Source organism: Carica papaya, chromosome 2 (assembly GCF_054855325.1).
Source record: "Carica papaya isolate Zhongbai chromosome 2, ASM5485532v1, whole genome shotgun sequence".
NCBI classification, from domain to species: Eukaryota; Viridiplantae; Streptophyta; class Magnoliopsida; order Brassicales; family Caricaceae; genus Carica; species Carica papaya.
In genome coordinates this window covers 30953050-31069971 of record NC_142310.1, presented here as the reverse complement: position 1 = coordinate 31069971, position 116922 = coordinate 30953050, and the positions used below count along the sequence as shown (strand labels likewise).

The window sequence follows — 116922 nt, the reverse complement described above, 5'->3', positions numbered from 1 at the left end:
ATACATATTTTATACTCATTATCTTATCCAACTCACTTATAATTACCAAATTCAGCTGGCCCTCACTATGAGCTTGTTTACAGTTTCTTAAACCATCAATGTATGACCCTTTAAGAGCTTATATGATTTTTGTTTATGTTATCTTAATGTTGTTGACAAGAAATACAATCTCTCCATGAAGCTACAAAATGTTGATGATATTTGGTGGCTACATATGTTAAGTGATATTTGATAAACATTAAAAATAAAATAGTGACTAATATATATATATATATATGAAGGTGGGACGAGATTATGAAATTAATTAGTAATTAGTAGTAAACTGTTGATAATTCATATATATATATATATATGGAATAGCTCGAGATTAATTTTAAAGTTTAAAAACATATATAAAATAATTTATAAATTTATAAATTTTGTTTAATGTAAAATTAGGAAAAAAAAATAGGTTGATGATGAAATTGAAAATAATTTTTGAAAAATGGGTGAAAATTAGGTTCGGATGGTATTTTTGAAAAAAAAATCACAAACTTGGAGTCAAAACATAATTAAAGAAAATCACGCCATGTAGTACTGCCCAGTCAGCAGCCCTGACGAACCAGAGCGTGCCGCGTAGCAAGACATCCTGACTCAGTACCATGTGGGAGGCCACATTGGCAATCTGTGTACCCGCGATTGGACGACTGGGATGCATTCCCGCGTGCGTGGACGGTCTGAATCCATTCCCTCATCAGGTGCGATCGGACAATCGCGATTAAACGCGATGAACAGTCCAAATTCGTTCCCTCTTTAAACGCGATTATACGGTCGAAATCAAATTGCGATAAACGGTTCAGATTCATTTTCTCTTTAAACATGTTCGAACGGTCGAGATCAAATACGATGAACGGTCTAAATTTAAGGAAGACATGTATAAATATGTCGCATCACACTGAACTCAAACCCTAGCTGCCAGCCTCCCGCTGGAGAAGAAAAACCAATTGCTGGATAAGGGAACTGATCGCTACCCACCGTCACGCTAGAGCCACCTCCGACCGCCAAAAAAGGTAAAAAAAAAAATTCTATCAGCTCGGAATTTGATTTTGAACACTCCCATGTCCAAATCGGAGCAAAATAAATGGCAAATGAGCTGTAAATAGTGGGTAAAGCCCAGTGTCGCTGCCGTGGGTAAAATTCGAAATCGCCTCCGATGAGCCCCTTTCTATTTCCCGTTTCGTGCGATTTTTCCACCACTGTATTCACCATTCTATTTTCTACAAGTTGACAGAAAAAAAATGCTCAGTAACGAATGTGAGCCGGCGCATCGAAAAATCATCCCACAGGTAATTTTTTATTTTTTTGACTTTTTTCGGCCAATCGAGACTCTCTAACATGTTTTCTCGCAGGGATGGGTATAAAATAGACCAAAACTTACCAAAATTTACCGAAAAGGGTCAGGCCGAGGCAAACTACCATCGCGAGCGGCAGTGCTGTCACCAGAGCATGGCAGTGTCGCCGTGCTAGAATTCTGAAATTGGCTAAAAAATATTTTTAACACTTATTTTAGATTTTTTGGGAGTACTTTTAGGTACGTGAATTATATTTTAATCTCCGTAAAAAATTCAAAAAATCTGGGGACCGTCAGCAGGCGCAGTAGAAAGTTCGGTATTTCGAATACCAATTCGAGTAAGAATCCCTCACCTTATTCCCTAATATTGAATTAAAGTTTAATTATCAATAATACGGTATTTTACATAATTTAAAAAACTTCAAGAATTAATTATAGATTACTAATTGAGTCAGAATCAGTTATTTATTATTATTTTTCTTGTTTAACCGATTGTTTGATTTTACAGCTTTAAATACATGATAATATACTGGAATTGGTAAAATGATCAAGTTGTCTTTCCTTGATGCATGTATTGTTTGTCTTTCGTTGATTTACGGTTAAATTGTAAAACTGAAAATTAAAAGTAAACGAAAAATTGATTGGTTAAGTGAATGAATGAATGGTAGTCTTACTAGATATTCTGGGATATGGTGTACGGGCCGAGTACATAGGGAACTCTACTGTGAACGTTGTCTCATACCAGACAGGGTATCGATGATTCGTATTTTTGGCGCTCATACCGGATGTGGTATGAGGACGCCCTGTTTTACCCTCATACTGAACGGGATATTGAGGGATGGTATTCTTGGTGCTCATACTGGATGGGGTATAGGGACAGCCGATTAGTTGACAATATTGAATAATGGTTTACGCGTAATGAGACATCCTTATGGGTCCACAGGGATACCAATAGGTAAATAAAGAGAGAAAGTTATTGTTCTTACTCACTTAAATATAATATTGGAATGTTATTTGGGTTATTGTTTCAATAGGTCGATTTTGAAAATCTCACAAACAGTAAATATATGCAATAACTGGTTTTCTTTATGATAAATAAATTTACTTAAATCAAGAGCTCTATTGGTTGTTTTTATGATCTTTACATTCTTCAGTTTCTGTATCAGTGAGTAGCGTGATATTCTTACTGGGTTAGTATAGCTCACAATTTCATTAACTATTTCAAATTAAGAGGAACAAGACCCAGATCCCGATCAACAATAGGATTGTAAATAGTTCACCACCCTGACTTCATTCAAAAACTAGTGAAGATCATCCTAAAATGCTCAACATATTCTTTTTTATTTATTTCATTGATTTTGTTTGTTCTTTTAGAATGGTAGTTCTCATAGCCCTGTTGAGCATTCTAAATTATTATGTAAGGAATGTAAACCCTAAACTCTATTATTTCGCTTTCGCATTTAATTCATGACCTTATTTCCTTTTAACTTCTGGGTCTTTACAGTTGGTATCAGAGTTGCATTCATCGGAACCATTCCTTGCACAAAAACCTTATAAAACACCAAAAACAATAAATTATCACTCAACCATTCCTTATAAAATGCAGGTACAGATAGATAAGAAGAGGAAGACCCCCACTAAACCGAGTAGCCCAGGAGGGTTCGCTTTGAGAGGATATTGACCGACTATTTGAAATAATAGAGAGACTCATCGCTGTCCAGCAGACCTGAGAGGAAAGGATCGAGCAACTTGACCCTCCCCCACTACCATAATTTGAGCCACCCTTACAGCGGGAGGATCCTAAGCCACCACGGTACGACTCTACTCCTATACAGTACCATTCGACACCACTATAGTATAGTCAAGTGCCCAAATTGCATCACCCGGCATCACCACAGTATAGTCTGGTGCCCAAACTACATCATCCGATACAACTATAATACAATCCAGTGTCTCCACCGTATCATCCAGTACCATCACATGGCCATCTGGTCCTTTCCCAGAACAATCCAATCCCTCTTTGACAGGATCCAGTTCCACCCATGATGGACTTAGACTACATTGAGAGGTACAAAAAACTAAACTCATCTATTTTTACAGGGACATCATCCTTTGAAAAGGCGAAGTACTAGTTAGCTGAGACAGAAAAGGCTTTCACAACTCTTGGAGTGGTTTCTGAACAGAGAGTTATACTCGCCACATACATGCTGGTGAGAGAGGCAAGTCGCTGGTGTTAACTCAAGCAGGCCACCATGCCCGTTTCAGTCATTTAGGAATAATTCCTGATGGCCTTCAATGCAGAGTAACTCCCAGAGCATCTCCTACATCTAAAGAAAATGGAGTTTGCACACCTGATCGATGGTGATATGACTGTGTCAAAATATGCCCAAAAGTTCCTAGAGTTGGGTCGGTATTCCCCTGAGAGCATGATGGATGAAGGCACAAGGGTAAGAAAGTTTGAGTGGGGCCTTCGTCCTTAAATTAGACGGCAGTTGTATGTGTTCGAGCTCAGTACTTACTCAGTCATTCCGGCTAATGCACAACTAGTGGAGATGAACCTTCACATCTTTCCTCCAGTAGTAGAGAACCTCAGGCCCCCGATTTCACACCGCATACTAGCACCCACTGTACATGTTCAGTAGAACAAGAGACCTAGGCCAGTGACTTAGACTCCTCCTCAGATTCTAGCAAGGGGATGCGGTAGGACTTGCCAGTACTGTGGCAAGGATCATGGAGACCAACCCTGCTATCGTCTCAACAATACTTGCCGTATATGTAGGAGTGCCCAGTATTACGCGAGAGAGTGCTCGAGAAATTAGAATCAAGCCAAACCTCCTATTTGTGACAGAACTTACAACCTCACTCAGTAGGATGCAGAGGCTAACCTAGATGTGATACATGATACGCACACTATCTGTAATCATCTTGCACATGTTTTATTTGATATTAGTGTCTTACATTCATTTATCTCACATGCTTTTATGCCAAACTTGAATGTATTACCTGAAAGACTTGATTCTGTATTATTTGTGCCAACTCCTGGGAGTAAGAAACTATTAGGAGAGGTTGTATACAGAGTCTATATCATAGATATAGTAGATAAAAAATTGAGTGTGGACCTAATAGAAATTGACACAGGGGACTTTGATGTAATCCTATGAATGAACTGGCTAGCAGCGTATCACGCCACCGTAGATTGTTTTCACGAGAAACTTGTATTCAAACCTCCTAATGAAGAGTTATTTACAAATTAATAAAAAAATTTAAACATTATTCTCTCATGACAATTTTGCTATTATCAAGTTTTTTAACTCGGCTATTTTCTCTAACTAGGCAAACCTAAGAAATAAATTTGGATTCGAAAGATTTCAGTAGTTCGAGACTTCCTAGATGAACTACTCGGACGTTTAGTGAACAGAGAATTTGAATTCACCATAGATCTTCAGCCAAGCACCCAGCCTATTTCGGTTGTCTCTTACCGCATGAGTTGTGTTGAGATGGAGGAGCTGAGGAAACAGATCAGCGAATTGCATAATAGTCTATTCATCCGACATAGTGTGTACCTTTGGGGTGTTGAAGTTACATTTGTAAGGAATGAGAATGGGATGTTAAAGTTATGTATTGACTACAGATGATTGAACAGGGTCACGATCAAGAACAAGTAACCCCTCCACATGATCGATGACTTTTTTGATTAGTTGTAGGTTACCCAGGTCTTCTTCAAAATAGACCTAAGTTCAGGTTACCATCAGGAAAAGATCAAGGCAGAAGACATTCATAAAACAATTTTTTGAATTAGGTATGGATACTATGAGTTCCTGGTCATGTCATTTGGACTAACCAACGCGCCACCCATCTTCATGGATTTGATGAACAGAATTTTCAGATAATTTCTCGATCAGTTCGTTATTGTATTTATCGATGATATCCTAGTCTATTGAAAAAATAGAGAGGAACATGTTCACCATCTAACTCAGATTTTGTAAGTTCTTAAAAAAAAAAAGTTGTGCAAAGTTGAGTAAGTGTGGGTTCTAACTCGAGCAGACTATTTTTCTATGGCACATCATATCAAGCGATGGAGTGTCAGTGAATTTTGAAAAAGTTGAGACAGTGATCGGCTAGGAAAAATTGAACTTGGTCAAGGAGATTCATAGTTTTTTTAAAATGACAGGTTATTACTGTAGGTTTGTGGAATGATTTTCTAGCCTAACTGCTCATTTGACTCGGCTCATAAAGAAGAACGTCAAGTTTGAGTGGAACAAGGATTGTGAAATGAGTTTTTCAGAACTAAAGAAGCAGTTGACTGCTGCACCTGTGTTGGCCTTACCAAGCGGGACAAGTAGATATACAGTTTATAGTGATGTCTCCTACCTGGGGTTGGGTTGTGTTCTGATGCAGTATAGGAAGGTCAGAGCATATGGCTCTAGGTAGTTGAAGAGTCATGAGAAAAATTACCCCACCCATTACTTAGAACTTGTCGCGATTATCCACGCATTGAAGACTTGGCACCATTACTTATATGGGGAAACTTTTCAGATCTATACCAATCATAAGAGCTTGAAATATATATTCACTCAAAAGGATCTCAACATGCGTCAAAGACGATAGATAGAACTCCTCAAGGATTATGATTGCAACATTTTGTATCACTCAAGTAAGGGCAACGTGGTACCCGACACACTCAGCAAAAAGAGTGCAGGTATATTAGCCCACCTAGTGATTTTAGAATGCAGGGTAATAGAGGCCGCATAACAGGTACGACTTTAAGACCTAAAGAGAATTAAATGCTTGGTCCACCTGACTGTTCAACCTGAGTTGATACAGAGAATAAAGGAAGGCTAATCCGCTGACTCCACCCTAGCAGCCCTCAGGAGATATGCAGAACATGAAGAAAATTCAGAATTTCGAGTCTCTGCTGTTGGGTTGCTCAGATTTTAGGATAAGATGTGTGTTTCATGTGACAATAAGCTAAAAATGGACATCATGATAGAGGCTCATAGCTCAAAGTTTGTCATTCATCCTGAAAGCACTAATATGTATCAAAGTATGCAACCTCAGTTTTGGTGGAACGAGATGAAAAGAGAGGTGGCCGACTTTGTTTCCAAGTGTATGGTGTGTCAGCAAGTCAAGGCAGAGCATCAACGCCTAAGCGGGCTACTTCAGCCACTACCGATTCTGGAGTAAAAATGGAAACACATCACAATGGATTTCGTAACAGGATTGCCTAGGGCACACTCGGGACATGATATCATTTGGGTAATTATTGATCGACTCACCAAGTTTTTCCACTTCTTGGCCATCAAGATGACCGACCCTCTGGACAAGATAATAAGAATGTATATATAGGAGAAAGTCAAGTTATATGTAGTGTCAGTGACAGCAGTATCCGACAGAGACCTCATGTTCACTTCTTAGTTCTGGTCTAGTTTTTAGTAAGCCATGTGAATACAACTATCTCTTAGCACTGCATTCCATCCTCAGACCGATAGATAATCAAAAAGACGATCTGCACACTAGAGGATATGTTCTGATCTTGTATTCTTGACTTCAGGGGCCATTGGGATGATCATTTACCCTTAATAGAGTTCACCTACAATAACAGTTACTAAGCAAGTATCGACATGGCTTCGTACGATGCGTTATATGGCTGCTCATGCAGATCATCGATCTGTTGGAAAGATGTGGATAATATAAAATTGTTCGGCCCAAATCTTGTAGAGGAGACTATAGCCAAAATAGTTAAAATCAAGAAAAACATCCAAACGGCTCAGATCTCAGGACAAGGTGTGTATTCCATATGATAATAAACTAAAAATGGACATTATAACAAAGGCTCATAGCTCAAAGTTTGTCATGCATCCCAGAAGCACTACCACGAACGTCGTCTCATACTGGACGGGATATCGAAGATTGGTATTTTTGGCACTCATACCGGACGGACGGGTATGGGGACACCCCGTTTCACCCTCATACCAGACGGGGTATTGAATGATGGTATTCTTGGTGCTCATATCGGACGGGGTATGGGGATGGTCGGTTAGTTAATAATGTTGAATAATGGTTTATGCGAAGTGGGACATCCCTATGGGCCCCAGAGATACTAGTAGACAAATAAAGAAAGAAAATTACTATTCTTGCTCACTTGAATATAAGATTGAAATTTTATTTGAGTTATTATCTCTATAAGTCGATTTTAAAAATCTCGTAAATAGTAAATATATGCAATAAATGGTTTTCTTTATGATAAATGAATTTACTTAAATCAAGAGGTTCATTGGTTATTTTTATAATTTTTACCAATATTCAGTTTCTGTGTTGGCGTGATATTCTTACTGGTTAAGTGTAGCTCACCATTTCATTAACTATTTCATATCAAGAAGAATAAGTCTCAGATCTCGATCAACAAGAGGGTTGTGAATAGTTCACCTTCCGGACTCTCTTCAAAAACTAATGAAGGTCGTCCTAAAATGCTCAACATATTCTCTTTTATTTATTTCATTGATTTTGTTTGTTCTTTTATAATAGTCATTCCTGTAGCTCTATTGGGCATTCTAAATTATTGTGTAATAAATGTAAACATTAAACTCTATTTTTTCACTTCCACATTTAATTCATGACTTTATTTTCTTTTAACTTTCAGATCTTTACATATGTAGTATTACTTTTTGATTATTAATTATTGGAGTTAATAAGTTCAAAAAATAAGTAGGTGAATAATGGAGCTACAAGACATGCACGACTACCACATCATTTATTTAAAATGACTATGATACTTACATGACTAGTACATCAACTATAAGACTTCTTTTATACGTAATGACTATTGAGACCAATTGAAAAATGGAAGTCTTTAATTTTAAATTTAAAAATTAGGAACCACTTTGAGGATCTAAGCTAAAACGAAGATTATTAATGAAATTGAGCCATTTTTTTGTTTAAATTTTATTGGAACATGACTTGAACTCGAATCATCAATTCAATTTGTAAAGCATTATGTCATTTGAATTATATATAATCTAATCAATTATTTTTTATCATGTTATAAGTATGTATAATATTTTATATTTATAAAGCTACCGATAGAAACACATATGTGGTGCATATAAAATTAATACTCAATATGTATTGTATACTTAGTTATGATATACTCTATTAATGATCATGAACGAATGCCATTATGGAAAACATCATCCAAAAAAGAGCAATTTTTTTTAAAAAAAATATTTGTCGCAACACAATGCTTTTTATTTTAACTTGCAAATACATTTTCTATCGTTTGAAACTTGAATAGTATTTCTATAAATATTTTCTTCATGAATAAGATTTGATCACTTATAAATGTATCTGGTAAATTAAAGATCTCTTACAAAAAGTTTTTTTATGATACCAAATAACTCATAACAAATATGTTTTTTCTTTCACTAATTTATCATATTTATCTTTCTTTAAATAAAAATAACAAATAAAATATTTATAAGTGAAATAAACAACATCCGACCTCATTTTTTTTATATTCAAAACCAAGTTTATTCTACATTTTTCTTTTATCATTATCTATTCTTTAACCCAAAATCATTATTGATCCATACGTAGTTCTCGTTTCTTTTTTCCTCTATAGCTATGTCTCGATCAACAATCAAAAATTCTAATTGTATTTTATACTTTTTATCACTACCTCCTTAAATTTAACACTCTCTTTTCAGATCTTTCTCTTTCCAAGTAACTATTTTTTCTCCCTATAACCTTTGTCCTTTACATGCATTTTTGAAGCTTATGATATACCTTGTTTCTCCAAGTGATGCTCGTTTCATTCAAATCTTATACATCTCACTTTTCCTCTATTTTAAAAAAAAATGTTCCCAAATTCATCTTTAGAGAGCTTATTCCTTCTTTGTGCATATGAGATGGAAAATAAAATCCAATCTCCCAAACAATGCTATTTAATTTGAGACTGTCTTGTCATATGATAATGTAATACCCGGAATTAATTTTAAAAATTTAAAATTAATGTATAAAATATAATTTTTAAATTTATAAATTTTTATTTAATGTAAAAATTAGGAAAAAATAGGTGGATGATAAATTGAAAATAATTTTGGGAAAAATAGTGAAAATTTGGGTTCTGGTGATGTTTTTGAAAGAAAAATCAGAAACTGATGGTCAAAACGCAATTTAAGAAAAATGTGCCACGTATGACCGCCCAATTAGTAGCCCCGACAAACCAGAGCGCGCCGCACGACAAGGTGCATTGACCTGGAGCCATGCAGGAGGCCACACAGGCATTCCGTGTGCCCACGATCAGACGGTTCGAATTTGTTCTCATGCGCGTGGACAGTTCGAATCCGTTCTCTCCTCAGGCGTGATCAGATGGTCATGATTAAACGTGATGAACAACTTAGATTTATTCCCTCTTTAAACGCGATTGTAAGGTCTAGATTAAATCGCGATGAACGGTTCAGATTCATTTTCTATTTAAATACATTCGAACGGTCGAGATTAAACACGATTGACGGCACATATTAAAGGGAAACGGATATAAATACTTTACTTCACACTAAAAATCCTAGCCGTCAGCCCCCCGTCGGAGAAGAAGAAGCAGTCACCAGAGAAGGGAGCCGACCATCGTCTGCCGTAGTGCCAGAGCCACCTCTGATCGATAAAAAAGGTAAAAAAATTTCTCATTCGCTCAAAATTTGATTTTAAACACCCCCATGAAAAAATTAGAGCAAAAGGATCGATTGATGAGTTAGAAATTGTGAGTAAAGCCTGGCAGCGCCGCCACAGGAAAAATAAAAAATCGCCTCCGATAAGACCCTTCCTAATTCCTGCTTCGTGTGATTTTTTCACCATTGTAATCACCATTCTATTTTATGCAGGTTGATCGAAGAAAAATACCCAACCACGAAGGTAAGCCGGCGGAGCCGTCGCAGCGAAAAACTCTGCTGCCGATAAACTTCTATTTTTTGATTTTTTTGGTCAACCGAGGTCCCTTAACATGTTTTCTAGCAGGGATGAGTATAAAATCAGTTGAAATTGGCCGAAACTTGCCAAAAATTGTTAGTACAAGACAAACCGGCCCCACAGGCAGCGGTGCCATCTCCGGAGCACAGCGCTACCGCTGTGCCAGAATTTTAAAATTTGTCGAAAAAGATTTTTAACACTGATTTTGGATTTTTGAGACTATTTTTAGGTACTTGAAGCGTGTTTTAACATCTGAGAAAAAAATTCAGAAAATTCGGGGACCGCCTGTAGACGCAGCTGAAAGCTTAGTATTTCGGACATCAATTCGAGTAAGAATCCCTCATCTTATTCCCTGTTATGGAATTGAAGTTTAATTATAAATATTGCGATATTTTGCATAATTTAGAAAATATCAATGATTAATTAAATGTTACTAATGGAGTCAGAACCGGTTATTTATTACTGTTTGTCATGCTTTAACTGATTGTTTGATTTTATAATTTCGAATGCATGATAATACACTGGAATTGACAAGATGATTCGGTTGTGTTCCTCTATGTTTGTATTGCTTATTTTGCGTGATTTATAGTTAAATTGTGAAACTGAAAATTAAACATACACGAAAAATTACTTGATTAAGTGAATTGATGAATGGTAGTCTTATTGGATATTCTGAGAGATGGTGGACGAACCAAGTACATAGGGAACCCTACCGTGAATGTTGACTCATACCGGATAGGGTATTGAGGATTGGTATTTTAGTGCTCATATCAGACGGGATATGGAGATGACCCGTTTCACCCTTATATTAGATGGGGTATTGAGGGATTGTATTTTTGGTGCTCCTACCGGACGGAATATGGGGATAACCCGTTAGTTGATAATATTGAATAAGAGTTCACGTGTAATGGATACATCCTTATGGACCCCAATGGATACAAGTAGGTAGTTAAAAAAGGGAAGTTGTTGTTCTGCTTAATTGGAAATGAGATTATGATATTGTTTGTATTATTGTCTCTATATGTCAGTTTTTAGAAATCTCGCTACGGTAAGCATGTGATAAATAATTTTTTTATGACAACTAAATTTACCTAAATTAAGAACTTCATTAGTTGTTTTTATAATTTTTACCAACCTTCATTTCTGTACCAGTGAGTAGTGTGACATTCTTACAAGGCTAGTGTACTTAACTCTTTCATTAACCATTTTAGATCAAGAGGACTAAGATCTAGATCCCGATCCATAAGAGGGTTACGAATAGGATTCCCAGTTATTCTCTTTCCATTCATTTCTTTGATTTTTTATTTGTTCTTTTAAAATGGTCATTTCTATTGGGTATTCTGGATTATTGTGTAAGGAATATAAACTTTAACTTTATTATTTCGCTTCCGCATTCAATTTATAATTTATTTTCTTTTAAGTCTCGGGTCGTTACAGTTGGTATCTGAGTCGCGTTCCTTGGAACCATTCCTTACACAAAGACTTAAAAATACTAAATACGAACTATCATCCAACCCTTCATTGTGAAAAAAAGTAGAAAAACATGAGGAGATGAGGTCCATTACTGAACTGGCAACCCAAAACGGGTCGCTTTGAGAGGATGTCAATCAGCTCTTCAAGATTTTAAAGAGACTCATATCTGCCCAGTGGCCAGGAAAGTGAGGTGGGAACTATCTGACCCTCCACCACTTCAACACTATGAGCTACCCCTATAATGAGAGGATTTAACGCCACCTTGATGCAACTTTACTCCTCTGTCATATCATCTGACACCGTTACAATACAATTCGAAGCCCCCACTGTATCATCCGACATCATTACAGGGCCACCTATCCCTCTGCAACAGCATCTGCCCCCTCTTCCACGAAACTCGGTTTCACCCATGATGGACCTGATAAAGATTGACATGGGGGACCCTGATGTATTTTCAAGAATGAACTGGTTAGCGACGTATTACGCCACCATGGATTTTTTTCACGAAAAAAATTTGTATTTAAGTCTCATAACAAAGAATCATTTGTAAGCTAATAAAAGTTTCGAATATTATTATCCCCTAACAAATTCGTTAGTACGTAGCACTTTAACTCGATTGTTTTCTCTACAATATACAAACTTAAGAAAGAAATCTATATTCAAGAGATCTTGATAATCTGAGACTTTCTGGATGTGTTTTCTGATGAACCTCCCGGACTACCAGTGGACAGATAAGTTGAGTTCACCATAGACCTTTAATCTGACACGTAGTTTATCTCAAATTTCCCTTATCGAAGGAATCATGTAGAAATAGAAGAGTTGAGGAAATATGTCAAGAAACTACAGAACAGTGGGTTCATCCGACACTGTATTTCTCTTTGGAGTGCTGGAGTCACATTTTTAAGAAAGGAAAATGGGATGTTAAGGTTATGTATTGATTACAAAGGACTGAACAGAGTCACGATCAAGAACAAGTACCCCCTCCCCAAGATCGATGACCTTTTTTATTAGTTGCAGGGTGCACAGGTGTTCTCTAAAATAGATCTGTATTCAGGTTACCATCAGGTAAAGATCAAGGTAGAAGACATTCCCAAAACAGCTTTTCGAACCCTGTACAGACACTATGAGTTCTTGGTCATGCCATTTAGACTAACCAATGCACCAGCCATCTTCATGAATTTGATGAACAAGGTTTTCAGACAATTTCTGGATTAGTTCGTCATTGTATTTATCGATGATATCCTGGTCTATTCAAAAAGTAGAGGGGACATGCCACCATCTGACTCAGGTTTTGTAGGTTTTTAGAGAAAAAAAGTTGTATGCAAAGGTTAGTAAGTGTGGGTTATGACTCGAGCAAACTATCTTTCTATGGTACATCATATCAAGGTATGGAGTGTCAATAAACTCCGAAAAAGTTGAGGCAGTACTCGGTTGGAAAAAATTAATATCAGTCAAAGAGATTCGTAGCTTTATAGGAATGACAGGTTATTACCGTAGATTCGTGGAAGGATTTTCTTGCCTAGCCGCTCCTTTGACTCGGCTCACAAAGAAGAACGTCAAGTTTGAGTGGAACGATAACTGTGAAAGGAGTTTTTTAGAACTAAAGAAGCAATTTACTACTGCACCTGTGTTGGCCTTACCGAGTAGGACAGAGGGATATACAATTTATAGTGATGCCTCCTACCTGCAGTTAGGTTGTGTTCTGATGCAGTATGGGAAGGTCATAGCCTATGGGTCTAGGCATTTAAAGAGTCATGCGAAAAACTACCCCACCCATGACTTAGAATTTACCGCGATTATCCACGCTTTGAAGACTTAGCGCCATTACTTGTATGGGGAGATTTTTCAGATCTATACCGACCATAAGAGCTTGAAACACATATTCACTTAAAAAGATCACAATATGAGTCAGAGAAGATGGATAGAACTCCTCAAGAACTACGATTGCAACATCTTGTATCACCCGGGTAAGGATAATGTGATAGCCAACGCACTTAGCAGAAAAAGTACAGGTATATTACCTCACTTAATGGTTTCAAAATGCAGGCAAAAGGGGCCGCACAACAGGTACGACTCCAGGACCTTAAGAGAGTTACATGTTTCGCCCACCTGACTGTTCAACCTGAGTTGATCCAAAGAATAAAAGAAGTCCAATCCGCCGATTCCACCATAGTAGCCCTCAAGGAAGATGCATAACATGGAGTAAATTTAGAATTTCGAGTCTCTGTCGATGGGTTGCTTTGATTTTAGGAGAGGGTGTGTATTCCATTTAACAGTAAGCTAAAAAGGAACATCATGACCAAGGCCCATTACTCAAAATTTATCATGCATTCCGGAAGCACTGAGATGTATTAAAGTATGCAACCCTAATTTTGGTGGAACGGGATGAAAAGAGATGTGGCCGACTTTATTTCCAACTATTTGGTATGTCAGCAAGTCAAAGCAGAGCATCAACGCCCAAGTAGGCTATTTCAACCATTACCAATTCCAGAGTGAAAGTGGGAACATATCACAATAGATTTCGTGACAAAATTGCATAGGACACGCTCGGGACATGATGTCATTTGGGTAATAGTTGACCGACTCACCAAGTCTTCCCACTTCTTGGCAATCAAGATGACTGACCATTTGGACAAGTTAGGAAGAATGTATATCAGGGAGATAGTCAGGTTACATGGAGTGCTAGTGACAATAGTGTCTGATAGGGACTCCAGGTTCACTTCTCAATTTTTGTCTAGTTTTCAGCAAGTCATGGGAATGAAACTGTCTCTTAGTACTGCATTCCACCCTCAGACCTATGAACAATCAGAAAGAACGATCCGCACACTGAAAGATATGCTCTGAGCTTGTGTTTTTTATTTTGGGGGCCATTAGGATGATCTTTTATCCATAATAGAGTTCACTTACAATAACAGCTACCAAACAAGAATCGGCATGGTTATGCACGAGGTGTTGCATGGCCGCCCAAGCAGATCACCGATCTGTTGGGAAGAGGTGGATGAGAGAAAATTGTTCGGTACAGATCTTGTAAAGGAGACTACAACCAAAACAGTTAGGATCAGGAAGAACATCCAGATGGCTCAGAGTAGACAGAAGAGTTATGCAGATACCCGGATGAGGGATTTGAAATTTGAGAAAGGTGATCGGGTGTTCCTTAAGGTCACTCATTTCAAGAAAATTAGTAAGTTTGGCAAGAGGGGGAAACTTAATCCCCAGTTTATTGGACAATTTGAAATCTTAGACAGAATTAGCACCACCGCCTACAAACTGACACTTCCTCCAGAACTATGCAGGGTCCATAATGTGTTTCATGTTTCTATGCTACGTAAGTACAACTTAGACCTCTTTCACATCTTGGCAAACGAGCCCCTTTCACTCAAGGAACATATGTCATACGAGAATGTACCGGTCGGTATTATGGACCGAAAGTGTAGAATACTCCGCAATCAAAAAATTCTATTCGTTAAGGTCCTATGACAGAATCACACACAGGGAGAGGCCACATGGGAGCTAGAATCAGACTTCAGAGCCCAGTATCTCTAACTGTTTGATTGAGTGAGAGAGAGACAAATTTGAGAGATCAAATTTATTTTAAGGAGGGGATAGTTGTAATACACAGAATTAATTTTAAAAATTAAAAATTAATGTATAAAATATAATTTTTAAATTTATAAATTTTTATTTAATATAAAAATTAGGAAAAAAAATAGATTGATGATGAAATTGAAAACAATTTTGGAAAAAAACGGGTGAAAATTTGAGTTCTGGGAGTATTTTTTAAAGAAAAATCAAAAATTGGGAGTCAAAACGTAAGTTAAAAAAATGCACCACGTAGGACCGTTTAGTCAGCAGCCCCGACGAACCGTAATGCGTCGCGTTACAAGGCACGCTGACGCGGAGCAACACGGGAGGTCACGCTAGCAATCCATGTACCCGCGATAAGATGGTTCAGATTTATTCCCGTGCATGTGGTCAATCTGGATCCGTTCTCTCCTCAGGCTTGACCGGACGGTCGCGATTAAATGTGACCGTAGGGTCCAGATCAAATCGCGATGAACGATCCAGATTCATTTTTTCTTTAAATGCGATCAGACGGTCGAAATTAAATGCGATGGATGGCCCAGATTAAAGAGAGACGGGTATAAATATCTCACTTCATACCAAACCCTAACCTTAACCGCCATCCCCTCGTTGGAGAAGAAAAAGCTGTCACTGGAAAAGGGAGCCGCCCGCCGCCGCGCTGGAACCACCCCCAATCGCCAAAAAAGGTAAAAAATTTCTCATTCCTTCGAAATTTGATTTGAAAATTCATATGACTAAATCGGAGCAAAAGGACCGGCGGATGAGTCGAAATTTGCAGGTAAAGCCTAGAGGTGCCGCTGCGAGAAAAATAAAAAATCGCCTCCGATGAGGCCCTTTCTGATTCCCGTTTTATACAATTTTTCTACCATTGTAATCACCATTCTGTTTTCTGCAGGTTGACCAAAGAAAAATGTCCAACCGTGAAGGTGAGTCGACGGAGCCGCCGCACTGAAAAATCCCACCACTGGTAATCTTCTATTTTTTAATTTTTTCGGCCAACCGAGACCCTTTAACGTATTTTCTCGTAGGGATGAGTATAAAACTGACTAAAACTTGCCTAAAATGACTAGTTCGAGGCAAACCGCCGCTGTGGGCAGCGATGCCGTCGCTGGAGCACGGCGCTGCCGCCTTGCCAGAATTCTGAAATTTGTCAAAAAATATTTTTAAAACTGATTTTAGATTTTTTTGGGTATTTTTAGGTATTTGAAGCGTGTTTTAATCTCCGAAGAAAAATTCAAAAAATTCAGGGACCACCAGTAGACGCAGCTGAAAGCTTAGCGTTTCGGACATCAATTTGAGTAAGAATCCCTCACCCTATTCCCTGTTATAGAATTGAAGTTTAATTCTAAATAATACGATATTTTGTGTAATTTAAAAAATATCAATGATTAATTACATATTATTAATAGAGCCGGAACTAGTTATTTGTTATTGTTTGTCATGCTTTAACTGATTGTTTGATTTTATAGTTTCGAACGTATGATAATATACTGGAATTGGTAAGATGATTCGGTTGTGTTTTCTTGATGCATGTATTGCTTTTTTGTGTGATTTACAGTTAAATTGTGAAACTAAAAATTTAATGTAAATGAAAAATTACTTGATTAAGTAAATGGATGAATGGTAGCCTTATTGGATATTATGGAAGACAGTGAACGGATCAGGTATATAGAGAACCCTACCATAAATGTTGCCTCATACCGAACGGGTATCGAGAATTTGTATTTTGGTGCTCATACCGGATGGTATATGAGGACGACCCATTCCACCATCATACTGGATGGGTTATTGAGGGATGATATTTTTTTCGATCATACCGGACAAGGTATGGGGACGGTCCATCAGTTGATAATATTGAATAAGGGTTCACACGTAATGGGGACATCCCTATAGACCCCCATGAATACCAGTAGACAGTTAAAAAGGGGAAGTTATTGTTCTGGTTAATTGGAAATGAGATTATGATATTATTTGTGTTATTGTCTCTATAAGTCAATTTTAGAAATCTCGCTATGGTAAGTATATAATAAATAATTTTTTTATGACAAATGAATTTACCTAAATCAAGAGGTATATTAGTTGTTTTAATGATTTTTACCGGCCTTCATTTCTGTACTGATGAGTTGCGTGATATTCTTACTGAGCTAGTGTAGTTCACTTTTTTATTAACCATTTCAGATTAAGATGACCAGGATCCAGATCCTGATCCACGAGAGGGTTGCGAATAGGATGCCTAATTGTTTACTTTCCATTCATTTCTTTGATTTTTTGTTTGTTTTTTTAAAAGAGTCATTTCTGTAACCCTATTGGGTTTATTTTAAATTATTGTGTAAGGAATGTAAATCCTAACTTTATTATTTCACTTCTGAATTTAATTTATAATTTATTTCCTTTTAAGTCTCGGGTCGTTACAGATATCATGTGTAATAACGTATTAGGTCATAATTTTAACTAAAAGTACAATAAAAAGTAATTTTGCAAACTTGAAATGTTACCATCTTCAATTCTGAATTTTTGTTAAAAAAACAAAATTGGTCATTCAAGTTCGAATTAAATACAAAAACATATATGAATGGATACATCTATATATATTATATTTTAAATTTTTAATTATATATGTAATACATGATTAATTTGGGTGTAGTTTTAATTATATTTTCCATATATGTAATTTTGGTGTACATATTAATTAAAATATTATAAGTGTTAATTTAGCTTATATTTGTTTTTTAAAAAATATTCCCAAATTAATCTTTAGAAAGCTTCTCCTTCTTTGTGAATATGAGATGGAAAACAAAATCCAATCTCCTAAACAATGCTATTCAACTTGAGTCTTAACTAAACTTGGATTGTCAACCATCTTCAGTCCTGAATTTTTGTTAAAAAAACACAATTAGTCAAGCTATATTGAGTTGATTTTCATTTAACTCTGGGTCATTCAACTTTGAGTTAAATACAAAAACATATGTGAATGTGTTTGCATTTATATATAATATATTTTAAATTTTGAGTTGTACATGTAATACATGATTTAATTTTGGTGTACTTATTAATTAAAATATATAATAACTTTAATTAGTAAAACATAAATTATTGATTTGATTTACAATGTATCTACATATAATTTAGGTGTGACAACCCTATTTCCTTTGCAGAAAATAGGAGTATCAAACCTAAACTACAACAAAAAAAATATATAGCATTTGGAGAATTTCTTAAGCTTCAGAGTTTATATATATATATATATATATATATATATCACCTTCAATCTCCCCAGTATATAACCAAATCGTAAGGGGGTCAACCTGTGTCAATACAACCTACTAAACTCTCATCCTATATGTTTATGTGTCACTTTCCTTTCAACCCCAAAACATCAACTATCAAACTTATGTAGGTTTCTAGTAGATTAACATGAAATTAAATGAGTTTTAATGTGAAAGGAAAGAAAAGAAATAATCTTCATTCCAACTTGTGATCTTTAGTGTTCTTCTTACCTTAAATGCTTGTTTCCTGTGTTATTGGATCTTGTATTTGTAACACTCAGGCCCGAGATTTATATATGGGATAATTAAATCAAAATAATAAGATAAATTAAAAATATTTATTTTAAATTTAATTTGAATTTTTTGAAGAAAATTATATTTTTGATGTATTTGAAAATATTTTCAAAAATCAGAACCAAAGTAGAAATAAGGGAGTACCTATTTGAAAAGAAATCTGCAAAACTGAAGTAAAAATGAAAATAATAAAAACATGGCCATGTGGATCGCCATGTCAGCGGCACAGCCGGTTGTAGTGCGCCAAATGGTAGACTTGTCTACACACATCCACGCAGGAAGCCACGCAGGCAATCTGCGTGCTAGCAGATCCAACGACCCAGATTTTCTCCCGTTCACACGGACGACCCAAATCCTTTTTCCTCTTCAGTCGCGATTAAATGACAAGATTTGATCAGATCATGAAGTCTAGATTAATTCTCCAAATAAGAGCAATTCAATGGCGGAGAATGAGCCACATGTCCCTGCATGGACGACCCATATTGACATGAAAAATGTATATAAGCATCGTATCCCAGAAAACCCTAAACCTAGCCGTACTTGTCCTCACCAAAAAAGAAAAAGAAGGGCGACCGGAAAGAAAATCGACTGCTGTCGCCGCTGCACCAGAGCCATCAGTGACTCCGGGGAGGTAAGTTTTTCTTCCCTTTTCGCTCGAAATTTGATTTCAAGCCTCCCTATATCCATATCAGAGCTCAAAATGCCAAAAAAAAGCCAAAAATCGAGAGCAGAGCTTAGTCGAGACCTAAAAACTGCTATGGTGTGCCCAATCCCAGTTCTTGTTCCCTTCAATTTTTCAACCATTTATTTCCTAATCATTTTTTGGTGCAGGTCGATCGAAGAGAATCCCCAACCACAAGAGAGGAACATTTGAGTCGTCGCATCGAAAAATTCCTCTTCTGGTAACATTTCGGGTTTTCCCTTTTTCGGCCAACAGAGACCACCTAACCTCATTTTTCGCAGGTTTCGTACAAAATTGACTAAAATCGATTGAAAACAACCAAGCCAAGAGGAGACACCGTCGTGGATGACTAGAGCTGGTGCTGGGGCAAGACAACTATAAAGGCCCCAAACTTTGGATAAAATAAAATCATAAATTAAATGTGAAAGCAAAATAATAGAGTTGGAGTTTACATTCCTTATATAATAATTTAGAATGCCCAATAGGGATACGAGAATGTTCCTTCTAAAAGAGCAAACGAAAATCAAAGAAATAAACAAAAAGCAAATCACTAAGTATCCTAGGATGAGCTTCACTAGCTTTTGAAAGGAGTCCAGGTGATGAACTATTCGCCATCTTCTTGTTGATCGGGATCTGGATCTTGGTTCTCTTGATCTGAAATAGTTAATGAAGGGGTGAACTACACTAGCCTAATAAGAATATCACACTAATAACAGATATAGAAAATCGAAGATTGGTAAAAATTAGAAAAACATCAAATAGAACCCTTAATTTAATGTAAATTCATTTACTATAAAGAAAGTCATTTATTCTATTTTATGTAATAAGTCTTTTCCAACAATAATTTATGAAAATTTATATTCATGCATTATTGTTTATTTCATAGAAGATAACAAGAATGATCATTTTATATTTTTACCTGCTTACTGGTACCCTTGGGGTCCATAGGCATGTTCTCTTACTCGTGAATCCAATATCCAATTAAATAATTAATTGGTCGTCCCCATATCCCGTCCAGTATGGGTGCCAAACATGCTACCACCTTGATATCTTGTCCGGTATGAAGGTGAACCATATCTCCCAAACCTTCCTGATAAGGGACTTCCCAATCCTATCCGACTTAGGTAACATTCACGGTAGGGTTTCATATGTACTGGGCCCGTCTGCTCTTTTCTGGAGACCCAGTAAGTCTTTCCTATATAGATTTCCATCAACATAATAATCAACAATGCAATAATCATATCTCATTTTATATTCACCATTTACTTAAACAACAATGTAGTTTCGCACAGCAAAATAACCATTAACCGGGATACTAGCACGTAATGCAAGGGAAACAAGTAAATAAATAATCAAAAAGACCCTATAAACCATTAATTGAGTTACACACAGTATAATAGTAAATAAATATAGGCAATATAGGAAAATAAATAGGAAATCGAAACACTATGAACTAACTGATTCCGGCTCCACTAGTGATCTGTAATTATTTTTAGAGTTCTCTAATTTTTCATAAAAACACACAATTATTAATTATTAAGATTTAATTTGTTGTAACGGAGAAAAGAGTGAGGGATCCTTACCTAAATCAGTGTACAAAATAATGAACTTTCTACTGCGCCTACTAGCGGTCCCTGGGTTTCCTAAATTATCCATGCAAAATTCAAAACACTTGTCATGTACTTAAAAATACCCTAGGAATCCAAAATCGGTGTAAATAATCCATTACGACGAATTTTGAGGTTCTAGCACGGCAACACAGCCGTGGTCCGGTAATGGCACCACCGCCCGCAACAACAATTTGTCTTGTCTTGGCCATTTCTTCTAATTTTGGCCAATTTTGGTTGGATTTATATGTATCCTTGTGAAAAAACACGTTAGGGGACCTCAATTGGATGAATAAATCATAAAACAAAAACCTACCGGTGGTGGAATTTTCTGGGTGCGGCGGCTCCGTTGACTCACCTTCACAGTTAGGAGTTTTTCTTCGGTTAACCTGCGAAAAATAGAACGGTGATCACAACGGTGAAAAAATTGTACGAAACAGAAAAGGGGAAGGGGCTCATTGGAGGAGGTTGCGAGTTTTTCTCACGGCGGCGCTCCCAAGCTTTGCCTGCGGTTTTCAGCTCACCCGTCATTCTTTTTTATCCGATTTAGCCATGGGAGTGCTCGGAATCAAATTCCAAGCGGATAGGAGAATTGTTACCTTTGTTGGTAGTCGAAGGTGGCTCAAGTGCGGCGGCGGTCGGTGGTCAGCTTTTCTCTTCAGTGACTGGTTCTTTTTTTTCGGCTGGAGGCTGGCGGCTAGGGTTTAAATTCAGTCTTATGCGAAATATTTATACCCATCTCGCATTAATATGAGCCGTTAATTGCGTTTAATCTTGACTATTCGATGGTATTTAAAGAGAAAATAAATATATACCATTCATCGTGATTTGATTTGGACTGTCTAATTGCGTTTAAAGGGAGAACAAATATGGACTGTCCACGTGCGCGAGATCGATGTTAGGCCGTTTGATCACGGAGCACACAGATTGCCTGCGTGGCATCCCGCGTGACATCCCGCGTGGCATCCCACGTCAGCGTGCCTTGCCATGTAACATTCTATGATTCATCAGGATTGTTGACTGGGCGGTCCTACATGGTAAAATTTTCTTTATTTGCACTCTGACCTCCAAGTTTCTGATTTTTCTTTCAAAAACACCCCCTGAACCCAAATTTTTATTCCTTTTTTTCAAAATTATTTTCAATTTCACCCATAACCTATTTTTTAAATAATTCAACAAAAAATTAAAATAAATTAATTTAAAAATAATTTTTATATATATTTAAAACGTTAAAATTATTTTCAGGCCAAATTACGGGCCCAGGTATTACAACAACGCTGTCGTGCCGGAACCCTAACCCAGCCAGAAAATTTAAAAATGCTTATCTTTGGTTTTTTTAAGTTATTTTAGAATATATAATGCATGTTTTTTATTTTTGCAGAAAAAACTCAAAAAACCCGAGAATCGCCAAGAAGTGTTGTGAAGAAGGCAGTGTATCGAATTCCAATCCAGGGTAAGAATCTCTTACTTTTTTCTACCGTTACAATTAATTAAAATTTAATAAACAATAATAGTATAATTTATGAATATCTAAAATTCTTAATTAATTTAATACAGGTCACCAGTGGAGTCGGTAATCGATAAGTACGAATTATTTATTTTACTTACACTACAAATTATTAGGTTGTTATTGTTCCTTACTGCGTGGACTTTAATTCATAGATTTATTTGCTCTCTCATTATTGATTGCTTAACTGTTATTCTCACTTCTTGATTGATTTGGAATAAATTCCTTAATTATTTTTTTCTATTATTGAAGTATCAATTTATATTATATGTTTAAATGTCATTCCATATATATGTAAATATGAAATATTTGTATTCAATTGATGGCTGGTTGATGACATAAATATGTGTATAAAAGGCTTAACGGGTATCATTGAAAAGAGTGTACGGACCCAGTAAATAGGACAAATCCTATCATGGATATTATCTCAGTCGGACGGGATTGAGAAATTTTATATCGAAAGGGGTCAGGAAGTATTGTTCATCTTCATACCGAACGAGATATTGAGGTCGTGATACATTTGACGCTCAATACCTAACAAGGTATGGGGATGGCCAATTAATTGATAAATTGGATATCGCGTCCTCGCATAGGAAAATCCTCTATGGACCCTCAGCGGTATCATTAAGTAGGTAAAAAAGATAATGTTTACTATTATTGTTCCTTTAAATGTGTAATAAATTACTATCTTGATTATTGTTTTCATAAGACATATTTGAGAACCTAAAAGGTGAGTATGATCTATGTTTTTAAAATTAAAAGAATTTATAAAAAAAAATAGCTTCATTGGTTATTTTATGATTTTTACTAACTTTTGGTTTTCCATATCAGTGTTAAGTGTTAATATTTTTACTAGGTTAGTGTAGCTCATCCCCCTTATTTAACCATTTCAGATAAGAAATGTAACGACCCCGAAAATCCAAAAAGAAATATATAATAATTTAAGTGCGGAAGTGAAATAAAAGTTAAGGTTTACATCTCTTACACAATAACTTAAAAGTACTAAACAACATCACGGAATGAATACTCTGAAAGAAATACGAGAAATAAGAAAAGTAATGAAAAATAGAAAGTATCTAGCATCTACTCGCAATCTTCTTACGAATCGGGCTCTGGAACCAGGTCCTCTTTATCTGAAATGGTTAAATAAAGGATGAGCTACACTAGCCCAGTAAGGATATCACACTATATCACCGGCACATAAGTAAAAGTTAGTATAAAATCAAAACAACTAATAGAGCACTAAATCTAGCAAATTCGTTTATCAATTATAAAATCATTTACCGTTCACTTACCATAGTGGAATTTCTGAAAACAACCTATAAAGAAAATAATACCATACATATCATAATTTCATGAACAATCAGCAACATAGAACATATCATAAATTTATATCCATTAATAATAAACCAAATTATAACCGTTTCTCATTTCACCAGCCTACTAGTATCCACGGAGGTTCATAGGGGTGTTCCTGCTACACTTGAACCATTTTCCTTAACAATCTTAATTACAAGGCCATCCCCATACACCGTCCGGTATGAGCGCCAAGACATTAAACCTCAATACACCGTCCGGTATGAGGGTGAAGCAAATCGTCCTCATATCCCGTCCGGTATGAGCACCAAATTACCAAGTCTCCATACCCGGTCCGGTATGAGACAACATTCGTGGTAGGATTTCCTATGTACCCGGTCCGTCCACCATCTCCCAGGATATCTAGTAAGGTTGTCATTCTATCTGTTTATTTGATCACACCCTTTTCATATTTTTCTTTAGTCTCAATTATCAAATCAAATATAATCACGTAAACAAAGAAACATGCATCCGGTAATGCAATCATGTCTCAAATCTCAAATCAAACAGTAGTCAAGTAAGACAATAACACATGCATTTAAACCAAAAAATAGAAAAATCAGATATTATCATACTTTTAGACTGTAAAATAAATCAACAGAGAACAATGTTCGATTCGAGCTCCATTAGTAATCCGTAATTAGTTATGCACATCTATTTAATTTGTACAAAATACCGTATTATTATTTATTTAAACTTCAATTTTATGATATAAAATAGAGTGAGGGGTCCTTACTTGATTTGACATCGAAAAGTTAAATGGTTTACTGCGCCTACGAGCAGTCCCTAGGTTTCCTAATTTTTCTCTGGAAATTAAAACTCACTTATAGTACCTATAAATGTTATAAATAAACCCAAAATCAGTCTCAGGGCCCACTTGACCAATTTTGAAAATCAGGCACAGCGGTAGTTCACCTCATGTCGACCATTTTCGGCCGTTTTTAACTGATTTTACATTGATTCATGCGAGCACACACGCTATAGGGCATTGGTGGGCCGAAAAAATACTAAAAACCAAAACTCACCGACGTCGTGGCTCTCCAGTGCGGCGGCTTCTCCGACTCACGTTGCAGTTGGGTATTTCACTTCGGTCAATCTATAGAGAACAAAACAGTGATCACAACGGTAAAAAAATTACGCAAAACGGGAATCAAGAAGAGCCTCATCAGAGATGGCTTGTGAAATTTCCAGCGGCAGCGGTGCCAGGCTTCGTCGGTGTTTTCTGGCCAATTGGTCGATTTTTTCACTTCGATTTGGCCATGGGTGGGCTTAAAATTGAATTTCGTGCAAAAGAAAATTTTTTTTACCTTTTTTGGCAGTTGGAAAGAGTTCTAGTGCAGCGACGGGTGGCGGTAGTCGGCTCCCCGGCAACTAGGTTCTCTTCTCCGGCGAGGTGTTCTAGCGAGTAGGGTTAAGGTTTGGTGCATATGGGGTTTATTTATACCCATTTGCTTTTTATCTGGACCGTCCATCGCGTTTGAACTGGACCGTCCGATCGCGATTAAATAAGGAGTAAATCTGGACCGTTCATCGCGATCCAATCTGGGTCGTCCACACGATTCACTCTGGACCGTCTGATCACTTTTAATCTAGTTGTTTGATGCGTTTGGGAGGGAGCGCATCCAGGCCGTCCGTGCGCGCGGGAACGGAGCTCAGCCGTTTGATCACGAGCACGCAAATCGCCTGCATGGCTGCCCCCGCGTGGCCTCCCGCATCAGTGCCTCTACCACTTGGCGCGTCCTGGTTGGTCGGGGCTGCTGACCGGGCGTCTGACGTGGTGAATTTTTTTAAATTATATTTTGACCCCCGATTTCTAATTTTTCTTTCAAAAATACCCATCAGAACCCAATTTTTCACCCATTTTTCCCAAAATTATTTTTAATTTAATCCTCCATCAATTTTACTCCAATTTTTTCATTAAATTAAAATATAATATAATATAATATAATAAATTAAATAAATAAAAAATTATATTTATTAATAAAAAATAATAAAAAAAGGTTTTGGTGAGTGTTACAACTCTCCCCCCTTAAAAGAAATTTGGTCTCTCAAATTTGTCTCTCACTCTCTATCGAACAACTGGGGATACTGGACTCTAAAGTCTGATTCTAGCTCCTATGTAGCCTCCTTCGGTGTGTGGTTCTTCCATATGACCTTTACAAAGGAAATTTTTCGATTGCGGAGTAATCTGCTCTTTGGATCCACAATTTCGACTGATACTTTCTCGTATGATAGATCATCCTAGAGTGGAAGAGGCTCGTGGGCTAAGACATGATAGGGGTCTAGGTTGTACTTGCGTAGCACAGACACATGAAACACATTGTGGACCTTGAAAAGTTCTTGAGGCAGTGCTAGTCTGTACGCGACGATACCAATTCTGTCTAAGACTTCAAATGGTCCATTAAATTGGGAGTTCAATTTTTTCCTCCTGTCGAACCTACTGATTTTCTTGAATTGGTGACCTTAAGGAACACCTGATCGTCTTTCTCAAATTCTAAATCTCTCCTCCGGGTGTCCGCATAACTCTTCTGCCTGTTTTGAGTTGTCTGAATGTTCTTCCTGATCTTAACTATTTTGGATGTAGTCTCCTTTACCAGATCTGGGCCGAACAATTTTTTATCGCCCACTTCTTCCCAACAAATCGACGATCTGCATAGGCGCCCATATAACACTTCATACGGAGCCATGCCAATACTTGCTTAGTAACTGTTGTTGTAGGTGAACTCTATCAGGGGTAGATGGTCATCCCAATGGCCCTCAGAATCAATGACACAAGCTCGGAGCATATCCTTAAGTGTACGAATTGTCCTTTTTGACTGTACATCGGTCTGAGGGTGGAATACAGTACTAAGGGACAACTTCGTTCCCATGACTTGCTGAAAGCTATTCCAAAATCGAAAAGTGAACCTGAAGTCCCTGTCAGACACTACTGTCACTAGCATTTCATGCAATCTGACTATTTTCCGGATATACATTCTTGCTAACATGTCCAAAGGATCGGTCATCCTAATGGCCAAAAAGTGGAAAGACTTTGTAAGCCGGTCAACAATTACCTGATGATATCATGTCCTGAGCGTGCCTTAGGTAATCTTGTCACGAAATCCATTGTGATATGTTTCTAGTTCCATTCTGGGATCAGTAATGGCTGAAGTAGCCCACCTGGGTGTTGATGTTCTGCCTTGACCTGTTGACATACCAAACACTTAGAAACAAAGTCAGCTATATCTCTTTTCATCACGTTCTACCAAAATCGGGGTCACATACTTTGGTACATTTTACTACTTTCGGGATGTATGACAAACTTTGAGTTATGGGCCTCTGTCATGATGTCCATCTTTAACTCATTGTCACCTGGAGCACACACCTTATCCTGGAATCTGAGTAACCCATCGGTGGAGATTCGAAATTCTGAGCTAACTCCCTGTTCTACATCATTCTTGAGGGCTACTAGGGCTAGATCAGCTGACTGAGTTTCTCTTATTCTCTGGATTAACTCAGGCTGAATGGTCAGATGAGCCAAACATGTGACTCTTCTCAAGTCCTAAAACTGTACCTATTGTGTGGTCCCAATCTGCGTGCATTCTGAAACCATCAAATGGGCTAATGTACTTGTACTTTTTTTGCTAAGTACATCAGCTACCACGTTGCCCTTACCTAGATGATACAAAATGTCGCAATCATAGTCCTTAAGAAGTTCTACCCACCTTCTTTGACGCATGTTGAGATCCTTTAAAGTTAATATATGTTTCAAACTCATGTGATCGGTATAGATCTGAAAGATCTCTCCATGCAAATAATAGCGCCAAGTCTTCAATGTGTGTATGATTGTGGTAAACTCTAAGTCATGGGTGGGATAGTTTTTTGCATGACCTTCCTATGCTGCATTAAAACACAACCCAGTTCTAGATAGGAGGCATCACTGTAAACTGTATATCCCCTCGATCTACTTGATAAGGTCAGTACAGGTGCAGTAGTCAACCACTTCTTTAGTTCTAAAAAACTTCTTTCACAGTCCTCATTTCACTCAAACTTGATATTCTTCTTTATGAGTCAGGTCAGGGGAGCAGCTAGACTAGAAAACCCTTTCACAAACCTGCGATAATAGCTCGCTATTCCCATAAAGCTACAGATATCTTTAACTGATGTTAATTTCTCCCGGCCGAGCACTGCTTCAACCTTTTCAGCGTTCACTGACACTCCATCCTTTGATATGATGTATCCTAGGAAGGTGGTCTGCTTAAGCCAAAATCCATACTTACTAAACTTTGCATACAACTTTTTTCCTTTGAGAACCTGCAAAACCTGAGCTAGATGGTGAACATGTTCCTCTCTACTTTTTAAATAAACTAGGATGTCATCTATGAATATGATAATAAATTGATCCAAAAATTCTCTGAAAATCCTGTTCATCAAGTCCATGAAGATGGCTGGGGCATTGGTTAGCCCAAATGGCATGACCAAAAACTCATAGTGTCCGTACCTTATTCGAAAAGCTGTCTTGGGGATGTCTTCTGTCTTGATTTTTACCTAATGGTAACCTGAACGCAGGTCTATTTTGGAAAAGACCTGGCACCCTGCAACTGATCGAAGAGGTCATCAATCCTGAGAAAGGAATACTTGTTCTTGATTGTGACTCTATTTAACCCTCTATAATCAATACATAACCTCAACGTCTCATCTCCCTTTCTGGCAAAAGTGACTCCAGCACCCCAATGGGACACACTATGTCTGATAAAACAACTGTCCTACAATTCAATGATCTGTTTTCTCAGTTCCTCCATCTTAACGCGGCTCATGCGGTAGGGAGCAACCGAAATAGGTCGGGTGCCTGGTTGGAGGTCTATGGTGAGTCCGATTTCTCTGTCCACTGGCAGTCTGGGTAGTTCATCCAGAAACACATCTGGAAAGTCTCAGACTACCGAAATCTCTTGAATACAATTCTCTTTCTTGAGTTTGCCTAGATAGAGAAAACAGTAGGGTTAAAGTACTCGACGAATAAGAAAATTTGCCATGAAGGAATAAATGCCAGAGGATTTTATTAATTTATAAATGGCTCCTCATTAGGAGGATTGAATACAACCTTCTTGCTAAAACAATCTACGGTGGCGTGATACGCTGCTAGCCAATTCATTCCTAAAATTACATCAAAATTCCCCGTGTCTAATTTTATTAAGTCCACACTCAATTTTCTATCTGCTATATCTACGACACAAGCCCTGTAGACAAGTTCTCTCAATAGTGTCATACTCCCAATAAGATACACAAATAATATAGAATCAAGTTTATAAAGTAATACATTAAATTTTGATGCAAAAACATGTGAAACAAATGAATGCGATGCACCAGTATCAATCAAGAAATGAGAAAAATAGTTACAGATAGAGTACATATTCTGTACCACGTCCGGGTTGACTTATGCATCCTGCTGGGTGAGATTGTAAGCTCTGCCCTGGATTGGAGGTTTGCCATAATTCTGGTTCCTTGGGCACTCCCTCGCATAATGTTGGGCATTACCACATATGCGACAGGTGTTGTTGAGGTGGTAGCAGGGTTGGTCCCCATGATCCCTGCCACAATGCTGACAGATCTTACCGCGTCCTGCGACTGGAGCCTGGATCAATGGTCTGGGCCTCTTATTCTGTTGAACAGGCGCAGTAGGTGTTGGTCTGCGGGGTGGAGCTGAGGGTATGAGTTTCCCTACTGCTTGAGAGAGGGTGCAAAAGCTCCTCTCCACTAGTTGTGCCTTAGCCAGAACGGTTGAATAAATCCTAAGCTCCAACACAAACAAATGCTATCTGATTTATGGGTGGAGACCCCACTTGAACCTCCTAGCCTTCCTGCCTTCATCCAACAATGTCTCAAGAGAGTATCGGCCCAACTCCATAAACTTGTGAGCATATTTTGACACAGTCATGTTTCCCTGGACCAATTGGACAAACTCCATCTCCTTCAGATGTCGGAGATGCTTTGGCAGGTACTCTGCATGAAAGGCTGCTAGGAACTGTTCCCAAATAATTGGAACAGACAGGGTGGCCTGTTTGAGTTCCCACAGCAGTCTGCTTCTCCTACTAGTATGTAGGTAGCAAAAGTAACCTGCTGTTCGAGAGTCACCTCCTAGGTCTTGAAAGCCTTCTTTATCTCTGCTAACCAATACTCGGTATCTTCAAAAGAGAATCCCCCTATAGAAGTAGATGGGTTTAGTCTCTTGTACCTTTCTATATAGCATTGGTCAATCATGGGAGGAACTGGGTCCCGTGGAAGAGGGATTGGGACATGCTAAGGATAGACTGGGGGGCCCTATAGTAGTACTTACTGATACGGTGGGGGTACCAGATTGTACTGTGGCAGTGCCGGATGGTACTGTAGCTGGGTCACTGGATCATGCTGCGGTGGCGTCGGGTGGTACTATGGAGGAGCATAGTCGTACTAGGGTGGATGGGATCCTCTCGCTGCAGGGGTGGCTCAACCTATGGCAGCGGGGGAGGGTTAGGTAGCTCCCTCCTCTCCTCTCGGTCTTGCTGGGCAATAATGAGTCTCTCCAGCATCTCAAATATCCGGTCAACATCTTTCCTAAGCGAACGAGGTATTGAGGTAGTGATACGTTTGATGCTCATTACCGGACGGGGTATGGGGATAGCCAATTAGTTGATAAATTGGATATCGCATCCTCGCATAGGAAAAATCTCTATGGACCCTCAATGGTACCAGTAAGTAGGTAAAAAAGATAACGTTTACTATTATTGTACCTTTAAAAATGTAATAAATTACTATCTTAATTATTGTCTTCATAAGTCATATTTGAGAACCTAAAAGGTGAGTATGATATAAGTTTTTAAAATTAAAAGAATTTACCAAAAAAAAATGGCTTCATTGGTTGTTTTATTATTTTTACTAACTTTTGGTTTTCCGTATTGATGTTAAGCGTTGACATTTTTACTAAGTTAATGTAGTTCATCCCTCTTATTTAACCATTTCAGATAAGAAATGTAACTACCCCGAAAATCTAAAAGGAAATATATAATAATTTAAGTGCGAAAGTGAAATAAAATGTTAAGATTTACATCCCTTATACAATAACTTAAAAGTACTAAACAACATCACATAATGAATACTCTGAAAGAAACACGAGAAATAAGAAAAGTGATGAAAAATAGAAAGTATTTAGCATATACTCGCAGTCTTCTTGCGGATCGGACTCTGGAATCAAGTCCTCTTTATCTAAAATAGTTAAATAAAGGATGAGCTACACTAGCTCAGTAAGGATATCACACTATATCACTGGCACAAAAGTAAAAGTTGCTATAAAATTAAAACAACTAATGGAGCATTAAATCTAGCAAATTTGTTTATCAATCATAAAATCATTTACCGTTCACTTACCATAGTGGAATTTATGAAAACAACATATAGAGACAATAATACCATACAGATCATAACTTCATGAACAATCAGCAACATAGAACATATCATAAATTCATATCCATTAACAATAAACCAAATCATAACCGTTTTTCATTTCACCAACCTACTAGTATCCACAGGGGTTCATAGAGGTGTTCCCACTGCACGTGAACCTTTTCCCTTAACAATCTTAATTACAGGACCGTCCTCATACACCGTCTGGTATGAGCACCAAGACATTAAACCTCAATACCCCGTTCGATATGAGGGTAAAACAGATCGTCCCCATATCCCGTCCGGTATGAGCGCCAAATTACTAAGTCTTCATACCCTATCCGGTATGAGACAACATTTGTGGTAGGATTCCCTATGTACCCGGTCCGTCCACCATCTCTCAGTATATCTAGTAAGGCTATCATTCTATCTGTTTATTTGATCATACCCTTTTTCATATTTTTCTTTAGTCTCCATTACCAAATCAAACATAATCACATAAACAAAGAAACATGCATTCGATAATGCAATCATGTCTCAAATTTCAAATCAAACAGTAGTCAGGTAAGGCAATAATACATGCATTTAAACCATAAGACAGATAAATCAGATACTATCATACTTTTAGACTGTAAAATAAATCAGTAGAGAACAATGTCCGGTTCGAGCTCCATTAGTAATCTGTAATTAGTTATGCACATCTATTTAATTTGTACAAAATACCGTACTATTATTTATTTAAACTTCAATTTTATGATAAAAAATAGTGTAACGGCCTCGGAAATTTAAAAGGAAATGCATATAATAATTTGAGTGCGGAAGCGAAATAAAGGTTAAGGTTAACATCCCTTACACGATAACTTAAAAGTACTAAACAAACATCACGAAATAAATTCTTTGAAAGAAATACGAAAAATGAGAAAAATAAAGGAAACTATAAAGTATCTAGCATCTACTCGCAACCTTCTTGCGGATCGAGCTCAGGAACCAGGTCCTCCTAATCTAAAATAGTTAAATAAGGAGTGAGCTACACTAGCCCAGTAAGGACATCACACAATATCGCCGGCACAGAAGTAAAGGTTAGTAGAAAACCAAAAAACAACCAATGGAGCACTAAATTTAAACCAATACATTCATTAAAAGTAAAACCATTTACCTTTTTTCTTACTATTTGAGAATCTGTGAAAACAACTTATAAAAACAATAACATCATACAGATCATAACTTCGTGCAAATCAGTAACATAGAACATACCATAAATTCATATTATTAACAATAACTAATCATCACCATTTCTCGTTTCACCAGCCTACTAGCATCCATGGAGATCCATAGGGTGTCCCCGCTACACGTGAACCATTTTTCTTAACAATCTTAATTCCAGGACTGTCCCCATACCCCGTCCGGTATGAGTGCCAAAAGATTAAACCTCAATACCCCGTCTGGTATGAGGATGAAGCGGGTCATCTCCATACCCCGTTCGGTATGAGACAACGTTCACGGTAGGGTTCTCTATGAACCCGGTCCGTCCACCATCTCTTAGAATATCTAGTGTAGCTGTCACCTTATCTGTTTATAAGATCACATCCCTTTCCTATTTCTTCGTAATCTCCGTTACCAAATTAAACATAATCACATAAATAATGAACATGCACCCGGTAATATAATCATATCTTAAATTCCAAAATCACACAGTGGTCAAGTAAGATAGTAATACATGTATTTAAAACCCTAAACCAGATACCATCATGCCTTTAAACTATAAAATAAATCAACAGAAATCAACAGAGAACAATGTCTTATTTCGGGCTCCATTAGCAATTCGTAATTAATTATGAATATTTATCCAACTTGTACAAAAGATCGTATTATTATTTATTCAAACTTCACATCTATGGTAGGTAATAAGGTGAGGGGTCCTTACCTGATTTGACACTGAAAACTAAATGGTTACTGCACCTACGGGCGATCCCTAGCTTCCCTGAATTTTCTTTCGAGAACTGAAAGGCGCTTATGGTACCTACAAATGTCCCAAATAAACCCAAAAATCAGTCCCTGTGCCAACTCGACCAATTTCAGAAATCTGGCACGGCGGCTCTGCCGTGCTCTGAAGATGGTGCAGCCGCTCGCAGCGGCGACCCACCTCGGGTTGGTTGTTTTCGGCCGAATTCAACCAAACTTGCATCGGTTCCTGCGAGAAAACTGACTTAGGGCCCTCAGTTGGCCAAAAAAATATAAAAAAATCGAAACTCACCGGTGATGGGGCTCTCTGGTGCAACGGCTCCTCCGACTCACGTTGCGGTTGGGTGTTTTGCTCTGGTCAACTTGTAGAGAAGGAAACGGTGATCACAACGGTGAAAAAATCACATCGAACGGGAATCGAAAATGGCTTCATCGGAGGCATTTTTTGAAACACCCCGTGACGTGCTGCTGAGCTTCGGCAATATTTTTCGGCCAATTGGCCGGTTCTTTTACTCTGATTTAGCCATGGATGGGTTTAAAATTGAATTTCGTGCAAGAGAGAAAATTTTTACCTCGTTTGGCGGTCGAAAATTACTTTGGTGGGCGACGGTCGGCTCCCGGACGGCTGGGTTGTCTTCTCCGGCGAGGGATTCTGGCGGCTAGGGTTAGGGTTAGTGCAGATGGGGGTTATTTATACCCATCTGCTTTTGATCTGGGTTGTCCATCGCGTTTGATCTGGATCCTCCGATCGCGATTAAATAGGGAGTGAATCTGGACCGTTCATCGCGATCCAATCTAGGCCGTCCATCGCAATTCACTTTGGACCGTTTAATCGCTTTTAATCTAGCCGTTCGATTGCGTTTGGGAGGGAGCGCATCTAGGCCGTCCGTGCGTGCGGGAACGAACCTCAGTCGTTCGATCGCACGCACGCGAATCGCCCATGAGGCCCCCCCGCGTGGCCTCCCGTGTCAGAAACTGCCACTTGGTGCGTCCTAGTTGGTCGGGTCTGCTGACCAGGTGTCTGATATGGCAAATTTTTTTAAATTATATTTTGACCCCCGGTTTCTGATTTTTCTTTCAAAAATACCCCCATAACCAAATTTTTAACCCTTTTTTTTCAAAATTATTTTCAATTTAATCTTCCATCAATTTTAATCCATTTTTTTCATTAAAATAAAATAAAATATAATATAATAAATTAAATTAAATAAATAAATAAATTATATTTATTAATTAGAAAAAAAAAAGGTTTTGGTGGGTATTACAAGAAAGACCAAGATCTGGATCCTAAACAATGAGAATGTTACAATTAAAAGTTGCCTCCCGCATCCCATCAGAGTTGCCCAGCAGATGTTGACCCTATAGGATTTTAGTTATATTATTATTTATATTATTTTAATTTTTTAAAAGGAACATTCCCGTAACCTTATTGGCCATTCAGATTTACTTTGCAAAAAATGTAAATCCTAAGCTCTCAGTTGCCTCGGCTATTATTTTATTAATCTACTATTTTCTTTTCTATTATGTTTTGAGCCTTTACAGTACTGGTGATTGATTTTCCTGCTCTATAAAAATATATAAAAAAAGGGTGAGTTAGCAACTCAATAAGAATTATTTACTACCTTTCTCTATATCGGTAACTAGTATGGTTCCTACCCTTACTTATATTCTAACATGGATTATATATAGTATTCATCGCAATACCATTCAATTTTAAACATTCTAGCTTTAACATGGTGACATACATTCAGTAGATATATATTACTCTTTTCTTATTCACACATTTGATTTTCATCTCCGGTGTTTTCCTTTCGATATCGACAGCGTGTCATACCATTCACATCCAATATCAAGAGAGAAAAATAAATCGATAACTCTGCAAACACGTGGACACAAACTATAAATACACATCAACACATATCATCTGGTACCACCACCAACTAGGGCTCACACTCGGCTAATACAACTACACACACACCCTGCCCCACTGTGGACTTAATACCATACGTTATTGAATACACTCTTGCATATTCACCTCTCAACTGAAATGGCCACACACACACCCACATATGTTAAGAGTACAATAACAACGGTCATATTTATATCATTTCTACTACAAAGAGACTCCAAAACACGTAATAACACTCCTACCTCAACTCGTATGATGCGTATTATCATAAATCACTCATTTGTCACACGTGAAAGGGGTACCAAACTCATCTCGACCATTAATCCGATCATCCACACACCCCTCTCTCAATAATAACTTATTGAACGGTATACTCGTCAACTTTGCACATTGTAATATAATTCAACAATATATGTAATACTCAGGCCCAAATAACGACTCGAGATAATTTTTTCTTATTAAATTATTTTATAAAAATAATTATTTAATTTATTATATTTTTATTTTATTGAATTTTTTAGAAAAAATGAATTAGAGACGAGATTGAAAATAATTTTAAAAATAAAAAGGGTTAAAATTTGAGTTCGATTGGTATTTTTGAAAGAAAAATAAGAAATAGGGGGTCAAAGTGCAAAAAAAAAATTCATCAACGTGAGACAGCCCAGTCAGTAGTCCCAACGAACTGAAACATGTCACATGTCAAAACACTGCGTCCGCGCCATGCGGGAGGCCATGCATACGATCAGCGTGCCTAGCGATCCGATGGCCTATGTTCAATCCCGCGCGCGTGAACGAACCAAATTCATTCTCTACTTAGGCGTGATCAGACGGACGAGATCAATCACGATGAACGGTCTAGATTTATTCTCCCCTTAGGCATGATCGGATGGACAAGATCAATTGTAATTACTGGTCCAGACTTGTTTCCTCCTTATGCACAATTAGACGGACAAGATCAATCGCGATGAATGAGTTAGATCGACGCAGAATGGATATAAATACCTCGCATTGCAGGAGAACTTAAATCCTAGCTATCAGCTCCCGTCGGAGAAGAATAACAAGACACCAGAGTAAAAGGCCAACCGCCACCACACCGGAGCCACCGCCGATAGCTAAAAAAGGTAAAAATTTTCCCTACCCACTTGAAATTTGATTTCGAGTATCTCTATGACCAAATTGGAGCAAAAGGAATAGCGGATGAGCTAAAAATTGTTGGCAAAACTCGGCGGAGACACCGCAGCCAAAATCCAAAAATCCCTCTGATGGGCCCTTTCCCGCTTCCTGTTTTACGTAATTTTCTAATTGTTGTGTTCATCATTCTTTTCTGTATAGGTTAGCTGAAGAATGATCCCAACCACGAAGGAGGACTAGCGGAGCCGCTGCACCCTGAGACCCCCCACCGGTAGGTTTGACTTTTTATGATTTTTCGGCCAACCAAGGCCCTCTAACGTATTTTTTCGCAAGAAAACGTATAAAATCAACTAAAACCAGCCAAGCCGAGGCGAACTGTCGTCGTGGGCAAGGGAGCCGACGTAGGAGCACGGCACCGCCGCCGTACCAGAATCCCAAAATTTGCTAGAAAGAGTTTTGGACACCGATTTTAGATTTTTAGGGTATTTTTAGGTACATGATGAGTGTTTTAGATTTCGTAGAAAAAATTTAGGAAATTCGGTACTCGTTAGGAGGTGTGGTAGACAGCGTGACGTCTCAAAATACCGATTCGGGTAAGGATCTATCACCCTATTCGTACGGTAAAATTGAGGCTTAACGATGTATAATTTTGTACTTTTGTGAAAAATTAAAAAATCTTAAAAATAATTATAGATCACTAGTGGAGCTGGAATCGGTTAGTTCACGATTGTCCTGATTTCCTGTTTATTTTTCTATACTTCCTTACTTGTTGTTATTATATAGTGCATGTTCTTAATTTATAGTTTCTATGGTCTTATAGATTTATTTAGCTTATTCGATTATCTGGTTACTCGATCTATTATTATGATAGCTATATTATCTACATAAATGTCGTCTAATTGATCTGTAAATATAATATGAGATATTGATATGCGCTTGTTGGTTGCTTTGTTGATGAGAATCTTTATGTGAAAGATTTACTCGGTACCCAAGAAAAGGACGGACGAGCTCGGTACATAGGAAATTATACCATGAACGTTATCTCAGTTGAACAGGGCTGAAAAGTCCCTCAACATAAAGGTTTTGGAGATATACCGGATGGGGTATCGAGATGATATAGTGTTTGGTGCTCATTATTGGACAAGGTATGAGAATGAGCGGTTAATTGTTAAAATTGGATATTGGATTCACTAGTAGATGGACATTCTTATGGACCCCTAGAGGTACTAGTAAGCAAGTAAGAAAGAAAAATTGTCGTCTCTTGTTCTCTTATGCGTGAAAATAAAAAGTGATATGGATATGGGTCTTCATATGTTATTTTTTGAAAAACTCGTTATGGTAAGTATCAAACAAACGTCTTTAAGTTAAATGTATTTAATTAAAGAAGTGATTCCATTAGTTATTTTTCTGATTTTTACCAATCTTTATATTTTCGTATATGTGATTAGTGTGATATTCTTACTGGGATAGTGTAGTTCACCCTATCATTAACCATTTCAGATCAAGAAAACCAAAATGCAGATTTCGATCAGCAAGAAGGTTGTAAATAGTTCACTACTCGAACTCCCTTCAAGTGCTAGTGAAGGTTGTCCTATGATGCTAATTTATTTGCTATTTTTTTCATTTCTTTAATTACCATTTGTCTTTTAAAATGGATATTCTCGTAGCCCTATTGGGCATTCTAAATTATTGTGTAAGGAATGTAAACCCTAACTCTATTATTCACTTCTGCACTTTATTATAAATTCATTTCATTTAAGGTTTCAGGCCTTTACAATATATCACAACCCTTTCCTTTCATTTTTTTAACAGATTATGTTGTCATTTTTTTATCCTCTTTAATTCACACATATGTTTCTCTATCTCTTCTCAAATCTATTTCTTTTATTAAAATTAAATTATTTTCCCCTTATTTGCTATGTTATCCATATTTTTTTTTTTCTCCCATACTGATCAATCCTCTAAATTCTATAATTTCCTCCCCTGCGTATTGCACACTAATATATATATATATATGTATAATCATTTTTCTTTTATTCCTCTTGTTGCCTAATTTTGCTTTATTTCTTTTTTTTATGCACATTCGAGCTTATCAACACTCCACTTGTTGATTCATACATTCCTAGATTTTCCAATGCAGTTTTTTCTTTTTTTTTTTCTTTTGATAATTTCTTCTTCTATATACCACTCATTATCCCTCCCTAATTTACCTTGAAATTTCCAGGATTCTCTTATAATTTAAATAGCTAAATTTTAAATCCTTACGTATTTTGTTGTGTTGTATTCTTGTGTTTCTTTCCTAAGAAATCATTCTCTCATCAAATCTCAACCCCTTATTTGACTCGAACAACTCCCCATCATAATACTTCTCAGATGTGGAATTTTTATAGAATTCATCAGAGCTTATATATCCCTCCTGCATACTAGTTTAGGTGCCTAAGCTAAATTTTCAACACTGGTGATCATTGTTTATGTAGAAATATTAGGAATAAGTTATATTTACTGTTACTGCTCACTGTTATTTTCTTCTTGTTAGACAACCAAGCATCCGTAATAGAATGCTAGCTGTCATTTAGGAGAGAAGGTTGTTAACTTGTTTTATTTTTTCTTTCTGTTTTGCCTATAAAATGAGGCACAAAACCATTAATGAAATAAGATGAAAAAATGAGTTTTTCCTACTCTCAAAATCTTCATGGTATCAGAGCATATCTTATCTAAATTCTTCAACATCCCTCTTGCATTCAATAGGCAATGGATGAACAGATTTCTTCTCCGCCTGAAGTCCTTTCGGGCTCCTATCTTCCGGTGCCTGACAGCCATACTCTCACTGATCTGACTCCTTCTTTCATTACTGGCCATCGACTAAATGGCAGTAACTATCTATAATGGTCATCATCGGTATTAATGTTCATCCGAGGGAAAGGCTGAGGCGAATACCTCACTGGAGAGCTCTCACCACCTCCTGCGAATGATCCAAATGCTCGGGCATAGATAGTAGAGAACAATCTTGTTATGTTTTGGTTGGTGAACTATATGACCACCGAGATTGGAGAAAATTTTCTCCTTTATGAGACTGCGCATGATATCTGGGTCGCAGTCCGTGAGTTATACTCTACTCATGACAACACTTCTGCCATCTTCGAAGTCGAAGCAAGTCTTCACGACCAGCGCCAATGAGAAAATACGGTAACTCAATATTACAATTTTCTTACCCGAAAATGGCAACAGCTTGATGTTTTTTAGGAACATGCTTGGAGCTATCCCGAGGATGCTAGGAGATTCCGAAGCATCATGGAACAGAAACAAATATTCAAATTTCTCTTTGGACTAAACAAATACCTTGACGAACCAAACCTCTCCTGAACATCAAAGAGGTATTTTCTGAGGTGCGACGCGAAGAAAGCAGGAAGAAGGTGATGATTGGTGAATCGCAACTCAGCCCTAACCTTGCTGAAAGTAGTTCTCTCTCACCCAAGGGTGGTATAGCTCTCACAAGGCCGGTGGCAGAGTAGAAGGGACGACCATGGTGTGAATACTGTAAAAAAACTTGGGCACGTTCGTGGAAGATGTTGGAAGCTTCACGGAAAACCAGCAAAACAAGAGACTCATCAAGGCAATTTTATCTCAACTGAGGAGGAATCAGCTGTAGCCGTTCCTACTGAAAGTCCTCTATTTAGTCCTGAACAGATCAGCCTCCTTCAGAAAATGTTTCTCCCAATATGATTCTTGGTAATACTCCTAATGTTCATAAAGGTAATTTTTCTGGTCTCTCTACTTATTCCTCAAAAAGGAGCATGTGGATTATTGACTCGGGTGCTTCCGACCATATGATCGGGGATATCTCACTATTTAAGGAATACAGTAAGTACAGAGATAAATTCTCAGTTAAAATTATTGATGGCTCCAGTTTCCAAGTCGAAGGAACATGAATGATTGCACTATTACTCAAGCTAATTTTATATTTTGTGCTATATGTTCCAAATTTGGATTGTAATCTCTTGTTAATAAGTAAATTATCACAGGACTTAAATTGTGTAGCTACATTTAACTCTAAACTGTGTAAATTTCAGGACTTGGACTCGGGAAAGACAATTGGCAATACTAGTATATATTTAAGTCTTTATCTACTGCAAGCAGACAACTCTTCTTTTAGTAGACAAACTCATCATGCAGTATGTACTAATTCTAAATCTGTAAACAGGTTAAATAGGGAATGCCCCATCATGTTATGGCATTATCGTTTAGGTCATCCTAATTTCTTGTACTTAAAAAAGCTATTTTCTACTTTGTTTCGAAATAAAAATCCAATTTTCTTTCAGTGCGAAGTATGTCAACTGTCCAAACATATTTGAAATTCATTTCCCAGTTTAGTTTATAAACCCATAAAACCTTTTTTATTAATCTATAGTGATGTATGGGGTCCCTCTCGGGTTACTAATATCACCGGGACAAAATGGTTTGTATTCTTTGTTGATGACCACACTGTAATCACTTAAATCTTTCTCATGAAAGAAAAATTTGAAGTTGGCCAAATTTTTCAAAAATTTCACACTATGATTCAAAATCAATTTCACATTAAAATTCAAGTATTGAGATCAGACAATAGGTGTAAATAATTTGAAACCATTTTGAGATAATATTTTGAAGACTACGACATTATTAATCAAAGTTCTTGTGTTAATACCACACAACAAAATGGCATAACCGAACGAAAAAATAGGCACATTCTTAAAGTAGCTTGATCAATCATGTTCACTACCCATGTTCCAAAATTTTTTTGGGTAGAGGTTGTTCTCACTGCTGCATACTTGATAAACTGCATGCCCTCTCGAACTCTCGCATTTCGAACACTCTATGATACACTCTTAAAGGCCTTTCCACAATCTCATATCCTTCATACCCTTCCCTACAAAGTTTTCAGTTGTTCAGCTTATATCCATGTTCATACTCACCTCAGGGATAAACTTGACTCAAGGGCTATTAAATGTGTTTTTGTTGGATATTCACCAAATCAAAAAGGATAAAAATATTTTTATCTCAGGACCCGTCGTTTCTACAACACTATGAATGTTACTTTTTTTGAAAATCAGTCATTCTATCCCACTACTAATATTCAGGGGGACAATATTAATCAAGAATATCAAGTATGGGCTATAAGTACTCCACCTCTCACCTATCTTCCCCACATTATTCCCGAGTCCTCATCAAATTTTTCTAAAACTAGTATCAAAGAGTTTGAATCTGAACCTGTACCTGTACCTACTACTATAAATAAAGAGTTACGTGTCTATACTAGGAGAAACAAAACTCCAGTTGATAAAGATTCTGAACCAACTACACATTGCCATGAGTTTATTCTATGTCCGAGCAGTAAGGACACATCAAGTAATGAGTTTTCAAACGCACTTTCTAATATTGTTACTATTACAAACCATGATACTGAGTTACCTATTGCTTTGCAAAAAAGAACTCAATCTTGTACTAGACACCCTATACAGGATTATGTTTCATTCAGTAACTTGTCTTCAAAGTATCATGCATTTGTAAGTAAGCTTGATGGCAGCTCCACTGAACCTAAAACAATTCATGAAGCCCTTACACTACCAGAGTGGAGATGTGCTATTCAAGAAGAGATCAGGGCTCTAGTAAAAAATAAGACTTTGGAACTGATAGAACTTCCACCTGAAAAATATAAAGTTGGGTACAAATGGGTATTCACTACAACACAAAATCCTGATGGAAGTGTGAATCAATACAAAGCTCGTCTAGTGGCTAAAGGCTTCACTCAGTCCTACGGGATAGACTATCAGGAGACATTCGCCCCAGTGGCTAAGCACAACACTATCCGGGTGTTACTCTCTCTTACTTCTAATCTTGATTGGCTTATCTATCAACTTGATATAAAGAATGTATTTCTCAATGGTGATTTAGAATAAGAGGTATATATGTAAGTCCCTCCGAGCCTTGAGACCACATATGAATCTTACAAGGTGTGCAAACTCAAAAAGGCACACTATGGTCTAAAACATCTCTGAGAGCTTGGTTTGACAGATTCACCAAAGTAGTCAAACATATGGGTTATGAACAACGTCAATCTGATCATACTTTGTTTGTCAAGAACAGAGCCTCATGTAAGAAAGTGATCCTAATTGTTTATATTGACGATATTATTTTAACAGGTAATAACATATAGGAAATTCAAAAACTCAAAATTTTTCTTGCCACAGAGTTTAAAATAAAAGATCTTCGAGCACTCAGGTATTTTTTGGAAATAGAATTTGCTCGTTCTAAAAAAGGAAATATATATGTCACAACGGAAATATGTTCTTGACCTACTGAAAGAAACAGGGATGTTTGGGTGTAAACCAACAAAAACACCCATGGAAATGACTACAATAGTTGATTTTAAAGCCAATGGCAAGCTAGTTGATAAAGAAAGATATCATAAACTTGTAGGCAAACTTATTTATCTCGCTCATACTAGACCTGACATCAATTTTGTTGTTAGTACTGCAAGTCAATTCATGAATCAACCTACTGATGATCATATGAATATAGTATATTGGATTCTAAAATACCTTAAGAAGACTTCAGGACAATGACTATTTTTTCAGAAAACAATGAATAGGAATATTGAAATCTACACAGATGCAGATTGGGCAGGTTCTGTAACTGACAAAAGATCCACATCTAGGTACTGTACTAATGTTTGGGAAAACTTAGTCACTTGGCGGAGTAAGAAACAATCTATTGTATCAGGAAGTAGTGCAGAAGCTGAACTTTGGTCACTTACGCATGTAATATGTGATGGGGTTTGGTTAAAAAGGATTATAATAGAAATAAAATTCTCAGTTACTATTCGCATAAAAGTATGGTGCGACAATCAATCAACAATCAGCATAGTTAAAAATCCTGTATATCATGGTTGAACTAAACATGTGGAGATAGATCAACACTTCATCATAGAGAATATTGAAGATCAAACTATTACAATACTTCGTGTTCCTACTAGTCAGCAAACTGCAGATATTTTAACAAAGGCACTTCCTAAAGGATCCTTCAATGAATTTATATCCAATCTAGGCTTACTCAATATTTATGTAATCTAGATTGAGGGAGAGTATAGAAATATTAATAATAAGTTATATTTATTGTTACTGCTCACTATTATTTTCTTCTAATTAGACAACCAAGCATCTGTAACAGAATGCTAGCTGTCATTTAAGAGAGAATGTTGTTAATTTGTTTTGTTTTTTCTTTTTTTTTTTTTGCCAATAAAATGAGACACAAAATCATTTATGAAATAAGATGAAAATAGGAGTTTTTCCTACTATCAAAATCTTCAGTTTAATTGATGCAGAATTACATACTCAAGTTTATACCAAATCTTAAAGCTATTGTACCATTCATTTCATGATCTACAACTACCCATCAGAAAACATTGGTAAACCTTCATGTATAATTGTTTTAAACCAAAAATTGTATGTATTACATCATTGTTCACGCCTTCAGCTAAAACATAAAATTATTCAACCCATTTTTCACTCATATTTGAGGTTTGTAAGAAATGAAAAACCTTTATAGATATGTACTCTAAGCGTACTACTTATCGAGATAGAATAAGGTGGTAAATAATCCTTACCTCTTCAACAAAAGGTGATGCGGTAGCCTCGGTGTGGGGGTTCCTTCTTCCTAAGCTGAAATTGATACCAACGCATGATTTACACGTTATTTCATAAATAAATGAAATGAGGTTCTACTGTCGAACTCAAAGAGAGCGAGGAAAGCTTTACCTGTGTTCTTGTTTGTACGACGTCGACCCGGTGCGTCGATACAGTTTTCAACCACCAATTTCCTTCGTCCTAAGCTTCTATTTCTTCATCTCTTCTTCTTATTCGGTCACCACCGAATTTGGGAGTGGGGTTCTTTTTCTTTTTTCGTCAAATTGTAACTCATCTCCTATTTTAATCCAACAACAAACAAATCCTGCCCCTTCAATTTTTAAGGTTAAGTGTTGGCAATCGGATGTGGTGTTATACATGCTAACACCATCCCATCTGCCACATCGATTCTCTATGGCGCGATAAGGCCCGTTGGTTGTGGTGACAGAACTTTATGACATTTTTAGTAGTATGTGGCATCATTCAATTGATTTAAGGACTTATTCACTAGTGAGGTGGCTTGTTTTATTTAAATTACGATTACACCAATGTAAATTAATACATTTTTCATCTATGCTCCTTTTAAAACTATACCCTTTTCTCTCTTGACTAGATTTGTATTTCAAATATGTCTCTTTTTCTTAATTAACAAAATTCATGGTTTATACTTTATGAAAAAAGATAAGAGCAATTTATTAGTATAAGATAAAATGAATCACTTATTTTATTGAACTCATACTGGGTCCTTATATTAGGTCAAGTCGTAATTAACTAAAAACACACTTGAACTAAAAACAAATTTATTTTGTTAAACTTACATGCGATTGCGACGAGTTCAAAATTCACCTTCCAAACTCAACTAATTGTCCTTTCTAATTTGGACTTGAATGTTAAAACATCGAAGCTATATGCTGAGATAATAAAATAGATTGGGCTTATCTTAAAATTTAAAGAAGGAAATGGGCTTTTAAAGTGAAATATAAATAACCTCATATTTAGTGAGCTCAAATTGATTAACCTACAATTTTGTCTTTTTCATAATTAATCATTATTCTTTTCATTTTGTCCCATATGTGTAATTTGCATCCAATGTATAAAGTAAGAAAATTATGAGCATAATTTAGAATATAGCATTACGGATACAGGAACATAAAATAAAGATAGAATATATGATTTTCTATGTCATATGACCCTTTTATCATTTATATTCTTTAGATATAATAGCAAATATAAATATATTAATATCAATTACTTATTAAATAATTTTTACATATTTAAAGTCATTACTTTAAAAAACTCATTTTTCCAATTGAAATTCTCAAATTTACATTACCTTCTTTATCCGAACACAACTTTAAATACAACCAAAAAAAGGTATAAATTAGAATATGGGATGTTACATAAACATCTTTAAGTAAATAATTATGTACAAAATTTTAGTCATGCTTGAATATTCCAAACTTGATAAGCAAAACAATGAGAAAATAATTTAAAAAGCAATTAAAATATTAAAAAAGTTGTAAATGATGGTTATATAATATGATTGTTCATCATTAACTTATGTATTATTGGTTGCCTCTAAAAAAAACAATGTATTATCTTACTCAAGTAATAATGTTAAATGATTTATTAATATTATTGTATTTTTTTTTTTGTGTGTTAATGAAGATTAGCTTTTATGGTATGATATGTTACAAGTAGTGAAGATGTCTTTTTTTTTTGTTTAATTTGCATTTACAAATATTATAGTAATTATATAAATGGCAAAGTATTAATTCTTTAAAAATATTTATGGTTTAATAGAAATTCGGTATAATAGGAGTGTTTGGGTAAATTTATACATTGATTAAATGAGTTTATAAATTTTTTAATGATATTTTATTTTATTTTTGTTAATCTTAATAATTACATAAAAATTTATAACTCAGTACCATTTAAAGCTATTATGATAATCCACCTTCAAATCATATTTTAAAATTCTATCATATTTTTAATTTTGAGATTTGAAAGTAAACTTATAATATTTTTTTTTATCAAAATTTGTTTATAACAAATGAACAAGTGAATTAACTTTCAAATAAAACATGTTATAACAAATTCTAATATTATTTCGATATAAAACGAACTCATGTTTCAAAACAATCGAATTCGCTTTTGAGAGGAAAAAAAAACACATAAAATTAATTTTATTCAATATTAAGCAGTTTTTTTTGTTAAATAACACTTTAAATATGATTAAATAATATAAATATTTTTATTATGACAATAATAAAAATATGTAATTTTTAAACATAAAAATATGTAATAATTATTATTTATTTACCACATGAATTTTATATAGTTATTTCTAAACATAAAAAATCAGTATTATTTTCAACATATTAATATTTAACAAAACATAAATATAATCAATATAATCAGTTTGACTCATCTAGTTATATATTAAATATTTACTATACAGTATAGATACGTTTTTTTTTTTAATTATATATATAATCATATATTAAAAATATGTATGAAATTTTTTATTTTATTGTTTTTAATCAATTTTAATCACTATATTTATATTACTGTGTTTGGTTTAAATTCTTAAAAGTAAAGTAAATTAAGATTATAAGAATTACACATCATATTACTAATTATTTTCGGTTCTTAATTTTTTGTATATCAACTTACTTACTTATCATATAGATATTTTTATTAATTTTGATAATATATATAATATGTAGTTATAAAAATATTCATAATAAATTTAAATAATATCTGTATATCTAATGACATTTCTTAAATAAAAATTTTATATACATTAATAAGTTAAAATACATTTTTATTTTTAAGTACATTTCTTTCAATAATAACACTCTCTAATATTAAATCTTGCATGTTACACAAATGAAAAATTAGTATTAATGATTGTTTTTGACTTTTTCTCTTTTAGCATGTATGAAAGGTTCTTGAACCTTAATCCCCATTTGCTTATTTTTACTCGTACGAAAAGGAGATATACTTAACTTATTTCTCCTATTTTTTAATTAATTTATTTTTTATTCATTATTCATACTCGATTTATATTTTTTTGTCAAAAAATTTATCTACTTTTCATCATTATATTTATCCTAATTTACTATATTTACTTATTTATTAAACAATTTTACTTAAAATAAATTAGTAGTTAGATGCTTGCTATAATTATTAGTTCTCGAGCTAAATTAAACATATAAAATTATTTTATTTTAGAAAATCAAAAAAACATTTGATTTTTTAAAATTATATATAATATTAAAGTTACGAATATCGTAATTCTAAAAATTAAATAAAAGAATAAAAAAGAATAAAATTAAAAATTTAAATTGATAAAAATATATTTATTAATTTTAGTTAAATTAATTTTTCGTATATAGTAATTAATTAATTTTTATTTGAATTAAAATCAGTTTATAAATTAAATATCATAAATTTTTTAATTTTGTTCTGAACCTAGACACCAAAAGAAAAGGCATATGAAAAAATTGAAATTTGACCGTTGTTGGTCAGAACGCGAAAGGACCAAAAAGCTCACAAGTTTAATCATGACAATAATAACAAAACCAATTCCAAAGTTGAACCGGATCGTTCTATGAACCGGTTTCCCCGGTTTTTTCAAAATTAGCTTATTTGCCCGCCAGTGATCGTAACCCCTGTAAAACCCTATTATACTAACTAAAGCGTAACGCTATTGGAGTTCGCTCTCTTTTCTCGTTTCAATCTTCTCATTCCCTCCTCCTTGCTAATTGAATTTTCGCTCCTCAATTCTTTCTTTTTCGAAACTCCACTCATTCCATGAAAGTGCAAGAAAACCAAGAATCAACCTAAGTCTGATCTCATTTCCAGTGCGATCCTAGGGTTTTTTTAAACCAAAATTGAACCTTCAGTTCTATATTATAGGCTCCTCTCCTCGAGAAGATGTCGAGGGAAGAGGAGATTGTGATGCGTGATGTCGCCAATGCAGGGTTAGTTGTTAGCGACCGCCTTGGTCGTGAAGTTGCCGCGCAGCTCGACCTTGAAGAAGCTCTAGAAGCTTCCAGATATGCAAGTCACCCTTATTCCACTCACCCTAGGGAGGTAAGCTTTTAGGAAATTCTTGGAAGTCTTGATCTTTTTTTATGTCGGTGTCCGTTTTCTTCATTCATTATATAACTAAACGGTGGTATGGGAAGATTAGTTTGGAGGAAGTGAAAGTGAAACGGGCTAGAGAGCGAATAATTTCAGTCCCGAGAAGTGAAGAATTAGATTTGAAAAATTACAAATATATGATGTTCAATAAGTTACGAAAGGGGAGATATTATCATATTGTCTGAGAATGTGCATTTTTGGATTAGTAAAAGGTTTCCAACAGGGATTATCTCGATTGTGTATGAGCTATTCTTTGTGTTAAATTTTTATTTGTGATGAAATTGTTTTCTTCATCTTGTATATACAGATCTTTCAATCTGTGATGTATAACTGTCTCGTCATATAACGTATACCATTTTTGAATTTACATCATATAACATTTGATAGCTGCCCTTTCATATTGTAACCATCACATACCTGATTGTGTTTCAGTGGCCTCCTCTGGTTGAGGTAGTGGATACTCGGGAATTACCTTCTGTACTTGTTGAGAGATATAATGCAGCAGGAGGGGAGGGGACTGCTTTATGTGGAATATTTCCAGAGATATGTAGGGCATGGGCTTCAGTAGATAATTCATTGTTCATTTGGCGCTTTGATAAGTGGTAAGATTTGGTGATTTTGGGTTAGGATGCTATAACTTGCTAGTTCTTGGAGACAGATTTTATAAGCTGTTCCATGGTTCGTGATTGGTGTGCTGGACAGGACATATAACTATAAGGATCAGAGAATGTGTTACCAGCAGTGCTAACTTGGAAAGGTTAAAGATTACACATATGTCCTGCAAGCATTGTTGTGTAATTGTAGTAACTTTGACTTATGAGTTTAACTTTGGATATTATCTTTGGTGCATTAAAAGATAAAGCGTGTAGCAGCTAGACGGTTTAAATACTTGATTGGACAAATTCTCTCAAAATTTTGACTTAATAATGAGGAACCCAATCAACTAGTTATGCTAACACATTGACTCACAAGTAAACCCAACTGGCTGAAAGCATGTACAAGCATAAATTCATAAGACTTTGTGTGAAATTAATATTTAATGAACGGGGCAGCTAGAACTTGGAGACTAATTGACTTGAAGATCATGTTAAATAATAATTGGAACTAATGCTGTTAAAAGTTTAAGCTGATAGGAAACAAGCAACACTTATTTATACAACAATATTAAATATAGTTTAAGTGAAACATTGACTGAGTCAAGCTCAATTAATTTTTGTGAACAATTTTTTTAGCCAGCCTTAGGCGAGGGTGGTTTTGCTTGTTTTGTTGGGACACCTGTGTTTACATTTAATTTTGGAAATTAGCATTATGATTGGGGAGTATTGATTAAGATACACTAGTTGGCTGCACTAATGGAACACATGAATTGCATGGTTGTATTTACTTGATATATATGAACCTCAATAAAGATCTCTGATGAGTTGATTCCTCAGTCCCTAGAAAAGTACAAGTAGATAACTTATATGGTATTCCACTCCTTGATAAACAACTGTTTGTAATATATTAAAGAAGTATGCTTTTAAAAATTTCCTAAATTTTCATCCTGCAGCATCTGGCATACTTTTTTTTTCCTTATTCTTACTTTTCTTTCTTGACTAGGGATGGGCAGTGCCCTGAATACAGTGGGGAAGAGCAAGCTATTTGTGCTGTCGGACTTGCCAAATCTAAACCTGGCATTTTTGTTGAAGCTATTCAATATCTTCTAGTATTGGCAACTCCTGTTGAGGTAGCAATTGTCATCTCAACCCTTGTTATCTTCTTCGGAGCTATCTTTTGGTCATTCTTTTGCTTTAAAGTGCCATTGTATGCTTGTAACAACTACCTTGTTCTAATGATGATACCTAGTGGGTTTTAGGTCATGTGGAAGAGTTCTTGGAAGTTATTTCTTATTATCATTTCTTTCTCTTGGAATTTACAAAATTTTATTTCCTCTCTAAATATTTGTTCGGTTAACATTGTTTGTAGTTATCTTTTGCTTCACTCCTTGTTATGGCTTGTCGTTAAAAAGCGGATGGAACGTAATTTTAAGATTAGTAGTGATTAATAACTGAAATGGGTTTATCCGAAATGACTTTTATCTTGGGATTGTATCCACTGCCCCAAGAGCAAGAAGAAACTAGTTTCCCATATTCCTCATGCCATTTTTTCGATCATTTGGAGAGGAGAGAATCACATAGTTGTTAAGGGCATCGTATCTAATTTTTCTTCTAAGTGAGATCATTGTGTTCATGCTTATTTTTTCTTAAAAGTTGGTCTATCCTACATGAGGAAGCCTCAGGGGAGCTTGGTGACTTTTTGGCTGAGTAACTTTTGTAAATTCTTGTCTTTTTTGTAGCTTTTATATATGGGTTACACCCCCAATGTTGCCCGACTATGTTATCTCTTTATTTTTTTTTTCTAAAGTTACAAGGTTCTTTTAAGGCATTTGAAATGGTTTTCTAGTAACATACATGATGCATGATCTCAAATTTATGGATGTTTCTAGAATTCAATGGGCGTGTTCTAGACATGATCTCACACGTGAGTTTATTAGGCTTTCTTTTCTTAAGAAGAAAAGGCACATGTTATAGACAATGAGGCATAAAAAATCTTAGGTTAGTTTTGAGACAAATTTCAGCAATTTAATGGAATACTTTGAGACTTTGCTTGATTTTTTGGTTATGTGGTACAATCAAATTGTGATGTTTGAGAGTTATTCAATGTGATGTTTGGGGAAATGACCTGTGATGTCTAGTTTGTATCTCTAAAAACTTAAGTAGGTGTTATGAACCTGATACATCGTTTGAATCTAGAAACTAAGTGTTTGGGGTTTAAGGGAAGAGGGAGAGAGATCGAAAGAGAAACATAAGTGTTTGACAGAGGTTGAGAGAGAGAGAGAAAATTGAGGGAAATGGTGAAAATATACTCAAAATAATTCGTTCCATGCTTTCATCAATGTAGGTGATTATATACGGACAAGAGAAACATAAGTGTTTGACAGAGGTTGAGAGAGAGAGAAAATTGAGGGAAATGGTGAAAATATACTCAAAATAATTCGTTCCATGCTTCCATCAATATAGGTGATTATATACGAACAAGAGAGTCGGAAATTCTCTATATCTACCCCCAAACCTGAGAGCCAAGTTCAGAGGAACCCTAAGCGGTAGGAAATGCATCCGTCGGCTCTAGAAAACCCTAACCCGTTCACCTTAAATACCTCTCATAATCGCTGTCCACATGCCTCGGGCTGGAGATCGTATGGCCAAGATTTTTCCTTCAATCGGCACAGACGCATGTTGGATCCTCCGGCTCGAAAGGTGCCATGCATCCTATGTTTTCCCCAATCGGTGCCATGCTTTTTAATCTCCTAGAATATACCTTCAAGTGATCTGCTCCCATGTGTTTAGTTCCACCATCCTCTTCCTGAACTCATCACGATCTTCTGTTCTCTTGCTCATTTTCTTGCGTCTGCAACCGGTTCTCAACAATTCCCTCTTCTTGAAGATGAACCTTGCCCTTAAGGTTAAAGTAAGGAAATTGTTGGGATATATAAGTGACATTCTCATATGGCTTCTTTTGCTCTATTGAAGCCATCTAAAGTGAATTGTTTCTTACATCATTATCTAACCTGTTGCTTTGAATATGAATCTGGATAAATGGGGTATTCTTTTTATGACTTATAATTTTCCACTCTCCAACCCGAGATGGTTCCTGAACCAGAACATGTTTTACACACGTCTTGCAGCCTGACTTTGGAATGGAGAATGAAAGTGTATAAAAACAATCCTTTTTAAATAATTTTGGGAACCTACTACCTAATGGGAGGATATGTAAACCATGAAACCCTTTAAGAGAAGAAAATGTTGCACATCCTGGATAAATATGTTTATCATCTTGAGACTTGACTTTACTTAGGGAGTTAATTTCCAAAAACCTTTCGGAATTGCTCTTGATAATAAACTTTTGATCCAAGTTCTCAGAGCACCCGTAGAATAAGAATACCAGGGCGGACAATAGCTACATTTTTACTTGGTAGAACTTATCCGGCAAGCACTGTAGCATCATGAGGTAAGGCCCCATCAAATTCCAACCCTTGATTGTGTTTCAGCTTAATAAAAGAAGTGGTGCACTACTTTTATTTCTCAGGGGGATCATCCTGCTTGTTTTTTTCAATAACAGAACCGTTCCGCAGTAAGTGATACTAAGGGAGACGGATAATGAATTGTGAATATCTTACCGAACATGCCCGTAATTTACTTCAAAGATACAACCATGTTCATCTGGCACACTTAGTGGCTTGCATATAATTCGCGCTTCCCCACTAGCATCTCCTTGAAAATCCTCTATTCAGAAAATATTTTAATGTTGTATAGACATTCTTATAGGACCCTGTGCATGTTTTTTCCCAAACCTTTATATTTTGCCCGTATTTCCGTGACATCCCCTTCCTCTTGAAATTCTTATTCACCCTTAAAATACCATGCTTATTTTTGTTCCTAAGGCACATTACAAGGACCTGTTCATCCTTACCAGAACTGACTCTTTTGTTGGGGTCATCATACCACCAAAGGATTCCTTTTTGATACCTTGTATCTAGTTGTGAAAAATGTACTCCAAATTTACAATATTTGATGATTATATTTTTCTTCTTTTTCATTTTCTTCTTCATCAATATCTTCCCCTTCGTATTCCTCTTCATCTTCTTCTTATGCTTCTTTGTCTTCATCAGAAGAGTCTGAACCGGTTCGGTTTAGTGAACCAGTCCAATTTGAATCAGGTTTGGTGTGGCTCCATGCTTTTTCAACTGGTTTAGTCATTGAACTGGTTTTTGGTTTTCCCCTTAACAACAGGTTCATATCTTCTTTTTTCATTTTCTTCATGCTGCAAAAGGGAGGGTAAAATTTCTCTCTGCCCCATGCACACGGCTGCAACGACTGTCATTGGTTTCGCTGCCTCCGAAAAAGGAATGTTGCCGCACAACAACAGGACCATGAGATTTACCTGTCGTTGTACCTTGTAGTTTTCCCTTTGAATTTTGGCCAACAAGTGGCGAAGACATTCGTAAAGGGTTTGGTGGTCTCTATTCCTGTAGAATCCACCATCACCGCTCCCATTTGGATCTGGAATGCGGCTCTGATATCAAGTTGTTACGAACTTGATGCATAGTTTGGATCTAAAAAGTAATTATTTGGGTTAAGAGAAAGAGAGAGGGAGATCGAAAGAGAAACAAAAGGGTTTAAGAGAGACTGAGAGAGAGAGAGGTAGAAAATTGAGGGAGATGGTGAAATATACTCAAAATAATTCATTCCATGCTTACATATTTGAAAATAGGTAAAAAAGAGAGCTGGAAATGCTTGAATCTATCCCATTTTTTGGAAACCCGAGGGCTAGTTTCAGAGGAACCTTAAGCGGTGGAAATGCATCTGTCGGCTCTAGAAACCTTAATTCGTTCACCTTAAATACCGCCCACGTGTCCTATATTGGAGATCGGATGGCCAAGATTTTTCCCTCAATCGACACAGACACGCGTTGGATCCTCCAACTCGGAAGGTGCCACACTTCCAATGCTTTCCTCAATGGATGCGTGCGTTTTAATCTCCTAGAATGTACCTTTAGGCGATCTGCTCCCCCACGTTCAATTTCACCATCCTCTCCGTGCACCTGTCACAATCCTCAGTTCTCTTGCTCATTTTCTTGTGTCTTCAATTGGTTCTCAACAAATTTCTCCTTGTTATGGTTTTATTAATAGCATACCACATATTAAGCCCAACCAACTTCATCTTGGCAAATGGAACTCTTCATGCATTTGACGTGTCACATTAATTGAAGTATTTTTTTTTATTAAATTAAGCCAATCGAGAAAGAAATTGGGATCTTCTCTTCTATCAAAATAAGGAGTTTAAACCTTTTACCTTTTTCCTAGTGTCTCCAGTATTATCTTCAATGTGTCTTCTATTAGGAAGAGTTGTCAATGCAATGCAATTTTGAATTGGCGGACCTACTTGTGTAGTGTGCAAGTGTCTCAGTTCTTCCAAGACTGCATCAATTATGTAATCACATTATGCAAGTTATTGCTACGATTTTATCCAAAGAACCAGATATCTTTTGAAGTCTTTGTTGCTGATCTAAGTTGGTATTCTTGTTCATCAAGAGTCATTATTATTCTCATTATTATATTATTTTTGCAAACAATAAAAAGATAAATGAAGAGTTTTGCTTCTCTTTCTCTCTTCCTCTCCTCTCCCTCTTCCTCACTATTTTTTGAGTTATTTGGAGAGAGGAGCAGAAGCTCATTAGGGGCATTTGGTCTCTAGTCAATAGAGTTAAAGATTTTTTGTTTTAGATCCCATGTATTTTTCTTTAACCCTTTATTATGAGAATGATATGGGAGAAGTTGTAGATATCATAATCAACTCCTTTTGTTATTCTCTTTGCATATATATCATCCCCTTGGTGCCTTGTGAATATACTCTTTCTACTGAAACTCCTCTTTTTCTGATACTTTGAATAATTTTTGTGTTCTTGTTTATATGAATTTTGGTCTTTCCATTTATTTCTTTTATTGTTCTTGTTATCGCTCGAATCATCATCAGTTCATTTTCTACTTTCCCAGTTCAAGTGGTCCTTGGTTTTGTTGTCTCTTCTCATTAGTCCATTTACTCAGTTGGTTAATGATCTTACTTTCTTGTTTTGACTGGTATGTTTCTGTACTATTCTGTTTGCCATCAGTTGAGTCTTGTAGGCGTATGCTGCTCTGGAGGAGTTGATGGAACGGATCCTTTTGCGGAGGTTTCACTACAGCCCTTGCCAGAATATACAATACCCTCTGATGGAGTCACCATGACTTGTATAACATGTACTGATAGGGGCCGTATTTTCCTATCTGGTCGTGATGGCCACATTTACGAGTTGCTTTACACAAGTGGTTCAGGCTGGTATAAACGTTGCCGTAAAGTTTGCCTTACTGCAAGTGTTGGCAGTGTGATATCAAGGTATGTTGTATTCTTTCTGCTTCAATATTATGTTATGCTATTTAGGATTCCTGCGACAATTGAATGCAGCAGTCAAATTGGCCTTTGATGGGGAAGTGTTACTTCTTGCCTGCTCATTTTTTTATCTTTCTTTTTGCTTGTCATTTTTTGTGTTAAGTTACAAGATACCCTGTTGATTTTCAGGTGGGTTGTACCAACTGTATTTAAGTTTGGTGCTGTAGATCCCATTGTTGAAATGGTTGTTGATAATGAAAGGCAGATTTTATATGCACGAACTGAGGAGATGAAGCTTCAGGTTTTTGTGCTAGGTCCAAATGGAGATGGTCCATTGAAGAAGGTGACAGAAGAAAGGAACCTATTAAATCAAAGGGACATACAGTATGGAGGTCGCCAGTCTACAGCATCAAGAGCCCCAAGTCGGTCAACAAAGCCGTCTATAGTTTGTATTTCACCTTTATCCACACTGGAATCGAAGTGGCTGCATCTTGTTGCTGTTTTGTCAGATGGCAGAAGGATGTACCTTTCCACATCCTCATCAAGTGGAAATAATGGTACTGTCGGAAGTTTGGGTGGATTCAGCAATTATCACAGGCCAAGCTGTTTGAAAGTTGTGACAACTAGGCCTTCTCCTCCCTTGGGGGTCAGCAGTGGGCTTGCTTTTGGGGCTCTATCTCTAGCGGGAAGAACACAGAACGAAGATCTTTCTCTAAAGGTTGAAACAGCATATTATTCTGCAGGAACTCTTATTCTCTCTGATTCCTCGCCGCCTACCATGTCTTCTCTTCTAGTTGTTAGCAGGGATTCAAGCTCCCAATCATCTCAGCCTGGTAATTTAGGAACAAGTTCTAGGAGCTATAGAGCATTACGGGAATCTTTGTCTACTTTACCCGTTGAGGGTCGAATGCTTTTTGTAGCAGATGTTCTGCCCTCACCTGACACAGCTGCCACTGTGCAGTCACTGTATTCTGAACTTGAATTTTGTGGATTTGATATCATAGGAGAATCCTGTGAAAGGGCATCTGTAAAACTATGGGCTAGAGGTGATCTTTCAACTCAGCACATACTGCCAAGGAGGAGGATTGTTATTTTCAGTACTATGGGAATGACGGAAATGGTTTTCAACAGACCTGTAGATATTCTGAGAAGATTGCTTGAGTCCAACTCTCCAAGATCAATCTTGGAGGAATTTTTCAATCGATTTGGAGCTGGTGAGGCAGCTGCAATGTGTCTTCTCCTAGCTGCAAGGATTGTTCATTCCGAAAATCTTATAAGCAATTTAGTTTCTGAAAAGGCAGCTGAAGCTTTTGAGGACCCCAGAATTGTTGGAATGCCACAACTTGAAGGTAGCAGTGCATTCGCTAACACTAGAACCGCAGCGGGAGGTTTCAGTATGGGCCAGGTTGTTCAGGAGGCTGAGCCTGTGTTTTCAGGTTCACATGAAGGGCTTTGCCTCTGCTCCTCGAGATTGCTGTTTCCTGTCTGGGAACTTCCTGTGATGGTTGCTAGAGGTGGCTATGGTGCCACGTCAGAGAATGTAGTTATTGTATGCAGACTTTCTATTGGGGCTATGCAAGTCCTTGAAAACAAGATTCGTTCCTTAGAGAAGTTTCTAAGGTCCAGGAGGAATCAGAGAAGGGGACTTTATGGAGCTGTGGCTGGGTTAGGAGAAATGGGGGGTTCTATTTTGTATGGAACTGGTTCAGAATTAGTTGCTGGAGACAGGAGGATGGTTGGAAACTTGTTTGGTTCTTATTCAAGGAATGCTGAATCAAATGGTGTTGGGGCATCCAATAAAAGGCAGCGGCTGCCTTTTAGTCCTGCTGAATTGGCTGCCATGGAGGTGTGATGACATTGCTTGAGAATGATGTGTTTATGCCCTTCTTTTTCAGTTCTTTTGTTCATTTACTACTAGTCTTCTATTTCTCAGGTGAGGGCGATGGAATGTATCAGGCAATTGCTTCTTAGATCTGCTGAAGCCCTTTTCTTGCTTCAGCTTCTTTCTCAACATCATGTAACACGCCTGGTTCAAGCATTTGATGCTAACTTAAAGCAGGCACTACTTCAACTGACATTTCATCAACTTGTCTGTGCTGAGGAGGGTGATCTTTTTGCAACAAGGCTTATTTCTGCTTTGATGGAGGTAATTCCAAGTGTACATCAAACATTGTTGACTAAGTTTAATGTCAATAAGCTCTTATTAGATTCTTGTTTCCATTTCCTCTTATTTTGTGTCATTTGTGCCAGTATTATACTGGTCCTGATGGCAGGGGCACAGTTGATGATATAAGCGGGAGGTTACGTGAAGGATGTCCAAGCTATTTCAGGGAGTCCGATTACAAGTTCTTCTTAGCTGTCGAATGTCTTGAAAGAGCTGCTGTAATGCTGGATTCTGAAGAGAAAGAGAATCTTGCTAGACAGGCCTTTAACTTTTTGAGTAAAGTTCCAGAATCTGCAGATTTACGAACTGTTTGCAAACGCTTTGAAGACTTAAGGTAAAAACAAAATTTTTGTTCAGGTCACAGATTAAATAGTTCTATCCATGGTTCTTTTTGTTGAACCTTTTGTCTGTAAGTTGATCTATATTTACTGCAGATTCTATGAAGCTGTGGTGCGCTTACCTCTTCAAAAGGCCCAAGCTCTTGATCCTGCAGGTGATGCTCTCAATGAACAAATTGATGCATCAATCCGAGAACATGCACTTGCTCAGCGTGAAATTTGCTATGAGATAATTGCTAGTGCTTTGAGGTCTCTAAAAGGCGATGTTGTACAGAAAGAATTTGGGTCTGCTGTTAGGCCCGCTATGTCAAGAACTGCTATTGATCAGAGCTCAAGGAAAAAGTATATATGCCAGATTGTTCAGCTTGGTGTCCAATCACCTGACAGGGCATTTCATGAGTACCTGTACAGGACTATGATTGATTTGGGTCTTGAAGATGAGTTGTTGGAGTATGGAGGTCCAGATTTGGTGCCTTTTCTTCAAAGTGCTGGTCGTGAGCCTATACAAGAGGTTATTGTAAATACTGTAAATTTTGTTCCAAATTTGGCTACAGTTCCCTCTTACTCTAATGGAGACTTCCTGTTGGTTTATTTCTTAGAAACAAGAGTATGTTCTTTGCAACAGTTTGCATTTGTACCTTCCTCAAGTTGCTTTAGTCACTTTTGTAGGTTCAAGCTGTATCTGCTGTAATGTCATCAACCTCTCCAATGGGTCAATCAAGAGCTCCAATCCCATCAAACCAAGCGAAGTACTTCGATCTTCTTGCAAGATATTACGTGATGAAGCGACAGCATTTACTTGCAGCTCATGTTCTGCTGAGATTAGCTGAAAGACGCTCAACTGATGCAGGGGATGTTCCTAGTCTTGAACAGAGGTCAAACGCTACTTTTTCTTATCCGTTTCTCTGTCGCTTCCCCCCTCCCGAAATTTGTTAATTCTGTCCTCTCGGATATTTTACTTTTCTTCCAGCTTATTTTGGTTGGGCCAAGTTGGTATCAATCCAAAATTTAAAACAATTCCTGTGCTTAATCTGCTTGGGTGAGATTTTTAGATGTTGATGCAGTGGTTTCAGTTGGAGTTTTTGGTCCTAGTTAACCATATGACCAATTGGGCATTTTGATCCTTTTGATAATGATATGCAACAACTGTATTGTTAATTTTATATCGGTTCTATTCAACCCCAATCCTGAGAGGAAAAGCATCGAAGTTTATACTGATTAATTGATTACTGAATTTGTCAATTTCAGGCGCCAATACCTAAGCAATGCAGTTCTACAGGCCAAGAATGCTAGCAATACTGATAGTCTGGCAGGCTCTGCCAAGGGTGCTCTTGACCGTGGATTGTTAGATTTACTTGAAGGCAAGCTCGCAGTTCTCCAGTTCCAGATAAAAATAAAAGAGGAGCTGGAGGCTATAGCTTCCAGAATGGAATTGTCTGCTGGTGCATCAGAATCTGTTGAAAATGGATCTGTCCCTAATACAAGTGTTACTGCCGATGCAAGTCTTGTGAAGGCTGCAGAAGAGAAGGCTAAAGAGCTATCTTTGGATCTAAAAAGCATAACTCAACTGTATAATGAATATGCCGTCCCCTTCGAACTTTGGGAGGTATTCTCTTACTTCTTGTTTTCTGCTCAAAATATTGGAGTTACTTTTGTAGTTCACTTATTTGGAAAAAAAAATGAAATGTTGAGTTTAACGTGTATGTTCAATCCTGATTGGATGCCCAACCTTCAAATCAATTATCAAGCTTTGGATAGATGGTCAACTATAGCAATAAATGGATCAATGGTAAGGAAGGGTGGAGATTCCAAAGTTTGATCCTAGGCCTGAAAGTCTATTACCAAAGTTAAACAATTTGGCTGAATGGTTATCTATCCCAGTTAATGGATAAGCTTTGGAAGATGGTTAACTATGCAATAAGTGGCTCAGTAATTTTTATTGCACATGTGTCCTCTTGTCTCTTGATCTTTGAAAAGGAAAATAAAGGATAAAGATGTTATGGTTCTTTTGTTTTTCTCTTGGGCTGTTCATCAGGTGTTCAATGTGGGGAATTTGCCCTCTCTTAATTCCTCTATTTTTGGCTCTTTCACATTTTCAGTTTCCTTCCATTCATTAAAGAAATTAGACCCCAAGTTCATCCATTGTATGTGTTTTCACAGTCACGATTATATATATGAAATGATCTTTACTTTATGCTATTCTTCTGTGAGAGAAATGAGCCAAAGAAAGATAATTTTCCTTAGTAAAATTGATGCAAATAAAAGGTTATTTCCATCAAAATGATTATCCTTTTGTTTTGTTGCTTAGCTGAATCTTGCCATCTTTCTTTTTGTGATGGTACTTTGTTTTACTTTGTTGTCACCTGAGCTCTTGTTTTGCTTGTTTGTAGGGTTTAATTTTCCCATTTTTACCAATATAATTTTTCCTTCATTATGAAAAAAACCAATGACATTTTTCTCTTTGCATCTTTTCTTTCAGATTTGTCTGGAAATGTTATACTTTGCAAACTATTCTGGTGATGCTGACAGCAGCATCGTAAGAGAAACATGGGCAAGACTTATGGATCAAGCTCTTTCAAGAGGTGGGATTGCTGAAGCTTGTTCAGTTCTAAAGAGGGTTGGTTCCCGCATATATCCTGGAGATGGAGCTATTTTGCCGCTGGATACTTTATGTCTTCAACTTGAGAAGTCTGCTATGGTATATTTTCATCTGATTAAATTTATTAAGTGGGCTATTGACTATATCTAAGAAAAAAATTGCTGATTAGGAACACATATTTCTACTAATGAATGGAACGTATACTGGCTGAACGAAGGATAATATTTCTTGTGAAGTGATGCATTTATTTATTGCTTGACTCTCTTGCTCTTTCTTCATCATCTTTTGGTAGGAGAGACTGGATTCAGGAGTTGAATCTGTTGGGGATGAAGATGTAGCGAGAGCTCTTCTTGCTGCTTGCAAGGGTGCAGCTGAACCTGTGTTGAACACTTATGATCACTTATTATCAAATGGAGCTATATTGCTGTCACCCAACCTCAGATTACGCTTCCTTAGATCAGTGCTAGTGGTACTTCGTGAGTGGACTATGTCAGTGTTTGCACAAAGAATGGGTACAAGTACAACAGGGGCTTCTCTAATATTAGGTGGCACATTTTCGGCGGAGCCGACAACAGTAGCTAACAAAGGGATACGAGATAGGATCACAAGTGCAGCTAACAGGCAATTTCTTTATACCTCTTCACTCCTAATGAAATGTGTTATTGTACACAAATACACACACTATCTCTTTCCCTTGTGATGATACGTAGCAAATGGTGAATCATCTTCTTGCCCTACTTGTCCTTTTATCTAATGCTACAGACTATAAGAAGACTATATTTCCATTTTAAGTAATGGAATCATCTTCTTAAATTGTTTGATCCATTTAAGAACCAAACAATTTAGGTTTGCTTTGACATAAATTGTTTGGTTCTTAAATGGATCAAACTTTTTAAGAAGGAACTGTTATCCTGTTTAAACAGAATAGACAAAACCAGCTTAATGGTTAGTATTTGATTAAATCCATCATCCTATAAACATAAATATGTTTAAAGGAACCAATCTTGCAATACATAGTTACTTTTCTAAAAATGTTGATTTAACAAAAGTTTTAATATGGTGATAAAATAATTAACAACTTATGGAACCAGATTGATTTTTTAATCCTTTGTAAATGTACTTGTGTGGCACCCCTTTCAGCGCCTCGTAATGATACTTCTGCTCTGAAAAATTAATGTTATGATATTTTATTTAGTTAGTTTTGTGTTCATATTATTGTTTGATGCTTGTATTTTTTGTGATTATTTTACGCTTATACTATCTTATAGTTTTAGCTTTTTTAAACAAACAACAGATTTGAAATGTCAGCTATGGTTAGAATTGATTAAAAGAGTTTTTGTTACTTTATAAATAGATTAAACATATTAAATCAGTTTTCAATTCATTAATGTGTTATTTATCTTGTTAGATAATTGAGTCTAAACAGTTAAACATGCGAGCCTATTTGTGAGCATGTTGAATTTGCATTTCAAAATAATGACAAAATTATTAAATAGGTTGGGTTTGTGTTTGGGATAGAACTCTAATTTTTGTCCTGGTTTTAAAGATTAAGACTGAAATGTTATCCTTCAGGTTTTCATGCAAATTTCATGTAAAAAAGTTGCTCAAAACTCAACTCTAAATTATAAAGTTAGCAGATTTTCTTCCAGGCTGGGTTTGCTAGGAAATTAAAAAATTCCAATATTTCATGTTTCACTATTGTGGCACTCAATTAAAATGTGTGTATTAACAGTCATTATATGGCCGACCCCCAAAACCAGAGGATTATATGGCTGATTTTCAATGTGGAGTTTCCTTTTGCTGCAGATATTCTTTTTAGTTTTCAGGCCCATACTTAATTTTTGAGAGTGTGAAACTTCCTGGACATTTAGTATTTCTCATGTCAAATATGTCATGATTGTTCTCCCTTTGGTGGTATGATGATTATGAGCTGCCACTGAAAACAAAAGAAACTGAAGGCATGCAGTTTTCTGGTGTTCCAATTTTCTTGGATCGGTGGTGTTATTTGATATTTTCTTCTTGTTCTTATTGTTTTTGTACCGTGAATTAATTTCCTTCTCTTCAATTTTGGGAAAGCAGGTATATGACTGAGGTGCGGAGGTTAACCCTGCCACAAAGTTTGACGGACACTGTTTACCGTGGATTCCGAGAACTTGAAGAGTCTCTAATGAGTCCTTTTTCTTATGACCGGTTTTGATTGTATTCTCATTGTATGTTGTATGGGGTATTTTATAGTTCTATGTAGCCCTTGAAAATAATTTCAACACGAATTCTTTATGTAACATTATGAGTGATAATTCTTTTAGTATAATACCATGAGTATTTGAAATCTCATGCATATTTCCTCTTTAACATCAACGGTATCTTCTATCAGCTTATTATCTGCAACAACAAATATTTAATAATTGTCATTCCATCTTCTATGAGCCTGTATTCAAGAATTACGACAACAATTTAGCCAACATTTTGAAGTGAAAAATCTCTAGTGCTTACTTGTTTTGGGTCTTGAATTCTCTTTCTTTACTTCTTTTTTTCTTGTGTTAATATCACCGGGTAATATTTATGTCAAATGGATTCTTCTTTATGATCTTTATTTTTTTTTTTTTACTAATTTTTCTATATGATCCGCATGGAAAAAACATGCGTTGATGATTTATCAAAAAATGTCAGATGTTAAAAAATTTGAAGTTGAAAGTGTTAAATTTTATGACGTACAGAATTAATATACATATTAATTTAAAAATATAGAATTAGATTTAACACAAAATTGATACAGGTACTAAATGGAAGAAAAGTAGACTCAATTTGTACTTATAGGTTGAAAGTTTTCTTCTCGGAGTCAGAAAGGTTACTCACGGATGCCGCGCATTCAATGACTGTCTCCAACGCTGCTAACGCTCTCATATCTTCGTCTTTAGTCTCTTGGAAACTTGTAATCTCTCTCTCTCTCTCTCTCTCTCTCTCTCACACACACACACACAAGTTCAACTAAGAATTAACTATGGGAGCTAAATTCATGGAAGCTTCACTTTCACTCTCGTTCATTCTTTTCTTAAACCTTTAACTATAAGCTGGTCTCTCAATCCATCTGTCTCAATCTCTGTAAGTTGTAACACGCTTTTATGACCCTAACAGTATAATCAGATTATCTAATATAAGTATGTGCATCCCATTCCTTATTTTGTAACAGACTGGTGGATTTCAACAAACTCTAGCGGGATGTATTCAGCGGATCGGGAAGACACTGCACTCCGGCAAGGATTCAATGGTGAAACTATGGCCGGAACTTGCTGGGAAAGGAAGGTACTTCGATTTCAGGTCCAAAATCATTCCAGCGTTCATTGTTTTCGCCGAGAAAGAATCTCCTCTCTGCACCACGCTATGTAAAGAAGGGTGCAAGGTTCGAACTGTTGAGCACTTGCTCTCAGCTCTGGAGGCTAAGGGCGTGGACAATTGCAGGATCGAGATTAAGAATTTGGATTCCGAGGATGCAGAAGTTGAGGTTTTTCCCGGAAGCTAATAGTGGTTTCTTAAGATCTTGGCTTATCAGTGAATTTTGTGCAAGATATTCTGATACGTGATTTTAATTACTAAGTTCTGTCACTGACTCACTAGACTTAATTGTATAGCCATTAAATCCAGATAGATTCCAAAATGTTGCATTTGTTATATGGTTCTGCCGAATCATGCTGAGCATTGTGTTGTGTGCATTAAGATGAATTTTCATGTCTAGGGGATTCATGCTCTCTTATCACTTTACAAAAGTTACTTGGGAAAACGACCAAGTCAAAATGTTGAACCCTACTGCAAATACAACATAGGGAGTTTGTAACGTTTATGACCATAATGCTGGCTTTGATGTGCATGATTATGTTTCGGGAGCCTTGCATTCTTCTGGATATCATTTACCCCTGTTAAATTTGTTTGGAAAACCAGTGACTAGAATTAACCGATAATCTGATTACAGGTTCCTATTTTTGATGGGTCAGCAAGTGAATGGTTAAATGCAATAGAGGAAGTTGGTGTCACAACGGCCCTGGATGAATGTGGCGGAAGGGTCGGGAAAATGGCACCACATTTAAATGAACCTATACATGTGTGTAAGAATGATTCCTTTTTGGTTGCATTCCCTGCTCCAAAAGTGCACACCACATATGGAATTGACTTTAATCAGGTACACATTCATGAACTAGTAATTTCTTTTTTAACAGCCGGGCGTATGAAATTTTAAATAGTGAAGATTAAAATAATAAAGACAAAGCATTCTATCCTATTTGTTCTGGATCACTTTGAAAGCTGTTTGAAATTTGTTCCTGCTTATTGTTTGACGTGCTTATTAGTCATTCCAGGTTCCTTGGATTCATCAACTCCATCATTTATGTGATACTTTGCATAGCATTTTGTGCTTGAAATTTGTATAAATTGGAATTAGGAGTAACTTTTTCCAAGTTGGTATAAATGCTTCTGCAGTTCAATGTTAGACTGTATTAGTATTCTTGTTTGTTTCAGAAAAATTGTGCTAGATGAGGAGGGGCATAATACATGCAAAAGGCCGAGTGTTCAAACAGAGACAAAAGAGACACCATGGGCCCCGGGCTTTCTGAGGGACAGTAAAAAAAAAAAAAATATAACCTATATGAGGATAACATGTCAGCTTAGACAAGTGAGTATATCAGGAGCCTTTGACGTGTACTGCAGCAATAGAATCAGTAGCAGAAATAGGAATTTAGAGAAGGATAGTCAGAACAAAGGAGATAGAAGAGAGAGAGAAATGAGGAAAGGGAAAGAGTAGAAGAGAGAATTTCTGCCAAATTCACAAGAAATTTCTGATATAGATTAGATTTGATTCGGAAAATATCATCCTATCTGAAGTTCAGGCTACAATTTTCTTTGTATACCTCCATCAGAAGGAAAACCAAAACAAACCCTAATCAACCTGCAACAGAAACAACCATGACAGATTGGGAATCTAAGAGAAACTAGTTCTAATGCAGGTAACCATTTCTTTCGTCCATCCTCTGTCAAGCCTGAATCACTAGACTTGTCACCATCCTTTAGCTAGATGCTTTTAAACCGATAAGGGCTTGGACCCTCTACTACCATGCTCATCTTTGTCCTCATATTCTCTGGTTATGACAGAGTACTAATTTAAATTCAGCTAGTATTCCATACAAAGTCAGTTGATTTAAGATGGAGATGTTGTAAGGAGAAAATGAAGCCTTTAACAAGCATTGTCGGTTAAACCTCAAAACCAACAAAAAATGTTTTGGTGCTTTTACATGGTTGTATAGAGAATTACCATCTAATCCCACCTCAACTGGATACGCCTCAGAGGTCTCTTCATGACTCAGAAAGGATTTGCAACTTTATCCAGAAATGCGATGGATAACGCCTCCAATCTTACCAAGAAAAAAATCTACAGATGGTGATATACTGCAAATTCTTTAGAAGAAATATGCTACTATATATATCTGAATGTCATGAAAGGATTTGGAAGTTGAACCATATAGTAGATACTATACATATCTAAATGGCATAAAAGGATTGGCAGTACAACCATACGGTTGGAAGAGATTTAAGTTTTAGCTATTTGCTTTAATAGCAAGCTGATCGTGCTGTTTGCAAATATTTGCCAAACTGTAGTTATAGTTTTACAAGCAAATGCTGCCAACTTCTTGCTGCTACTTTTTAGGATTATCCTTAGAATAAAATATTCAAGCTTTGCAGGTTTCTGCATAACATCTTTATCATTGGTAAAAGGAAAAATTGAATTGCTAAAAAGAGAACTCAAATATTCTTCAATTTCATTTTTTTATTTCTGTTCACTTTATTCAACTGTTGCAGGTCTCTGCCATTGGCTGCCAGTGGTTTTCTTCAGCACCTTTGGGTGAATTTTATGCTAACAATATTGCTTCTGCAAGAACCTTTTGTGTCTACGAACAGGTCCCTTCCACCTATCTTCGGCTATCCTCTCTTTGTATGATCTATTAGTTTATCTCTTTACTATTGCATGAAAGTTGAAAGTAGACTTGATAATTCTGAAGCTTCTGTTTTTTAGAAATGTTGCTCCTTGCATCTACTGGAACTCAACTATCTTACACTGGTCAGAGGCAGCTCTAAGAGAAGTTTCCTTTTACTGATAAGTCAGAGGTGTCCTAATGCACCTACTGGCTGAAACTAGTTTATTAAACTGGCAAATTGAGGAATTCCCCACAGAATAATCATTTTAACTTTTATTGATTGACCTTGTAACTTCCCTAAAACAGACGACATCACATAAATGCATCAGGTAACTGGTGCTGAAATCTATTCAGCAGCATATACCACCAGCTCGAAGTTTGAAATTCTGTGTTTATTTAAGTTGTCTTGATGTTCTTGTTCAAGGCAGTTAGTTTCTTTTGTTTCTCTTCATCAGAATTGGGGCATTTTTGAAGTGTTGTTACTCTTCCAAGTAGTATGATTTTTTTTTGTAATGCTTGATGATATTTGACAAATAACATCTAAGGTCAGCTTAACTAAAACTTAACTGTGATATATGTGGTTAGATGTACTTAACTATTTACTATATATTCTTTTGCAATACTTAATCAAGTACCACTCCAAAGAAATACACTGGTTTTCTTTCTCAGAATGGAAGTATACATAGAGCTTATTGCTTATAACTCAGCAAAAAATGGTTAGAAAATGAACTTGCAGAATTTGTTAGTTCTGGTCCTACATGTAAGAGCAGGATGTTACCTTGCTTACATCTTGAACATACTTCTGATTTCTAGTTAATTGAAGGAAGTAAGTCCAGATGACTACATGTTGCTATATCCCATTATGCAGTGCACCTGCTTGTCAGTCTTGCTTGTAATATGTCGGGCAACCCAACCAAGGAATGCCCACTTAATGCTTGTTTAGTTGTTCGTTAGTGCTTCTTGCTGCCAATTCTTAGTTCTAGAGAATCCATGCAGGTGGAGGTTATGCGGAAAGCAGGACTTATTAAAGGGGGCTCAATAAACAATGCTATCATTTGTAGGTGAGGTACTTTTGTTCAGTTATTATAATATATTTGTAAGGAATGCTCTGCCAAAAGTTCTCTATTATTAGAGAAGTGAAAATGTTGAACTCCATTCCCCCTCCCCTCTCTTTCTCCCCTGCGTACAAGGGCGAAGAGCGGGTAGATGTAAAATGTTTCAAAGAATGGTAGTTACCATGCCAATTTAAATTGTTCTAGATGCTAGTACTGTGTTTTACATCTGAAAATGACCATGCATTTAGATTATGCTTAATTAAGTTCAGATGAGTAATTAAAAAATAAAATAAAATCATGAAACTTAGTTCAGTCAAATGTGGAACAAAAGTCCGTCAATTATTTGTTGTTCTCTTCCCGTTACTTTTGTTGGATACTTAAATTTACCTTCTTTCTTCTGCAGTGCTGATAAAGGTTGGTTGAACCCACCTCTTCGTTTTGATGATGAACCCTGTCGACATAAGGTCCTAGATCTTGTCGGCGATCTGTCACTTTTTGCACAATTTGGCAATCAGGGTCTTCCAATGGCCCATATTGTTGCTTTTAAGGTATGACTCTTGTCTTGTCTTCCTTGTTTGGCAATTTTTTAGATGATCTTTAATCCCCATATTTAAAGTACCCTTTGTTGCTCCTAGATATTCTATCTTTTTTTTCATTATTTTAATAGTTCTCTTTCAACCTAACTGGTGGGGATTCCTATAGCCTTTTGTCAACGTCACAATTTTTTAGGTGCCTTATAATCGTCATCTTTGTTTCCTAAATGCTTCGTTAATTGTCTTTCCTTACAAGGTTAAATGGCCTTATATGAAAGGTTAATGAAGAATTACTGTTAACTTTCAACTGAACCAATTAAAAGATTAAGAATTAAGACACATTCATTCCCGGTGCTTACAGTGTCTCCGCTTCTGCAGGGGGGCCATGCATTGCATGCCGATTTTGTGCGCCGCTTAGCAGGAATAGCATAAATGGAAAAGAGCTTCTTTTGTACTCCTCCACAGAGAAAGTTGCACCATACTAATTTAAGTTGCCCGAGGGGCAAAGAGCGTGCTTTTGAATAAATGCCCCTTCTTTTTCTTAAGGAAAAATTAAAAAAAAAAAACATTTTGTTTAGTACATAAATCCCAGTGATAATAGTCTTAAGGAGGAAATTTTTGCCATTTGTTCATGGCTCGCTCTTAAATTATTAGATGTTTGGAAGAAAACTGATAGTAGTGGACCTAGGAATGGCACTATACACTGCATTCATCTTTGTTTTCCCTGTAAAAACCGGCTGTTAATCATGTGCTTGACTTGGGACTCTGGGAGTTCGTTTTTGTAAAACTGATATATACACACACACACACAGATACACACCCAAGCGCTCCCCAGCGCATGCATATTAATTAAAATGCACAAGGATCCATAGCACACAGAATTGAAGGACCTTATGAAAAGAGGAATCAGCTTCTTCATAAGTCCAACATCTTCCAAGGAGCAAAAGAAAGAAAAGAAAAACTGTACTGCATGAACAACCTATAACAAGTTCAAAAGAAAGAAAGAACATATCAGTTTATCATCTCTGATATCCAGGCATGGAAGTGAAGATAAAATACATGAAGTCAGCATTTTCCTTTAAACTGAGTTACTATAGAATAACTACAGGACATTTAAAACTGACTACTGCATTTTTGAATAACTGAAACTGATATGGACACAAAGAATCAAGAACAACTCCAGACGACTACCAACTCATAATAAAAGCTTATGATCCCAAATAGTTTAGCTCATGCCAAATAGGAGCAGGAAATGCTTAATTCTTTTCTTGCCTAAATATATAGACAAAGTGATGGGGGAAACCTGATCATCAGAGGGTGTTGTTCTCTTCGTCACAGGGGTTCATTTCCCTTGAGAATATTGTACTTGCAGAGAGGACATGTTGCATTCATCTTAAGCCATTTCACAATGCATGCAGAATGGTAATGGTGATTGCAGGGGAGAGCATGGAGCTCTGCCCCATCATCGTATGAACTGAGGCATATACAGCATTCCTAGAGAAGAAAAAAAGATACAAATAAAAAAAAAGCATTAAAAGAGAGAACTACCAAATTTCTTTTACTGGAAACTATTTAACAAACAGATGCTAACAAATTGTTGGACTGAATGAAGTGAAGGGAAATCAGGAGGGAAATGCAAGATTCCCAAATGGCTGAAAATAACCTTACAATGCCCTCCAAAGTCTCATTTTTAAATTCCTGCAAATGGGGGCATTCTAAGGTTGATCGGACCTTCATCAGAATCTTCTGTTGTCAGAACTACACCTGTAACAAATTATCTAATGGAGATGTATAAATTATTTAGTGAACAGACATTTGGCAAAATTTCCCTTTCCATTCATTGTGGGCATAGAAGACATGTAAATGGCATTGATAATTTGTGCACATATATGAAAATGAAATAGGAAACTTAACAGGCATTCTGAAAGAAAAAGGTTGCAGTTCTAACCATATACAATAAAATGGAAATAAAAAATTAAAAAAAATCACAAAAGCAAACATGTACATGATTATACAAATACTTACCGCGTCCTCCACAAGAAGAATTCTTTCATTTGCCAAGTACCCGCTAGTTGTTTCTAGGGGAACCATTCTCCCCAATCCCCCATCAGGCTTGTTGTTATTGTTTAAGATTTCAAATCTATACTTTGGAAGGATACTTAGATCTGCTTCGGATGCACCTTCCTAAATTTGACAAGCAAGAAAATGTATCACCAAAATGACACTATAAAGTTGTAAATTCAAGATTTAATAGTGATTTTTTCTTCCTACCTGTCCTGCAACAGCATAAAGAATTGCAATAATGCATGGCAGGCAGCAACACAGAGCAATCCCAATCAGACATGCCAAAACAACACAAAAGATGGCAAAGAACACATCAAATGCCAGAAAAACCACAGCCAACCTGCACATACGAAGAATTAGAGATCCATGCTTTTTCAACTTCAGTTTGGAATATATTTCATGTGCATATACAACCACAATTAAAGGAAAAAGTACGAATATATTTCCGAATAACTAGATATATCATGGGTCAATTAAGGTTGAGACTTCAAGCTCCATTCCTCTCTAATTGAGATTGTAAAAGAAGCTTAGAGAAATAAAAAGTCAACTTTCAGCAAATAGCTAAACAAAGGTTTTATGCCTCTAAAATTAAAATGTAAATTTTTTTAAATGACAAATTGGAACATGAGAATGTTATTTTTAAGGTATAGCCAAGGAAACCAAGAACTAAACCTTAAACTAAATTCTGTATTTACATGAGATTGCTAATCACTGACTTAACAAATTAAAATCCATACTTGATAGAAATTTCTTCAATCCATGGGATTGGCAACTAAAAGTTACATGCAATGACGGAATGTTACATGTACTATTAAACAAATGCCATTTGTTTGAAGATATAAGTTAAGGCCATACCAGTACAAACGTGGAGCATTTTTAAGCAGGACATCGCCACCAGAGACTACCCAATAAAAGCCAACTATCCACCAGAGAAATGATGCCATTGTGTTCACCGACTCACATCGTTTAGTGACACTAAAACATCGATTGGAAAATTATCAGAATAATGACACAACCCTCTATTTCAGTTATCAAAGCTATGACAAGAAAAGTACTTATTGATGTGACTGAAATCACATAGAGGAAGTAGGAAAGAGAAATGATAACATGGTACCATGCATTGCAGTTTGTTAGAAGAACAAGCAAAAACTGTCAAGTGAAAGTCAACCAACACCAGAGAAAAACTTCAAGAGGATTCCCTTAATTTTTTGTCATGGGGTCATCATCTTTGTTCTATGGAGGAAAACGAACCTTGTGGGATAATTTGATTGACATATAAATTTTTATACATGGATAGCACTGTTGGTGCATATAGCAATATACATTCGCACTTTTTATTTCAGAAAAAAAAAAACATCAAGAGGAATTGTATATAAATTTATTTTTGTAAATAAATCTTTTATATCAGTGAGCTTATTTTCAAAGAAACATACTTGTGCCAGTGAGACATAAAGCCAAATCAAGGGATCCACTTTCTCCATTCTCTTCTCTCAGCAGGTTTCTATAGTTCAACAGGTTGTAAACTACCTTTCTGCATCATCTTCTAATTTAATGTGCTTTTTTAGGGAAATTTTTTTATTTGAGACCATTTTTGCGGTAAATATTTTTTTTGAAAGATAATGCTTTTGCTGCAGATTTTAATCATATAAGAAGTTCTTTTCCCAATCTTAACGTGAAAGAGGGTTCATATAAAGAGGCCACTAATATTATGGATGATTCTACAACCAAGAAACATGTAATCAAGGTTGACGAGCAAATATGATTATCATCCCAATCTTTTCCCAACTCAGTAAAGTAAAACTTGGGTTTGTGTGCTGCTGTTATTGTCTTGTTCTTGAAAGATTTTTTCAGCTTCTAGTTGCAAAGCTCTCTGGCCCTTTTTTTTTTATTGAGAAAGATGATACTTTTTTATTGATTGCTTCAGTGTAAGCAAGGGTTTTGCCTTTACCTATTTTGACAGGAAACCACCAATGAATCTTACATGGGTGAAGTGTCTCCGCTACACCCTATATAGGTGAGACTTAGCATCATAAGTTGATCATATACTTGATACTTCGAAAGGGTTTGTCCTTCTAACTTGTGATTTCTTCCCACCCACTCTCCACTTGCCTGAGAAGTGGCAATGCATGCTAAACTATTTTGACATCAAAATTTGAAAGTTCACATAATTCAGTTGCCTGAGAATGTCAAAACTAATAGATAAGATAAAAAAAAATTGCAGGAACCAAACATTTAGTTCCACAATCTCCAGCTCTAGCATCAAATCAAAACAGGGGGAAAAAGAACCAAGTCAAATGCAAACACAATTTGGCTCTAGAACCTAAAATTTTAAATTAGACTCATTCTAACGTCAGAAAAAAACAAGCAAATTTAAGACAAGTTCACATTTAATCAGCTCATATATCAAGATTATCGGAAAATTCAGCTAAAAACCAAACCATAAACAACGACAAACTAACCTTGATCCACTTGAACTTCCAAAACCCCTCTCACTGCTCTCCTCGTCATCATCCTCACTATAGCCAGCCACTTCTCCTCTCTCCGGATCCCTCGCTCTCCTCCTCATGTTCCTCCTCCTGTATTCCAACCATACCAGCACCACATGAACCAAACACTGCAACGCATAACCGCAGATCCACAACCTGATTGGCGTATTAGGCGGCCTCTCATCAGCCGTACAGACGAGCATCACCACGGAGACCACCACAAACGCAGTGTTCCACAACATGTCCAGAGCGACCACGGGCTTCGAGTACCCCCAGTCAGCGCGGCGCTCCTCCAACTCTCGCGCCGCTGTTTCCCTTACCAGCATGGATGGACCACGGCGGCCCGTGGCACGGCCCAGTAGAACCGCCAGGCTAGCATGCCTGGGCGAGGAAGGGTATGTGTTGTTGCCACTCTGACGAGGCCGGAGGAGCGGGGCAACGGATTCAGATGCCGGCACGGCGGCAGTTTCCGATGAAGACATTCTGAGAGATTTCGCAACAAAAAGGAACTAGGCGGAGAAGAAAGGCACCATAATTTGGGGATTGTGTTTGTTTTCACAGACTCTTGGAGGTAAGGAGGGTTTACTGGTTTATCGTTGAATGGTAGATGAGTCCTTCCAGAATAATTTCTTGTACCATCATTTTTCTCGTTCTACATTTCAACGTTGAAATATATATTTGGATATATCTTGTTTTCTACAGTGCACGCGGCGTCTATTGCCGTTAACTCTATCTTGTCAACTCAGGTAGATGAAATGTGTACAACAACGATTACTAGAAAACTAATTTGTGTTTAATTAAAAAATAATTCGTCATTTTCATTAATCTTTTTAAAAGCAATTCGTTCGATCAGCATAATTTTTTAAACAATAATATTTAATCAGTTTCTATTAATTATTTAATTTTTTTATAATAAATAGGGGTATTATCTAATTTTTTTTTATATTTTGTTAAATGTAAATAAATTGATATCTAAGTTTAATCAAATCAAATAAGAACCCATATTTTAACGTTAATAATTGTAAACACTGGGTTTCAACTCTCCATAAGTCCATGGATTACCCTGGAAAAAGAATCTTAATTTAGTCATTTGCATGTTTTGTACACTGTTAATGTTACAAACAGCAAAGCTTTTCTGGAATTGAATTTTACCATTCTAAGAATTCAACCTACAAAATCATGCAGGTAGGTCATGAATCCGCACCCTAATGATTGCTGATTCCCTTTTGCAAACCTGGCAGCCAAATGATCATATGAGATTTCTCTGGTAAAATTGTTTTTCAGCATGAAGTCAATTGAGTTTGTTGGACTTAGAGCTGCATCCGGAAGAAGGTCATTTACGTTGTACAGCATAAGTCCAGATTCTTCATAATTGAAATTGTTCTCCAAGCAAGCTTCTCGTCTGCCACTGACCACGTGCAACAAAAGAAAACTGTTCTCGATTCATTTTGAAGTTTATCAGCTATCCGGTATGGGCAAGTTTCCTTCAAACACGGGGAGACTCGGAATGATTCCACTTGAAGATGTTCGCCAAAATCTTGGATGGTCTCTCCAGAAAGTTCAGTTGAAAGTCTCACTAACAACTGCTGAATCAAAAAGCTTTTGTCCTGCAGATCAAGAACAATACCTGTTGATGAAAAATTTATGCTCTCATCTTTTTGCCACCCGTAAACATCGACAGGGCAGCAGTACATGAACTGAGTGACGTGCTCTTTCTCTCCCAACAAGAACAAAAGTTCGTCTTTGTGAACAATCTTTGCCTTCTTACATTTTTCCATAACCAGAATTCCTTCACCAACTCTATCATCAGTTACCTGTAACCTTTGTATATCAGTTCTATTTTCCAAATCGTTCTTAGAGAACTTGAAGTTCGGGTTTGAGCAACTCCTAATGAACATGTCTGAAGCACTTGCTTTCACACAGTGTGTTGATGGAATGCACACAGTTTGTCCATTAGCAGGATCATAACATTGAATTCCCAATTCAGACATAATTTTTCCCTTGAGAGAAGCTATCTTAGGCTTTTCACCATGTACAAGCATCACATGCTTCGGGGAGAGAAATTTGATGAGATCCATAATTCCTTTTGAATCTGTATGAGGGCTGAAAGATAACTGATGAATCTGAAAATATAAAATACAAGTTCAGCAAAACATGCAGGTTAAGTTTCAAGATCAAGAAGAAACAATCACAATTGAAGAACATGGTTAAAATTCTATGACCAAAATGTTTCACACAAACCACCAACAAGAATGAAATACACCAAAAATCTATAAATCCAAACCAACATGAAGTGTCCAACAATATAGAACATTAGTCCACTAGATTCTTTAAGAACTATGACAACTATGAGCCAATACCATGTTTTTGTTAGGCAAACAAGTAGGGAAAAAGATGCGAGAACGGATGATAATATTGAGCAGAAAAAAATTTGTCTCAAAAGCTAAACTCGATTTCAAAGCTCTAAAAGTACAAACAAAACTATGGTTTGTTATAAACCTACAGAAATAAGTTACATCTAAAGAGTGACTATAAACTAAAGAATGGTAGAATCTAAACTAAAATAAGCCCATAAGGGTTTAAAGGAAAGAACTCGCAGTATTTTAGTGAAAAGACATCAATTTTACAATTAAGTATGCATGCATTCAACTGAAGAATTTAGTTGCAAATAGAATGAAATCTTTTGTTTTCTCAATTTAGTTCCAAATGAACGGTAAAAGAAAATACAGTTAGAAGTAATGGTGCTTGTTTCATGTTCACTGACTAGAGGACATAATTTATTGATATAAAAAAAAAAAGTCTTATCTTATAGTACAATGCATATAGAAAACTCAGTATCCAAGGACCTTTTGTTTGTGAAGTGGTTACAACGTTTTCCCTTAAAAACTAATTCTTTGTGGCAAAGTAAGATGAAGAGCAAGTACATACTGCAAAAAGATGGTTGGGATCTAAAATGAGAATTACTATGACCAGTGCTCCTGGAAAGCCATCTCTCACTTCTATGACCTTTTCATTCCTCTTAGGATGATGGCTCCCATACTTTCTTTCAGGATCACACTTGGATTGACAATCTGCTCTTTAGCGGAATCTGTAACAATCAGGAGACATCTGGCGTGATTTCCTTTACTTAACCTTCTTGAACCTTTTATTGCTTTTTCAATTCCTAATAGTTGAGTATGAACTTTGAGTTCTTTGGATGTTTATACCTGTAAATCCTTCTTCACCTGTCTCACCCACCAATCAAAATTTGGTCTTCACCAATCCTTTCCAGAAGGTAATTTCTCCTAAATTTAAAGATTCTGTCTGGATAGTTGTTCTTATTAGGCCCAAGACAAATTATCTGTTTCAACAGCCCCAATCATTTACTTTCCCATATGTGTGTTATGTGCTATAGGAACGCCTGAGTGTCAATTGTTACATTTTCTTTTTGCATTGTGATATGTCTTGGAAGCTCCGAATTAGGTTTCTTGATACTGTTGATGTAGGTTTCTCCCCTTTCTGCTTTATCTCTTCTTTCCTTGAGGATTTGGAAAGGAGGAGGAAAACTAATCGAGCTAAGAACTAAATTTTCTGGTTTATGGGAACTGTGGATCAAAAGAAATGTGAAGCTTTCAAAAAGTAAGTGTTTACTTCTTTCAATTCTCTGGGATTGAATGACCTTTCAGGCATCACCCTGTTAAGTCTCATAGGCATTTTAGATGTTTTCTTTGGCTGTTTCACATTTCTGTATTGATTTTTTTACATTTTACATTTCTCTTTCTTTTTCTCTTTTTCCTTTCTCTCTGCTTTAGGACAATCTCTTGTCCTCAGTTTATGTACTCCTATTCTTTTTCTCTCCAATAATACTTTCTTCATCCAAAAAAAAATGCAGAGGAAAAATGATAATTAGCAAGTGCACCTATAAATAACACATCAAATAATGTTAGAGAAAAACAAAAAGGGTGTAAGAAAAAACCTTGCATCGCACATCAATCTGATTGTCCTTGTCAAGATCAATTTTGGTAGGTTTTCCTGACATTAACTTATGCCCTATGGTTCCAGCCACACAATACCTAGAAAAGATACAAGAGAGTGAATAGAGAAAAAAAGGAAACCATAATAACTGGAACTCAGAACCTATCATATGCATCCATTCTTAAAATTTTCTAGTAATAAAGAATGACGTATTTATAGTACCATAAACATGGGAATCAACTGATTTTGCTTCTAAAAATTAGTGTGAATGTGTACTGTGAAAAGAAAATCAACAAGAAAACAATCACTCTCAGTCTCACAAATCACAATGACATGATGATGCTTGCATATTCCTAAAGAAAATGCTCAGAGATTTGTTTGGAATGGGAAAAATGCTTAGAGTTATACTGTGATTTACAGCAACTCCAGTGCAATCAAGAACTCATTACTCTGATAGGGAGATTTGACAATTACATTCTGTTGTACTAGATATTGTAGAAGAGAAAAATGCTTAGAGTGAAACTGTGGTTTACAGCAACTCCAGTGCAATCAAGAACTCATTACTCTGATAGGGAGATTTGACAATTACATTCTGTTGTACTAGATATCGTAGAAGAGAAAAATGCTTAGAGTGAAACTGTGGTTTACAGCAACTCCTACTTCAAACTAAGAATTCATTACCCTGATAGAGGGATTTGGCAATTACATCATGTAGGACTAGATATATTAGAATGATGCTCCTGTCTAGCACAAACCAATACCAGCCATGCCCATAGAAAAGGAAAATATACTCTTGTTCTTCCAGATCTTCAAATCTTGTGTCTAGGTTGTTCAAGAATTTGATTGAAGCCACTAAGAGACATTTTATCAAAGGATTATTGGAATGTCATCATTTTATAGTTATTTAGGTATTTGATGCTGCTGGTGAACCAATATACATTATGGACGACCCAACTAAACCAAACTATGACAAGCAAACTGATTGAGACCTCTGGAATTTCTGAACTTCTCAAAAAACTAGGAAATATCAAAGTGTGAAATAAAACCAATTCATATATAAAAGCTCTGCAGTAGTATATCTATGACTAATGCATGGTTTGAACCCATGAAATCAATAAAAGATATCAACCTTATGTTCTATGCTTGATCAAAGACAAAATAGTAACAATGACAATACCCAGGCAATGTAACAAGATTCATCTCAGAAGGAGCCCACTGCTTGAAAACCTGAAGTGAAAAACCACCGCTAATCATCCCAGGTGTGGCAAACAGAACACAAGGTCCAGGAGTATTTATTATTGAACGGTCAAAATCACGAACTGGACCATCCAAAAAGAGATTAATTAGAAAACACAATGAATCAGAGTAAAAAAATCATGTCATGAGATAGAATTCCTCAGCAGTTAAATATTCAAGTTACGTTAGAATGCTGCCTCATTTCTATTTCGTAAAAGAAATAAAGTTAGCATCCTACAAAATTGCAGAGGGTTAGCAAGAGACTGCAAAAAAGAACTGTCTCAAAGTGCTATAACTAGCAGAAGTATAGAAAACAAATTAATCATTTTGAAGAATCCTCTGAAACTAGAAGCTTCCTTCCCATTTTGTAAAGAAATACATCCTACAAAACTCCAGAGGGTTAGCAAGAGAATGCAAAAAGATAATTGTCTTAAAGTTCTATGACTAATAGAAGTACAGAAACCAAATTAATCACTTTGAAGAATCCTCTAAAACTAGAAGCTTTATGCAGGAGACAACACAAAGATAAGATCTGCTAAAATAGCTTGCACATGGTAACTTCCCAGAAACATCATTTTATAGTGAAAAATATAACTATCAAAATCTCTTCACCCAAATTTGAAGTTAAGCAGAAAATCATAATGTTCCATGTTTCCCAAATCATATACGCTTTGAAGGTGTAAAATGGATGATTATATTTTAATTTTCATATGTTGTATGCAGTATTCTGGATTGGGAAACAAACTTCATTGATGTAATGTGGAAGACAATCCAAAACATGCACAGCCGTAGGAGAGAGAAAACTTCCACCAAAAAGCAGAAGGATCAGTGTAAGGTATGCTCAAAGAAATATATATGGATGACAGAAACAATAACGCTTACAAGATTCAGTTTCTTTAAGTGGATTGTAGAGGATTCATATCCAGAGCAAATAAGTATTCATTCAATGTCCTCTACGATTATTTCTTTTTCCCATTTGGAAGAGATTTCAATTTTCAATCTCCTAATAAACGTAAACAGAATATTCCACAGGTCATGACTAGGAAATGATCTAGCAATTCTATCATATGACTAACTAATAAAATGTATCATGAAACTAAAGTTCAGACTAAACATGCTGACCAATTTGACATTCCCAGAGAATTATCCTATTTTGACATTCTAGGAATAGAAAAGAAAAGAGAAAGAAGTTAAGCAGCTTTATCTCACATATATTAAACTGATGAGAAATATAAATACCATTTTTAAAATCAAATGCATGACGTCCAGATGATGTCTCTTTAACATTCTGACTTGTCCAACTAATAAGCATTTTATAGTACATATTGGCTTGGATTGTCAAACCTGGAAAATGAGAATCTACATCATTAGAAAGAATAAGGAGAAATGAAGTGAAACTAAGATAATCTTCTCAGGAATCAATTAACAATCACTGTCCATGACAACAGTTCACCAATAATGGAACAGCAGTTCCTGATTATTTAAGGTGAGAAGCATGGAGTTCTTCTCAGATTTTTTTTTTTTGGGAGGTGGCATGGGGAGTAAAAAATCAGCCCTTGGGATTTCAACATAAACTTTTAGCTTGTTTTTTATTCAATTCTTACGTCGATTCCCAAATCGCAATTCTCATATTAGTTCTAATATTCACCACCATCACTTTGAATTCAGATTGAAAGTTGAATTCCCACCATCAGAGCATTTAAGGTAGGAGTTGATCCCTCACTATCAAAAAATTCGAAGTGGTGGTGGTGGTAACTTGACCACAATAAACTGCGTTCTAATTATATATAATAAGACTAATATGAAAATATAATTACGAACTAAATTGGAACTGAACCAAACACAGCATAATAGAAATAATTTTCTAGAGTGATATGCCAAAGGATGAAAGAAAATGAAAAAGGAAAATGATAGATCAGTCTAGGCAGGATGCTAGCTCAAGATAATATTCTTAACATCTACAATTTATAAATTGACCTTAATGCTTCTACATAACTGTCTTTTTATATTCGCGAAAACAAGTATTCTTCATTTCTTACAAATGTATGAGACACTATTTAGATCTTAATACTTGTCACTCATAATCCATATGTAGTAGTAAATTATCCCAAAAAAATTCAGCACTTTATTAACCATATTAATTATAAAAATAGTGCAAATGATTAAGAGATGAACAAAACGGCGGAGAGGCAAACCTGCTGAGAAGTAAATAGGAACCTGTAGATTCATGCGCTCCCAGTAATCATCCAACAACATACAGAGTTCCTGCACAAGGACTAATGAATTGTTAACAAAGTGCCAAGCAAGGATTACAGAGACCTTCCACGGTATTGGAAATTAGTTAACAATTAGGTAATAATTGTTCAACAAGGGAAACCAAGTGACTCATAGCCAACCAAGCAAAACAAGCACTGCCCTCTGGGATCAAAATCCAACCCAGTATAATTGCAGCCAGGTAAATGATAGCCAATCAAATAAAAAAGCAAGCATTCCCTCTGGCTGAAAAAGCTAAGGCACTATAATGTCACAATATGTAACACAATATTCAACACTAGAGAATGCAATTCACTCCTTAAGTTGATGCGTAAACCTCAAGGGATCTAATATGCAGGCATGATGAGCTTCAAAATATGTAATTCAGAAAAATGATAAAATAAACCTAACACGGGTACGGAACAGGAACTGGGATAGTCACTTCTCCTTTACTGAATGAAATGCCAATTCTTACACGGCTCATTGGCACAGCAGCTTCATTCCCTTTATAGGGCATCCAGTGCTCAGTTTCGAGGCTGTAGAATTGCAAAAGCCCATTATGAATATCCAAAAAAATGACTTACCCATTTGTTTCTTCGAAAATTAAATGAGCATTCTCAGCTTACTTGAAACTATCTTCATTTGCTTCCCCCTCATATGTTAATTTCTTTCTTATGGAGCACCCATATGCTAAATTCAACCAATCTTCAGTTGGCTAAAATATTTTATTGATACTTCCAATCCAATGTCCTCTTAATTGCCCTTCCAAATTCCAAATTCCAAATTCCAAAATTCAATAGTTTAATTTTTTTGAGAAGTTTTGTTACGGCTGTCAAGGAAGGCCAGTTCACCAATCTGGTTTATCAGAAGGAAGCACGGCAAGGATAAAACCAACGTAAATGCATTTATCTTTTCCTATCCATGCTTTTTCTTTTTGTTTTTGCTTATTCCTTTATTTTAAGTCCAAAATTATCATGTGAAAATTTTAAAAGATTCAATTATTTAAGTAAGTTCGTAGATCAGCTATTCAACTCCTCCAAATTCTCCAAATACTCACCCAGAAACGCACCACATCAGAAGCAACTTATGTTCCTTACTCTTCATACAAACCTCGTGTATGCTAAGAAAAACATCTCAAGAATGGGAGGACACCCAAAACCAACAAAAAAGAGCAAACAGCGTACTTGAACGTTACACTACTTTTTCCATCTGTATTATAATCCGGGGAGAAGCGTTCCAAGACACCTTCTTTATCTTTTTCCTTGATAACCAGTAAGTCAATCCTAGAATCAGTTGCTAGCCTAACATAAAAGAATCACTTGAGCAACAGCATCTATGTCATGCAGATGATAATACTATAAAGGAGTTGTATTTCTATTTTACCCAACTTGAATACTAAAATTTCAAGAATATTCAAAGGAACATATCCAATATCTTTAAAAAAAAAAGGAGAACTACTACTTCAAAAGAGGGGAAATTTGTATGACTCATTTTTTTAAAGGTGGATACTGAGGCTGTCGTAGGACTAAATGTTTTTTAAAAATAGAAGTAAGCACATAAAAGGACATTGTAGTAACCCACAATTCCAAGATACTAGCAGTCTGAAAACCCAATACAGAATTTTTAGTGGAGAAGCACTCCTTTTTACGAATCTAAAGAACTATACTTTTTTTGACACATAGAATAGCATTGGTATATTTGATAATCTTAGAGATCAACCAACTAAATCGGAGAAGTGATTCAAAACAAACAATTATAGTGAACCACAAGAAGCTAACATGATGAAAAGACCTGAGCTCTTCCAAGAGCAAATGTAGGTATAAGCACCTTTCCTCCACCAGCAACACATTTATGAACCTACATGTTATTTCCAAAAAGATGTCAGCAGTAATAAAATTTATAAAAGAAATACCTTCAGTAACAGAGAAGACGATACATTTTAACATGATGGAACAAGAAACAACACAAACAACGAAACTCATATAACAAAAGACTGTAAGGATTTCTAAAATAATAGGAGCATTTTCTTGCAGAGAGAGAGAAAGTGAGGGAAGGAGAGAGAATGATATTTCAGCTTGATTTGCTTTTCTAAAGGATTAAGACTGTGTTAAGCAAAATGAAAGACAAAAATTAGAGTTCCAAATTTCTAGATTATCTCCTCAATAGCATTTAAAGTTACTAATCTGAAACACATACAGAAGAGACCAAGTCAAACTATTTAGCCCCCTTAGGTTCTTTGTGCTTTTGCTTTTTGCCTAATGTTACATCACTAGGACTTAAAGGATTTAATTGTTTGCAAATTTAGCATTCAAGGATCTTTACTTTTCCTTGCTGAAACAATAATCTCTGTCAGGAAAAATAAATTTCATAAGAGAGCTTCAATAACTTATGAACAGACATTTGAAACAAAAAAGAAAGAAAATAAATCACAACTACAGAGACGTATGAAATTTAAAATTTTGATAGTGTTGTTGACATACAGCCTTAAGAAATTCTCTCTCCCGGGCATATTTTGAATCTCGTATTGTTGTTGCATATGTGGACCTGCCGTAGGATTTGATTGGAAGATTATCAGAATATCCTCACGATAAGCAAAGTCGACATTTCACAAGTTTTGGTATTTGGAAATACTTAATGGACAGATGCAATCATAAGACATTTGGATGTTTGAAGACTCTGAAACTATTTACTTTTCAAACAAAAAAAAAACAATTATGAGATTAAAACTTGAAAAAGAAACTGCTGTATATTTACTAAACAATAAACAAACCACATTTTTCAATAAGAATAAACAAAAGATATTAGACAGAATAACATAATTCTAATAGAAGCTCATCCACATACAAAATGTGATGATACAGCAAAATTCAAACCAAATGATTATATTTTTAAGGCATGAAATGATGGCATTCTTTTGATAAAAGATAAACCACTTCCAAAATCTAAATTGACATTTTTTCCACTGATCTTGGGCATACGTCCTACTCCCTAATCTTATGCAAAGTGGCCAGTCCCCATGCACAAACATGGATGCTTCTCATCTTCTGTATTTTTAATAAAATCATCCATTCAACAGTTACTTCTACTATTTTGAAACATGAAGTTCAATGAACAAATAAAAACAAAAAATGTTAAAACTTCAAAAGATCTAAACTGGAATTTTATTTAAAAAAACTCTCAGAATCAATGAGCTTATGATTCGTTAAAGGAATGAATACTCAAAAAAGAGGGCCTAAATTACCTCAGATGTCGAAAATATAAGGTAAACAATTCTTATAACAATATATATAGGTAGAAAGGCATCTGAAATTCATGAAACAAGCTATGCGAATCTGGGCGGTGGAAGGGTGACTACCGATGGCCATGCCCCACCCCAGCCCACCTCTGTATACATTTTTTGAAATAAACTTCTGTATACATATATATGCTATAATATTCATTTTAGGCCCCTACCCAAAAATTTTATAAAATAATATATAACTCCATCGAAAGTTCATAAAAATACATCTGAAACACTTGAAAATATACATAAATATTAATATGTGTATCCTATTTAGTTATTGCATATATTTTCTAAAAACATATAAAGTAACATTATGGAAGTTAAATTTAAATAATATAAAATTAAAATAGGACAATAAAAAAAATATTATATTAAGCATTACATTTTTAAATCTAGTATAAGCGTATATAAATTTATTATTATGGGTGAGATAAATAACTCAATAAGAAATGAAAAACATATTTAAATAAATTAATTTAAGTAATATAAGGTGTAATTTTAGTTTACCATATGAGATTTTATATATAAAATAAAAAATAATAAATAATAATTAAAATTTACCAGTACCAAGGAGCTACACCTCTGCATCCCTTTCATTTCTAACAATATTATTACTTTGCCTCCTAATAAATTTTGGTTCCACCACAGGTTGCAACTTTGTTTGATTCCTCTCTTCCATAATACCTTTTTTCTTATTAAAAAACATTACTATTGTGGAAAACAATGTGGCCGGTGAATATAGACAATTCAGGAATTTTAAGTTGTGCGAAAAAAGAGGAAAGAATGTTACAACCTAGTTTAGGATTTAGGAGATCTATATTCTATAAAACCATTTTTCTAATCTATAACAAGACCCTTTACCATTATTTAAAAAAAAAAACAAGACCCTTCATCATGCATACAAAGTTAAAGTAGAAACCAATTACAAGAATAAACTAATTGAGAAGCTTGATCTAGCTAAATTATCACCATAACCGAGGTAAAAGATGCTCTATCTCCATTTCAAAAAGACATAACAGATTCACCAGTACAATCTTCTAAATACTACACAGCACAATTAGATACTCCAGACAAACAATAGTTTCCATACTCTGAAATAAGAAGGTCGAGCTGAAGTCGATCAATTTGAGCTGCCCCCAGATGTCTGTCTGGTGTCATATTATAATCTCCTGTGTACACCATAGATGCGTCCCCAACCTTTGCATAAAACATTGCAGCCCCAAGAACCTTGCCAAAACAAGGACAACTTATATTAACAAGCATGGAATGAACCCACTATACTAATAAGAGGACTGGATTATATGTCTAAATTTAATTATTCATAGTGATAGAATAGTCATAGTTAGGGATGGAAAACATTTCAGAAAAAAAGAAATACAGACACTGAACTAGGCTAAGCAGCTTCTTGAAAGGCAATGTATTGGAACTTCAAAATTTAGGTTCCATATTGGGCAAAAATATGTGTTAGTCATACCCACCTGATGACCTTCAAAATATATTCTTCCATGTTGGGGAAAGATATGTGTTCATCATACCCATCATCCGATGTTCTAATATGCGTGATCAACAAAGAGGAGATTTCCCAGTAATCACCATAAATATGCAACAAATATGCCATTCTTTAGCAGGATATTCACTAAAAAAGCCTCTCTTTACACCTTCAGTTTTACTTTTGAACTTTTCCAACATGAATATTACGAATATGCTAAAAACTGCTCATGACTTCTAGGGGGTTCTATGTATAAGACATGAACTTATACAACAGGTAAGAACCATTGTCGGACACAGCTCTACCAAGTTGACCCATATTCTTACAAAGTCCCTGTTCTTGAAATTCTCCATGCCATCTAAGATTTTCCAATAGCAGCTACCTTCAAATGGATCCACATACAAGAAAGCAACAATTCCTCTTTTATGCTGTGGTTACTTCCAGCAAACACCTCTCTATATCTATATATCCATACATCATGGCAAGAGGAGCACTCCAACCAGAAAACTATCATGTAACTGCACCATCCTTGCGATTAGGAAATTAACTATTCAATCAGTGATTGTCAAACTAACTACCTAGATCTATGAGGGATAGACCAGCTTGAGTAAGCCAGTGCTCTCAAGGACAGACTCAAGTCTTCATTTCCACAAACACACAGCACGGAGCTGCCATGGACTAACTACATGAAACCAGCATGATGAATAGATGTCACCTAAGAGCATCTTATCGATCCATAGCCCTCTAGTACAAAATTAAAAAATGTGTACAAGTGGATAAGTTTGAAAGAAGAGTGCTGGATATGCTAATTTCTTCATCTTCCCTGCTGATAAGGCTGCCAAGAGAATACATGTTCAATAGCAGAAGTTCAAATATCTTACATGGCCTGCATAGTAGGCACGAATTTGAAGATCTTTATCAACCTGCACAGTCTGCTTCACATCTACAGCTATAACTGCAATTTGAAACCAATTGGAAACAACAAAATTCAGGCTACAGAAATAACAGTTACCCAGAAATCTGGAATGAACAACAGCATTATCTAATTATATGGTTGTAAGCAAAAAGCAGAAATTCTAGGAGCAAAAAGACCTTCGCCAGATTATATGGATATTTTCTATGACAGAGATCATAAAAGGTCCGATGAACTGTTGTCCTCCTGCCAAAAGCAACTATCATCACCTTTGGCTTCTATAGAATTGCATGTTCAGTTACCACATCTGCAACTTCGTACTTAGGTAAAGAATATTTACGAGACAAAATCAGCCAGAGCAGAACTCCAGCCAACCAATTAGGCCAAGCCAGTTTAATATACACAACCCTTCAATAGGCATTTCACAAACCAAAAAAAAATACTGGACACGTGGAAATACGTTTACCTTTCCTCATACATTCTGCAATATGATCAGAAGTGAATGTTTCCTCCTCACCCCTTCTGTCCACCATTACTTTCCGATAATCCTCCAGCATCAGCGGAGCCAATGCTTTCGTTGGGTACTAAAACGGAAACCATGAAAAGAAAGTTGATAACAAACAGAGTTCTAACAGCAGCTATGAACTTAAAACCCACTAACCACATTCTAACAGCAACCAAGCTCATCCCAAGATATAATTTCTTAGTACACAAACCCGTAGGCCGAACCAGAAGAAAAGAAGAATGAAAAACACTGGCATCAAGATGAAAAGCACAAGCCAGTCATTTTTTCAAGCACCTAACAGAACTTACAGTCATGTAAATCGGACCCCGGTACCCGCAAACTTCAGTGAAGTAAGGAAGCGCTCCAACGTGGTCCAAATGACTGTAAAAGTTTCAACCCAATAAACACAAGAACACCATATCAGATGGAACCCGGGAAAAAAAAAAAAGAAAAAGTAGATTAATTGGAAAAAGAAAGTGAAGCCAAATTAAGGGGTTAGTGGGTGACAGAGTTAAGTACAAGTGAGTGATGATGATGCAAGTAATGGCGTTATCAAAATCACGGGATTTAGAGATGAGGGAAAAATTGGGGTATCGACGTTTATCGTCGTAGCCCATGTGCATGCCGCAGTCAAACATAATCTTCTTGCCATTGATAGTCACCACCACGCAGCTCTTCCCTACTTCTTGCCCAGCACCTGATATGTATGCATGTTTGTTAGCACATATGAACATATGTATATGGGATATTGGGTGCGCCAGAAATGAAATTGAAGATGACTTATTACCCAGAACGAGACACTCAATCGCCATGCTTGGTTTTTGCCTGAGGACTCTACTTACGTAAGTGGCTCTTCCTCCAGTATTGTGTTGTTTGTAAGCGGCGCCTGCTATGTTTGATCTTTTTCTTCTTTCAGGGAGTCGTTTGAGCGGGTGCCTGGTCGATGATTATTTTCAGTTTTCTTTTGAGCTTTTTTTTTTTTTTTTTCTTTTTTCCTAAGAAAAAGAAATTCTAATTTAGGTAACTTGTAAATTTTTAATAAGTTATTTATGTAATAGAAAATTCTTTCAGCAAATTATAACTTATTTAAGATAAATTAAATGTTAATTTGTACATACATCGGTTGATATTGATCAATTAAAGAAATAATATCACTCTTAAATTGAACATATTAATATTCAAAATATTTTTATTATTTTAAATTTTATTTAAATGAAATAATAATATATATATTACATTTTAATTAAAAAATTTCAATTATTTGATGGTATAAATTTCTGTAATTTTAAATTGATAAACCGTTCATGCACTTTTCTATCAGCACACTCTTGAGGATCTGGTTTTACCCTCCAACTGAAATTAAAGTTTTTCTAAACGTAGTAAAAGATCAACTGAAATTTATGAATCTTTTTTCATGAATTTACCAGAGAATGCCAAACCAGCTGTTGAATCTTTGGTTCAATAGAGTGAATTTGCATTACATAAAGGATTATAATCTGAAACAATGGCCATTACACCCTGTAAAATGGGTAGTGTACTTTCATAATTCTGTGACTAAAATACTAATCTACAAGTATACAGTGAAAAAATTACAGATGCCATCTCCCAGCAATATGCTCGACAGGCAGAGAGACATGTCCATTCACCTTGCTTGTCATTTCCCCAACAATTTTCCAAAACATTTTACCCTGCTTATTTTGTCTTATGATACCCCCAAAAGCTTCATCATATGGCTCAATAGTACCAACATCATCTTCTTCCTGTATTTTCTTAAAAAGGTACACATTGAAAAAAGTGAATTAACTGTCTGGTGTATATGTATGCACAACCTCATGCATCTTTCATTCCTTCTTAGGAAAGTTCTAATCACCTAAAAATGCCAAGAAATGGGGACAGCAAATCAATTTGTCCAACAAATTATTCAGGGCAATAGACTGAGGTCAGCTGCATCACCTCTACTTTGCTTCCCATGAAAATGGAATTACAGTAATCTGACCCTTTTAACCTTGACTAGTCGCAAGATCTTCTGCATCAGACATGCATCCAGTATATTTTTCTACACATTGCAGCCGCAAGCAACCAGTGCCCAGTAAGGGACAAGATCATTGCAACCGAAGCGGACTTTATCGGGAGGCTTCGAGCCTTGTGTGTCAGTGCCAACCCAAATACATAACTTTTTGGTTCTCCCAAAGGCTCTTTCAGTTATTACCTTCGTTTCCAAGTAATCCGCTAACTGCAGTTATGAGTCTTCTCTTTCTCATTTCCTTGAGCAAATCGGAAACAGCTAGTGTGTTACTCTCCTTGAGATATCCTCTAATCAGAATATCAAAAACTGCAGAATCTGGAGTCAATCCCTTCTTCAAAATAACATCAAAAACATGTTTTGCTTCAATCATTAAACCTTTAGAAACTAAACCAAAAATCAGTGAGCTGTAAGTTAACAGATCTGGTTCCAGACCTTCTTGAACCATTTTATTCTTCAACTTAAATGCATCTGCCAAATTCCCTTGCTTACATAGACCGGCAATCCAAGAAGTATATACATACTTGTCTGGGGTAAATCCTGCCTCTGACATCTCTCTGACAACCTTCTCAACTTCACTTAACTCTCCTGCCTTGCACATCCCATCAATTAGTACAGTATATGAAATTTTGTTAGATTTTTCTTTGCAGAAATAACCTTTAGCCTCACAAAGATGTCCATGTTTGCAGAGACCATCCATCAAGCTTGAAAGAGTCACGACATCAGGCTCAAAACCCTTATGCAGCAACATCTTATACACATCTAATGCCCCCTTCAAGTTCCCAGACTTAAAATATGCATCCATTATTGTTGTTAACACCATCCCATCAGGAACCAGTCCGCTCTGTACCATATCTTCCAGGAACTCAATTGCTTTATGTAGCTTACCATTAATGCAAAGACCTGCTACAACAGCACCATATGCTGGCATATCAAGAGGTATATCCTTATCAGACATTTCACTCAAGCACTTCATGGCATCATTGACATCACCTTTCTTAAAGTATCCACCAATCATGGAAGTATAAACAACAGAATTGAATTCAACTCCATCTTTTAACATTTTTGAGAACACACACTCCGCTTTTTCCATCATACCTTGTTTGCATAGACCATCAATCAAAGCTGTATAAGTAACAACATTTGGCAAAAAAGAAGCCTTTATCATTTCTTCATATAATCTAAATGCAACTTCCAAATTACCAATCTTGCAATAGCCATCAATCAAACAAGTATATGAAACCAAATTTGGCAAAACCCCAGCTCTCCTCATATCTTTAAACACATTAAACCCCATACACAAATCTCCCCATTTACAGAACATATCAATCCAAGTGCTGTAGGTAACTACATTCGGAAGATAACACTTCAACATCAAACTCATATACACAAACACTTCATACCTCATTTTCAGCTTACAGAACCCATTAAATAATATGTTAAACGTAACTAAATCCGGCTTAAACATAAATTGATCACTCGCCCTAATCGTATCCATCAAAATACAAGCACTCCTAACATCATCTCGCCGACAATAGCCATCAATCAGCGAGTTGTACGTTACGATATCAGGCAGAGACCCATATACCGGCATTAAACTTACAAGATTTTGAGCATAGTTAACGTGTCCTAATTTGCACAGAAAGGAGATAACTGAGTTAAAAGAAGAAGCGTGAGGATTGTAACCTTTGTGGAGAAAATAAGAGAGGATTTTTAGGGATAGAGCACCGCAGCTTGCTTTAGCGAGGTTATGGAGATGATAGTTGCAGGCAACGGGACTTGGCGACTGCGAGGTTTTTTGCAAGATAGAGAAGAATTTAAGGGTTTCTTTGATCATTCATGGATGGGAGGAGACTGGTGTGCTTCTGGCTTGAGCCAACAAGAAATTTCACCCTTAAAAATAGAGAAATTCAGATGGAGTAGTAAGCTTAAACCCTGCACGAGTTCATAACCTTAAACCCTAGAAAATTTAAAAATGCCAAAGCAGAGCCAGGGGCTTAAAACCCCGGGGACAAGGATTACCTTTAATGAAAAAATTAATTGCCTGGTTAACAGTTGGATTAGCTTGAAATTACATGCTTTTAAAATATCATTTTTAAAATTATTCATTAATAAAATATACTAATTTCTATTTTAAAAAATCAATAATATTAATGAATTAATTAACATAAAATTTAAATATTTAGTGAAATAAAATAAAATATAAAATACTATCTTTAAAAAAAATAAATTAAATTAAATTAACTGTCCTATTAATATAATTACTTATTCCTCAAATAGCCATGATTATTCGGCCCCATTCTTTTCACGACCAATCAAAACAGAGGCTTTAAAATTGGGATCAATTAAGAGTTACACTGTACAAAACCCAAAGTCATCTTTGACAATTGATGGTTTAATTGGACTGTTGGAAAACGAATAATTAATAGTTAGCTTTTTGCTAATTATTAATTTTCAAATTTAATTTAATTTAATTATTTTTTTAATTAAATCTTATTACATAGAGGATGCATTTCAGGGTTTTTATATCCTTAATCTTTTAAATATAGATAAAATAATTCATCATTTGCCTAAAATCTATATGTATTTAATTAAATAATTTATGTTGAAAAAAATTTCGGTACATATATTTATATTGTTGTCTTAAAAAGTACAATTAATTTAATTAATAATTTAATAAAATTGATAATTAATTTTAAAATATTAAATTATCATAAATTTAATACGTAAAGATAAAATTATTTTTTTTATTTAATAAAAAGTTAAATTATACATAATAAAAATATGTACTTTTTTTAATGTGTTATGATCTCCAATTTAAATAATTAAGAAATTTTTATTCCTCAATTCAACATAAAATCTCACATATTCTAAAATTATTGTAAATTATAATAATCAAACTATAACTATCAAGAATAATAAATTTCACAATGAATTAATGCATGTTTTTGCAAAAAAAATTATTTTATTTTAATATGAAACGTAATTTTACGTTTTAAATATTTATTTAAATTTAATTATTTAATTATAATTTAATATTCGTATATATGTCTTTTCAAGCTAATAACAATACTAATTCTTTTAATCTCGAATATTAAAATTATAATCATAAATACCTTAAAAGTGTAAAGCACAAATAAAATCCTCCATTGTCCCCACTTATCCTAAAACAATCCTTATACACTCAAAATCATTCTAATGAATTATCCTAAAAATCTTATATTAAAAATTACTTTTACATTTCACTACATAAGAAAAATATCGTCACTATTTTTTAATGGAGTTTAACTATTTGATTTTAAGAGTGGGTGGGTTGGTTAAAAAATGACTTTTTAAATATTAAAGTATTTTAAGTTACTTTGAAATATATAATTTAAGTTTTAAAAATAGATAGTTACGTGCTTATTATAAAAAGAAAATAATTAATTTTATAAAAAAAATGAAAATATATAAATTTATCTTAAATTAAGATTTTTTTTTTAAGAAATAGAAACGTAGTTGTTAGAGTGATTTTAAAAATCTAACAAACACTATTTATTAAAACAAAATATTTATAATGATTTTTTAGCGTAAAATAAATAACTTAGGAATGTTTTTTCAATTGCAATTCTAATTTAATTTCAGAAAATATGAAAATTTAAAAATATATATATTTTTTAATATAGTTGATGTAAAAATCTTATAAAATATCAATTCATTAAAATACAAGCATAAAGATCTTCTTCCCAAAAGAGCTAAAAACCAAACTTATTGGGGCATACATTTCTGACCTTCCTGTAAAAAAGAAAAATCTTCTTTTACCATTTAAGCTACCACTGTAATGGGATTAGTGTTTTATATCAGTAAAACAAGCAGGAGCATGAACAGGTAGGCTTCAAATTAAGCAAGGCAGATGGGAGAGGAAGAATAAAAAAGATTTTCATGTTGGATAAAAGTGAAAATAAAAATAATAATTATAAGTAAGAATGTGAATATATATATATATATATAAAATAAAAAATAAGAAAGCAAAGGAGAAGAGCAGGTCAAATGTCAACATCAAAATGCCATTTGAATATCAAACGTCTCCATTTGTTTGTCTCTGATATCAACAGATATTTTATTTTATTTTAATTTTTTTAAAAAAAAAATTTTAAATCACTGTTGAGGGAAAAAAGAGGAAAACACAGTTTAGGAAACAAAAACCCTTTTAATTTCCTCTTCTTAACCCAGCAAATAATCCTTTATCAAACAACCCCAGGACCAGCCCCTCTTTTTTTTTTTTGTTTCTTTTGAAGTATTGAACACACACCCTCTCTCTCTTTCTCTCTCTCTCTCTATATATATATATATGTATGTATATACACATTCTCTGTCTCTCTCTCTATATATATATATACACACACATAGATATATATATATTGATTCTTGAAGGGATAGCAACGTTATGAAAAGGCCAATTTTGCAGCCTTTGCTTTTCTCCTTTGATGTTTCTTTATTTTATCTTCTTAGAAACTGCGAGAGAAGTTTCATTTGAACCAACCGGGTGTTATTTGGTTCAATTTAAAAATTAATATGATCTGCAAATTTAAAATTTTCAAAATTTTCAAAATATTTTTCTTTTATTTCAAAATAATAATTTACTCACTTTCATGAGAAAATTATATATTTTCTACTACTTTGCATGTAACGGCCCCGAAAATTTAAAATGGAATGTATATTAAAAATATCAAATGCGGAAGCGAAGTTAAAAATTCGATTAACATCCCTTACACTAAAACCAAAAACGTGCTCACAATATAAAAGATCAAACTACCTAAAGTAGAAACTTGAAAGTAAAAATTACAAATATGACTATGGAGTCTTTAGGCGTCCCCTTCGTCGTCCTCCTGCGGAACCGACTCGGGAACAATGTCTTCCTGATATGAAATGATTAAATAAGGAATGAGCTACACTATCCCAGTAAAGACATCACGATATCTCACCGTCACGGAGGTAAAGGTGGGTAGAAAACACAAAAAGACCAATGGAGCATAATTAACAACAAAACCTTTTATCAATAATAAAACTTTTACCATTCACTTACCTTGGTGAAATTCATAAGACAATATACGAAAACAATAACATCATCATCATCATGAAATCATATATAAACTGTATAACGTAATACTTATCAAGCATTTCGTAATTCAATCGTTACACAATGTATTTTCCTCATTTACCAGCCCACTAGTATCCATGGGGATCTATAGGGGTCCCGCTACCCGTTAACCCTTAACACTTGAAATCATATTCCAGGGTCGTCCCCATACCCCGTCCGGTATGGGCGCCAAAACACATAAGATCTCTATACCCCGTCCGGTATGGGAGACCACAATCCCGGTAGGGTTCCCTACGGACCCGGTCCGTCCACCATCTCCTAGGATATCTAGTCAGACTGACCACATTATACAATTACTCATTTACATAATTTTTTATTCTCCTTTCCCTCAGTCAGCATTATCAATCCACATACAAACAAGCAAAATGGTAATTTATGCCAAACAGACAACATACAGCATCAATATCCCAGTTATTCAATCCATAATCAGTAAAACAGTAAAATATGCACACGAAACTATAAAATGAAAACATCAAACCTCATACTGCATTTAAAACTGTAAAACATGCCAAATAACAGTTAACCGACAAACACACTAGACTCGGGCTCCATTAGCGACCTTAAACAATTTCACGCATTCGTTGGTTCATGAAATACCGTTTTATCATTTATTGAAATTTAATACCGTGATAGGAAACAGGGTGAGGGGTCCTTACACGTTTCGGGGTCCGAACACGGCTTCACAGTGCGCCTACAGGTTGTTCCTAATTTTCCCTGAATTTTTTCTGAGGAACTGAAACGCACTACTGGTACCTGCACGTGTTCCAAAAAAATCCCAAATTAGGCCCAGGGCCCCTTTCGGCCAATATCGAATTTCTGGCACGGCGGCTCCACCGTACTCCGGCGACGGCGCCGCCGCAAGCGGCGGTGATTCACCTCGGTTTGGCCATTTTCGGCCGTTTTCGGCCGTTTCCGGCCGAATTCGGCCACACTTGCATCAATTCTTGCGATTAAACAACTCTAGGGCCCTCGGGGGGCCAAAAAATTACGGAAAACCGAAGCTTACCGGCGGCGGTGCTCTCGGGTGCGGCGGCTCTCCGGTGAAGTTCGTGTTTTGGTGATTCGGCTCCGATCAACCTGTAGAGAAAAGAATGGTGATCACGGTGATATAAAAATTGCATTAAAGCCGGGAAGGGCCTCATCGGAGGCAAAAATCGAGGAGGGGCGCGGCGGCGCCGCTGGGCTTCGGCCGTGTTTTTCGGTCGTTTGGCCGGGATTTTGGCTCCGATTTGGCCACAGGAGAAATCAGCATGGAAAAACGAGTCGGGAGTATGAAATTTACCTCGATCGACGGTCGGAAATCCCTCCGGTGCGGCGGCGAGTGACGGCGGCTGGCTTCTGGTTCGTCTTCTCCAGCGAGGGCAGGCGGCTAGGGTTTGTGGTCTGGTGTGGGGGTCTTATTTATACCCTTTTGCCTTTTGATCTCAGCCGTCCATTTTGATTTAATCTGGGCCGTCCGTTTTTGATTGAATCTGGGCCGTCCGTGCGATTGCATCTGGGCCGTCCGATCGCGCATACGCGGATCGCCAACGTGGCCCGTCCCGGATCGACGTGGTCTTGCCACGTGGCAGGTCCCGGTTGGCCGGGACTGCTGACGTGGCTGCTGACGATGCCCCGCCGCCCCCCCCCCCCTTTTTTTTTTTTTTTTTTCTTCTTTTTCAATTTCTCGAGCGCTACATTGCAAATTCTCACTGTTTTTGTTTTGTAGTTAAATGGGTATTTAGTTTAATATACATATATACACACACACACACATATACATACACATTTTTTAGTAGTTTCGATACTCAATAAAAGAAAGGTACAAGATGGTAAGTCAAAAGTATTCAAGACTCCGAGTCATAACCACGTAATAATTATCCAAATTCGAAAGCTTAAGTGTTAAATTACCAATAATAAATAATTAATCTCGTAGCTTTAACCGTATAATAAACAATTAATCCATCATTATACATAATATTCATACAAGCATGCACACGAATAGTGAATAATTTATTACGCCGAAAATACAATAGTATTTTTCTTTTTGGCAAAGCAACAAAATATTTAATTATACTTTCAACTTCTTGCACTAGTTGCCATTAAGTTTGTATTATCAACATAAATAATTTTTAATAGAAATTCACTGCGTGAAACCATATTATAAAAATTTAATGACAAAATTAACCATATAAATTAAAATTTTAACTAGTTTTAAAAAATTAAAACATAACTTATTAAAAATTACATCTTTTTAACTTCAACTAAGTAACCATGTTTCGTAAAATTAACGAACTTATAAGAACTAATACCGAATAAAATTTACAATGCTCTTAATTTTACCAGGTGACCAAATTTATATGCTCAAAGACAAATCATGGGTATTAATTTTAGGATAAAACCCAAATTCAAAAAAAAAAAACACTAAATATTAAATTTTAAAAACAATTTGTACTGCCATAACTTTATAAGGAAAAGGAATGTGTAGGGAAGTAGGTTAGTTTAATTTTGTGGTATGGAATGGGGAACCTATTTTTTACACGTGACAGAAAGTGTTTTCTTTGCTTAAATAAATTTGATATGCATGTCTTGTCTCTCAATTTGTATTGCTATTAAGGCATTATAAAGGCAGGACCCATAAATCCCTCAACCTCCTGGCAATTGCAAAATTGGAGGGGTCTATGCTTGTGCTACTTATAAGCAACCATCACTTTATTTTATTCCAACTCCTGATGGATGTGGACAGACATTTTTCTTTTAAATAAATAAATAATTTTTTTTTTTTTTCTTGTTCGTTTAGGGGATGGGCGGTGTGTATTTTTAATTTTTTTTTTCTAAATTTAAAAATGATTATAAATATGATTTAAAATTAAAATTATAATATTTCAAAATTTATGCTACAATCCAAGTTTTTTATTCTTCATATTTATTTTGTTATATTAATTATTATATTTTTTATTAATCATTAATTTGTTAATATCTCAAAATATGATATTAAAATATACTAGGGTATTAAATATACCTGATTAAATTATTTAAAATAAGTTAATAGTTTTTAAATTTTTATTCCATTTTCTTTTACTTTATACTATATATATATATATATATTGTTTTCATGTTTATTTTATTATTGTATCATAGAATTCATATTTTCGATTTTAAATTAAGTATTAGGATTATGAATTATTTAGTAATATTTCTATTTAAAATTGTATTAAATTATAAATTAATTTAAGTATAGTTTACAAATTAGTTTGTATATTATTACATTTTAAAAAAATTACTGTAATAACCGGGGCTGAAAAACGGTCCGAGATATTTTTTATTATTAAATTATTTTATTAAATAAATCATTTAATTTAATTAAAATTTTGAGAAAACAATGAATGAAGAACGAGATTGAAAATAATTTTAAGAAAAAATTGTAAAAATTTGAGTTCGTGGGTATTCTTTAAAGAAAAATTAGAAATATGAAGTCAAAGTGCAAAAAAGAAAAAGTTCGACCATGTAGGACCGCTCAGTCAACAGTCTCGACGAATCGGAGCATGTCGCGTGGCAAGGCACGCTGACGTCGGTGCCACACGGGCAATCTGCATGCCCCGTGATCGAACGGCCCAAGATCAATCCCGTGCGCGTGGACAACCCAGATTCGTTTTTCCTTTATATACGATTGGACGGCAGAGATCAATATAAATGAACAATACAAATTCGTTTCCTCATTAGAGATGATCAAACGGACGAGATCGATCGCGATGGACAGCCCAGATCAACGCGGGATAGGTATAAATTCTTCACGTCACATGGGAACCCAAACCCTAGCTGCTAACCCCATTCGAAGAATAAGAACCAGATGCTTGAGAATGAGTATGATCACTGACCGTCGTGGTAGTAGAGCCACCATCGGCCACCAAAAAAAGTAAAAATTCTCTCTACTCGCTCGCAATTCGATTCTGAGCCCCTTGAGGCCAAATCGGATCAAGAGGGATGGCGTGTGAGCTGAAAATTGAAGATAAAGCCCGGAGGAGCTGCCACAGCTAAGACCACAAAATTCTTCCGATGAGCCCCTTTTGATTTTTGTTTCACGTGATTTTTCGATCACTGTATTCACCGTCATTTTCTGTGCAAGTTAGCCAAAGAAAGAATTTTAGCCATAAAGGAGGACCGGCAGACCCGCTGCACCCAGAGGTTCTCCCCCACCGGTAGATTCGGTTTTTATGATTTTCTGGCCAACCAAGACCCTCTAACGTATTTTTCTACAGGGATACGATCAAAACCGGCCAAGTCGGGGCGAATTGCCACCGTGGACGGCGGAGCCGATGCTGGAGCATGGCGACGGTGCCGTACCAGAACTCCAAAATTGACCGGAATGAGTTTTAGAAACCCAGAACCTGTTAAGAGGCAGAGTAGACAACTTGACATCTCGAAATACCGATTCAGGTAAGAATCTCTCACTCTATTATCCGTTACAGCAAATTGAGGCTTAACGATATATAATTTTTATATTTTTGTGAAAATTTTAAAAATCCTAAAAATAATTATAGGTCATTAGTGGAGTAGGAATCGGTTAGTTCACAATTATTTGGATTTCCTGTTAATTTTTCTGTACTGTCCTACTTACTTAATTTTCATATAATACATGTACTTAATTTATAGTTTCAATGGTCTTATCGACTTATTTGGTTATGTTGGTTATATACTGTCAGTATGAATGTAGTTTAATTGATATCTGAATATGATATGAGATATTGATATGCGTTGTTGATGGTTTATTAATAAAAATTTGTGTGTAAAAGACTTGTTGATTACCCAAGAAAATGGTGGACAGACCTGGTACATAAAGGACCCTACCATGAATGTTACCGCAGTCGGATGAGGCTGGAAAGTCTCTTACCGAAAAGGTTTTAGAGGTATGGTTTACCTTCATATTAAACACGATATCGAGACAACAAAATGTTTGGCGTCCATTACAAGATGAGGTATGGTGATGACTGATTAATTGTAAAATTGAATATTGGTTTCACGAATAAGAAGAACATCCCTATGGACTCCCAAGGGTACCAGTAAGCAGGTAAGAAAGGAAAACTATTATTTATTATCCTCTTATGCGTGAAAGTAAAAAGTGGTACAGATATGGGTCTTTATAGGTTGTCTTTAGAAAACTCGTTATGATAAGTATTAAACAAACGTTTTCAAGTTTAAATGTATTTCAATAAAGTAATGACTCTATTAGTTATTTTTTTGATTTTTATTAATCTTCAGTTTTTCGTATTTGTGATTAGTGTGATATTCTTATTGGGGTAGTGTAATTCACCATTTCATTAACTATTTCAGATTAAAAGGAAAAAGATCTAGATTCCGATCAACAAGAGGGTTGTGAATAGTTTACTATCCAGACTCCCTTTAAGTGCTAGTGAATGATGTCTTAAGATGCTTAGTTATTCACTCTTCGTTTTATTTCTTTAATTACCATTTGTCTTTTATAATAGATATTTCCGTAACCCTACTGGACAAACAAAATTATTATGTAAGGAATGTAAACCTTAACTCTATTAATTGCTTTCGTATTTAATTTATGAATTTATTTCTATTTAAGTTCCGGGCCTTTAAAGTTTGTATCAGAGTCGCGTTCTTCTGACTCATTCCTTACACAAAGACTTAACAATATCAAATACAAACTATCACTCAACATTTTCTTATGAAATACAAGTATAAAAAATGAGGGGATGAAGATCTCTACTAAATCGAGCAGCCTGGGATGGCTCAATTCGAGAGGATGTTGATCGATTCTTTGAGATACTGGAGAGATTCATCTCTGCCCAGCAGGCCTGGAAGGAAAGAAGGGAGTTGTTTGACCTTCCCTTACTGCCGCAATTTAAGCCACCCTCATAGTGAGAAGATCCAGAGCCACCCCAGTATAACCATGCTCATCCACCGTACCATCCGGCACCACCACAGTACAATATGGTGCCTCAATCACATCATCCGGTACCACCACAGTACAACCCAATGCTTCCACCATATCATCCAGCACCACCACAGGGCCACTCTGTCCTTCCCTACCACAATATAGTTCATCTTCTACGGGACCCAGTTTCACTTATAATGGACCAAACCTACATAAAAAAGTACAAAAGACTAAATTCATCTACCTTTGTAGAGACATCCTCTTTTGAAGAGACCGAGTATTGGTTAGCTGAGACAGAGAAGATGTTCACGACTCTTAGAGTGATTTTTGAATAGAAGGTTGTACTTGCCACCTATATGTTTGTGAGAGAGGTTAATCGCTAGTGGCAGCTCAAGTAGGCCACCATGCCTGTTTTAATCACTTGGGAATAATTTTTGATGGTCTTCATTGTAGAATACCTTCCAAAGCACTTCTGATATTTAAAAGAGATGGAGTTTCCACACCTAGTTTAGGGTGATATGATTGTGTTGAAGTATACCTGGATATTCCTAGAGTTAGGCCAGTATTTCCGAGAGCATGATGGATAAAGGTAAGAAGACAAAAAAGTTTGAGTGGAACCTTCGCCCTGAGATCAGACAGCAGCTTTAAGTATTTGAGCTCAGTACCTACTCAACCGTTCTGACCAATGCACAGCTAGTGGAAAGAAACTTTCGCATATTTTTTCCAATAGTGGAGAATCCAAGACCCCCAGTTTCATACCATAGACCAGCACTCATTGCACCAGTTCAACAGAACAAGAGGCTTAGACCAGTGACTCGACTCCTCCTCAGGCTTCGGAATATGACGCGGTACAACTTGTCAGAACTGTGGTAAGGATCATGGGGACTGACCCTGCTATCATTTCAAAAATACCTATCGCATATGTGGGAGTATCCAATATAATACGAGAGAGTGCCCCCAGAATTAGAACCAGGTCAGACCTCCTATTTAGGGTAGAACTTATAACCTCACTCAGCAGGATGCTGAAGCCAACCCTTGCATGATGGATTGTACGTATATTATCTGTAATCACCTCGCACACATTTTAATTAATACTGGTATTTTATATTTGTTTGTCTTACACACTTTTACATAAAATTTAAATATATCACTGGAAAAACCTAATTCTATATTGTTTGTGTCTACTCCTGGAAGTAGGACACTACTATGAGAGATTATATACAAAACTTGCATTATAAACATAGTAGATAAAAAATTGGGTATAGACCTAATAGAGATTGACTCGGAAGACTTTGATTTAATCTTAGGAATGAACTGGTTAGCAGCGTACTACGCCACCGTAGATTGTTTTCATACGAAACTTGTATTCAACCCTCCTAACAAAAAATCATTTACAAGTTAATAAAAATTTTAAATGTTATTTTCTCATAGTAATTTTTTTATTGCATAGTGCTTAACTCTGTTATCTTTTCTACATTAGGCCAACCTAAGAAAGAAGTTTGCATTCAAGATATCCCAATAGTATGAGATTTCTTTGATGTATTTTCTAATGAACTACCCGGACTGTCGGTGGATAAAGAAGTTGAGTTCACAATAGATCTTCAGCTGACACCCAACCTATCTTGGTGGCCCATTACCATATAAGTCTTATCAAGATGGAAGAACTGATGAAACAGATCAATGAATTGTGGGACAGTGGGTTCATCTGACATAGTATATCTCCTTGGGGTGCTAGAGTCACATTTGTAAAGAAAGGGAATGAGATGTTACGATTGTGTATTGACTACAGAGGAGTGAACAAGGTCACGATCAAGTACAAATACCCTCTCCCCAAAATTAATGACCTTTTTGACTTGTTGTACGATGTTTAAGCCTTCTCCAAAATAGATTTGCATTCGGATTACCACCAGATAAAAATCAGGAGAGAGGACATTTTTAAGACATCTTTCAGAACGAGGTACGAATATTATGAGTTCTTGGTCATACCCTTTGTACTAACCAATGTACCAGCCATTTTTATGGATTTGATGAATAGGATTTTCAGACAATTCTTAGATCAATTCGTCATTTTATTTATTGATGATATCCTAATCTATTCAAAGAGCAAAGAGTAACACATTTACCACCTAACTCAAGTTTTACAGTTTCTTAAGAAGAAGAAACTGTATCCAGAATTGAGCAAGTATGGGTTATGCCTCGAGCAGGCTACCTTTCTAGGACATATCATATCAAAGGATATGGTATCAGTGAACCCTGAAAAAGTTGAGGCAATGTTCGGATGGAAAAAATTGACCTCGATTAAGGAGATTTGTAGCTTTCTAAGAATAGCGGATTATTACCGTAGGTTTATAGAAATAGTTTCCAGCCTAACCACTCATTTGACCTGGCTCTTAAGGAAGAACACTAAGTTTGAATGAAACGGGAACTGGAAAATGAGCTTTATAGAACTCAAAAAGCGGTTGACTACTGCACCTGTATTGGACTTACCGAGTGGGACATGTGGATATACAGTGTATAGTGATGTCTTCTCCCTTAGATTGGGTTATGTTCTGATGCAGCATGACAAGGTCATCGCCTATAGGTTCAGCCAGTTGAAGAGTCATAAGAAAAAGTTTCCCACCCACGACTTAAAACTTGCCGCCAATATCCACACCATAAAGATCTAGCGCCACTATCTGTATGGTGAGACTTTTGAGATTTTTACTGACCATAAGAGCTTGAAGCACATATTCACCCAGAAGGATCTGAACATGCGTAAGAGGTATTGGATAGAGCTCCTTAAGGATTATGATTATAATATTTTGTATCACTTGGATAAGGGCAATGTAGTAGTCGACACGCTCAACAGAAAAAATGTAGGTATGTTAACTCACCTAATAGTTTCTGAATGCAAGGTAATAGGGGCTGCACAATATATACGACTTCAGGACTTGAAGAGAGTTGCATGCTTGACCCACTTGACTGTCCAATCCAAATTAATTTAGATAATAAAAGAAGCTCAATCCATCTTTTCCACCCTAGCAACTCTCAGGAATGATGCAGAATATAGAGTAAATTCAGAATTCTGCATCTCTATCGATGAATTGCTTAGATTTCAGAATAAGATGAAGGATCTTTGTAACCGTAAACTGAAAATGGACATCATGACAGAAGCTTATAGCTTAAAATTCTCCATACATCATGGAAGTACTAAAATGTATCAAAATATGTGACTCCGATTTTGGTGGAGCGGGATGAAAAATGGGGTAATTGACTTTGTTTCCAAGTGTCTAGTATGTCAACAGGCTAACATAGAGCATCAACGCCTAGGCGGCGTACTTAAGCCATTACTGATCCTGGAGTGGAAGTGAGAACATATCATAATGAATTTCGTGACAGAGTTGCCTAAAGCACGTTAAGGTCATGATATCATTTGGGTAATTATCGATCGGCTTACCAAGTCTTCTCAATTATTGGCTATCAAGATGATCGACCCCTTAAACAAGTTAACAAGAATGTATATCCGAGATATGATCAAGTTACATGAAATTCTAGTGTTAGTGGTATCCGACAAAGGTCTCAGGTTTATTTCTCAATTTTTGTCTAGTTTTCAGCAAGCCATGGGAACGAAATTGTCCCTTAGTACTACATTCCACCCTCAAATTAATGGATAATTAGAGAGGACAATTCGCACACTGAAGGATATGCTATGAGCTTGTGTTCTAGACTTTGTGGGCCACTTAGGAACTGGAATCAAGCTTCAGGGCCCAGTACCCCCCCTCCCCCAACTGTTCAATTGAGTGAAAGAGTGAGCAATTTGAGGGACTAAATTTATTTAAAGGGGAGAGAGTTATAATACGGCAGTGGTTCGCCTCAGTTTGGCCAGTTTTGGTTAGTTTTGGCTGATTTTCATGTATTCCTGCGAAAAAATACGTTAGGGAACCTTAGTTGACAAAAAAATTAAAAAAATTGAACTTACTAGTGGGGAGGTCCCTGGGTACGACAACTCCGTCAGTTCTCTTTTACGGTTGGGGTTTTTTCTTCAGCTAACCTGTACAGAAAAAGACGATGAACACAATGGTCGAAAAATTATGTGAAATAAGAAACAGAAAGGGGGTCATCGGAGAGGGTTTAGTATTTTGACTGTGGCGACTCTACTAAGTTTTGCCTGTGATTTTCGGCTCACCCACCGTCTTTTTTGCTCTGATATAGTTATAGGGAGGCTCAGAATTGAATTCTGAGCGCAGAAGGAAAATATTTACTTTTTTTGGTGGTCAACAGTGGCTCTGGTGTGGCGGCGGCCAAGGATCGGCCTCATTCTCCAGCGTTTAGTTCTTCTTCTCTAGCGAGGGTTCTACGGCTAGGGTTAGGTTCTCATGCGACACGATGTTTAAATAACCATCCTGTATCGATTTGGGCTGTCCGTTCAGGAACATGTAGAGCGAGGATGATCGTTCGATCGCGTTCGCATGTGTGGGATGTAATCTGGGCCGTCGGATCACCCAGGCACGGGGATCGCCCGCATGGCCTACCACGTGGAGCCGATGTCAGCTTGCTTGCCGCGCGACATGCTCTGGTTCGTCGAGTTACTGACTAATCCATCCCATGTGATCAAACTTTTTTTTTGCAATTTAGCCTCCTTATTTCAATTTTTATTTCAAAAACACCAATCAGATTCAAATTTTCGCTATTTTTTCTTAAAATTATTTTCAATTTCGTCCATAATCTATTTTTCTTAAGATTTAACAAAATTAGATTTTAATAAAATTACATTAATTATTCATATAATTTTTATAAATAAAAAAAAATCATTCCGGACAGATTTTCGGGCAACCCGGGTATTACATTTATTCTTATACTTTTAAATTTTTACTGATTCAACCATCATCACTAAATAAATTTGTATAAAATTTCTTAAAAAAATTAATTTATAAAGAATTAAAAGATCCAATTCATTAGTAAAGAATTTGATGTAGATAAAAATTATTACTTTAAAAACATATACAAAATATTTATGACTCGTGTTTTTTTTAGCTCAAACAACTCATGCATTTTTATTAAAAAATGTTAGGTAACATTATATTTTAAAAATGTCAAAATTATACACTATAAAATAATCAACTGTTGTTTAAATAATTTGATTATTAACTGTTAATGTAAAAGAAGCCTACGATAGACTATCCTATTTTGAGAGATATTGACACATTTCATATTTGATTGTTTTCATTATTAAAATAATTACTAAATCCATATACTATTATACTTCCTCAAAATAAATCATGTATTATTTTTACATAAACATGCCATGTACTTTTGAATTTCATTAAAATCAATTCATTCTTCAATAAATTATTATAATTTTTTCTTTAGGTCATTAATTATTATGCCTTGTAGCTATTGACATAGCTGCATAATATATTTTCTTAGAGGTTGCTCGAAGTCCAATGTAAATACCATATACACAACATCTAATATATTGTTAAAATATAAGCATTCTTATTGTAGTATATAATATATAGAAATAATGTAACACCCACAAATTTTTTTGTGGTGATTAACTAATTAGTAAATATAAATTTTATTAATTTATTTTATTTTAGTGCATTTTGTTTTATTTAATTTAGAGTAAAAAAAATGAAATAAAATTAAAGGAGGATTTAATCGAAAATAATTTTGGGAAAAATGGTGAAAATTTGAGTTATGTGGATATTTTTGAAAGAAAAACCAGAAAATAGGGGCCAAAACGTAATTTTAAAAAGTTTTGCCACGTTAGACGCCGGGTCAACAGCTCGGACCAACCAGGACGCGCCAAGTAGTAGAGACGCTGATGTCGGAGGTCACGCGGGGGGACCACCTGGGCGATTCGTGTGTCCGCGATCGAACGGCTGATGTCCGTTCCTGCGTGCACAGACGACTTGGATGTGCTCCCTCCCAAACATGATTAAACGGCCAGATTCAAACGCGATCGGATAGCCCAGAGTGAATCGCAATGGATGGCCCATATTGGATCGTGATGAACGGCCCAGATTCACTCCATATTTAATCGCAATCGGACGGTCCAGATCAAATGTGATGGATATAAATAACCCCTATACGCACCAAACCCTAACCCTAGCTGCTAGAACCCTTCGCCGGAGAAGACGATCCAGTTGTTGGGGAGTCGACTGCCACCACCCACCGTCGCACCGAAACCCTTTTCGACTGTAAAAAAAAGTAAAAACTTCTCATTTTGCACAAAATTCAATTTTAAGCTCACACATGGTCAAATCGAAGTGAAAAAACCAGCCAATTTTCCAAAAAACACCGGCAAAGCCCGATACCGCTGCCATAGAGAGTTTCATAAAATCTCCGATGAGGCCTTTCTTGATTTCCGTTTTGCGTAATTTTTTCACTGTTATTATCATCGTTTTATTCTCTATAGGTTGACCGAAGCGAGACACCCAACCGTAATATGAGCCGAAAGAGTCGTCGCACCGGAGAGCTCTGCCGCCGGTGAGTTTCGGTTTTTTATATTTTTTCGGCCAACCGAGGCCATTTAACGTGTTTGTTTGCAGAAATTGATGCAAAATCGACCGAATTCGACTGAAAATGGTCGATCTGTGGCGGATCCCCGCCGTGGATGGCAGCAACGACGCCGGAGCACGGCGGAGCCACCGTGCCGGATTTCAAAAATTGGCTGAGTGAGTCATGGGACTAATTTTGGATTTATTTAGAATATTTGTAGGTATTATAAGCGCGTTTCAGTTCCTGGATAAAAAATTCAGAAAACTTATGGACTGCCCGTAGGCGCTGTAAACTGTTTAACTTTTCGGTATCAAATCGAGTTAAGATCCCTCACCCTATTCCCTATCATAGAGTTGAAGTTTAAGTAAATAATAATACGGTATTTTTTTTACGAATTTAGTGAATATGCATAATTAATTACGAATTGCTAATGGAGCCAGAACTGAAAATTATCTACTGTTGTTTGTTGATTGATTTTACAGTTTGTATGCATGATGGTATCTGATTTATTTTATGGTATTGAACACATGTATGTTTAATTGATGTGTTTACTGTTGAATCGAGAAAAATAGAATGTTAAACGGTAAGAAAATTGTGTGATTTAAATGAATAGATGAAACGACAGTCTTACTGGATATCTTGGGATATGGTGGATGGACCATGCACATAAAAAGTCTTACTGTGAATGTTGTTTCATACCGAACGGGGTATGGAGACCTGATAATTTGGTCTCCATGCCAGACGGGGTATGGGGACGACCTGCTTCACCCTCATACCGGACGAGGTTTTGAGATTTAATGATTTGATATTCATACCGGATGGGGTATGAGGATGGCTCTGTAATTGGGATTATTATAGAAAATGGTTTACGTGTAGTGGAAACATCCCTATGAACCCCCATAGATACTAACAAACTGGTAAAAAGAAAAACAATTATGGTTTGATTTATGTTAATGGATATGGATTTATAATATGTTCTATGTCGCTGATTGTTTGTTAAATTATGATATGTATGATATTATTATTTTTTATAGGTTGTTTTCATAAATTCCACTATGATAAGTGAACGAGAAATAATTTCATGATTGATAAATGAATTTACTAAATTTAATGCTCAATTAGTGGTTTTCGATTTTATACTAACATTTACTTCTGTACCGGTGATATAGTGTGATATCCTTACTGGGCTAGTGTAGCTCCTCTTTTATTTAATTATCTAAGATCAAGAAGACCGTGTTCTAGAGCCCGATTTGCAAGAAGATTGAGAGTATATGCTATATATTTTCTATTTTCTATTGGTTTCCTTATTTCTTGTGTTTCTTTCAAATAATTAATTCTGTAATACTATTCAGTACTTTTAAGTTATTGTGTAAAAAAGGTAAACCTTAATCTTTTATTTCACTTGCACTTAAATTATTATATATTTTCTTTTGAATTTTAAAGGTCGTTACACATAAACTCTCGCCTCCTACACTATTATGTCTTTTTTTCCTCATATTATCTGTTTTATCTCATCTATTTGAGAAATCAATAATTTTGTTGTCTTAAAGTCATTTATGTAAAATTATCTTTCATAACTTACATATTCTTACAAGTGACCATTTTTTTCCGGTACTTTCTTATCACTTTTTTCTCTCTGTATTTCTTGCATCCTTTATATTGTAGTAACTTAAGGTCTCGAAGTACAAGCAAAAGTCTTTGGTAATCTTTCTATATAAGCTTGTAAATAATTGGTTTTATTTACCTTTCATTGTTATCAACATGGTTTGATTGTTAAGCCGAATTCGTCTTATAGCTCCGCTTATTTACTTAGAATAATAGATAACAAAATAAGGGTTAGCATGGAGTATGGTTTATTCCCTTATGCTACTTGGGTATTTGGCCCACTTTTGATAGTTTTTGATAAATTATGTATAAGATTTAGTCATAATAATTGCTATATATATGAGTAATTAGTTTTTTTAGAGAATAATTATCACTAGATTGTAAATTTTCTAAGATTTTAAGTTACGATTTTGATACAAATGTTTCTTACAATGATAAGTATCTCACATTTTCAAAACTTAATAAAATATTTTATTATAATGTATCATGTTCATTATTGTATTATTAGTTTATCTTGTACATTGATTTATGATTCTACTTTTCACTGAGAAAATTTTATGTTTGTGTTTTTTTATTTTGAATTTTTAAAATATTATTAAAATTATTATTAATTAGAAATATTTTTACTTAAAAATTATTTAATATTTAATAAAAATAGTTAAAAAATACTATCATATTAAAAAATATAAACTATACATTTAGTGAAAATAAATTTTAAAAGGTTAAATATAAATTTGTATTAAAAGTTAAAATTATTTTTTAAAATTTATAAATTATAATTTTTATATTTAAAATTTATAAAAAACACATTTTGTCGTAGACTAATTTAAAATTTAATATTTTTATTTTTTTGCAAAACTATGAAACTCATTTTTGAATCAAAATGCTTTCGTAAGTGTATTTAAAATATTTAAATTAGATAAAAATTAAAAACGAATTTAATTATTTTGAAAAAAAAAAGTTATTGAAATACTTTTTTGTTATTTTATTAATGCTCTTTAATACAATAATTTAATTAAAATTCACAAAGATTTATATAATCTATTTCACTTTTTAGAATACTATCGTTAGTTTAATGCTAATTTAGATTGAATTTTAAAAAAATAAGTTTAACTAATTAAATATACAAAAACCTCAAGATTAACATCAATAATGCATCTCAAATCTCAATTATTAATAATAATTAAAACTGAGTTATAAATAATCTCAACAAATTAATACAGTAATGCATCTAAATAATTCAATAGTTAATAATCATTAGTGTTGATATAAAAACGATATTAATGGGAAGAAGGATTTTTTTTTTTTTTTTAAAGAGTCTGTAGCATGTAACAGAAAATTGATATGTAGACTTATTGTAATCATTTTCCACCACAGCGTTAAAGATGATGTAAGGATTAAACCAGACCCGGCCACGGTTGCTAGAATGCGAAGGGGAGCGCAACGCGCACCCTTTCTCTGTTAAGCACATAGTGTGCGCAATACGCATCCGGCTTATCCTAAGACCAAAACCTAGTGAGCAAAAAGAAGAGAGAGAAATGGAGAGTAAGATAAGCTGGGATTAGAATTAGATTACTGTGACGTAACCCAAAATAAACACGCTCTCATCCTCCTCCTCTCGCGCTCTGTGTCTGCTTAACAGCAGAGCCTCTCTTGCCGAACAGCTAAAACCTGTATTTTCGCTCTTCATTATTGTTATTATTATTATTATTATTATTTTTAAAAACACACTGTGGATATTAATATAATCCTCTCTCTCTCTCTCTCTCTCTCTCTCTAAGGAACACTTACTGTCACTCTAGTGGAGAGAGAAACAACACTATAACCAGAGACATAAACCAGATTTAAATCACAATCTCTCTCAAACCAAAAAGTGCTTGGTTTCCTCACTCTAGCTTCAAGCTTTGAACAAACTCTACGCTTTCTCCTTTTCTCTCTCTCTCTCTCTCTCTCTCTGTATAGATATATATATCCTCATATCGTTTGGTATCTGATTTGAAACCCTAGCATTTGGATCCCGAGAAGTGTAAGCCATTGTTGGATGTGATAGCTTTTTTTCTCTCTCTTGAAAACCAGCATTTCTTTACATCAGTTTAATATCTTTGTGTCTATTTTCGTACATCTATATATCTTCGTTATCTGTGTGGATGAGCCTGTCGCTGATTGAGGCCGTCGCATTTGGATCCTGAAGCATTTGGATGTTAGAGAAGGAGAAGAAGAGTGAGTGAGGGATCAGATCGGAGATGGCGGAGGTTTCCGGCGAGGGAGGAGCCGCGGTGGATGTGAGCAATGGACGGCCGGCGGTCAGTGAATCGACCACACCAACGCAGCCGGGGTTGTTAACGGTGTCGGCGTCGTTCAAGGAAGGAGGAGGAAGTAAAGGTTCGTCGCGAAGGAGAGCGGCTGTGAGGCCGAGCTTCGACGCTGACAATGAGTTCATCACGCTGCTCCACGGCTCGGATCCGGTGAAAGTGGAGCTTAATCGGCTCGAGAACGAAGTTAGAGGTGTGAAATGCGGCTCGATCTAGTGGTTTTCGGGTCGATTCGTGCTTGTTTATGCCAGTTTGATAGCGGATTTAGGTTTTTTAATTTCTGATGCTGATTGCTTTTTGTCTGTGTATTTCATTTTTGTCTCCTCCTTTTTATTGGGAGCGTAGATAAGGACCGGGAGTTAGGGGAAGCACAAGCAGAGATCAAAGCGTTGAAGCTTTCTGAGCGGCTTAGAGAGAAGGCCGTCGAAGAGGTCAGTTTAAATTTTTATTTTCAGTATTGGATCATTTGAGTATGTCTCGATGTTTTTTGGGGATTGATTTTAGTGTTTACTATCATACCTGGTGGTAGTTTTGTTCTTTATTTATCATTTTTTTATGGTCCTTAACGTCTACCTTGACGGGGTAAACTTTGTAGAGGTTGGCATCTCCATTCATGATAAGCAGCACTGTTTATCGTTGCAGTTCATCTTATTACCTGTTGGGGCAAATAGATGCTAGAAATAGAAAACGAAGTGTCAATTTCGTCTATTGAAGATTGACAAATAGTAAAGACTATAGTTTATGTGGATTAATAGGAGAAGGCTTTTCTTCGATATTTAATATTTTATTTGTGGGAATGCAAGATAAGCACTAATTCCATCAAAATGCATTTGTTTAGTTCTCTTTGGTATGCTTACTAATCTCAGAATGTCAATCCTGAAATGTCTATGTAACAGTGTGAATACAATCCCCTACTTCCTTTTTTATGACTTTCCCCCTGGTGCTTGTTGATCTTTGGTATTTGAAATTTATATAATGGAAAATGAAAAGAATGTTCTGGGCATGACAAGATCACACTGCTGTTAACTCCACTTTCAGAAAAGAAGGTTAAACTAGTTCCTGTTTATTTTCTCCTGTTGCAACTCTTCTTGTTGTCTTTTTTGTCCTTGTTCTTGTTGGGATGCACTGTAAAAGCTGTCACTGACTTAGGATTAAGAGAAGGAAACCTACTGCAGGCTTATTTTCTTCCTTTAGCTGTCAGAAGAATAAACAAACAAATAAATCAGTTACCAAGAGGTGTGAGAGATGGAAAGAAACCCACTGCAGTGCATGCACTTATTCTAGAGCTTCAGGATTGAGATGGATTTTATTGTTAGAGATTTGAAGTGTGTAATGGTTTCTGCATTTGTTGGTTGTTTTTGTATGAAGCTTTGAACATGTTGAATTGGTCCTTTACCTTGTTTCTATTAATATGCTTACTGTGGTATAGATATTTGCTTCTTCATGTTTTATGAAGAAGGCTGATGTGATTTCATCAGCCATTTTATACAAGTTTGAATGATTTGCTGTGGACTTTGCATCTTGGTTTTGGTTTACATTTGCTTATTCAATGTTTCTCTTCTGTGTGACAGCTCACTGAAGAACTTGCCAAGGTGGAGGAGAAACTCAAGTTAACTGAATCTCTTCTTGAAAGCAAAGTATTAGTTGGAACCTCTCTGAGAACCTATTTATGATTTTTCTCTATAGTGTTTTATATTTAAATAATCTTAATATGTATTGCAGAATCTTGAAATCAAGAAAATCAATGATGAGAAGAAGGCGTCAATGGCTGCTCAGTTTGCAGCTGAAGCCACTCTTCGAAGGGTTCATGCCGCTCAGAAGGATGATGATATGCCTCCAATTGAGGCCATTCTTGCACCCTTGGAGGCTGAACTTAAGCTTGCTCGACAGGAGGTATTTCCCTTGCATTTGAACATAAAACATTGGTTCTTTCCTGAAATGCGGTATATTTTATGAATAATAATTATTAGTGGCCTTGAATTCTTTGTAGATTGCAAAACTTCAAGATGATAACAAAGCACTAGATCGTCTTACCAAATCAAAAGAGGCAGCTTTATTAGAAGCTGAAAGGACTGTAGAGATTGCATTGGCAAAGGCTTCTATGGTGGATGATCTTCAAAATAAGAACCAAGAATTAATGAAACAAATAGAAATTTGCCAGGTATGACAAATATATATATATATATATATTTTTGTCTCTCCTTGCTTCAGGTGAATCAGAATGTGATAATGTGCTTTTTGTGTTCTGATTATATGTCTACTGGTTGTTTATACTAGGAAGAAAATAAAATTTTGGACAAAATGCATCGTCAAAAAGTTGCAGAGGTTGAAAAGCTTACTCAGACTGTACGTGAGCTGGAAGAGGCTGTTCTTGCTGGCGGTGCTGCTGCAAATGCTGTGAGGCATTACCAACGGAAAGTTCAGGAAATGAATGTAATGCATCATACATATATCTGCATGGAATATCGATTTTTTTTTTTGTTCATAAACCATTTAATCATTTATAAATCTGGTCTATTTTTCTTTCTGTAACTAATAGGAGGAAAGAAAAACTCTTGACCGAGAGCTGGCCCGTGCAAAGGTAACAGCAAACAGAGTGGCCACAGTGGTCGCAAATGAATGGAAGGATGCTAATGACAAAGTTATGCCTGTAAGACAATGGCTTGAAGATAGGAGGTTCTTGCAGGTAATTGTTGTTTATTGTCACTTTTCCCTTTCAGTTTTTTGGTTTGTTCTTGCTGTTTATGTTTTTGAAAAGAGCTGCTGCGCTCAACTTCTGTTCTCTTCATTCATTTTCATCTCTGCTGTGCCAGGGAGAAATGCAGCAACTACGTGACAAACTTGCTATAACTGAGCGAACTGCAAAGTCTGAAGCACAGTTAAAAGTAATAGTCTGTTTTTGCATGCTTTAATGACTTTTATTATTGTTTCTTTGATTTTAAAAATTGACATTTCACTTGCATTTCCCAGGAAAAGTACCATTTGCGGCTTAAAGTGCTGGAAGAGAGTCTGAGAGGCTCTTCTAACAGTAGTAACCGTAGTACACCTGATGGAAGAAGCATGAGCAATGGGCCTTCTCGTCGGCAATCGCTAGGTGGAGCTGATAACTTCTCAAAGCTTACTTCCAATGGCTTTTTATCCAAAAGAACACCAACCTCGCAGTTAAGATCTTCTCTGTCTTCTAGTACCAGTTCTGTATTAAAGCATGCTAAAGGGACATCAAAATCATTTGATGGAGGCATGAGATCTTTAGACCGGGGCAAAGTGCTTTTAAATGGAATGGGCCCAAATTATTCTTTCAACCAATCCTCTGAGGGTACCAAGGAAGGGGATTCACCTAATGCTTGGAAAGGAAATTCAGATGATAAGCCTAATGAGTTCCCAGCAGCAGATACAGAGGATAGTGTCCCAGGGGTCTTGTATGATTTGCTGCAAAAAGAAGTTATAGCTTTGAGGAAAGCGGGACATGAGAAAGATCAAAGCCTCAAAGATAAGGATGATGCGATTGAGGTCAGTATCCTGTTACCTCCACATCAATAATCTTAATGTCTAAATCAAAATTTAAGTTGAGGTTGTTGTTCTTCAGATGCTTGCAAAGAAAGTAGAAACATTGACAAAGGCAATGGAGGTTGAGGCTAAGAAGATGAGAAGAGAAGTAGCTGCCATGGAGAAAGAGGTTGCTGCCATGCGTGTGGAGAAAGAACATGAAAATAGGGCCAAGAGGTTTTCTAATTTGAAAGGCCCTTCTAATACTGCTCAGTTGCTTTCTGGCAGGTAGATGATTTGCAATTCTTTTTTTTTTCCCCCTTTCAGGTCATGCCTCAGAGTAGATTATAGATATTCCATACAGTTAAATATTTTTGATTGCTTGCTTATTCTTCTAGTGACAACACCTCAATATGACAACCATTTTAAAAATGATATATCTCATACTTTTTATTTCAAAAAAAAAAAAATTCTAGTGACGACAGGTTTATCACCTAAGGCTTTGAAAGGAAATAGATAGTTTCCAATTGAAGTAGACTGGAGTTCTTTGTTATTGGAGACAAGTCGTGCACTCATACGTTCTTCCTTCCAGTCTCCTCTCCAGACAAAACTTCCTTTTCTCAGTCATTAATTGTTTATTAGTTTGTTAAAACAAATAGATGATGAATGGCTTTGAAAGGAAATAGATAGTTTGCAATTGAAGTAGACTGGAGTTCTTTGTTATTGGAGACAAGTAGTGCACTCATACGTTCTTCCTTCCAGTCTCCTCTCAGACAAAACTTCCTTTTCTCAGTCATTAATTGTTTATTAGTTTGTTAAAACAAATAGATGATGAATGGCTTTGAAAGGAAATAGATAGTTTCCAATTGAAGTAGACTGGAGTTCTTTGTTATTGGAGACAAGTCCTGCACTCATACGTTTTTCCTTCCAGTCTCCTCTCAGACAAAATTTCCTTTTCTCAGTCATTAATTGTTTATTAGTTTGTTAAAACAAATAGATGATGAATCTCTGAACTTGTTGTTAGTCTAGTTTTCTTTTATTGGAGACCCTAGTGTGGAATTTGGATTACAAAGAATCGACTATCATTGTTCTGGTTTATGATTCATGAAATGCTAACACATGGAGGTAGAGGTTCTGGACAAACAATCGAGTATCAAAGAATCAAGTATCATTGTCTAGTTTTCTTTTATTGGAGACCCTAGTGTGGAATTTGGATTACAAAGAATCTGAGTATCATTGTTCTGTTTTATGATTCAGGAAATGCTAACACATGGAGGTAGAGGTTCTGGACAATGCAGTGGGCAGAGGGTTTTAGTTCTCATATTATCATGGTGTCCCTGAAATTGGAAGATCCAATTATAAACAGGAAGAAGACTAATTTAATTAAGGAGAAAGAAGACTAATTTAATTAAGGAGAAAGAAGAGTAATTTAATTAAGGAGGAAAGGGACTGAATAATTGTCATGGTACCATGCAAGGATTAGTGGGGTATACGTGGCAGGAATACCTTTAAAACTGGTAAAATAGCTATAGCCACTAACTGCCTGTTTTGTGGGGTTTGTGAGCTCATGGTGGAATAGGTTGTGATCAAGCTTGGGTTGCCAGTTGGGCACATAACAAGCGGAAATGCATAAGTGGCCAAGTTCTTTTGTCATGCGCAAAATGACATACTAGTAGTCCCTTTTACAAATTCTTTTCTAATATTATCTTAGTTCCGTCGCTTAATCAATTACTGATATAGTCCAAAGCTTAACATTACTTGATCATGGCATGTAACACTACGTCAAAGTGATTGCACTACATATTGATTTATGCTAGGAATTTAACTTTATCTACTAATAGATGCCTGTCAGAGTAGAAAGGCTTACCTCTTGAAAGGAATTATTTCAAATTTGGTACATGTTTTATTTATTTTCCCTTTAAGGTGATTATAAAATAAAAAAAAAACATTAATGAATTTCTATGGTGGATTTGACACACAAGTTAGAATTTCAATCATCTTTTTGAGATGCTTCTAGGATATTATTTATTTATACTGGAAGGATAAAGAATTGATTATCATTGCCTATGGAGATGTTTCTATTTATGAATAATGATATCATTTTTTGGAAGAACTGGAGTGGTCTCTATATTAGTCAGGAGCTGTCATATAAAGCAAATAGGAATTATGCATTATGTGAGGCCACATGATTTAACTATTTACTTTGCCTATATAGATGTTTCTATTTACAAATAATGATCTCTAATTTTCCTTTAAAGAATGATCTGTAATCTTTTTGAGGAACAATGGTAACGATATCTAAATTAGTTAAGACTATCTTCTAAAGAAGAGGTTAAGAACTAAGCATTATTGGATGCCATCCCCTGCGCAAGGATGATACACACAAATCAAGAAATGGTCCAAATTTTTATCTCAAAAAAAGCATTATCAGGTGCCATAAGATTAATGTGACTTCCTAACCATTTAGCATTCATTTGGTTTTGTAACTGTTTGGTATAGAACTGCCTTCAAGTTTGGTCAATGTCAGTTCTAGAATAACATCCACACCAGAAAAAAAGTAGAAATAAAAATGTTGCTCAGACAGTTTAATAAGATGACTAGGAAATTTTTTATTTGGTCTGGTTGCATTGTATTATTGCTATTTGTTTCTCCTCTTTTTACTGTGGCTGCCTCATGTGTGAGAGCATAATACTTGTTGAACCATTTTTTACAGAAACTTTAGGATCAGCAAAGTGACAAGGAAAATAACCTGCATCTAAACTAATTGATATAAATTAGTTCTTCAAGAGCTTGCTTGACTGAAAAATTAAGAATTGTGTTTATAAATTCTTTTTGTCTAGTATCCAAAGTGACGTTAATTGTCATTATTGTTAAGTTGATAAGTGTTGTTGATGCAGAAATGTAACACGAAGTGGGATGACAAGGAGCACTCAATGACGACGAAGTCCCTATCACAAGTGAAGTTGAGTACACCATTATAGGCCTTGTTCTTCCATCTCTCATATCACCTTTTTTATTGTTTTGATTTGCAATTGATTATAAGATTGTAACTTGCATGCTGACAATCCTGTACCCTCTGGAATTACCAAAGGAAAAAAAAGTCCAAGAGAAGAAAATCAGGAGGAGAATCGGTGTGCTTCTGACATAGACTGTTATTACTCTGCTTATTAGTGATCAGGGAACAAGATAATGGGAGATATTGACTTTGGGCTAACCTTTTGTCAGGTTTTCGAGTGACCAGTGGTTGTGTGGTTGTATAGGTGCTTATTGGCTTTTTTTTTCGTCTACTACCCTATCCCTTTTCTCTCCCTTTTTTTTTTTTCCCTCCTTTTGCAGTTTATATTTGTAATTTGCAGTTAGTGTGATTGTTGTCTTTCAGGTTTGTTAATATTCTTGTAATCAGATGAAGATGTTTATGGTTGTGTTATTCATTAAATAGTTACTTGGTTATAAATCCATGGTGGAATGACAAATTTGTTCTTGTTTTTGCTTTGTACCCAAACTTGTGGCGATTGTTTGAGGCAAGATGGCCCCGTCTTGTTGTACCCACCTAAAACCAGAGGTTATTCTCTGCTTGCTCGGTTCTAATTGATGCCAATCTCAATCCCTGTAGGTTATTGACTTGGATTAATTGTGTTCTCCTAATTCTGCCCCCGGTATTTTTTAAAATCCCATTCGAACTAGTTGCAAACAAATAAAGATGACGCAAGCTAAATGCTTTCTCCAAGTAGAGTGGGTTGAGAGTTAACAGTCTTACTGGTTTAAATAATGGTGGAAAAATAACTTGTTTTCTGTAGCCAGCCAACGAAGTAATATAACGATTGATAAGGGCTCATGCATCAGTGTTAGAACTTTGGGAGTATAATTTAAGCAGGAAAGAAAAATTGGCTTTGTCAGTTGCTTTGAAAAATTTAGGGATATTTC

At 35.8% G+C, this 116922-nt stretch overlaps 5 protein-coding genes across 10 annotated transcripts; 3 read left to right on the top strand and 2 right to left on the bottom strand.

Moving 5' to 3' along the window:
- Positions 1-47788: 47788 nt before the first annotated feature.
- Positions 47789-62686, top strand: NUP155 (nucleoporin 155). Of its 2 annotated transcripts, XM_088214053.1 has the most exons (13): positions 47789-48217; positions 48701-48870; positions 49868-49994; positions 54977-55239; positions 55423-57079; positions 57167-57379; positions 57484-57731; positions 57832-58246; positions 58405-58610; positions 58984-59341; positions 60215-60433; positions 60627-60955; positions 62414-62686. In XM_088214053.1, the coding sequence occupies exons 1-13, from the start codon at positions 48059-48061 to the stop codon at positions 62529-62531; spliced, it is 4482 nt and encodes a 1493-aa protein (XP_088070179.1). In that variant the 5' UTR covers positions 47789-48058; the 3' UTR covers positions 62532-62686. The 2 variants fall into 2 exon arrangements, with proteins under 2 accessions (XP_088070179.1, XP_088070180.1); XM_088214054.1 differs by lacking the exons at positions 47789-48217; positions 48701-48870 and adding an exon at positions 48971-49025.
- Positions 62687-63108: 422 nt separating this feature from the next.
- On the top strand, positions 63109-68653 carry LPXC1 (UDP-3-O-acyl N-acetylglycosamine deacetylase family protein). Of its 3 annotated transcripts, none has more exons than XM_022054043.2 (7): positions 63109-63266; positions 63525-63830; positions 64302-64508; positions 66179-66277; positions 67291-67355; positions 67753-67897; positions 68261-68653. In XM_022054043.2, the coding sequence occupies exons 1-7, from the start codon at positions 63207-63209 to the stop codon at positions 68312-68314; spliced, it is 936 nt and encodes a 311-aa protein (XP_021909735.1). In that variant the 5' UTR covers positions 63109-63206; the 3' UTR covers positions 68315-68653. The 3 variants fall into 3 exon arrangements, with proteins under 3 accessions (XP_021909735.1, XP_021909734.1, XP_021909736.1); XM_022054042.2 differs by having other exon boundaries at positions 63525-63836; XM_022054044.2 differs by lacking the exon at positions 63109-63266 and adding an exon at positions 63285-63436 and having other exon boundaries at positions 63525-63836.
- A 225-nt stretch (positions 68654-68878) lies between these two features.
- CPSF73-II (cleavage and polyadenylation specificity factor 73 kDa subunit-II) lies at positions 68879-87011 on the bottom strand. The gene is made up of 18 exons (XM_022054039.2): positions 86853-87011; positions 86585-86762; positions 86374-86446; positions 86027-86144; positions 85529-85602; positions 84249-84385; positions 82356-82419; positions 81667-81732; positions 79818-79887; positions 78862-78966; positions 77564-77705; positions 76388-76484; positions 73773-74555; positions 72406-72941; positions 70802-70921; positions 70154-70286; positions 69908-70066; positions 68879-69376 (listed from the first exon to the last, which is right to left on the bottom strand). The coding sequence occupies exons 1-18, from the start codon at positions 86875-86877 to the stop codon at positions 69215-69217; spliced, it is 3042 nt and encodes a 1013-aa protein (XP_021909731.2). The 5' UTR covers positions 86878-87011; the 3' UTR covers positions 68879-69214.
- A 439-nt stretch (positions 87012-87450) lies between these two features.
- On the bottom strand, positions 87451-90089 carry LOC110823904 (Tetratricopeptide repeat (TPR)-like superfamily protein). 2 transcript variants are annotated; one of them, XM_088214052.1, is made up of 2 exons: positions 89775-90089; positions 87451-89213 (listed from the first exon to the last, which is right to left on the bottom strand). In XM_088214052.1, exons 1-2 carry the CDS (start codon positions 89923-89925, stop codon positions 88264-88266), a joined length of 1101 nt encoding a protein of 366 aa, XP_088070178.1. In that variant the 5' UTR covers positions 89926-90089; the 3' UTR covers positions 87451-88263. The 2 variants fall into 2 exon arrangements, with proteins under 2 accessions (XP_088070178.1, XP_021910095.1); XM_022054403.2 differs by having other exon boundaries at positions 87451-90089.
- Positions 90090-108810: 18721 nt separating this feature from the next.
- LOC110823603 (microtubule-associated protein 70-2-like) lies at positions 108811-116452 on the top strand. 2 transcript variants are annotated; one of them, XM_088214051.1, is made up of 12 exons: positions 108811-109705; positions 109858-109943; positions 111084-111149; positions 111235-111405; positions 111503-111673; positions 111790-111945; positions 112052-112198; positions 112326-112397; positions 112483-113022; positions 113099-113286; positions 114256-114274; positions 115896-116452. In XM_088214051.1, exons 1-11 carry the CDS (start codon positions 109444-109446, stop codon positions 114263-114265), a joined length of 1869 nt encoding a protein of 622 aa, XP_088070177.1. In that variant the 5' UTR covers positions 108811-109443; the 3' UTR covers positions 114266-114274; positions 115896-116452. The 2 variants fall into 2 exon arrangements, with proteins under 2 accessions (XP_088070177.1, XP_021909708.1); XM_022054016.2 differs by lacking the exon at positions 114256-114274 and having other exon boundaries at positions 108816-109705.
- Positions 116453-116922: the final 470 nt, after the last annotated feature.

Coding starts and splice junctions, on each gene's coding strand:
- NUP155 (XM_088214053.1), top strand. CDS start 48,059: ATGTCGAGGGAAGAGGAGATTGTGATGCGTGATGTCGCCAATGCAGGG. Junction 49,995..54,976: donor TATTGGCAACTCCTGTTGAG/GTAGCAATTGTC, acceptor GTTTGCCATCAG/TTGAGTCTTGTAGGCGTATG. Junction 55,240..55,422: donor GTTGGCAGTGTGATATCAAG/GTATGTTGTATT, acceptor GTTGATTTTCAG/GTGGGTTGTACCAACTGTAT.
- LOC110823904 (XM_022054403.2), bottom strand. CDS start 89,925: ATGATCAAAGAAACCCTTAAATTCTTCTCTATCTTGCAAAAAACCTCG.
- LOC110823603 (XM_022054016.2), top strand. CDS start 109,444: ATGGCGGAGGTTTCCGGCGAGGGAGGAGCCGCGGTGGATGTGAGCAAT. Junction 112,398..112,482: donor AGTCTGAAGCACAGTTAAAA/GTAATAGTCTGT, acceptor TGCATTTCCCAG/GAAAAGTACCATTTGCGGCT. Junction 113,023..113,098: donor ATAAGGATGATGCGATTGAG/GTCAGTATCCTG, acceptor GTTGTTCTTCAG/ATGCTTGCAAAGAAAGTAGA.
- LPXC1 (XM_022054042.2), top strand. CDS start 63,207: ATGACTGTCTCCAACGCTGCTAACGCTCTCATATCTTCGTCTTTAGTC. Junction 63,267..63,524: donor CTTTAGTCTCTTGGAAACTT/GTAATCTCTCTC, acceptor ATTTTGTAACAG/ACTGGTGGATTTCAACAAAC. Junction 63,837..64,301: donor CCGAGGATGCAGAAGTTGAG/GTTTTTCCCGGA, acceptor ATCTGATTACAG/GTTCCTATTTTTGATGGGTC.
- CPSF73-II (XM_022054039.2), bottom strand. CDS start 86,877: ATGGCGATTGAGTGTCTCGTTCTGG. Junction 82,420..84,248: donor CTCGACCTTCTTATTTCAGA/GTATGGAAACTA, acceptor ATCCTACGGCAG/GTCCACATATGCAACAACAA. Junction 81,733..82,355: donor AGAGAGAATTTCTTAAGGCT/GTATGTCAACAA, acceptor AATAACATGTAG/GTTCATAAATGTGTTGCTGG.